The sequence below is a fragment of the Ursus americanus genome, chromosome X (genome assembly GCF_024610735.1).
Source record: "Ursus americanus isolate L20-20 chromosome X, mUrsAme1.1.p, whole genome shotgun sequence".
Classification (NCBI taxonomy): Eukaryota; Metazoa; Chordata; class Mammalia; order Carnivora; family Ursidae; genus Ursus; species Ursus americanus.
Window position 1 is genome coordinate 1706440 of NC_142164.1, and position 139927 is coordinate 1846366.

The 139927-nt window shown below is 50.7% G+C and overlaps 6 protein-coding genes across 11 annotated transcripts; 3 read left to right on the plus strand and 3 right to left on the minus strand.

The window, feature by feature from the left end:
* Positions 1-320: 320 nt before the first annotated feature.
* Positions 321-16893, minus strand: LOC148106792 (extracellular matrix protein 2-like). The gene is given in 14 exon segments (XM_087859659.1): positions 321-507; positions 981-1307; positions 3426-3565; positions 4006-4034; positions 4037-4162; positions 4387-4520; positions 4942-5056; positions 5504-5586; positions 5588-5780; positions 6151-6399; positions 6402-6485; positions 6529-6573; positions 7491-7682; positions 16641-16893. Coding segments are annotated over 14 exon segments (2157 nt in total).
* HAUS7 (HAUS augmin like complex subunit 7) lies at positions 16878-39709 on the plus strand. 4 transcript variants are annotated; one of them, XR_015723452.1, is made up of 11 exons: positions 16878-16999; positions 17894-18009; positions 22596-22663; positions 25284-25345; positions 31676-31767; positions 32204-32362; positions 32476-32572; positions 33124-33348; positions 34427-34541; positions 39017-39096; positions 39574-39701. XR_015723452.1 is itself a non-coding variant. In XM_045788797.2 (10 exons), exons 1-10 carry the CDS (start codon positions 16892-16894, stop codon positions 39642-39644), a joined length of 1113 nt encoding a protein of 370 aa, XP_045644753.1. In that variant the 5' UTR covers positions 16878-16891; the 3' UTR covers positions 39645-39709. The 4 variants fall into 4 exon arrangements, 3 of the variants coding, with proteins under 3 accessions (XP_045644753.1, XP_087716372.1, XP_045644754.1); XM_045788797.2 differs by lacking the exon at positions 39017-39096 and having other exon boundaries at positions 39574-39709; XM_087860246.1 differs by lacking the exon at positions 39017-39096 and having other exon boundaries at positions 17894-18000; positions 39574-39709.
* Positions 39710-41464: 1755 nt separating this feature from the next.
* On the plus strand, positions 41465-43137 carry TREX2 (three prime repair exonuclease 2). The gene is made up of 2 exons (XM_045788799.2): positions 41465-41587; positions 42096-43137. The coding sequence occupies exon 2, from the start codon at positions 42130-42132 to the stop codon at positions 42838-42840; it is 711 nt and encodes a 236-aa protein (XP_045644755.1). The 5' UTR covers positions 41465-41587; positions 42096-42129; the 3' UTR covers positions 42841-43137.
* A 10782-nt stretch (positions 43138-53919) lies between these two features.
* On the minus strand, positions 53920-67367 carry ZFP92 (ZFP92 zinc finger protein). The gene is made up of 5 exons (XM_045788803.2): positions 66948-67367; positions 61785-61835; positions 61467-61593; positions 60276-60380; positions 53920-59906 (listed from the first exon to the last, which is right to left on the minus strand). Exons 2-5 carry the CDS (start codon positions 61815-61817, stop codon positions 58564-58566), a joined length of 1608 nt encoding a protein of 535 aa, XP_045644759.1. The 5' UTR covers positions 61818-61835; positions 66948-67367; the 3' UTR covers positions 53920-58563.
* Positions 67368-78302: 10935 nt separating this feature from the next.
* Positions 78303-81440, plus strand: PNMA6E (PNMA family member 6E). Its single transcript, XM_087859759.1, has 3 exons — positions 78303-78672; positions 78745-80288; positions 81009-81440. Exons 1-3 carry the CDS (start codon positions 78303-78305, stop codon positions 81438-81440), a joined length of 2346 nt encoding a protein of 781 aa, XP_087715885.1.
* A 34524-nt stretch (positions 81441-115964) lies between these two features.
* Positions 115965-133497, minus strand: ZNF275 (zinc finger protein 275). Of its 3 annotated transcripts, XM_045788800.2 has the most exons (5): positions 133372-133488; positions 123781-123868; positions 123216-123322; positions 122337-122425; positions 115965-122060 (listed from the first exon to the last, which is right to left on the minus strand). In XM_045788800.2, exon 5 carries the CDS (start codon positions 121999-122001, stop codon positions 120874-120876), a length of 1128 nt encoding a protein of 375 aa, XP_045644756.1. In that variant the 5' UTR covers positions 122002-122060; positions 122337-122425; positions 123216-123322; positions 123781-123868; positions 133372-133488; the 3' UTR covers positions 115965-120873. The 3 variants fall into 3 exon arrangements, with proteins under 3 accessions (XP_045644756.1, XP_045644757.1, XP_087716359.1); XM_045788801.2 differs by lacking the exon at positions 123781-123868 and having other exon boundaries at positions 133372-133497; XM_087860233.1 differs by lacking the exon at positions 123781-123868 and having other exon boundaries at positions 122337-122428; positions 133372-133497.
* Between the last annotated feature and the right edge of the window lie 6430 nt (positions 133498-139927).

The window sequence follows — 139927 nt, forward strand, 5'->3', positions numbered from 1 at the left end:
TTGAAGCAGTGTCCAGGATGCAGGCCCTGGGGGCTCTGTGCACAACAGAGCGCCAGCATGCAAATGCAGCTTAAATCCAGGAGGGAGAGAGGGAGGTTGGTGGCGGCTCCTGGGCTTGAGTGAAATGCATTTATTATGCTCAAGTCCAAATCAGCGCTGCACCCTGCTGGGCCACTTACTAAGTGAAGGGGCATCAGCAGTCAATGGGAAGGGCGAACATTTGAAGCAGCAGGGTCTTCTAGATCTTTCTCCTAGTAGTGCAAAAACCAAGTGGAGCTAAGGCCTGCCCCCCCCACCAGTCCTAAAGGAGCAGGGGGCTCCTAGGAGCCCTCCACCACCCCCTCCCCCTGCTGAGGCCAGAGGACCACACTGCGGTAGACCCGGATGCAGGAGAAGGTGGTGGGTGGGATGCGGCGCCGGTCAATAAGGTTGTTCTCCAGGTGTGTGGAGATGAGATTGGGGTCCTGATCCACTCGAGTGTCACAGATGGAATTCAGGGGCACGTGTCTATAGAGTGGGGGTGGCAAGGTCAAACAGAGGAGAAAAGACCCCGGAGAGGGGAGGCAAGTATCATATAAGAGGAGAGAAACAGGGCCCTATGGTGAGGGGCAGTACGACGGAGTCATGGCTACTGGACCCAGGGCAGAGGGTCAGGCTGGTCACTGCCACCAACTGCCACGTCCCCACTGGAGGCTCAACCCTTGCTGTTCTGGGCCAGGGCCTTCTCACCTCCCCCTTGCCACCACCTGCCCAGATTTTTGCTGTCTGCAGCCCTCCAACTTGGCTGCCCCAGGCCCGCCAAGCACTTGGGCAAAGCCTTCTGCCATGGCAACCAAGATGGACAGCTGGGGGTAGTGAAGGATTCCTCCTATAGGCCCACCTGCCAGTCAGGGTTCCCTGGCCTTAGCCGTCCCTTTCTCCCCCTGGTGGGCAGCACGGAGTGCCAGGACCGTATGATGGGCGAAGGTGAAGGGCCCTACCTGGTCTGGTTGTGGCTCAGATGCAGCACCTGCCGCCCCCTGAGGCCCAGGAGGCCACGTGGGATGGCCTGCAGCTGGTTGTGGTCCAGCAGCAGCTCCGTCAGGGAGGCGTGAAGGCCCAGGAAGGACACGCCGTGGATGCCGTCAGCACGCAAGCTGTTGTGGGACAGGTGCAGGAGCTCCAGGCCCGGCTTCATGTGCAGGAACACATAGCCGGGGATGCGCTCGATGTGGTTGTGGTGCAGCGCCAGGTACCGAAGGCCCCGGGGCAGGAAGGAGGGCACGTGCACCAGCCGATTGTGGGACAGGTCAAGGCTCTCCAGCTTCCTGCAGGGCAGGTGTACTGACATGGAGTGAGCGAGCAGAGCCCGGCAGGAACCAGAGCCACAGCCGAAGCCCCACATCAAGGTGCCCAGCCCACACCCAAGAAGAGAGTGGGGGATTGGCTCCCTGACACCGTGGCCGCCAGCGCTCCCGACCATTGGGAAGGCTGAGGAGGCCAGCTGCGGCCTGACCATGAGTCAGGGCAGGCCCCGTCTGGCTTTTGTGTCCTTCTCTGTCTAAAGAGGCTGGGAAGAGGGGATCTGGGTGGGGTCCTTCCTTGTTCACCGCATGGCTAGTGAGGCCAGTCCTTCCGCCACCTCAGGGGCTCCTCAAACATACACGGGACAAAGGAAGTGCTTTGCTCTGCCCCTCCTTGGCCTCGGCCTCGCGGCCCTTGCCTCTTGTCTCTATGCTCTCTTGTCATCTTCCTGTCTCACCCGTGCTGATAAGCAGAAGAAAGATGGGGAAGGAAAGAAAACTAAGGCTCCCAGGGGCCATGGCTAGGGACCCTGAGAGACCAGGGAAGCAGGCGGTGAAGCTTGGGTGGCCGTTAGTCCAGGTCACCCACTCCGTGGCGGGCTATGGGTCAGGACCAGGGCTGAGCAAGGGGAAAAGCAGAAACAGAGGGTGGGGATGCTTCTAGCCTGGGTCAGAGCAGGGAAAGTGCCTTTTCTCAGTGATATGCCCAGCCCTTGTGGGTGGGGTCAGCCCTTTGGCCTTGGGGCCTATGCTGCCCTCAGCCCACAGGGGTCAGGGCTCCAGTGCCCCCTGAGCTTACTTTGCCAGCAGCCCCCTCCCCTCCACCGGCCAGAGAAAAGCTGGGTGGCACCAGCAGGGCTTGACTGGCTGCCAGCCCCCTGCCCAGGCCCTGCGGTGGAAGTGGAACAGCGGTTGGGGGGCCCCGCCCTAGGCTGCTGTCTGCTTTCCTTTGCCCCCTTGGCAAGAGGGGGAGAGGAAAAAAGAATAATTAATCCCAAACGTCCTGGTAACTTTTTCCTGGAACATGAGGGTGCAGGGCGGGAGGCTCTGGTCCCTGGAATGTCAGGTTGGAGTGTCTGTTGACCCCTGCCTACCACTGCCCTGCCCTGCCATGGTGGTCGCCAGACCCCATGGATTGTACTCCCCAGCCCTCCTGCTGCTTCCCAGGCCACATCCCTACTCCCAGGCAGGGTCTATGAGAGCCGGGTCTCCTTCTGGATCCCTTCTGCTGGTGCCTCCACCCAGCTATCCAAAGCAGATCATAAGGACTCATCCTGGACCCTTCCTGTAGTGGGGTGAATAGTGGCCCCCAAATATATGTCTGCCCAGAACCTGTGAACGCGACCTTATTTGGCAAAAGCGTCTTTGCCGATGTAAGTGAAGGATCTCAAGATGAGCTCATCCTAGATTAGGGACGGCCCTAAATTCAATGACAAGCATCCTTAAAAGAGACAGAAGGGGACAGACACAGAGACACACAGAGGAGGAGGTCATGTGACAACAGAGGCAGAGACCGGAGTGATGTGGCCACAAGCCGAGGAACACCTGGGGCCACCGGCAACTGGAAGAGTCAAGGAGGGACTGGCCCTTGCAGAGGGAGCCTGGCCCTGCCGACACTTGGATGTTAGACTTCTGGCCTCCAGAGCTGTAGGAGTAGAAATCTCTGTGGTCTTAAGCTTCCTGGTTTGTGGTATTTGTCTGGTATGCCCCAGGAAACTCATATGCTTTTGTCTTCTGTGCCCCTTCCTGCCCCGGTCACCCCCTAGCTAAACTCAGCAGCTGGCCAGTTCTCAGCGCCCACGCTGCCCCTCTGTCTAGGTCCAAGTCACCTCCCAGGAGAGCTGCCGGGGCCCTACAGGGCGAATCCAGGTATGGGCAGAGGAAGGGGTTTCTGTGGCTTTGGGGATTTTGCTGGACGGGAGGGACAGGGAAATCTTGGAGGAGTAGGTGGGCGGCTCAGGTCCCAGGTCACCCTGAGTCCTGGGCATGGAGGCCGATGACCCTCCTGAGATCAGGCCCAAGCAACAGAGCCACCGCTCCTCCTTACTCTCTGGGTTCATCTGGGTGAATCCTCCCTCTCTGGCCTCCATGTGCCCGTAGGGGTAAGGCCTGGGCAGTGCCAGGGCAGGTGGCAGCACTTACGGGAGATCAATCCAAGCACGGGGGGCCAGCCGGTCCTCCTGGAAGCGGTTGTTGCTGAGGGCCAGCACAGTGAGCCTGTGGCTGTGCTTCAGCGCGCCCTCTGTCACCTCCCCGATGACATTGGTGCCCAGGTGCAGCTCCTAGGGCCAGTGCCCAGGGTGAGGGGCCCACCTGCCTGGCCTGGCTCCCTCTTCCTTTGTACCTGGCCCCATCTGTGAGACCCAGCTCCCACCATCTGTGCTGCTCTCGGGGCCTTGGGCTATCCTGCAAAGGATCCCAGCAACACCTGCTAGCTGTGCCATGGCTCCTCCAAGCCCCACGAGACACTGCCCTGTAGAGCACCGTCGAGCAAGGGGACCATGTGGCCCAGGGAGGGCCTGAGCCTTGTTCAGGGACACCCAGAAAGTCCAAGACAGTCCCCAAAGCCCAACTCTGGGCCTCCGGAAGGGTAGGTCAGTCAGAGGAGAGGCCCTTTGGCACTGAGGCTTTGCGGGTGTATCATTAAAACTACCGTCCCGGGCAGCTGTCTCCTCTGGTAGCTTTCGCCTCCAGCATCGCCTCCTCTGGCCCCGGGGCTCACCTGCAGGAAGGCTGGCAGGCCGGGTGGGTTGCCCGCAGGCAGTTTCGGTCCAGCCTCAGGTGAAGCAGGCTGTGTAGGGGCTGGAAGGCCAGGGGAGAGATGTCGCCGTCATGCAGCTTGTTGCCTTCCAGCTCCAGTGTCAGCAGCCTGCCGAGCCCTGCAGAGCGGGTGGGCAGGGGGCACGTGAGCTGCCTGAGGACCTCTGTAGGCCCCCCGGGGAGCGACCTGCTGGAGCGCCAGAGACTTCCTGCCTCTTGAGGCCAGGGCCACGTTCCCAGAGCGGTGCTCCCTCCTCTGCCCTGGAACCAGGCTACCCCGGGGCATACCCTCCCCTCACCCGCGCCTTTCCTTGGCCTCCCCTGTCCCCCGGCCGGCCCCCACCCTGGAAGCTGCTGCGCGGCAGGCCCTGCAGGAGGTTGTCATTGAGCTTGAGCTCCTGCAGAGAGGCGGGCAAGGCTGGCACTGTGGATAGCGAGTTCCCATCCAGGTTCAACCGCTTCAGCCGCGTCAGATTCCGGGGGGGTTGGGGAAGGAGAAGAGGGGGCTGGGGACTGGGGTGCCATCAGCCAGGCTAGGCTTTCTGGGCGTGGTTTCGGGCTGATCCTGCCCGGGGGACACCTATCTGGTTGCATGGTGGCTTCCCAGTTCCCACGTGGACCAGGTCAGTGAGGGTTTTGAGAACCTTTACTCAGTTTCTCCCAGAACCGACGCTCCCTTGCGGGGCCTGAGGATCTGTGCTGCTCTCCACACCCAGCTATGGAGTGTGTCATCCAAAATCATTGAGGCCTACCGTGCTGGGTACTCTGCGCAGCAGCCCCTCCAGGCCTTATCCCGCAAGAGAGAAGCAGTGGACGCCTGGAGCCATCTTGGACCTGCCGGCCCTCCTCCCCAATCTGGCCCCGCCAGGTAGCATGAGTGCAGGGGCTGCTACGTACCTTGAAGGCACAGGGGTGCAAGCCTCGGGCATCCAGCTTGTTTCTGCTCAGGTCCAGCCACTGCAGGCTGGGCAGCCCACTGAATGCGTGTGCTGGGACCTTGGCAATCTCATTCTCTGCAGAAACAGGAGGGTTGCATTCCACCCTTCCCTGTCCCCCTCCCCTCTGCCAGGACCTCTCCAACATGGGCCAGAGGAGCTGGCGCTTTTTTTAAAATTTATTTGAGAGAGAGCGTGAGCGCATGAACAGGGGGAGGGGCAGAGGGAGAGGAAGAAGCAGACTCCCTGCTGAGCAGACTCAATTTCAGGACCCCAGGATCACGACCTGAGCCAAAGGTAGACGCTTCACCGACTGAGCCACCCAAGCGTCCCCGGAGCTGGCTCCTCTGACTGTCCTAAGTCGGGGCATCTTCTCGTTGCCAACCAGGACCCATGGGGAGGCAGGCCATTTCCAGGTACAGTGATGCAGCAGCCACAGGGGATGAGGGCCCGCTAGAGGGGGAGCCCACATGTGGCCTTCTTACTCCTGCCACAGGGGTGAGTAGGGAGAGGGGGGTCACCTACCTGCCAGGTGGAGCGTGGCTAGGCCAGGGTCTGTCAGGGTAGGGATGTGTTTCATCTTGAGATTGCTGCAGGCGATGGGTCCGAAGGCAGGAGGCTGGCAGGGAAAGCATGGCCTGTTCTGCAGTGCTTAGGTCTGTAAGCCTGTGTCCGTGCCCTTGCCTGCTTTTAGGCCTTTTCCACCCATGGCCTGTGGTCTCCTTGGTGCTGCTGCCACCTTGGCCTTGGCTATGATCCTTCTTTTGATGCCGGCCCCCTGAGCCGGGTGGGCGGAAGGCCCCTGGAGGACAACAGCCACAGCCACAGGCTGAGCACATAGCAACAGAGGCCTGCCGAGGGGCAGGACCCTGCCTGGGCCCCCCTGAACCTGCCAGCAAATTGGCCAGCCAAACTGGAATACAGCACCAAGGACAACAGCCCAAATGGGGGCCCTGAGGCTGGGAAGGAGGACCTGCTTTGACAGTTTCCTCTCCTGCCTGCACACAGGGCCACTCAGCTTGGGCACATGGAGAGCAGGGCGGGGTTCAAGGGGCTGGTGATGCTGGTATGATTGGTGAAGATTGGACAAGCCTCAGCCACTTGAGATTCAGGCACAGCCCCACACCTCCACTGGCTCCACGTGGGGGCTTCCTGTCTTGGCCAGTTCTCACCTTTGGGAGGCCTCCTGGGCTTTGGGCCCTTTCTCCTGGCTCCCCGACCTCCTGTCTTCCTGCCTCGGCCCTCTTTGGTAGCCACTGCCCCCTCTTGGGCTTGGGGGGCCCTGCTGGCCTGCAAGGGCCTGATCTTGGTGGACTGGGGCCTTGCTTCAGCCCCCATTTCAGCTGCGGCCCGTGGCTGGGCCCACTGGTTGCTGGGCCCTTTGCTGTGACTCCACCCCTGCTCCCAGACTGCTGGGGTGACTCCTTCCTCTGAGCCAGCCCTGGCCTGGTGGGGGCCTTCCAGCTGGGTGCTGGGGGCTGGCTGGGGGCTTCATGGACTCCATCCTTGGAAGTGGGCTGCGGTTGTGGCCAGTCCAAGGTGCCCATCCTCAGGTCTGTCCAGGCTGCCGTTCCCGAAGGTGGGTCGCACCTGACCTGCAGAAGGAGCTGATATGGGCTAGAGTGGCTGGGCGCCCTGCCTCGCTGAGAAGCTGTGCTTCCATCCTAAGGGGGGGATCAGTCACAGCTTGGCCCCCCCCTCCTCTCTCTGCCCAGGCCTCACTTCTTCTCTCTCCTACCCTCAGGAGCTCTCAGCCTTCTGTCACAGACCCCCAAGGCCACCAAGTATCTCCTGCCTGCCTTTTCCTGGCCGCAGAGTGGAGAACCCCAAGCATCAGAGGGAGAGCAGAGTGCTGCTCAATGTCATAAGCAGGCCAGTGGCCCTTGGGCTGGGTCACCCTGCCTGCTTCCCCTCTAACACATGGCAGCCCCACCTTAACGAGCACTGACCATGGGCATCCCTTGCAGGTCCTGGACCCACCCACCAGCTCCTCTCATCCCACTCCTACACCTCAGGGTGGGGCAACCAAACATGGTGCCAAACACTGGCGTATGAGATGAAGGTCACACCATAGCTGGTCTCCCGGGGCCATTTGTGTCACCCCTCCCAAGCCCTGGATCCCCCACTTTCAGCCTCCTACATGTCTCCCAGTCTTATCAGTAGGTCTTTGGGCAGCTGGCTCCCCACCCAGCAAACCTGGATCCATTACTCCAGTTCCAGTTGCAGTGGCCCCTCCTAGGGGGGCTTCCTTCCTTCCCCTGCCGTCACCCTGGGCTACGGGCACTGGGCCTCTCAGAGTCTGCCATTTCCCCTTGCCCTCCAGAGAGGGTTCCCTGAGTCCCATGGGTTCCTCCTAACTCCCTCGGAAGCACCCAAGGTGAGCACTGGGTGGGCAGCCTTGGGGTGACCAGCCTTCTCTCCTTCTGCCCCTACCCCTGGGGGGGAGGATTCTAAGAACAAGATAGAGTGCTCCCTTCCTGCCAGCCTTTTCCTGCTGGTGCCACCTACTCACCATTGGGGGGCCCGGGCCAGCTGGGTGACGACTGCAGGGTCAGCGTGCCCACGGGGGTTGGCGTGGCCGTGGGCTCTCTCAGGCTCGGCCCCTGCTTGGCCAGGACCCCTCCAGGGCAGCATCCCACCCAAAGAGCCAGGACTGGGAGCGTCACGCTCTTTATGGCCACTTCACTTGGGCTGTGCAGGCCTCCTGGGCCGGCAGAGGGGATGAATAGCGGGGAGGGTGGGCGCGGCAGCCACAGCAGGATGGGGCGCAAGCAGGACGGCACACCACAGCCCTGCTCCCTAAGCTCCTGGCCCTGGCTGTAGTGCTCGGAGCCTCCCCTCCGCCCCAGCTCTCCCCCAGGAAGGTCCCCCCAAAACAAACACCTCCTTAGGCCTTGCCCCCAACCTCCCCCAATGTCCCCTTCTCCCACCTGAAGAGAAAGAGAGATTGATTTTTCTCTTGGACTCGAGTGTTCTTGGTCTTTTGCTCTAAGGCCTGCATTTATTCTCCACTGGACCAGGCCCAGTGGCCCCCATGAATGGGGTTTCTGTCTCTATACACAGTGGACTTGTGAGGCCCACCACAGGGCAAGCCGCCCACCCCAGGCTGCCAGGTCTTACGTCCATGGCTGGGAAAGGAGAGGGGCTGGGCCTTGCAAGCAGCAGGCCTCAGGGCCTTCTGGGCCCTCGGTATAGGGGGCAGGTGCCAGGGCTGCCCAGAACCTGCCAAGCCTGTGGGCTCCTGCCGTGGGCGCCAGTGCTGAGGCCTCCCAATTCCGGAGGAAACCACACTTGGGCAGAGCTAGGGTGGCAAGCATGGACCCCAGCCCTTGGGGCCCCAGTGCCCCTGGGCACAGGCTGCCTTGGGTTGGTCCCTCTACCGGTTCCCTGACTACCTCGAGGCAACTCCCTTCCCTCCAGACCTCCATTTTTGCCTCTGGAAAAAGTGGAGGAGGGGAATGACACATCCTGCAGCCTTCCCAGCTGCACCCCCACCCCCGCACTAAACTGTGTGTGAACCAGGGGCTGCTGGGTCCCAGCATGACCACTGTCATTAAGCAGTCCCAAGATGCTCCCTTGCTTGGGCACCGCCCTCTTGGTCAGAGGGGCACCTGCGGATCAGGACAGGACAAGGTGGAACGGAAGCCAGGCCTGAGGGAAGGGGTTTCCGGGTGGAGCCAGAGGCAAAGAAGGGGGTGTCTGACCACAGGCCTCTGGGCCAACCCTCGGAAGGCCCCAGCCCCAGGCCCCCGCTGCAGGAGCCAAGGGCGGGCTGGCGGGTGAGGGCTGGCAAAGAGGCCCCGTCTCACCACATGGCTCTTTGGGGCCAGCTTTGAGGAAGCTTTTCCTACAGCTCTGTCCAGCGTTGACTTATGTTTGGAAGTGATCTGAAAAAATGAGTTAATTGTGGGCAAGGCTTGGGTGGAGGGGAGAGGGAGAAGCTGGGGGAGGGTGCAGGGAAGGGGGAGCAGGGCCAGGAAGGGCCATCTGGAAACAGCTTCCCACCACTATCTGGGGTTCAAGGTCTCTGTCCAACGCCACAGGGGAGTGTGTGAGATGCACGAGGGGGTTGGGGGGGGTCAGGGCGGGGAGTCCCCAGCAAGAGGGTCTTCACTGGGCTCCTCGAGGACATTTTCACATGTGGGTCTGCGAGCAGGGCACGGTGGGGGCATGGGAGTTGCTGCCTTTAAGGAGCCCCATGCCAGCTCACAGTCCTGTAAGAGCCACACAGGGTCCACCGGCACCCTCTCCCTTGTCCCAAACAGGAATCTGGTTTATGGCCTGAATCTGGGATTGTGCCACACACAGACCAGAGACACAGACTGTCTGTGGAGTGAGCATGAGCAAGTACCTTGGGAGCCAAGGATGAAGCCACTGGTGTGCCTGTGTGGCCCTGGGTGACAGAGGATGTCCTGGGCTGGAGGACTGCTGAAGCTCTGGGAGGGGCAGCACTTAGGCAAGGGAGGCCAGAGATGTGCCGGGGAGACTACGAGAAGTTTGCCCGGGGATCCTGGAAGACTGAGTGCTCCCAGCCTCCCTAGTACAGAGAAGGAAGCAAGGGGGGGGGTATGGCTTGCCCAAGTCAAGGCATTGTCTGAGGAAGGGTAGGACCCTTCCTGAGGTAGGCCCCTGGAGTGGGACTGTGGCGGGAGCCCTTGCTCTGACCCTCCCCCTGCCTGGGGATGGATTCTGGAATCCTGGCCCCCAACCCATTTCCCCTGTTCGTGCCGCTCCCCAGGCGCTGACTAAACATCCTGCCATCTGGTTCCCATTAACTGGGCTGGGGGTGGGTGGAAGCCTGCTCCCAGGTTTCTCCGGCACAGCAGTCTGAAGGAGGGAGGGACCCTGCTTCTACCCACCTAGGCAGGAAGGGGCCAGGCCTGGGCCCTGTCAGTTCCCCAGCTCCCATGGAGTCCTATCCTGCTGTCCTTCTCCCGCTGGGGACCCAGTGGCCACCTGGCCACATGCTCTGTCCAGTCTTGGGGCACCTGGACATCATGGGGACCTTGAGGAAGCCCCCAGAGAGAAAAGCCAGCCTGCTAGGGTGGGGGGCTCTGCAGAACTTGAGGTACCCTCCCACACCCACCCCTCCTACACACACAGCTCACTCGTGGACTTGGGCTGGGACAGGCAGGGCCCCCAGCCAACACTAACCCTGAGCCTAGTGTCTGGAGCACAGGGTGGGAGGGGTGTCGGGATTTTCCAGGAACCAGGGATACAGCCTGGGGGTTGCTGGAAAGAGTTTTGGGCTCACAGCTCTGCCCTGGACAGACTGGCCATGTGATGTCGGGAGCAAGTCTCCCTGCTCAGGGCCTCGGTCTCTCCATCTTAATGTAGTGGGTGTGTGCTCCTTACAAAGTTCTAGAATCTGAGAGTTGGAAGGGGCTTAGAGTTACATTAGATGATCAAGGTTGCTTCCAGCTGCACAATCCTAGGATTCTAAGGGCAAGGAACAGACTCCCGGTTCTTCTCCTCCTGGCCTGCCCTGCCACGTGGCCCACTGTCCACACACTCATGCACATCCTCGCACACAGGTACCCGCACAAGTGGGGGGCTCTGATTGGCAGCCAGGAGGATGCCAAAGCAATACTCCTCATCCCTCAAGCCTCCTTAGAACTGCACGGCTAAGAGATCTCCTCCCATCGAGAGAGGATTGGAAAATGGATTCATTGCTCAGGGAATGTTCCCCAGCCCCTGTTGTGGGCCAGGCACCATGCCGGCGCACTGTGTGGGGAGTCATGCTACCAGCTCCCCTGTGTTCCCCGAGCTGGCCGTGTAAGGGGGGAGCACAGGGACCCTATCAGAAGGAAAGAGACGGCCATGGTGACTGGAGGGAAGAGTAATTTTGATGGGGGTTCTGATGAGGACCGTGAGGAAGTGACATTTGAGGGGACTCTTCCCTGGAGCTCTGTCTGCCCTTCAAAAGGGCGCGATGGCCAGGGCGAGGCTGAGGCAGAAAAGGGCAGGAGAATTAGCAAGTAGGCCAGTGTGGTGCAAAAGGCTCAGTGAGGGAGGGGGCTGGGGCAGGGCAGCAGGGTGAGCTTCATAGGGCGTTCTATGGGCAGCAGGCTGATTTCGCCTGTAACCTTGAAGGAAATGGGGAGCCATGGTGGGCTTCTGAGCAGAGGGTTCACATAATCTGACTTACATTATAAAAGGATTCACAGGCTGCAGTGGCACACTGACTTGCTGGGGCCACAAGCGAGAAGATAGGGGCCAGTGTGGGGACAGCTGCACTCCCTTGGGGAGAGATGAGGGTGGCTGGTGCAGGGGAGAGGCTGCAGGTGAGGGAAGTGGGGGAGAGTTGGAATGCTGAGGGCAGAGTGAGCCTGGGGCAGAAGCTCAGGAACCCACTTCCTGACCTGTCAGGTGTGAGGGTGGTGATGTCCAGAAGGTAGTTCCGTGTATGAATCCAAAGCTTGGGGCCAAGGTTTGGGCTGCTAGTCCTGCCCTCCCACTATCTGTCATTTGATAAGTGCATCAAGCCCCTACTATGTACCAGTGGTTCTACAGCCAAAGACACGCCCTTGGGGTGACCACCAGAATAAAGGAACAGGCCTGTTCTTGAGCCTTCATCATCGTGTCCAAGTAACACTGACACCAGTGCAGAGGCACGAGGATTCTGGGCTCTATCCGTGGGAATCTGTGGGAGGGACTCTCACGGTGCGTACTCAGGCGTCTATAGTACATAAATAAAGGTACAGGGGCCTTTTCCTCCTTCAAACTTTGAGAAGAAAAAAGCCAAACTTCCTGGGCTCTCTTCCTGTTGCCAGCAGTTTCTTCCCTAGAGAAAACCCATCTTGTTGCAATGCCATTAAAACCTCAGAGGATCTGGTCCCAATTAGACAATTTTTTTTTGTAGATGCTTTTGCGAGCACTAAATACATCAGACCATCCAGAGACCTGGTGTTCCTGAGTGAGTGAGGGAGAGAGGGAGGGGGAGGGCGAGAGAGAGAGAGAGAGAGAGAGAGAGAGAGAAAGGAGAAGGACGGAAGGGGAACACGGAACTCCAGGCAGGACAATGATGGCTGGGGATAGGGTGGTGGAGAGTAAGGTGCACTGGTGGTCAGGGTAGAGGGGCCTGTAGAAGGTGGGGGCTGGAGGGGGTGGAGTGCAGCAAGGGTGGCTTTGGGGTACAAAGGTCACAGGTGGCTGGGTTGCGGGAGAAAGGCCATGATTGGAATGGGGGCACATGGGGGCCACTTGCCCATCTCCCCTCCCCCTCTGAAATTCAGTTGCTTCCTACAAATAATTTGAGCCCTGCTCAGCTCTCTGTGGAAGCTAAGCTCTGCCCCTCTAGATGGGCATGGGGGGGGCCCAGGCAAGGATCAGAGGCTGGGTGCTAGCTGGAGGTGGGGTACTGGGAGGACGAGGTTGAGCGCCCCCGCCCCCGCCTGGCCCTCCGGAGTGGGCACGTTCGTGTTCCAGTCCTGGCGCCTGCGTCTCCAGCTCCAGACGCATGTGACTCAGCCCTGCAGGCTTTGCCAAGCCGTCTAGACCCGAGTGTCTCCCTGCGGAGGGGGCCATCCCGCCCGCCATTTCCTCTTCTGCTGCCCCGGGCGCCTGAGCCCCGGCACACGGCACACGTGCTGCCGCCCCCTCCCCGCCTGCTCCCGCCCCTGCCCCCCCGCCGTGCACTCCACTGCCAGCAGCAGCCAGCGCAGCCGCTCCCACCCCTTACCCTGCAGGGCGCATCACAGCCTGGGCCCCTGCGGAAGAGGAGCATGAGGGCTTGAGATGGGATCCCAAAGGCCTCCAGGGGCCCAGCCTGTACCCCTCCCCACCCCATTTTTGGAGCCTGGGTCAAGAAGGCAAGTGAAGACCCTGACCATGTCTGCTGGGGCCCCTCCAGCCCCGTGTTCATTCTCACCCCTGGATCCGTGGGGGCTAGGAGCAGACTCTTGGGTCCACCCCCTGACCCGCAGCCTGGCTCTGTCCACACCCTTACAAATGCCTGCTGGGTGGATGGACTTCACAGACCCTCTCAGACCCTAGGAGTAGTCTGAGATCTGATCTGGGTCTTAGGCATGTGAAATGTGCCCTTGCAAGAGATTGTGGCCTAGCAGGTGCTGGCGTCCCCTTGGCTCCAAGGGCCCCTCAGCAGCAGGAGGTGAGGCTAGGGCCCTGAAGCAGGAGGCCCAGGGCAGGCCAAGGTTTCCTTAGGTTTCTGGTGGGCAGAGAGCCAGCTGTCCCTGCCTTAGGTTGCCATGGTTCCTGCCCTAGCACAGGGACCAGAAGTGACAGGAAGAGAAGGCCAAGGTCCCAGGACAGCCTCTCCATCCTCATGTGCCAGTAGACTTCCGGTGTCCACACAGAGGTCTAGAAGGACAGCTGAATTGGTTGTAATCAGTCAGCTCCTAGATTGATAGTCTCATCCATCCGGTACTTGGATGGGAGCCTACTAGACTTCCCCAAGCCTATGCTCGTGGCAGGCTCACATCTGTCAGGCCCTGGACTTATGAGACTCCACGAGTGTGTGCTTGGCCAGACCAGTCGCCAGGGCCTTGAGTTGGGTGAGTAACAGCTACCTGAAGGGATGTCAACATCACTTGTTCTGGGGACCCTTTAAGTGTCATTGCGCATGGGGAAGTTTGGGGTCCCACATACCAAACCACTTACTTCCCGGTTCCCACTCCTCCTCTCATCTGTGTGAAGATGGCTAGTTTTGAGTGGGCTCCTGGCTGGCACAGATGCTGTAGGCTGGCTGCGAGACGGGGGCATCAGGGTGGCTGGCGACCAACAGCTCAGCACTGTAGCTCCGTCAGGGGCAGAAGAGAGAAGACGGGGAAGGAGGAGCGGGGAGAGGGAGGGGTACAAGTGGCAGCCTTTACCTCTCCCGTGGAGAGTCTTGGCCTCAGACCATCCTCAGCGTGACCTCATTACCATGTCTCATTTCTCCCCCAGTCCTGTGTCAGGAACTGCCACTTACTTCTCCCATGGACTTGAGAAGCTTCTTGTTCCATAACTGAATTCTTCCTCTGAAAAGTCACACACACTCACCACTTGCCTTTTCTTCAAGAGCCTGCATTTGGTGCTCACCAGGGCATGTAGTGAGGAGTCCCTTCATCTCCTCTTCTTAGTGGGGAACTTTGGGGCTGAGGAGAGTGGGAGTTGGAGGGAGCCTCTGTCCCTCGAAGGCTCCCCTCTTTCAGGGGCAGGAGTTTATGGGGAACAAGGTCTTCAGCTCCTGTCAGATGCAGCAGAAGCCAGTCTGCTTTCTCTTCCTTGATGGAGAGAGTAAACCCTTGAACTCCAGCTTCCTTTGATTGGCAATGTCTGCAGGGGGGTAGGGGGGGACTGGTTAAGATTCTCCCTGAACCTGGGGATCTGTTGCTAAAGACAGCCTGAACATTGCAGTGGAGATGCTCTCAGGGACCTTCCTCTTGCCTGATGCCCCGCACAACTCCCACCAACAGCTGCTGCTCCAGGACCGGGAGGCCATTGGGTGAAGGCATCTGGTTGGCTTTCCATTTCTGTGCCCACTGCACAAAGTGAGGTGCCTCACGTGGCTGGCTGCCTTGGCCTCCACTGCCTGCCAGCCCATCCCTGGCACAGTGGGGCCAGCGCCGGTCAACTGGCCTCATTTTCCAACCTGTTTTCCAAGTACTGACACATGGCTGAGGCCCTGCTGGGACCCATGGCCAACTTTCCCCCATAATCAGGAGGTTGGCTCTTGTTCCATGAAGTGCCTCCATCTGCCCAGGGATCCACACTCTCCACTGACCCCTATCCCTACTAAATCCCCTCCTAGGTGGACGGGTCCTTCAGCTTCATTTTTGTTCCTTCACCCACCCAAACCTCCTTCACAGAACCCAGGGGCTTTGGGCAGAAATGCCCCTTAGAGAGCTGTCTTCTCCTTCCTCACTGTAGTTATCCACACTTTCACATCCCTACCCACCTCCCTGGACTTACACACCTCCCAAGACAGGGAGTGCTGTCCCTTTCCAGGCAGCCAGCCGGTATTTAGGCAGTGTCCTCTAGGAGAGGTGCTTCCTTGTGTTGAGCTCGAGTTCAAGTTTCCAGAAGTTTCTATCAGCCGGCCCCATCTTTCCCCCCTCCATGAGAGGCCCAGCAGTCTATGTTCCCAACCCAGCTTCCAGCCTTTCCAGTGGAGGATACTTGGGAGGCACCATGATTGAGTGGTGGTGTGCGCAGGTCTTCAGCAGCCATCTCTATGAGCTGAGGGCTGGCCAGCACGTCCTCCACACAGGACGATGGATCCCATGACCTCTGAAGATGGTTTTCTCCCTTCAAGGCCCTGCCAATCCCTCCACATCCCACCCCATGCCATAGACAGAGCTGCTGAGTTGGGGAAGGGCTGCTTAGAGTACTGGCTCCATTAGGTTGGGTGGAGAAGGGGAATTTTCTTCCAGAATACACAGGGGCTTGTTTCTTCCTGATCCTTAGGAGCAGAGGATATGGGGAGGGTGGGGGAGGCCACCACACTGCTGTGGTTTCTCCCGCCAAATTCCCCAGTCCTAGGAAAGATCCACAGAAAAAGCCACAAGAATTTGAATGTCTGAGCTGGGGCTGTGATTGAAATGAAATTTTTTAAAAAGAAAGAAAGAAAAACAAAAACAAAAAGAGAAAAAAAAAGATTTAAAAAAACAGCCCAAAACCCCTACAGCCTTCAGCTGCCAGAAGGGCCCAAGGCAGCAGCCATGCTGGACAGGGGAAGGGGCCTTATGGTGCTTTGCATGTCCCTTCAGCTCACTTCCAAGGCTCCGTGTCCTCAGAATAGCTCAGAATTACAAAGCATTCAGTAGGGAATCAGGTCCTGCCCCACAAAGCCAGGCTCGGGTGTTTTTCTGTTAACCCAGACTCCTGCATACCCCCTCATCCTGGGACAGAGCTGAGAGCCCTTTCCTGTCACTCAGATGACTGCAGTTGCGTCTTGCCAGGTCCCTGGGTTTTCCTGTCTCTAGATTTGCCTCTTGATCCCTCTTTCCAGGAGGTGGCAGGGCAGGGCACAGAGGGGGAGAGACTCCTGAGAGGACTGAGCTGGCAGCAGCTGCCTGCCACTGGCTCCCAACTCCCTGGGCACCAACCACCCTTCAGCTCCTTCCTGCCTCCTCAGATCAGCAGATCCTAGGGATGGGGGCGCTGGAGGTCTGGAGGCACATGGGTTGTCAGATTTCATGCCAGATTCATTGAGTTTGAGGGCTGTGAGAGATGCAAAGAAATTTGTAAGTGGACAGGGTGGGAAGGAGCCACAGAACCTTTCAGGAAGATGAAAGACAGAGTTGGGGAGGAGGAGGGGGAAGTAGCAGGGTCCGGCATAATAACAGTGAACATCTACATAGTGCTTTGTTCGTGCCAGGCATTGTCAGGAATTATTACCTCATTCCATCTTCATAGCAACCCAATGAGGTAAGTGCTCTCATTCATTCCCCATTAGGTGAGGGCAAGGAGGCACAGAGAGGTTAGGTAACCTGCCCAAAGTCACCCAGCGAGTGAGTAGTGGTGCTAGATTGGTACACAAGAAACTTCCCTCTAACTACAGCTGTGAATGTAGAAAACGGGAGGTAGAGTCCCGCACAGGGAGCCAGGACGCTCAAGTCCCAGTTAAATCCCATCCGCAAGGCGCCTCTATGTCCTCCGGAGGAGAACCCGACCGCGGCAGGAGCGCCCTCTCCTGGGGAAAGCTCGCCCCGACACCTACTCGGCCGGGCAGCTAGCGCGGGCGACGCGAGCGAGGGCCCCGCCCCTTCCCCGAGGCCGGCCTCCTGGGGGGTGCCCAGGCTCGCGCGCAGCTGCGGCCCAATGGGAAGGCGCGGCGGGGGAGGGGTGGAAAGTGTGGGCGGGCCGGCGCGGGCAGGAGGGCGGGAAGGGCACGGGGCTTTGCGTGTGATTGGCAGCCTGGCCGGCCAGTGAGCCTGAGGCGGGGGCGTGGCGCGGCTCAGAGCGCGAAACATGGCTGGGCTAGGTGTCGGAGTTGGTGGCGGCGGCTACAAGGACGAGGGCGACGAGGGCGACGAGGGCGTGCTCCAGGCGGCCGTGGAGGTGTTCGCGAAGCTAAAGGTGCCGCGGACCCAGGAAGCCACCCGGGGCAGCGGGGGCCGGGCGGCGGGGTGGGCAGGGCCTACTGCGGAAGTCGGCAGCGCCACACGCGCGGCCCCTGAGTTCCCGGCCGCGGCCTGTGTCCAAGTCTCTGCTACTTGGGCGGCCTTGGGCCTTTGTGCTTGCTGTCTCCGTGGTCCGTGCCTGCTAGTTCGGGCCGGCGCCACGCGCGTGCTGCACCTTAACTTACGTTGCAGGAATTCTGCGGGACCTTGCCGGGCTCACGAAGAAAATGCAGACACGGGGAGGGCACGGGCCCTGGCCTCAGGGAGCTCGCGGGGTCTAGGGGGAGACAGGCAGTGTCCGTGCTACCCTGTTGAGTCAGCGTGAGATGCCCGTGGTGGCAGTAGTGAGGAAACCCGCCCCCCCGAGGTCAGATAGCCATCTCAGGTGCCGCACGCACCGCCGCTGCTCTGCCTCACCCCTTTGCCTTTCCTCATCCCCTTCTCCCCTTTCCCCCTCCCCCTCCCCCGCACTCCGGATAGGGGCAATCTGCCTTCTCCCTGGCCTTTCCCTGTGGTCCCATAGCTGGGAGCCTGGATCAGAATATCGGAGTCTTGCCAGAGCCTCTAGTTGCTACTAGGTTAAACTGCTATAAGAGCCTAGAGCGGGCGTACTTAAAGGAGGTGGGGTGACAAGCCACTGGGGATGTGGGCTGAGAATAAGGAGAATTTAACTCTGGACAAGATGGAGGGAGAGCGCTGCCAGCAGGCGGTGGGGGTTGGGGAGCCTATGTGTGCTAACAAGCCCGGTGTGTGCTTGACGGGGTAGTAAAGTTGTGTGAAGGAAGGAGCATTTCAACCCTTAAGTCATACTCGCTTTCTAAAGCTTCCTGGTTTTCCTTTCCTTGATTAGGATCTCAACTGCCCAGTCCTTGAGGGTCTTTATATCACAGAACCTAAGACCATTCAGGAACTGCTGTGTAGTCCCTCGAAGTACCGCCTGGAAATCCTGGAGTGGATGTGTGTTCGGTAACATCTTTGTTTCTTCCTCCCCTCCCCTGGGATACACCAGGCACCACTCAGCCCACCTGAGAAAGATGGGTGTTTGATATTTTTATAAGTAGTGCTACTCCCAGAAGGCTCCATACCCTACTCCAGGTCACCATGAGAACAGCTGTTTGGGTCAGAAGTGCCAGCCATGGAAACCATGCTCACAGTTGCCTTGAAAGTGCTGCCCCCTCCCCCCAAGCCAGTGCTTTAGCTGGTCTGTTTGCCACCTTGCTAAAGTGCTGAGCTGGGCTTCTGAGGGTTCTCCTTGCTTTACTAGTTTCAGAGCTGGCAGGGGCCTCGATCCTTTCGTTCTCAGACTGGACTTGTGAACTGTCTTGCGTTTTGCCATTGAGGGGTGACAAGCAGGGCCGAGACCCAGTTTCTCAGTCCTTCAGGTCAAGGAGTGTCCTGGTGGGTGTGCCTGGCTCTGTGCAAGGGAAACAAAGCCTACCCAAATGGCAAGGGTAAAGATCCAGAAAGTCCCAAGGAATGTTCCTTGTGAGCAGTAGTAGCCCATGAGCTGAGCATCTGTCTGAAGGCTACAGGGGGAAAGGAAGGTTTGACCAAGCCTCTTATGGAACACAGGCTCCTGTGTTGTTGGGCATGACCCCCAGGACCCTCTCTGGAGTGGCCATGGTCAGTTGGTACAGGAGTCTCTCAGGAGGCTAGGTCTGCCCCTGTTCCTCTTCAGCCTTGCCTCCCTGCCCTCGCAGCTCAGGAAGATGACTGGGCGGGAGCCTTGTGGTGGAGCAGTGAGGATACAGCCTGCACCCAGCTGGCGTACCTGCCAGGCCATAGGACGTCAGCAGGCTTGGCCCTGGGCTGGGTGTCCTATGAATGGCTGGGAGGAAGGGGAGGCATTTTCATGTTTGAGCCTCTGCATTTCCAGCAGCTGTCTTGCTGTCCTCCAGGCCCTCCCGCAGGCCCCACCCCAGGCCTCTGCTCAGAGCGTTCTTGTACCCTTTTGCTCTCCCTCCTGGAAATACCCTCAGGTCTCTGCATAACTTTCAAAGACCCAGCTCACACGTCCCAGCTCCTTTTTAAAAGTCTCCAGCTCCCAGAGTAAAACATATCCCTTTTTCCCTCGGATACCCACAACCTTTTGAGCACACCCCTCCGTGAGCCCTCAGCCCATTGGTTCTGTCTTGGCCTGCTGTCCTTTCTGGCTCTCCAAAGCACTGGGAGCTGCTGGAGGGCAGGTACCAGGCAGGACTCATGCGTCAGCCCCAGGCTGCAGCACGGTGTTGGACATACTTGAAATGTGCTCTAGGCTGTTGGCTGATAAGCAGGTGTATGGACGCATGCACACCCATGTATCATTCCAGGCGCCTCAGGCATGGATGGGTGTCCTCAAGGAGCAGGGGCTCTAGCAGCTGCAAAAGGCCCAGGCATGAATCCCATCCCATACCTTTGCAGTCTGAGTGTTGTGGATGTTGGCGCAAGGAGGTGGCACTTGAACTGGGAGGGGACGGGTAATGGTGGGTGCTCATTTCAACGGGAGTGAGGAATCGAGGTGTGGGAGGGAGAGCTGGGCAGCAGTGGCCCGAACAGCAGCTTGGGGCAGCTCATGCAGAGCCTTGCAAGCCATGTGAAGGGCTTTCCACTTCATGCTCTAGGCAGGGCAAGCATGGGACCAGGGAAGCAACATACTGAAGTTGGCATTTTGGCAGGGTGACTGAGGGGTTCTGTGGTGGATGGATTTGGAGGGGAGATGGTGGAGTCAGGGAGACCGATACGGAGACTGTTGGAACAGCCCCAGGAAAAGATGGCAAGAGCCTGGCTTGGAATGACAGACGGCCACTGCCAGCCCTGGAAGGACCAGTGCATGGTCCAGGAGTCTGGGAGGAGAGGCAGTAGTGGGGATGGCCTGGGCTAGTGCAGGGGTCTCGAGTGTTCCCCCAGGAGGAGGGGGGCACAGCTATGTCTTGGAGAGGCTTTCATGGGAGAGAGCCCAGATTTGCCTGCTTAGGCTGATGCTGGGGACTGGGTCACCCTGCTAGGTGGGAGGGATGGTTGGGAGTCTGTGGGTACATTCCTCAAATGCTTTTAGTACTTTGTAAATACAAACAGCTGAATTCTTTGAAAGAGTAGACAGGGAACGTACAGTTTCTTCTTATGATCCCAAGCTGGCAAAAGGCCATAGGCCTAAGGTCCCGAAAAGAGGATTGGATAGAGTTTAGCTTCTCCCACATTTCATATTAGCTTTCTTTGCACATGGCTTCGCCACTTCAGCCCTCAGTTAGGGCCACCTTGTCCACCCCACTCTGGGTGGAACCTGGAAGCTGCACACAGTGTTGGCCTTGGGGCTCAGCATGCTGGCTCTGGGTGGCCCATGTGCCCAGCTGGCCCTTGGCGTGGGGGCAGGGCAGAGCTGCAGGGCCCCCTGGGTTGCTGAATTCAAGGCACCTGGGTTTCCTTGACTCCTGAAGAACTATATGTGCTCTCAAGGCCTTGAGTGCCTTTAGTTTCTGTCCTGCTCCCTGCTGCCTCAGGAAGATCAACTTTAATGAAACCCCTTTCTGAGTGAGGCCGCTTAGGCTTTTGTGGATTTTGTTCTTTAGTGTGTTGAACTGGTTTACTGTGGTCCAGCGTGATGGATTGCTGAGTGCTCTCCACTCCTTGGTGCCTTATAAGTGGGAATGTTGCCCAGCAACCAGGCCCAGGGCTCAGCCTCCTAGCATTTCACATGGTAGGCGCTCCTTCTGCCCCTTCTGCCCCATCCCTCTTTGGCAGAAGAGCTGGTTGCCTTCATGAGTCATGAAGACAGGCAGTGCAGCGGAGGCCCTCTCTATGCTGTAGTCCTGCAGTGTGGCGCCCAGGACCTCAGGTCCACGGTGGCCACTGCCAGCTCCCAGCCCCCAGTACAGTGAAGGCAGGTGTGGCCTGGGAGGCAGATTTTCATTTGGAGGCATGGTCCTGGGGAAGGAGAAGTGAGCCCTCTCCATAGGCCAGATACTGTGCCCTTTTCTACCATGCTAAGTCAGCAGGCCCCTAGGGCTGGCGGGCCTCCACACCATGATGGCCGAGTAGAGTCCTGGCCCTCACTGTCCTGTGGAAAGAGCCTCTTTATCTTTCTGTAGGGAGGGCCTGCCCTGGCAGCCAGCTCCCGAGGCTCTCTGGCAAGCAGGCGGCAGTCTCGGCAGCCGGAGTGATACTCCCACGGCCTTGGTGCTATGCTAGGGCTGGAGCTCACGTCTGGGGGGGCCTGTCAGGGTATTGTAGCCCTTACTGCCTTTGGATGTGGTCTGTGTCTGGAATCGGTTTTGCCCATGAGCTCGCTGTCTTAAGGCAAGATGCTTATGAGTGGCCACTGTCCCATTTATGTATCTGATATTGTCAAGGCTGGGGTTCCACTGGACCTAGAGGAACAGCTGGTATTGCTGTCTCCCAATCCAAGAGGCTAGAACTATGATCCCAGAGCCTCTCATACTAGGAGCCCCCAAATGGTTTAAAACTGTGACCTGGAGTAGGATAATCTCACAATGATTTAAGCTTTTCTAAAAAGAGAAAATGTCCTTCTTTTGAAAGAGCTAAGCATGGACATTTACTAAAGGCGGATTATTCCATGGCAAGAGGCCATGGTCATATATTTGTTAATACACACTGGCTGCCCTTTTTGTGCTGGCTGCCATGGCATTAGACCCCAAAAGTATAGAATGGAAGGTTATCTCCTGGCCTCAGTGAGCCTGCAGTCTGGGAGGTAAGAGCCCAGTGGGAGGACAGTGCCCAGGTCCTGCTGTGACAGAGGGATGCCAGAGTGTCTGTGGACATGCCTGGCCCTTCCCCAGCTTCCCTGGGGAAACGATGTCAGCCATGGGCTTCTGGGGATGAGTCAGAGCCAGTGTGCTTGGGCCAGGTGGGAAGAAAGTACTCCAGGCTAAGAGGAACAGACACACATGTGTGCAGAGAGGTGTGAGAGGACACCCAGGCAGGGCCTGCAAGGGTGCCAGAGCAGGAAGGGCCTTGGTGGACATCCTTCTAACAAACTTGCACCATGGTTGAAAGAAAAGCCAGCCCCGTGGTTCCTTCTGAGAAAGAGCTTAGAGCTCTGAGGAATTCAGGGTTTCCCTCTTGGGCAGTTTTTGGTTTTTTATTGTGAGATTTTAAATGTTTTATGTATTTATTTTTCTGAGAGGGAGAGAGTGTGTGTGCTCGAGAGAGAACACGAGCAGGGGGAGGGGCAGAGGGAGAGGGAGAAACAGACTCCCTGCTGAGCAGGGAGCCTGCCCACGGGGGACTGGATCCCAGGACCCCTGGATCGTGACCTGAGCTGAAGGCAGACGCTTAACCGAGTGAACCACCCAGGCGTCCTATTGTGAGAATTTAAATTTCAGTATTCAGATTCACATTTCTGAGGTATGCTTTCAGAAATACTTTGTGTTTTTTTCCCTGATAATTTATGTAGTTGAAATTCACATCACGTAAAATCCATCTTGAAGTGAACACTTCAGTGGTATTTAGCACATGTACAAGTAATTCACTTTTTTAGAGCATGTGTAAGGAGGGTTTATCAGGGGGCCTCTGCTGCCTGCTCAGGACTAACCAGTTTTGCTCTTTCCCTGCAGGGTTTGTCCCTCGTGGCAGGACAAGTTCAGCTCTCTAAAGGGGGCCCCAGTTGAGGTGAAGATCCAAGGTGGGTCTGTGTTATGGGAGTTTGGAGTTGGGTGGTGGATTCTGGACAATTCTGAGCTGGTGCGTGGCCTCCTTAGCAAGTGGTACTGAATTTTCCATTGGATGGTGTTTACCTCTGGCTGGTGCATACTCCGGAGATCTTGCCAGAGCCTTCTAGAATCAGGGCATGCGCCTCCACACACTTCCACACCGTGCATGGCCGGGGGGGATGGTTCCTCTCATAGGGGCATGCGAATGACACAAGAACGTGTCACCCTGTCTAGCCCATCCACTAAGGCACTGGAGGCAGAGACTGGTTCTTGCCAATGCTTCATGCGGTTCTGTCCCCATCTTCCTGCTGTGTGTGCGCTGGGCAGCTCTCCCTAGGGGCGTATCTTGTAATGGCTTCTTTCCGATCCTTTGTTGGCAGAAACTGTCCTTAATCTGATAATGAACATTAGGTTAAGGGGAGTAAATTACAGTCCTCATGATGGTGTCTTTAAAAGTCATATTTTCTGTGGGCCTGCATTTGGTTCAGCTACTCCAGGGTGGGTGACCTGGACCCTGGAGCCCCAGTTCAGGCTTCAGCTCTCACTGCCAAATTAGTTATCCAGGGACACTTCCCCCGAGGCTGAAATGGGCCGGAAGAACAGGATGTTGTGTTTTGGAGCCTGCAGGACTGGCCTACGGGCCGGCCTGGGCTGCACAGAAGTGCTCCCCCTCTCCCCAGTGTGTTATGTCTGGCACTTTCCTACTGATGGGACCATGTCAAGGCCAGGTGAACCTGGCCATCAGACTGCATCTGAATTCTTTAACACATACCCGCACACAGATGCCAACCCCGCCCTCAGCCCAGCCAAAGCCTTGACCTTGCCATTCCCAGCCTTAGTTTCTTTTTCCGTAAAGCGGGGGTGATAACCTCAGCCTTGCCTACCTCATGGGAGTGTGCTGAGTGTCAGAGCAGGTGGTAGACATGAGTGCTTGTCAAAGGGTATAATCCTCCAAAGAGGATTAGGAGAATTCCTGAATTCATTTGAGCAGTATTTGTGGAGTGTCTCCTACGCACCTGGCATCATTTTGGGTGCTGGTGGTGCAGCAGTGAATTGTGATGCTTACATGGCACTCATGTGCCAGTTAAAGAGAGGTGATAAATGAAGGCAGCAAAATTCTGTATTGGATGGTGAGAAGAGCCATAAACGAGCCAGGCAAGGGCAAAGTGGTGCATGGGTGGGTTGGGGAAAGGGTGGTGGTGTTGATCTAAGATCATTGGGGAAAGCCTCTCTTTTAAACACAGACTTACAGGAAGGGAGGAAGTGAGCCAGGCAGATATCAGGAAGAGTAGTGTTCAGGGCAAAGGAACAGCAAGTGCAAAGGGCCTGAGGTAGTCTTGCATGTGCCTTGCAGCTGTGAGGAGTACCAAGGAGTCCCGGGTGGCTGGTGCAGAGTGGAAAGTAAGGGGAGAGTGGTGAGGGCATAGGGGCAACAGGGCAGGCCAGATTAGGCCATGGAAGGACAGCTTTTATTCTGAGGAAAGCTGTGGCCTGACTTCGGGTTTAACAGTGTCCCTAAGGCCACTGAGCTGAGAACAGGAGGCCTAGGCAGAGGCAGGGAGACCACTGGAAGGCTCTTGCAGTGATGCAGACAAGAGATGGGAGGGGGGCAGTGGAAGTGGAGTGTTGGCCAGATCCTGGATTTATTGCGAAGAGAGGGTTGTCCAGACTCACGAAGACTTGTGTATGGGCGAAGCAGGAGATGAGCCGTGGAAGACACGAGGATTTGGGGTTTAGGGTTGTGGGCAGTGGGCATGCTTAGGAGTATAACTGGTATTCCTACAGTGTTTCCAGGGTTACTAATGCTTTCACATCGGTGTTCTACGTGCTTCTTGCACCAAAGCTTCCAAAGCAGATGTCAGAGTTACGCCTGTTCTACTACTGAGCATGTGGGGGTAGGAGATGGGCCTTGCCTATGAAGGAGTAAAGACATTGCCACAGGGCTAGGTTGGGGATGCAGAGCTGGCATTGGCCTCAGGCTTTCTAGCTCCAAGTCCTAGCCTTTCTCTATCTATCAGATGGTTACTCAGATGTGGCCGGGCAGTCCCTACCCATGCAGTCACTCAGTTTCCCAATCTGTAAAATGGAGCTGCAGCCCCCCTCAAAGAGTTGCCAGCAATGTGAAAGATAATGTTGATAAAGGCCTATAGGAAATTGACACATGTGAGCCATGGTTCCTTTTGCTCTGGCCTGGCAAGTTCTCTGAAAGGGTGGCACACAGCAACTTTGGAAGGTTCCCTGACCTCTCTCAGCTCCTCAGGTACCTGGTTGGCTTCTGTTAGAAGCCAGAGTTCCTTATATGGAAGAACATCAGCTGTGACCCCCTATTTCAGTCCAGGAAACTGATGCCCAGAGAGGTGCAAGTCACACAGCAAGAGGCGGTCCTGGGCATGTTGTCCCCCTGCCTCCTTGTCCACCCAGGCCTTCTGGACCCAACCTGGCCTCTTGGGCACTGGCCTGCCAATGCCAGAGCAGAAGCACTCTCCTCAGAGCAGTGCTTGGCACTCTGCACTTTTGTGCACCCCTGGGTGCACGGTATCCTCTCCTGTTTGGGTGGGCGTCTGCAGTAATAGGACCCTTGTGTTCCAACAGAGATGGTGAAACTAGGCCAGGAGCTGATGCTGTGTGGGCTGGGTGATCAGGAGCTCCTGAAGGTAAGAGGGTCCTCTCTGTCCGCACAGGCTGGGGGCCTCGGTGAGGCTGCGTTAGGGGTGGGAGGGGTTCTTCGCTCAGGCATTTGCTCCTCAGGCTTGGGAGCCAGCATCCCCAGCCACACTGCTCCTAAGCCCCCTGGGGCAGGAATCTATAGGATGCCCTTGTGTAGACTCCAGCCATCCCTAGGGCCAAGATGGGGAACACAACTGAGGAGGCTGGAGGCAGAGCTCTGGTTATGGTGACCGAAAGGACAGAGCACATCCTGTCCTCGGTTGAAGACTTCATACCCACTGACACTGTGGTAAGTACTTTATATGCCAGTAGTTGTCACACTCACCCGTGGCAGCAGGTACTTGTCCTAGTCCCATTTCACAGGGGAGGTGTCAAACAACTTGCTCTAGGTCACCCAGTGACAGAGCCCGATCTCAAAGCCAGGCCCCTGGTCCCAAGCCCATGCACTCTCCCTGACTAGCTGCCCCCTGCAGCTTTCTATACAGAGGTGGCACTAATTCCATGCCCACACCAGTCAAAGAAACCCTACCCCTGCCTTTAAAATCTTGTCAAGCTTTTGAAATAATTATTTTTACATTTTGGCTATTATAAATAATGCTGCTTGTTATGAGAAGCTTCCATAGTTCATTTTTCTGGTTTATATAGATGTACAAGATGTTCTCCAAGACTTCTGATAGTTTTCGTGGGTGTTCAGAATGATCCGGTCTTTATCTAGCTGTGTTCCAGTGAGGAGGCAGGGTTAGGATCGCCCTACTCCTCTGCCATCTTACCACTCCCCCTGGAATTGTTTTCTTAATTTCATTTTTGTATTACTCATTGCTAGTGTGTGGAAATACAATTAACTTCTGCATATTGCTCTTGTATCCTGTCAGATTGCTAAACTTGCTTATTAGTTCTAATGATTTTTTTAGTGGATTCCATAGGATTTTCTATATATAAGGTTGTGTCATCTGCAAATAGAGATAGTTTTATGTCTGCCTTTTCAATTTACATGTTTTTAGTTTCTTTTTCTTGCCTAATTGTTCTGGTAACACCTCCAGTATAGTGTTGAATAGAAGTGGCAAGAGCGGGCATCCTTGCCTTATTCCTGATTTTAGGAGGAAAGCATTTGATCTTCACCACTGAGTACATTGTTAACTGAATTTTCTATAGATGCCCTTTATCAGGTTGAGGGTGCTCCCTTCTATTCCTATTTGTTAAGTGTTTTTGTCATGAAAGGGTATTGAATTTTGTAAATGCTTTCTCTGCTTCTACTCAGTTGATTATGTGGTTTTGTCCTTTGTTCTTTCTTTATTTGTGATGTTCCAAGTGTCTGGTATCATTTCACTTCTTTCTGAAGGACAACCTTTAGCAATTCTTTTAGAAGTGGTCTGCTGGGTCCAAATTCTTTTATAGTTCATTTATTTGAGTATGTCCAGTTCCCCTTCATTATTGGTGGATAGTTTTACTGGATACAGAATTCTTGGTTGGCAGTTCTTCTTTCTTCATAGGTTCCAGTGAGAAATCTGCAGTCTTTTGAGTAATTTTTCCCCTATGGGTCATGCATTGTTTTTCTGCTGCTTTAAAACTTTTTTCTTTGTCATTTGTTTTCAGCAGTTTGATTATGTGTTTGTGGGAATATTTCTTTAGGTTTGTCCTGTTTGGATTCACTTAGCTTCTCAAATCTGTAAGTTTGTGTCTTGTTCTAAATTTGGGAAATTTTCAGCCATTATCCCTTCAAATGTCTTTTTCAGCCCACACATTTTTCTCCCCTCCTTTTGGGACTCCTATAACACACGTGTTAGACCTTTTATTATTGTACCATAGGTCCATGAGGCTCTTAATTTTTTTCAAAGTTTTTTCCCTTGCTGTTGCTCACAATGGATAGTTTCTGTTAATCTGTTTTCAAGTTCACTGACTCTTGCCTCTGTCCCCTCCATTCTGCTGTTTGGGCCATAAGTGAGTTTTTTATTTCAGTTATTCTATTTTCCAGCTCTAAAAAGATATTTCCTGTTTTAAAAAAAAATTGTTTCTTTGCTGATGTTTTCTATTTTAACTTGTTTCAAGAGTGTTCATGATTACTTATTTAGCATTTTTATAATGACTGCTTTAAATTTGCCAAGTAATTCCGGGGCGCCTGGGTGGCACAGCGGTTGGGCATCTGCCTTTGGCTCAGGGCGTGATCCCAGCGTTGCGGGATCGAGCCCCACGTCAGGCTCCTCTGCTATGAGCCTGCTTCTTCCTCTCCCACTCCCCCTGCTTGTGTTCCCTCTCTCGCTGGCTGTCTCTATCTCTGTTAAATAAATAAATAAAATCTTAAAAAAAAATAAAATAAATTTGCCAAGTAATTCCAACATCTGTACCATCTCATGATTGGTTTCTGTTGATTGTCTTTTCTCATGCAAGTTGAGATTTTCATGGTTTTCTTCATATGCCAAATAATTTCGGATTGTGTCCTGGACATTCTTGACTATTACTTTGTCTTTGGGCCTTATTAAATTTGATGGAGAATGTTGGTATTTGTGTTTTAGCAGGGACTTGACCTGGTTAGGTTTAAGCTGCATGTTCTGCCTCCTTCTCTGGCCTGTTGTTCCAGCCAGTGTCAGCTTGGTTTCTGCAGCCTTTGTGCTGCTATTCGGGCCGGTCCTGCATGTGTGCCACCCGATGGTCAGCCTGGGATCTGGGTGTTGGTCTCTCCTCTGTAATCATTCTTCAGTATGTTCACAAGATCAGATCTACCCCTGCACGAGTGGGGGTGAACCCAGGCATTCGTAAACAGATATAGGGTTGCTTTCCCTAGATCTTCCCTTCTTGTCATCTCTTTGGTTCTGTCTGGCTCCTGGGGAAAGGGCCATCCTTTGCTGTCCTGCAACCATAAACCACCCACTTCTGTGACTGTACCACAGTGCTGGGAGGACAGAGTGGAAGAAGCAGTAACACGGTTTGCTTCCCCCACCCCATAGCTCCACTAAATGGAGAGGAAAGTTCCTTGCTCCCAGAGCAGTTTTCCATTATCAACCACCTTTGTCGCTGCTGCCACCCCTGCCATGATATTGCCTGGGGTCACAGAGCAGAGGGAGAGAGAAAAGGCCAGGGATTTCCCCTACTCTCCCTGAGTGTTAGGGGTTTCCTTTTCTTGAGCTCTCTGTCTGTACCATTATGTTCCCTTCTGGGTTTGAGCTGGGCTGAGTGCAGGTCCAGGGAGACCAGAGGAGATAACATGGTAAATCACCACCAGTCTCAATGGTAACCTTGGATACTGGCATGCCTCCCTGGTGTGCCTGCTGATATTTGCCCTTCCAAGACTATAGACACCTGACACATGCATTCTGTTCCACTCTTAGATGTGGGTACTCAGTGGGAGGGGAAGCTAGTCCCTCAGTCTTACCTGGAACTCTAACCCCTCCCTTCCTTTTTATCTTTAAAGATTATTTCGTTGTGGTAAAATGCACATAACATAATATTTACCTTTTTAAAAAAGATTTTATTTATTTGAGAGAGTGTGAGAGAGAAAGCACAAGTGGACAGTGGAGGGGAGAAAGAGAAGCAGGCTCCCCACTGAGCAGGGAGCCTGACGCGGAGCTCAATCCCAGGATCCCAGGACCATTACCTGAGCTGAAGGCAGACACCTAACTGAGACACCCAGGTGCCCCAATATTTACCATTTTAACCCTTAAAAAAATTTCCCAGCAGGCTCCAAAGGGTTCTTTTTTAAAAACTTTTTTTGTGGTAAAATACACATAACATAAAATTTACCATCTGAATTATTTTTAAGTGTGCAGTCAGTGGCACTAAGTACATCTCTCTAGTTCTAGAACATTTTCATCACCCTAAAAGGGGATCCTGTGCCCATAAAGCCATCACTCCCCATTACCCACAGGCCCTGGTACCCACTACTCTCCCGTCTCTATTTCATATAAATGGAGTCATACAGTATGTGGCCTTTTGTAATGGCTTCTTCACTTAGCACGATATTTTCAAGGGTCATTCATGTTGGAACATGGATCAGTACTTCATTCCTTTTTATGGAATACAAAATAAAAACGAAAGAATAATTTATGTTGGCATATTGAAAGCTGGGAGTTGGGGCATGGGAGAAAGGAGGTATGGGTATAAGATAATTAGGTTTGGTCAAACCCCATAGTCTGGAATTTGAATTGGGAATATCAGTGTCAGCTTTTAATGTATTTTAACTTAGAAACAGTGTGTAGATATGTATGTATTTCCTTGCTTTGTCCTCTTAAAAGGCCAAGAACAATGACACTCCAGTTGTAATACAGGCCTGGGGCAGGAAATGTATCAGTTGAGTCAGGAACACCTTGTCATACAAGAGAACAGGGCAGTTATCCAAGATGTGCAGTTACAGCTGAAGGACTGGGGTGCCAGCTAGCAATAGAAGCCCTCACTGGCCAAAGAAGGGATGTTGTGGGGATGATGCCTGCATTGTAAGGACAGTGACTGCAGTAGACCGAGGCCCTTCTGTGAATTCCAATTCATGAGTTCATAACATTTTTTAAGAAGTCATTTTCATACCAAAAGCACAAGTAAAAAGAAAAAAAATAGATCAATTAGACTTCACTAAAATGAGCCACTTTGGTACTTCAAAGGACACCAAGAAAGCGGAGAGAATGCACAGACTGAAAGAGAATCTTTGTCAATCGTAGCTCTGACAAGGGTCTAGTATCCAGAATGTATAAAGAACTCTTACAACTCAATAAGAAAAAAACAAGTAACCCAACGCAAAAATGGGCAAAGGATCTGAATACATTTCTCCAAAGAAGATGAACAAATGGCCAATGAGCACACGAAAACATGCTCACCATCATCAGTCATCAGGGAAATGCAAATCAAAACCTTGATGAGATCCCACTTGATACCCCCGAGGACGAGCAGATGGTCTGGCTTCTCAGAAGGGGAGTGACTGTTCATGGGGACAGGAGTGCTTTTGGGGGTGATGGTAATGTCCTGGAATTACCTAGTGGCAGTGGCTGCACAGTTCTGTGACTAATAACCACTGAACGTAAAAACCACTTAAAAAGGGTCAATTTCTGGTGTATGCATCTCAATACAAATACCAGCACAGCTGAATGGAAAGGATCACGTGTGCTCAGCACCACAGTCCCAGCCCTACCCCAGGCTGCCAGAGCCCTGAGTAGGGATACATATCCCTTCATGGGCACTGGGGGGGCTATCAGAGTCAGGGCTGTGCTGAGGAGGGGGCAGCAGGCAGGGGGTCCCAGCCCTGGCCACTGATCAAGGCTTTGTGGGGTGCTCAGTGATAGTTGCTCTCATGTTTCTGTCTAAGCTGTCTCCCGTCTAGGCCGTGTCCCCCCCCCCCCCAGGCTGCCCTCAAGTGTGTCTCTCGGGCTCAGTGTCACTTGGACAGTTTGGGAGAATGAGTCAGCAGGAGGTAGCGATCAGGTCCAAGTAGCCAGTTTTAGGCTGAGGAGCTTCCAGAGTCACCGGTTTTGTTGAGGTGACTACACAGCAGAGAGCCAGGCTTGTGGGGGAGTGCCACACGGCAGTAGCCATGAGGCCTGGCGCCCATGGACAGGGAGCTGGGCTGCAAACATTATAGCAGAGCATGCCCCTGTTCCCAGATCTCCTCCCCGCCCATGGCTGCCCAGCCTGAAATGCCACCGCAGTCTGTGCCTTCCATGCCCACCACTTTAAGGGCACGTGCTTCTTGGAGGACTTTATAGTGATGCTGGCTGAGCAAATCATTCTGGTGCATTCCTCAGAATAGTAGGCGTGTCAGGGAAGGGGCAATGCCGAACTACGATGGAGAGGCAGGCCCAGCTTTCTTTTGGATACCACTGCTCACACAGGGCTCTCTGGAGCAGGCCAGGCCTCTCAGGTTGTAAGGGCTCGGGTCCTGAGGATTGGCTGTAAGCCTCCTCGTCTTCTGGAAGCCTTGAGCTCCTGGCCAGGCAGGTCCCTGCTAGGGATCCCAGCTGCCTTCAGGGTGGGGGTACTCTGTCAGCTGTAAAGTCTGGCCACCTCTTCTTCCTGTGAGGAGCAGGGTCGTCGCAGGCCATCCCTGCCTGGGAGGCTCATTTGTCAAGGGGAATAACCTTCCTCCTGGAGGTCCCTGTGGGCTGTTCTGTGCCTTCAGCAGGCCCTGCCACAGTGTGCGTGCCTTCAGCAGGCCCTGCCACAGTGTGCGTGCCTGCCCAAGAAGCTGCGCTGGAAGGTGTGTGCTGAGCACCGGCCAGAGCATGGTCCCAGGCGCCATTGCAACCTGAGGTTGCGAGCACTCAATGGCAGCAGTCCCCAAGCCAACCCCAAATGCTGCTGGCGTGTCCAGCTGCTGAGCACACATGGTCTTCCCTGCCCAGGGCCAGGCCTGCGCCCAGAAGCAGTTGCATCTCATGGACCAGCTGCTGGATGCGGTCCAGAGCCTGACCGACGCCTGCTCCGGCTGCTCCAGGTAAAGGCTCAGAATGGCCGGTAGGTGCCCTTGAAACTTTATCTGGAGCAGGTAGGGCTTGGGGCCCACAGGGCACCTAGGCCCACCAGCAGATACATCTCCAGCTGGGGTCTTCACTTTCCGCTCGGGCAGCAGCTACATACTGGCCCAGTGGGGTGTGAGCCCAGGCTGTCAGCGGGAAGGTGCAATGCGGGCCGCACAGAAGACAGGCAGGCCTGCCGGGGAGGACTGGGGCTCGGTCCCAGCTGCCAAAGCAGGGCAGAGACTGGGGGAGACATTGTTTCCCGGCCCCTCTGCCTGCTCTCGTTTTCCCCTCTGGGTCCCCCCCAGGGGACTGAGGGCTCCCTTGGACAGGGGTCGTAGCAAATCTGCAGACATAGTCCCTGGAGGCCATGCTCTGGCCAGTGACTGCATGGCCTTGGGGCTGCGTTGGCAGTGTGAAGGAGCACTTCGAGGATACCAGAGAGAAGAATGAGGCACTGCTGGGGGAGCTCTTCTCCAGCCCCCACCTGCAGACGCTCCTGAGCCCAGAGTGTGACCCATGGCCCCTGGACATGCAGCCTGTCCTTGACCAGCAGAGTGACGACTGGCAGAGGTAGGTGTCCTGCTTGGTTCTGTTACCTGAGACAGGCCCTTCCACGTGTGGCCTGCAGGTGCTCTGATGACTGCCACGGCACAGAGCTGGACGTGTCCTCTCTTTCCCTGCAGGGCCAGCCCCTCTGTGGAGTTAGAAGAGGAGAGGGTGATGGAGCTGGCCAGGAAGCTGCAGGAGAGTGTTGCCAAGCTGCAGACGCTCAGGGTAGAGGTGAGGGGTGCCGGCTTCTGGGGGCTGTGGGGCTTGGGGGTGAGGGCCTGACTAGGCACTTTGTGTCTTAGGGCAAGGAACATCACTTCCCCAGCCTCGGGTGCCCCATCTTTACAATGAATGTGTTATGAGGCATAAGTGAGGTGGTATATGCACAGGGCTCAGTGGGTTCTAGAATGTTGTGGGTGCTCAGCCCGTGGGAGTGGGAGAGGCAGACAAACTTTGGGCAGGTGTGGGGAGGCCTTCTGAAGAATGGAAAGGATTGGCTTCCTATAGGTGATGCACCAGGCCCTGGGATCTGGGCTTTCCTGTGCTTTTTTGCGTGTGGCCTTTCCAGCAGTCCGTGGCCTGGCTTCCTCCTTTTCCTGAGGAGGAGACTGAGGCCCACACAGGCAGCAGTGGCAGGGCTGAGGCCGGAAGCCAGGCGGCTTTGCTCAAAACCAACTTGCTCTTTTTTGCCTCTGGTCTTACGTACCTGATGTGGGAAGAGACTTGGTGCCCCAGGGGCAGGTAGGGCAGCCTCAAGGGCCCCTCTGCCTCTGGCTTTGCAGTGCTTTGCGCAGCAAAAGCAAGGAGTTGCTGTGAGTGGGGCCGACACCAGCACCCTGGACCAGAAGCTGCGCCTGGTCATCTCTGACTTCCACCAGCTTGTTGTGGCTTTTCTCCAAGTCTATGATGACGAGCTGGGTGAGTGCTGCCAGCGCCCAGGTCCCTACCTCCACCCGTGTGGCCCCATCATCCAGGCCGTGTACCAGACTCTGACTTCGTGCAGCCAAGTAAGAATCACCCTTTCCTCCCCTACTCCCCCTCCCTCCCAGCTGCCAGTGTGGCCCCCAGCCATAGATGTGAGGTCTACGACAGGCGGCTGGGAGGGGCTTGGCACAGTTGGGCTCTGGACCTTCACCTGGGGCCTGGGGCAGGTGGGGAAGGTGCTTCTCCTGGTGTGTGGAAGGGATGAGGGCTGACATGGATGTTCCTCTGAGAGTCCCACTGCACTTCAGGGGTCTGTTAGCCAAGATCCTGGGCCCGGAAGAGGTTTGTGTACTGCTGGCACTGGGTCCTGGTTGACCCTATGGGACCCTTATCCCAGCTTCTAGCTTCTGTCACTGTATTGGTCTCACTCTGTCTTCACAATATGCCCAAATGCATGCATCACGGCCAGTTCATTCTTGTGTATGACCAAGAACTATGCCAGAGAGACAGACAGATGTTTGCCTGTCTGTGCTTTTGACCCAGCTCAGACAGATAGGAAAAAGTGGTCTCACGCTGCTGAGCTGACTACATAAATATTTACTTACTCATTTTGTTGTTCGACATTTCCAATCCCTGGAGTCCACCCTAAAACTCTGATGTTGGCTCAGGGCTTCCACGACATTTGTCTTGTTTTTTTCCCAATTTTAGTTTAAGTGCTGCTGAAGCAAGCACTGTCTTGGTTTTTTAACACAAAGACTCCTAGATGTCCAAACCTCTGACCAGCCTGTCCTTTGCAGTTCTGCCAACAGGGCAAGATAGAGTACCTTCCTTTCTCATCATTAAGCCCCCTCCCCCCTCTTTTTAATCTTGGGACATTGATTTTCCCACTGCACCCGTGGCTTTGCTTGACTACTAAGGTGGCATCCCCACTGGGCCTAGAAGAAGGGACTTAGGATGGAGAGCTCTGATCAGTGACTCTCCAACTTGCTGGCAGTCCTGTCCTCACCCTGGGCTGCTCTGGGGGGTGAATGCCACGTGCTTAAGGACCTAGGGAAGAGCACATGCTCACTGTGAACCAGGGTGGGAAGCAGGAGACGGCTTCTACAGATCAGACCACTAGCGTTTAATGCCTACATGCCTCCCTCTCTCCATCCCTCCCAGCTGTTGAAAGCGGTCATGGAGGTCACTGACACCTCGGCAAAAGCCGTGGACATGGCGAAGCAGCAGCAGGGCGAGCAGATCTATTGGGGTAGCAACAACTCTGTCATGAGTCTAGGTATGTGGTTGCCACTTGCTGGGGCTGTGCCTGCCTGCTCAGTGGTCAGAGGTAGGGCTGTCCCTGTGCACCTTGGCCTAGTGCCTGCTTCATGCGTGGCTCCTTCTTACTTGACCAGCATTTGGGGAGTATTTGGGGACTGTCCCTCACTTTCTTCTTCTGACGCCTAAGGTTTTTCTTCCCTTGGGAAAAAAAATGCTTTCTACAGATTATAAGATAAAATAAAATAATTAATTGTGGGAAATTAGGATATCCCAAAGATGTGCAGAGGTATAATAAGAACAGTCCATAACCTGGTGGCCCATAGATGGTTGATGTTAATATTTTGGTCTATTTATCTCTATTTTTTTTTTCTTTCGTCATTTTTTTATTTCTTTGTGTAAGTGTAATCACAACACATACACACTTTTATATTATGTTCTTTCTCTGGGACCACATTATAAGCATTTTCCTGGGGTGCCTGGCTGGCTTAGTCAGTAGAGAGAGCATGTGACTCTTGATCTCGGGGTTGTGAGTTCAAGCCCCACGTTGGGCGTAGAGATTAATTTAAAAAATGTGATAAGCCTTTTCCGATGTTCTGGAAGTAACATTTTTAATTGTCAAATACTCTCCTGTTGAGGTATTTGCTATAATTTGCTTAACATTTTCTGTTATCCAACCTATAGGTCATTTTCAGCTTTTTACTATTATATATGATGCTGTTGCAAGATTTACAATACTGGAAAATGGAAACAGTCCAAAGTGTTAACATTGGGTAGTACTTTGGTAAATAATAGTATATGTATATGGTGGGATAGTATTCATTGCTTCAAAAGTTGGTTACAACGACATAGAGAACTGCACATTACAGGATGTTAAAGGGGAACTGCAGGCTAATCTCATCTTTGTAAAGGACAAACATGCAGAAGCACCCTTTGTGGGAAGCAAGCCAGGATGTGGACACTGATTTTCTCTGTGTTGGAATCAGAGGGTGTCTTTCATTTACTGTTTCTCTATCCTGCTCTGTGGTCTTCAGATATTCCCTAATGAGCATGGGTCACTTAGGTAATCCACCTCCTTTTGGCAAGTTTGCCAAAAGATGCAGGAAACATGTTTAGACATAAAGCGTGTTCCCATTTTAGAGTGCGTCCTGAGGACGGGGCTCCTGGCGTCATGGTGGTGAGGCCCATCCCCATTTGCTTCTAAGGCCAAGTGGTGTCCATCTTACTGTATCCTCATCAGTGCTAGATTGGATCCTTCTGACTTTTCTGTTATTGGATGTGGCAGATTAGATCTGCATTTAGTTTCAATTAAACATTTTTTCTGAGTAAATTTATTTTGTTATGGAAATACGCATTCAGAAAAGGTCTTTTTTATAAGAAAAATAGTGCTTAGTGAGGAACGTCAATTCAGAGGGAGTAGAATAGGAATAGGAAATAGTTGGATATTTTCCCTGTGCTCTGGCCAACCCCCTTTATTCCAATTCAAGTGATTTTACAGTGAATACTTGTGTAACCATGACCCCGGTCAAGAAATAGAACATGCTAGCACCCTAGAGAGCCCCACATGTCTCTTCCCGTCGACAGCTAGCTGCTGTCCTGACTTGATGGTAACGATGTCTCTGAGATTCATCTACCATGTGTATATCTGTCGTTTGTTCGTTTTCATCGTCCTGTAGCTGATGTTGGCAAACTTGTTTTGTAAAGAGCCAGATAGTAAATGTGTTCGGCTTTGTGGGCCTCCATAGCTTGTGATGGGAAACCAGTTGCTGATCACGGAGACCCTTTTACAGCCCCCTTCTCCTCTTGGTCTCAAGATCCTTTTGGTCTCTGGCTCTGGACAGTCAGATTATAATCAGTCTTGGTGTGGATGACTTTGACTTTATCCCTTTTGGAGTTTGTTGAGCTTCTTGGATAGGTAGCCTCATTTCTCATCAGTGCTTAGTCAGACATTTGACAACTCTTCCTTCTCCTTCCCTTCCTGCTCGCTCTGAGCCTGAAGGTCAGCCAGAGGTGATTGTTCAGGTCATTGCCAGGTCTCTCCTGGGTATCGGCACAGCCCTGGGCGTGCATGTGGCCTTCTAGACTACCAGGACTGTCAGAACTCCTCAGAGCCCTGTGGACATCCCACTTCCCAGCTTCTCCCAAGCCCCAACTCTTAGCCACTGCCTCAGGCAGTAGCAGTGAAAGCATTTGCCTGTAAATGTTTCCCCCTAGGGTACCCCCAAGGGGTGACTTTAGGTCACAGAGCCTCTGAGCCCTCCCTTTGTGCGGACTTCCCAGCCTTTTTGCTGCTCTTGGCCTTGGCACACATACTTGCCACATCTATACCAGGCACTCGGGAGTCTCTTCTTCCTGAGTGAACCACCACAAAACTCATCCATTGTACAATTTGCCCTAACATTTATCCTACTCACCACTGTCACTATGGCTTCCCCCACTGTACATAATTACTGTTCATAAATGCTATCATTAATAGAATAATGGTCATTAGTGTCCTTTGCCATGTGCCGCTGCACCTGTGACTGCACGACTGCTGGCAGGGCTAACTGTGATGTCTGAGCTGTGTGAACCCCTCCCTTCCCCTCCTCCCTCAGGGATCTTCACAGGTTCACCGTGGAGATCCTGGCCCCGTCAGTGGTGAGGGAGAGCACAGCAGGGCTGGGGCTCGGCTCTTGTCGCTGGAGCCACCAGATGTTGTTTGAAATGAGTTCTTGGGCTACAGACACACCAGGGAAGCAGTCCATGCCAACTCCATGCCAGGGCCAATCAGAGCGGCGTTCCCACCTTCCCTGTTCCCACCTGACCAAACCCAAGGCCTCAGCCTCTGTGACGTCTTCAGGCCCTACAGCTGCGGGAGATCTGCTTGTCTGTGGCACTTCCCTTCCCAGGACAAGAAGCTAGGCCACCATTCTGTGTGTCAGTAGCCAGACTGTGTTGGTCGCACATCCTCATGTCAGAAGGGAGGGGCTTGAGTGAGGTGTGCTTGCTGAGCCTGTGTCCCAAGCCATGCCATTACATGCATGGAGAGGGCCTTGGTGACACGGAGTGGGCCATTCATCCCATCATCGTCCACCAGTCACCATCTCAACTGTGTGGACCTGAAGTCCCATTTGCCTCAGTGCTGAGAGCAGGGGAGGGGACTTGACAGCACCAACACAGAGAGGTGGATGGTAGCAATTTGATGGGTGCAATGGGTGGAGAAAGCCACAGCCCGAGGGAGAAGAGAGGGGCCTGTCTGGTAGATCTGCTGCTGTCCCAGGGCCATGTGGGCAGCAGCCCCGGGTGGAGGGGGCAGTGGTGAGTAGGCCGGAAGCAGAGGGTTCAGGGTGGTGCTCCCAGTGAGACCCTCGCCTGTTCTTTCATAAAGAAAATGATTGAAATGGCAAACCCAGGCTCCTGACATGGCTGACAGCCCAACTGAAGCCCACCTTTCTCTGGCCCAAGGGTCCATGACATGAAGGCCACTTCCACTGCCTTGCCCCCCACAGAGCTCCTGCTGGGAAACACTGTGCAGGAAATGGGTGTCTCCACCAGAGTGGAGTGGGGACCAGCACACCAGCCTCCCAGGCCTCCTCTCCCCAAGCTGGCCCAGCACCATGGAAGAGAGAAGAAAGACCTGGAAAAGCAGGGCTAATGGGTCATTCAGAGAAGAGAACTTCCCAGCACACCCTAACCTAGAAAACTATGAAAAACCAACAAAGAGAAAAACAAGCAAACACCCTTAGAAGTTAAAAGTGGTTGCCAAAGTGTTGAAAAAAAACAAGGGAAAGAGCTCTGTGGGGGGCAGGACAGCAGAGGCAGGCAAGTGTGTAAGAATAGAGAGAAAAGACAGATCAACAAAATGAGGGCCCATCCCGGTGGCTAGCAGGGCCCCCAGAGGAGGAGGAGAAAGGAAAATAAGGGCGGAGGTGATCCATGAAGCGATGGGTGTGCAGAGCAGGTGGAACCCCAAATGTGCTGTGGTCTAAGCTTTCAGAGAGCAAACTGTGGGCTCCAGAGGCTAATGCCTTGGCTTCCGGCCAAGAGAGCCCAGGACGTGTGAACTGATGGGGCAGCCAGCATTGAGGCAGCCCCAGGAGGCAGAGTGGGCAAGCCTGAGGTTGTAGGAGAGGCAAATGATTCCCAGAGGGACCTAGGAAAACCGCATCTGAGGAGAAATGTGATCGGGGCAGGAAGCACAGTCAACTGCACCCAGCGGGATCACTGATGGGGAGGGGGAGGGTCGTTGGGGCCGGGCTCATCACCTTGAGGCACACCCCCTGATTCCTGAGCCTCAGAGTCACCCTCTGGACAGGCAGGACCAAATGTCAATTAAAGACCTTGCCATGTGGGAGGGGAGGGGACAGGCCAGAGGCAGAGAGGCAGGTTGGCAGAGGAAGGACTAGGTGTGTATTTAAGTGAAGGCACCACTAACCAGGGGAACCTGAGGGAAGAGCCCAGAGTCCCCAGGGTGGGGGAGGGGAATGAACTAAAGTCCCTGTATTTCATGCCCAGTGCTCATTATCTGAAATTGGGACCTCAAGAGGCAGGTGCGAATTATGACGGCGCCCCCGGCCCTGAAAGGCCAGCAGCAGGTCAGAGCAGTAGCCTGCAGGGTCGGGGGGGGGCAGCTAAGGCCCATGTCATCTGATTTGTGTGTGTGCATGGGTTACTGGTCGGGGCAGTAGTGAACCTACCATCAAACTCAGAAGAACCCCTGGCTCCTGGGCTCTGTGGTGAGGGTTGGGGTGGATGTAGACATGGCCCAGTGAGTGGAACCTGGCCTGGGGCTTAGCCTGACACCCACAGGGGCCTTCCATCTGTGCTTTTCAGCCCCTGACCTCCTAGCAGCTCCTGGCTCAGCAGTTTCTGGATCATGGTGGGAGTTGGACGCCTAGGCTGCAAGCCCTTTGAGGGTCAGGTGCAGGGATGCCTGGGGCCTGAGAAGAACCAGTGAAAGACAGTGAAGGCTTGGCTGGGGTTGGGGGTGGGTGTAGGTAGGGAGTGGCCTCTGCCAGGCCGGGAAGCACTAGGAGTCACTTTGCTGTTTGTATTGTTTTTTTTCTCTGCAGCCACCAAAATGGAAGAACTAACTCAGAAATACAAGAGCTTCAGCGGCAGTCTGCGGAAAGCTCGGTCCTGAAGAGCCAGGTGGCCAGGGGTGGGGGGGGCACAGGGCGAGCCACTGGCAGGAGAAGCAGTCACAGCCCCTGTGTTGTACGGGCCCAGCCCCTTCAGCAGCTTGGGAGGGAAGGAGGGAGAGGGCAGAGGTGAGCTGGAGAGAAAGGAAAGCTCGGGTTCTAAGAAGGTGCCCTTCTTCCCGTGCTGGCACCCCCAATCCTGGGCCGCACCTTGCTGTGGGCTTCCTGTCGTCCCAGGCAGCCTCAGCCCTGCCCCTCTTCCGCCCTCTCTGCCTCGCGGCTGCTCCCATTGTTTCTGTTCCTTCCCCGGCCCAGTTAAACTTGGTGATACCAAGCCCCAGAAGCGTCCACCTTGCCATGGCAGCTGACTGCCCCACTGCTGCCTCCATTGTGACTGGCCTTGGGGTCCCACATGAGGGCTCCTTGCAGACCCTTGGCCCAGCCACTGGCACCCACCACATTTGAGATCCAGTGGCCGGGGCATGTGTTTCCTCCTCCTTCCTCCCCAGGGCTCCCTGCACCGGCCTGGGAAATTCTTGCCGGTAGCCTGACTGGTTGTCCGGGAAGCTGCTCTCTGGGCTTCCCAGGGTGACCCAGTATCTCCCTGAGCAGTGTACCTGTCACAGCCACCTCCCTCCCTCCAAGCATGGGAACAGGCACAACTGGTGGGGCCTCTGCCTCCCTCAGCTCAGTGGCAGGCCAAAGGGGGCTTGAGGAGGGGCCTCCCTCTAAACACTTGGTCTGCTGCAGAGGCCCACCCTGGCTGTGAGCCTCACCTGCTCCTGTGCCTTTACCTTCTCAAGTCCCCGTGGGTGCTCCAGACAAGGAGACTGCTGTGGGAGGAGGGGGGGACAGGCAGGCCCAGGGTCACCACTGCCCAGCTGCACCAACAGCTTCACAGTCCAAGGGACTCGTGAGGGCCTTGCAGTGGGCAGGCCGCAGCCAGCATCTTGGTTGCCTCCCTGTGTCCCTGGTAGGAGGCTGGGCCTGTGGGTACCCACTGCCAAGGGCTGGTATGTCTCGCTCCGGAACGAGGTCCTTGGGACAATGCCACCTGCTTTCTGGCCAGGGAGGGCCTTCTTGTCTGGGCTCTGAGGGGCTGGGCTTCACTCCCACTCCCATGGTCCTGGGGCTGGGGGTGCTGCTGACGCCGTCTCATACCCCCACCTTTCCCGTTGCTCATCCTTCGTCATTTGGTGGGGCAGGATTGGCTCAGCTGGAGCCCACGTGGCTTGCCAGGTCAGGCCTCGCCTCTCCCTCCTTCCTGGCAGCCTCTGCTGAAGGCCTCTCAGATATGATGGGTCATTGTGCCCGTGAAACAGATAGCATCTCTGCTTCCTGCTGGAAGACGAGCCTGTGAGATGTGTGAGCCAGGCATTGCGGAAAGTGCCCGAGGTCACTGGGGCGACTCCGAGGTCCCATCCTGAGCGCGCCCTTCTCTTTCTTGGTTAAGCACGGCATGTACAGGCACCTCTTGCCCACTCCTAAGCTCACTTTAGCCTCATGAGGGGCAGCGTGGGCCCCTGTGACACAGGTGGAGCTCTGCCCTGGAGAAGGAGACTTGCCACCCTGCTAGGAGCCGCCCCACCTCAGCTGCTAGAGTTTGGCCCCGGTCAGACTTGGAGGCAAGGCTGAGTGTAAGACTTGCGCTTCCTCCTCGTGCCTGTAACGACACGTTCCTCCAGCCCACGGCCCAGCTTGTGGGGATCCTGCGTGTGGCCCAGGAGCCTGCTTTCCAATTTGTAAACACAGGGCGTGTGTCTCAGCAGCTGTGAGTGAGCGAGGGGGCGGCAAGCCGGCTGCACAGGTCCTGCGGCCTTAGGCCGCTTCATTGCCCAACAGGTGGCTGGGGGCGGGCCACGGCCACTGATTAAAGGCCGCCTGGAGCAGCCTGTGTGGAGACAGGTGCCCAGCAGCCCAAGAAGCCAGCCAGCACCAGCTCCAGGTAAGCCAGTGCAGCAGGGTTGGTGAGGGCAGGGGCTGGGAGCCCAGAGGCGGATGGCCAGGTTGGGGAAGGCACCTGTGTGCCAGGAAGGCCAGAGGAGGCCAAACCGAGGAGGGTTGACTGCCTGCTTCCCCACAGATGACCCTAGGGGTGCAGGCTCCCAGCCAAGGTGTCTCAGTGAAGATACCATCCTAGGCTGGCACCTCCCCAGGTCCCTGGTGACATGGAGTTGGTGCACTTTGCCTCTCAGGTACCTGGAGGCAGGTGGCAGAGGCCTCCGGGCCGGGATCTGGGCAGACTAGCCCTACCTTTTGCTGTTTACTGGTTGGTAGTACTGACAATGGCCAGGGAGGGACTGGGGCACAGAATGGAGAGGGTGCTGAGACCCTGGGAGGCCTCACCCTGGACAAAGGGGTTGGAGCATTGGCCGAGGAGCCTGCTGTATGCGGCTAGGCCCAGGCATCCCCATCACTTCGGCCTTCAGGGTTTGTGCCTCTTGCCCTGACAGCTTTAGGCTTTGCTGTCCCTGTGAGCACATCACCATGTCCGAGGCACCCCGGGCCGAGACTTTCGTCTTCCTGGATCTGGAAGCCACTGGGCTCCCCAGTATAGATCCCGAGGTGGCTGAGCTATCCCTGTTTGCGGTGCACCGCTCTTCCCTGGAGAACCCAGACCGAGATGAGTCTGGTGCTCCGGTGCTGCCCCGGGTCCTGGACAAGCTCACGCTGTGCATGAGTCCAGAGCGCCCTTTCACCGCCAAGGCCAGCGAGATCACCGGCCTGAGCAGCGACAGCCTGGCCCGGTGCCGGAAGGCCGGCTTTGACAACGCCGTGGTGCGGACACTGCAGGCCTTCTTGAGCCGCCAGGAGGGCCCCATCTGCCTTGTGGCCCACAACGGCTTTGATTATGACTTCCCTCTGCTGTGCACAGAGCTGCGGCGCCTGGGCGCCCACCTGCCCCTGGACACCATTTGCCTGGATACACTGCCCGCGCTGCGGAGCCTGGACCGCACCCACAGCCATGGCACCCGGGCCCGGGGCTGCAAGGGTTACAGCCTGGGCAGTCTCTTCCGCCGTTACTTCCAGGCAGAGCCGAGTGCAGCCCACTCAGCCGAGGGCGACGTCCACACCCTGCTCATGGTCTTCCTACACCGCGCTGCTGAGCTGCTCGGCTGGGCCGATGAGCAGGCCCGAAGTTGGGCCCACATCGAGCCCATGTATGTGCCACCTGATGGCCCGAGCCTTGAAGTCTGAGTGCCAGGGCCTCGGTGAGACCACCATCGAGGGGGATGAGGCCCACTCTCAGCACCGTGGCAGCACCAGCTTTGACCATTCGGTCGGGCTCTGAGGCCCGGAGCTGGCACTGAAGCAGTACCCCCCTGTCCCTCTCCCCATCCTCTTAGCCAGCTAGCCCTGGGCCCGTGCACTTGCCAGGCCTCCTTCTGGCCCTGGCCTACGTAGCCTTGTAGCCCCTGGACTGTGCTCTAGTGGTTTGCTGCTACAGGCTCTTGCCCTTCATGTGGTCTCTCAATAAACATCAACAACCACTCACCAGCTGAGTTTCCAGTTGCCCCCCTACACCCTGCCCAGAGGGGGCAGGCAGGGAGCCAGAGCAGAGCCCCCCAGAGCCTCCCCCTTGCGACCTATGCTTGTGGTGAGCCTGGTGGGTGGGTGGGTGAACAGCCATTGGTCAGAGGCTGGTCTAAGGGGCTGACGGGCAGGGGCTGCAGGTCCCCAGCCATGGGCCTCCTCCCTGGCTGATCTGTTGCCTCGGTTATCACCCCCTCCTTGCATTGTCCACCCAGAGGCTCAAGAAATTGGTGAGCAGGGCCTTAGGAACATCTGCCTTGGCGGGGAATCTGAGCTGGGGAGGGAGCTGGAAGAGAGCCTCCAGGGAGCTCAGGCTTTTTCAGCTCAGGGTGCTGTGCCTGCAGAGCCATCTGTCTGCCTAGGTGCAGAGTGTAGCTCCAGTTCTTGCCCCCTATGAATCCTGGGAAGCTCCTTCCTCTCCTGAAGCCTCTGTCCCTGCTCTGCAAGGTGGCAACAGGATGAAAGATGGGCATGCAGAGCAACACAGTGCCTGACACGCTCAGGGTGCTGGAGAATATGGGAGGCACCCCCTTTTGCATACAGGCACATATGCAAAAATGGCCTTTTATGTGCAAGTCAGTCTCCAGGAGGGCCCCCTGGTGCACGTGGGGTGAGGGGTGCCTGAGGTGTGAAGGAGAGGTTGGGCGGCTGGCGCAGTGAGGGCAGCACCTAGGAAGGAGTTTGTCCTGGGCCCTGTGTCCCTTGCAGCTTGGCCTGAGGAGGGCCAGGAGGCTGCTCTGTGGGGAAAGGCAGCTTCTTGGCAGCTGTCTCAGCTGGGCTTTGGGGAGCCAGCTAACCTGCCTCTGAGGCCCCACCTGTGTCACCAAACAATGGGGCAAGGCAGGGGGCGGGATGTCTGGGAGACCGGGAGAGCAGGTGAGAAGGGGTGGGGTGGGTGGGGCGGCCACGCCCGAGAGTGACTCGCCTGAGCTGAGCCTTGGACCCATTTGGGACACTCTAACTAGGTCAGAGTGACTAGAGCCACTGCAATGTGCAAGGTAGAAGAATGGTGAAGTCAGAACACAGGCTGTGGCCACCTCAGGCCATGCCCTTTTCCCTGGACAAGGGGGTCTGCACTGACCCTGAGGGCAATGGGGAGCCACAGAGAGTTGTAGGTGGGAGAGGGGGCAAAATCTCATTTATGTTTTTACAATGCCTCTCAGGCTGCCATGTGGAGAATGGACTGTAGCAGGCCTCAGAGGGGGAGGATAACAACCAAGGGAGAGAAGAGCAATGGGAGTGGGGCTCAGCTGGAGGGAGAGCCACCGGCCTGGCCAAGGACAGGATGGCAGTGGTAGGGGAGGGTACGTGCTAAGGGAAGGACCTATAGGGGGCTAGTTTGGGAGTGTGGTCTGTGCACTGTTGAGCTTCCTGGGGAGGGCTGGTTGGCTCCCTGCCCCAGGAGAGCACCCACCTGGAAGACGGCCACAGGCCAGGCCGGGTTGGGCCGTTAGTCCCAGAGCCTTCACCAGGCAGGGACCGAAAGAGTAGCGGGCACCACCAGGATCGAGACAGCCAGGAACCCTCAGATACTCTGGTGCCCAAGCAGGGCTGGGTCCTCATTATCTAGCTGTCCAAGCTCTAGGCCACTGACTTGCTGAGGTGGTGATGCCAAGAGGGTCCCTTCTCACTCAGGAGGCAAGTCAGGAGGGGCCCGACTCCAGGTCCTGGGTGGGCAGGTTGACAGCCTGATCTGCCCCAAAGTGGTCTCCGGGCCCAAATGCCTGTCTCTCCCCACCTCAGGCTCTGCTGGCCTCAGGCACCCTCCCTGGGCCTGTGCTTGGACTGGCCAGGCCCAGCTTGGTGCTTTCTGCCCTGCACAGACAGGCTCTCCAGGAAAGGAAATGTGTGTGTCTGTCTCTCTCTCTGTATGTATCTATATGCACACACGGAAGTACGTTGTTTTCCATTTTATCGATATGAAGGATGTAAACACAAGTGAGGTTCCCACATGAATGTTGGTTGCTATTCGCATTCATCTTAATGAGTAAGAGGAAGCGAAACAACAAAGCTGACGTGAGCCACACCTTTGCTGAACTAGATCATAGTTTTTGATATTGGAAGAGTATCCCCCCCCCCTTTTTTGCTGCTAGTCACAACGTTATGACTACAGACTCAAGTTTACACAATCAACCAAACAATAATGGATGAAGCCCTGGTTTGTAGTGTATGCCGAGTTCCATGGTGTCGTCAATCTGTCCACCAGGCCAGTTTCCGGCTACCCAAACAACCTCATTGAATGTGAAGCTGGGAAGTAACTCGCTATAGCGCACTGTGGTGTAGACTCCTACCGATGGGTATGATAGGTAGGAGTCAATACATGGATAACAGTAAACTGATGAAATAAGACGAGATGAGTTTTTGTTTTTAATAGAAGTGGAAGTTCAGATCATTTCATTTCTAATAATGGTATTTCACAGTCAGCTCTCAAAATTCCTGAACATTTATCATCTATTAGAATGGCTACAATATAAAAGGCTGCCCATAGCAAGTGTTGGTGAGGATGTGGAAGAACTGGTAGAAATGTAAGATGATCCAACTGCTTTGGAAAACAGTTTGGCTGTATCTTGAAATGTTAAACGTGCACCTGCCACGATGGCCCCATGATTCCACCGCTAGGTATTTACTGACCCAACAGAAACGAATGTATGTGGCCACATAAAGACTCACACATGACTGTTCATGGCAGCTTTATTCATAACAGTCCTGGACTGGACACAACCCAAGTGTCCCTCAGCAGGTGAAACAGACGACAGCACATCAGTGCTGCGCAGTGAGTGAGCTCTCGAGACACAGGGCTTTGGGGGTGGGGGATACTCATGTAATTACATTGCAGGAAAGGGGCCAGACCCAGAGAAACAACTCCACTGCTCCAGCTCACCCTGGCCAGGCACCTGCCTGTCGTCAAGACGCGTCACTGGCTGATAAGCCACATCAGTGTCTGCCAATGGGGATGTGTCTGTGATCAGCAGCATACTTGGGGGACATGACGCAAGCCAATTGAAAACAGAATTATCCATGCAGAGGGACGAGAACCAAAGTGACACGGCCAGGAGTGTTTTCAGCTTGTCTTTTTGTGCAGGAAACAATGTGATGAGGACCAAGTCTAAAGAAGACCATTCACAAGCCTCAAGCAGAAAGCTGGAGACATGACACAGGCCAGCCCTCCTGCCATTGTTTCTTCAGGGAAGCCACTGGATGTCGGCGCTTTCTGCAAATGATGCCTGGCCTCGTACAGAACTCCTACAGGGCAGACAAGTGTCTGCAAAAGAATTTCGTGCTGTGGATCCCTGCCCCTGAGAGCAGCGTTGGCAGCGTGGGGATCCTGCTTTCTGCAACTCAGCTCGTGCATGTGCACCCCTCCACATCCCTCCCCATTCCCACACCCACCTCTACTCACACCCACACACCAACTCACGGGTGTGTAAACACACCCCTCACAGATGCCCCTCCCACATACTTAGATGCACCTCATTCACACACACGCGCTTATGATTCTGCATAAATGGGGTCTTAATAGATGCTGCTGGAAAAAGTCATAAGCGCCTCTTTGCTGTGTCACGGTCTGTAAAGTCAGTTTCCTCTAAGGTGCATTGCCATAATTCTTTGTTTCTTCAGTGTTTGCAGTGGTATCTCCTTTCTCATTTATACATTCCGTCGGTCTTTTCAAAGGAAAAAAACCAGGATTTTGATTTACCCTTCCTCTTTTTTTTTTTTTTGGTTTTCTGCTTCATTAACTTCAGTTTTTATCTTTATTAATTCCATCTGTCTATTCTCTTTGGGTTTAGTTCTTTTTCTCTAATTTCTTAAGAAGAGAGCTAAGTTTCTTCGTCATCTTCCATCTTGAATAACTGAGGCCAAAGACTAACATTTCCCTGAGTGAGCGCCCCCTCTGTGCTTCCATGACAGGTGTTTCTAATTTCGCTTTCATGTCTTCACTGATCTAATGCTTGTAGAGTAGAGCTTATCTTAATTTCTGAGTCAAGACTTTGTGGTCATCTCTTACTATGTATTTCTAATTGTACTGGATAATGGTCTGAGGATGTGTTGCTTAAGGTTGTTTGGGGGTTGTGTGAGTTTTCTAGGACGACTATAACAAAGCCCCACACAGCAAGTGGCTCAAACAAGAGAAATTCCTTTCCTCACAGACCAGGAGGCCAGTAGTCCAAGATCCAGGTGTGGGCAGGGTTGGCTCCTCCCGGCGACTCTGAGGGACAGTCCGCTCCGGGCCTCTCCTCGAGTTTCTGGTGGTTACTGGCCGGCCGTGTGTGGCGTTCCTTGGCTTGTGGAAGCATCGCCCAGATCTCTGCCTTCCCCCTCACGTGGCCTTCTCCCTGTATGCATGTCTCTGTGTCCAAATGACCCCTTTTTAGAGGACACAGTCCTATTGGATTAGGGCCCACCCCAATGCCCTCGTTATGGCTTGATCACCGCTGGGCAGACCCTGTTTCCAGATAAGGTTACATTCACACGTACAGGGGGTTAGGACTCCAACATATCTTTTGTAGGGGGACACAACTCAATCCATAACAGAGGCCAACTGTATAAATAACTTTGAAAACATTCCACAGGCTGTGAAAAACTACATCTCCTTACGTGCACGTTCTGTATTTCTCCAGAACCTAGTTTGACAATTGTACTATTTGGCTCCTTTATGTTCTGACTTGTTTTTATCTACGACATCGATCCAATTCCATGACATTATATGAAACTCTCCCATTATAATTGCATTTTATTGGCATGTCGAGTAGCTGTGTGTTCATGCTTACAGCCTCACAACTGTATCAGTCGGGGTTCTCCTGAGAAACAGAACCAGCACGATGTATGTATACACAAGAAATGGGCTCACACAGTTTTGGGGGCTGGAGATTCAGGGAAGAGCTGCTGTTCAAGTCCAAAGGCCCACCCGCATTTCTGGAGGCTGATCTGCTCTCCTCAGAGTGTACTGATTTCAGTGTTAATCTCGCCTAAAAAAAATTCCTTCACGGTGACATTTACAGTGATGCTTGACCCAAAACTGCGTACCCTAGCCTCGCCAAGCTGACACAGAGAATGAACCAGCACAATCCTTCTTCTCTGGGCTTTGTTCTCTGGACTTTCTGTCACACACTGAGGCTGCACTGCCCAGTTTTTGAGGTGATAGCCCAGCACTGCTCCCTGAGGCCTCTGCCCTGTTTGGTCTAGCAGCTTTTCTTCTAGTATATAGTTTCTGAACTTTTGCTTCCCTTCCCCTTCTGGGTGAGTGACTGGCTGGGAGCGGGAGTCACCTGGCCTGCAGACGTTTCTCCAGCTTCTGGCTTCCAGAGCCGCCTGGGAAGCCGGCCCACTTGGATCCGCTTCTGCTGTGGCTGAGTCCTTTTGTCTGGAAGCTTCTGAGATGTTCTTGTTATCCTGGGAGTTCGGGAATGTTCAGCAGGCAGTGCCCAGCTCTGTGGCAATCTGCTTTAGAGCTCAGCAGGCGCACGTGACTGCGGCTGAAGGGCCTTTGTCTTCTCAAGTTTTCCTTTCTGACCCTGCTCTGTATTTCTTGTCCTATGGCTGTCATCCCAGGCACCTCTCTTTTAATTTAATTTAAAATTAAATTTTATTTTTCTTTCCAGCTTTGTTGGGGTATAATTAGCGTACAAAATCATGCACGTGATTAATGGACCTGCTCGTGAGTTTGGATATATGTATACAAAGCTTCTCAATTTCCATCTCTTTGTTTTTAGCCACCCTCAAGACCCAGCCCCCGCTCTTGCGGTGCCTTAAGTGGCGTGAAGTGCTACAGTCTCTATAGTCCCAGAGAGGCCAGGGGTGGGGGGCGGCGGGTAGAGCCCGATGCTTCGGTGGGCCCAGGTTCGTCCTGGTGCCAGATCTATGTCCTCCCACCTCGGCCCGTGCCCCCCAAACCCTGCCTGTATTGGGAGAAACTAAAGGTCCTGCCCACCCACAGTCCTCTTCGCAAGTGTGGAAAAGAAAGCAAACAATTTTCCTACTAAGCAAGTGGAACTTTGTCTCTGTGACAGGCAGGTGGCCAGAGCCTAGAGTGGGAGCTGAGGGGCCAACCTTCCTCAGCGGGTGCATTTCCAAGAGCTGCCTCCGGGACCCTTAGGAAGAACCTTAATGAATCATCGAACTTTACATCAAAAACCGGGGATGTACTGTATGGTGACTAACGTAATATAATAAAAAAAAAAAAGAAGAAGAACCTTGCTGGGCTCTAAGGCTGGCAGGAGGCTTATTTCAGATTCTCACGCAAGTGCTCTAAGAGAGTGCCAGGAGCAAGGTCTCCTTCCATCAGGGAAAATTCTGCCCCATTGGATTTGCAGGCTGATTCTCCCATGCCGAGTGAGGTGGGCACCCTGGGCTGAAGATCGCCACTGCAGCTCTCCTCAGAACAGCCCAGACTCTCGCTAGGACCTCTGTCTGCTGGATGAAGTGGTCAGCTTCCTGCACACTCAGCGCATGGCCTCTCAAATGCCTGAGAGGGATTGTCCTTTCCCCGGCAAGCTCCCCTTCTATCTCTCCACCTCTTCTCACTTCCACCGACTTGACAAAACTAGGAGTCTTGGGAAGTGCTTGTTTAGCTGCCCTGGGCCTGACCCACAGACAAGGAAGACAAGGCAGGAAGTACAGGGCCAACCACACAGGATAATGGGGGTGACGGTGGCAGGGAAGGGCCGGTGGCCCACCAGGCAGGAGGGCGGTAGGAGGAGGCAGGCTGGCTGATAGCAGGCTGGGCACGGACTTTCTGGCCATTTTTCCTGTTGATGGCCAGCGACCTCTCAGCTCTCTGACCCCGCAACCTGGGTATGTGGAGCAGTTGACCTGCCTGCCAGGGCATGTCAGGTTGAGAACCTGGAAATCCTGCTCGTGGAGAAAGAGGAGAAAGAGCAAACAGTCATGGACCTTTCCCGCACATGTGCATATTCTGCCCTGGGCCCCAGGGGGGAAGCAAGAAGGGACCCAGCATGGGCTGCACAGCCACGTGGCCTCAAACACACCGAACATGTTCCTGTCTATAGTGGGCTGAGCGGGAGCCATCCAAAAGATCTGTCCGCATCCTAATCCCTAGACCCTGTGAATGTGACCTTATTGGGTCCTTGTGGATACACTTGCATTAAAGATCTTGAGATCATCCAGGATTATCTGGGTAGGTCCTAAATCCAATGACAAGTGTCCTTATAAGAGACAGAAGAAGAGAGATCCAGACACAGAGAAGGCCAGGTTACATTGGAGGCAAGGATTACAATGATGTGGCCACAAGCCAAGGAATATGTGGTACCACCAGCAGCAGGAAGAGGTGAGGAGGGATTCTTCCCTAGAGCTGCTGGAGGGAGTGTGGCCCTGCTGGCACCTTGATTTTGGACTTCTGACCTCAGAACTGCGAGAGACTAAATAGCTGTTGTTTTAAGCCACCTGGTTTGTGGTACTTGTTACAGCAGCCCCAAGGAGGCCAACACACTGCCTCAGGACCTTTGCACTTGCTGTGCCCTCCTCCTGGACTGCTCTTTTTCAGACATCCACCTCAGCCAGGTCTCTGCTTAGATCTCCACTCTTCTGAGCCACCATTTGCACTACCCCTCACTCTCTATCCCCTGCTCCCTGCTGTATCCCAGCACCCGCTCCTCTGCAGACAGCGGTCCAGTCACTAGAATGAAGACCAGCTCCACAGGGCAGGGATGTTGTCTTGCTCACTGTGACCCCAGTGTAGATTTGGTGACTGAAAGTAGGAAGGCTCTCTTCACCTTTATCACAACTTGCATATGTGAAATAACCTCTATTTCACAGGAGGAAAACAGAGGTGCCTGGCATCTGATACAACCAGTTGTTGGGGAGCGATGGAACTGCAAGGAATCAGCCCCAAAGGAGAAAAGTTGGGAAAATGACAAGGCCAGCTGGGTGCCCACTAGTTTGGAGAGCAGAGTTGGCTGCTGTGGAAAGAGCTGTGAAACTTGGGTGCGAGTCTGTCGCCTCATAGCAGTGAACATGCAGAGTGTCAGCATGTGGGGAGGGGGCTCAGACATGGCCGCCTTCCTTCCCTTTCACCGTGGGTAGAAAAGAAGGGGTCAGCAGGACTGCGTTCCCCCTGCAGGCTCTAGGGGATGATCCTTCCTGGCCTCTTCCAGCTGCTGGTACGGTCTACCCTTCTCCAGTATGACCTCATTGTAACTAGTTATATCTGCAAAGACCCTATTTGTAAATAAGGTCACATTCTGAGATCATTGGGGGCTAGGACTTCAACATATCTTTTAGGGGGACATAATTCAATCCATAACATCACCCAATATCCATTCCAGCCCCCTCCTCTGGGGATAAGACCCCAATTTTGTTCAGGACATCAGTGGCCTCAGCCTCAGGTGACAGGTCATGACAGTCCTGTCCCTACCTTTCCCGAGCCTCTCTTCCAGCTAAGGGGGGCCATGTGATCCAGTTCTGGCTGAGACCTAAGTGGAAGTCTGCTGGGCAAGTTTCTGGAAAAACTGTTGCTTTCTTGATAAAAGGAGACAGATGCAGTTGTCCTTGACCTTTCCCCCTTCTGTCCTTGAATGCATATGTGACAGCAGGTGCTTCAGCAGCTATTTTGTGATAACGAGGCAAAGCTAAGCTAATTCGATACTGGGCCTTGCCAGTGCTCTGCTGCTGAACCGATGCCAGCAAGCTACCCCCAGATTCCTTACATAAGAAAATTAAACCTCTATTTAATCACCACAGTCAGGTTTTCTATTACAGTTGGCCCTTGAACAACATGGGAGTTAGGGGTGCTGATCCCCTGCAGAGCCGAACATCCACACATAACTTTGAATCTCTGAAACCTTAATTACTAATAGCCAGCTGTTAGGCTGTTAACTGGAAGCTTCGCCAATAACAAACAGTTGATTAACATATTTTGGAGGTTGTATGTATTAGGTACTGCGTTCTTACAATAAAGTCAACTAGAGAAAAGAGAACATCATTAAGAAAATCATAAGGAAAATACATTTATAGTATTGTACTGTATTTAACACACACAAAAATCTGCATATAGGTGGAGCTGTGCAGTTCACAGGTCACCTGTACTTGTGGCCACTTTCCTGATACACTGTGTGTGTTTGTTTTTCTAGTCTGAGGAGATCACTAGGGTGTGTTCTACTCCCTTCTCCTTTGTCTTTCTCTCCCCACCTCTTCTCTGCCTGCCTGGCTCATTCTCTTTCCACCTCCTTTCACATGTACCTTGTTCCCACTGAACTAGCCAGAACACGGAAGAAAGTAGGTTATATATAAAGCGAGGAATATTTTCACTGAGAAAAAGACAAAAGATTAATTTGATTCTTATTTCCTTGTTTTGATTTGATTTTGTTTTCCTGTTAGAAGTCTTTGCCAGAAAGTTAAAAAAAAATTTTTCTTGGAACAAGTTAAGTTCTCAGAACTGTGAACACGGGACACACAGCTCTGTTTTATATTATGGTCAAGGCCATTATCAAATATGGGCTGGGCTAAACAAAGGCATTACAGGCACAAATGCATGCATCTGATTCTGAAGGTAGGCAAGACAGATGTCTTCGTCATCCTCCCAGCCCAGCACACAGTTAAATGTCCAGTGTATGTCTGGGGGGTGAATGAGTGACTGCAATAGAAGGCTAACACATGGGACACAAGCCATTGCTGACAGGAAGTAGGGAAGGTCCCCAGATGAAGAGCTATGTTATGTCCACAGACCGAAGGGCTTGCTACTGTTCGGATGTCAGTCCTCCCCAAAATGATGTGTAGATTCAATGCAATCCCGATCAAAATCCCAGAAGGCTTTTTTCCCCATATAAATTGACAAAGTGTTCTAAAGCTCATACAGAAATGAGCCAAACTTGGGATAGACAAAAGAGGTTTGAAAAAGAACCACATCAGAGGATTCGCATTACCCGATTTCAAGACTTATCATGAAGCCACAGAAAGCGAGAAGAGTGTCACACGGGCCGAAGTAGAGATGCGCACAGCCAGCTGATTTTCAACCAAGATGTCAAGGCAGTTCAACTGGGGAAAAATCATCTTCTCAACAGATGGAGCTGGAGAAAATGGATACCCATACAGAAGAAAAATAAATCATGAATTCGACTCACACCACACACACACATTCCCTCTAAATGGGTCATAGACCTAAATGTAAGAGCAAAAGCTCTACAACTTCCACAAGAAAACAGAGGGTTAAATTGTAGGGACTGGGGTTTTGCAAAGACTTCTTAACTGTGGTACAAAAAGTACAAACCATAAAATTAAAAAATCCACTCACTGGGCTTCTTCAAAATAAAACAACGTCTGTTCTTCAAAAAACACTGCTATGAAAATAGAAAGGCAAGCCTCAGTCTGGAAGAAAATATTTGCAAAACATGCATGACTTGTATCTAGAACTTTACAACCACATGGAAAGACAAACGAATCAATTACAAATGGGGAAAAGATTTGAACAGACACTTCACCAAAGAAGATATATGAGTGGCTCAGAAGGACATGAAAAGATGCTCAACATCATTAGTCGTCAGGGAAATGCAAACAAAACCATCATATGATAGCATCGCACACCGCCCAGGATGGCTAGAATATACAGGAAGGACAAGTGTTAGGGAGCATGTGGAGGGACTGGAACCCCGGGCACTACTGTTAGGGGGGTAAAACTTTGGAGCTGCCAGAGAGTTCTCCTAGGACCCAGCACTTCCACTCCTCACTATATGGCCGGGATAAATGAAAACACGCCCACACAAAAACCTGTGCATGAATGCTCATGGCAGCTTTATTGGTCATGGCCCCAAACTGGCAACAACCCAAATGTCCACCAACAGGTGTCCAACAGGTATCGTGGAATAGTGCTCGGCAATATAAAGTGAAGGACGGACACACACGTGCCACCCTGACCCATCGTGCTGGCGAATGTAGACCAACAGGAGCAGGGAGGGGCAGGAAGGAGGGAGTACTGGAGGGGGGCAAGGTAACTTCTGGGGGTGCTGGGTCTTTATGTTCACCATCTGCATCGTGCTGATGGTTTCTTGGGTGCCACTTACACCTCTGTGTAAGAAAGATGAGGAAGCCGTGACCTTCAAAGCCTGGAGTGCCTGGTGCCGTGAAGTCACAGACACATCAGTAGTCGCGTCAGAGGCAACCAGCGAGCAATACCACGGCAAATGGAATGCCTGAGAATGTCACTGAACCTCAGAACCATCTAGCTGACTACGGTGTGTGTACTTGGTGGTCATCCATGTGCAAATTCGCGTGCTCCAGCACTTAGAATTTATGGGAAATTCCCCTCCTTGATCTTAGAGTAAGTCTTCCATGTTAACAAAAAGTTGCTCCTCATCAGGACCCAGAGACCCAACTTCTTCATGTGGCATCCCAGGTTTCCTTGCACTCTGCTTCCAATGACCGTGTGCCCCACAACCACGCTACCGAAAATCCTCTGCTCTTCTAGGGCTCCTGGCCACACCGTGTGCTCCGGCTCCTTCCCTCTGTCCTGCCTGAAATCCCTTGACCTCTAATTCCCTGATACTTATTCCTGCTCTGACCTCAGGACACCGCTTGTCACCTCTGCTACTTAACAAGACATAGTCTTAGCATCCCCAGCTGGAAGCCTGCTGTGTTCCTCTGGCTGAGGAAAGGAGTGAAGGTGCAGGGTCCCGGTCCCTCCTGACCGGTTCACGGAGAGTCGGAGAGTCGGCTGTGGCGGAGACATCCTGTTGTGCCCGTGCTGCCAGAGCCCCAACCAGAACCAACTCCGGGAGTGAGAGCGAACCATTCCGGAAACATTTAGAAGCTAAGGGTGTTCGGCGACGATGGCAATGGCATCCTGAGCACCCCTTTCCCAGCTCTGCTTCTCCCCCCTTGGGGGGCGAATCTCAGTCCCTGAACACAGCATTTACCCATTTCTTTGTTTGGAGTACCTGCCAGCTCCGCAAAGCACAGCGAGTCTTGCAGGCAATCTGAGCAAGGTTCTAGACATGGTCCGTGCTGGCGAAGGCCTATGTGAGGCCCCAGACGTGGATGCCGCCGTCAGCTGGGTGACACTGCAAGGACCACCCCTGCACTCGCACGTGGCTGCGAGTGGGCAGGGCAGCTGGGGCAACAGGAATCGAGAGCGGACAGAATCCGGTGGCTCAACGACCATCAGAGATAGGAGACAGAGGAAAGGGCCAAGGGCTCCAGACTTGGCTGGGGGAGGAGGGAGATAGAGAGGTTGCAAGACCAGGGGAAAGGGCTTCCAGACATACAGGACGGACAGGTGTCCACACTGGAGTCCCTCCACAAAGGGAGGTCAAGAAGCAAACAACAGAAGGGTGAAGGTGGAGTCACGTGGGGCCGCACGGGGCACACACCTGAGTGAGTGTGGGTGCTGCCACGTTGCCTGACACAGGCCTCGGTTGGCTGCCTTTGATTCTCAGGTGTCTCGCCCTGCAGGGTTTCTGCCTTACCTTCACCCAAACATTCGTCTCTCAGCTCGCTCCCACAATTCCACACTTAGAGTCTTTCCTGGTACCTTCAACCCAACTGCTATCTGGTTACTTGAAACCATGAGAGGGCTCCTTTCAAGGCCAGCACTCTTAGACCCTCCTTATTCGTTTGCACTCAAAGTAAACGAATTCAGTCAGGACAGTTTACCAGTTACGTGAGGGTGCTGCCACAGAATTTAAGCCGCTCTTGAAGTGCCCAAGGTTTCAGAGGGCAAGTGGTCCAAAGGCTCAGATGCACGATGTGCTGACACAGTGTCTCACGGAGCCACGTGTAAAGCTGACGACCAGCCCAGAAGTGCAGAGGGGCTGGTGTCCAGGGAAGTTCTTGGAAAGCCGGCAGGATGTCCCCCAGTAGCGTGAGCTTTACAGTCCAGTTGTTCCCCAGAAAGCAAGTGTGGGCCATCACTCCTGTCCCCACACAGAGCGCTTTAGAAGGAAAAACACAGGGACTCCCCTGCACACTCTGACTTTTATTCCACGCAATACCCGTCTGGCTCATGGTGCACACCTGGTCACCATATATGAGAGAAAATGATACTCATAATTGCACTGCAGTGAAAATTTCATGAAGATAAGCAAAATTATACAGAGAACTGACAAAAAGATGCATTGCTATTTTAAATGTCATATATCTGGGCAAGCATTTGGGAACCCTGGAGCCTTTCAGGGCGCTCCAAAACCAGAGCACAAGTGTTCAGCATCTCTCCCGGCAAATCCACTTTCTGCTGAAAACACCTGTACACGACCCCCCGTATCTAGTCATCTTTGAGTATGAGTCCCATGAAAAAAGGAGCTCACATTAAAAGTCAAGTTGGCTTGTCCAGTAGAACCAATGGGATAATGTTACACTGTCCTGAAGGGTGAAGCTGTTCACTTACGAGAGGGATGGAAATGGACATCAGAGCCCACGGATCTAGTCTCTTTCCGATTCCCTTCACGTGATGATTGTCGTCCCAATCCTGGTCAGGCCACGGTTGAACCGAGACTGGAGTCCAAGTGCATGGCTTCCTGCCACTGTTCCTTGTTCTGCATGGGGACTGGTTTTGTGAACCCACGCCAGCTCTGGCAAAGATAGTCTGTGCCTCAGAAAGACACATACTTCCCAACAACCTGCCCACTGACTTCAAAGACACTGTTCCTAATAACTCTTTTTCCATTAGAAAACCCCAAGTTGCAGATCTGTTTGACCTGCTCAGACAGAGCTGGAGCTAATGTGCTAAGGGAGCCATATTCATTTCACATGTTTATGAAGTGCCAACAAAGACGAACACGACACAAAGGGCAGAAGACAACCAAAGGGCAAGGGAATACAGACCCAGTGAAAGGGGCTATGACATAAAAGCAAGTTATAAGAACTCTAGAACTTTCCATAAGTCGTATAAAACTCATTTTAATATAGCTAGATTAAACTTTTATGGCTATGTCTGTTTCTATCTGTATCTCTCACTTTCAGAGTCGTCCTAGTGATTAGAGCTCCAAGAAGCATACTCAGAAGGAATTCTGTATTTCCAGGTCTTCCCACACTCTCCTGATGTCGTGTTGAGGCTGTCCTGTGTGGCAGGGAAGGCACACACGCTCCTCAGAGGCCCAGTGGGGGGCCTCCAGCACACCTACCACTTGCCTGCCAGAGATCCTGGCAATGAAGAGGGCTGGAAGGAGGTGGCAAGCCAATCAGGACGCTGGGCTGAGAGCACCCAGGGGCAGAATTCCTGGGCCAGCTCTGGGGACAGTGCAGACAGGACAGGGCACAGCCTGCCAGCTGCGGTGCCTCCCCCCAGCCAGCCTGTGCAGTAAAGTGCCATTTGAAGGGTCCACCCTCTGTCTGTGGGGCTAAGGGAGAGGAGGGAGAAGAGGGGCCAAGCTTGCCACCACACTCATCAGGGGTCTGTTTCTCTTGCCTGAGGTCTTCTCACAGGGTGGGGGATTCTTACTTAAGGAGCGATTCACCAACACTCTCATGTGGCAAAAATCTCTATCTTTAACTTACATTACTCCTGAATGTAAAAATATTCAAAGCAGCTGAACCTTCAATATTATAAGAAATGTCAAATGAAAGGCAGATCCGATGAGGGAGACATTACTGGGCACGCTCTGTGCAAATTCCTCCCGATGGGCAGCAGCCACAAGAGGGGGCGCAGCTTACTATGAAGCTTTAGGCACTGAGGGTGGGGAGGAGGGGCAGAGAGAGGCCAGGGTGGTCTTTGCTGGTGGGGTCTGGGGGCAGAAGGCAGTGAGGAGGGTGAGCCTGGTGGGCAGGGAAGACATGTCTCGCCTGGAGCCCCCTCCTGGGAGAGGCCGGAGTGGCCCCCCTCCCCCCACCCCAGGGCTCTAAGAAGATGGGACCTCCTCTGAGAAGCAGCTGGGGGCACCCATGGAAGGCTGTGGCTTTCAGGCACAAGGACAAATGGCCTGGAAAAAGCATGGGCCCGGGGCTCAGAATGATGGCAGGGGGTCCTGTTTCTTCCCACGGAGCAGCAGGCTCAGAGACTAGACATCACTTTCTGGGGCTCGACAACCGGGCGCGAGCAGTCCGCGGATGTATTTGCCCAAGTCCATTTTCAGACCATTTCTGAACTGATGAACTGGAGGTGATGTCACCGTCCAGCCACCGTCTAGCTGTAGAATTCTCTCAAGTCCCCTCCATCTACAGGCACTTAAAGGAGGAAAGTGCTTTCAGTGCTTCTACCTGGAAACACGAAGTCTGGGGCCGAAGCGAACGGGGCCGCAAGAGGAAACAGACTGCTCCTCGCGGGCCCACACACCCGGGCCGCCGCGGGGCTCTCCTCTGCGCGGCCGCCCAGCGCCGCCTGCGGGCCCGCGCGTGAGGCCGGAGCGGCGCGGACGGTGCCCCTGCACGCAGACACCGCGGCGCGCCGCACGCAGGGCAGCAGGAGGAGCCGTGTTTGAACCCGGACCCCGGCCCAGGCAGGCCCTGTCAGACGGCACGGGCGGCGGCCGCGCGTTCCGAGTCTCCCTGGACTTTGTCGCCCTCGGGGTGCGGCCGGCCCGTGGGGGTTCTGAGAGCCGAAGGGGCCGGCGCCTTTTCACCGTCACTCTTCTCCAAGGGCTCCGTTCCGCCCCGGGGCTTCCCCGGCTTCCCCCTGACGGCCTGGCCGCACCGCGCGCACTGGCCGCACGCGCACGGCTTCGGGCGGCCGCGGGCGCCGCGGCGCTCGGCAAGGGCAAGGGCAAGGGCGGCGCTCCGGCCCGACGCTTTCCCGCCCTCGCCGCGGCCGCGCGGCTGCTCGCCGGCGTGCGCCTGCCGGAGCTCCGGGAGGACGGCGCGGCTCGGGAACACCCTCCCGCGGTCGAGACGTTCGGCCGGCCTCCCCGGGCTGTGAACGGCCTGATGCTTGAAGAGGTTGGCTCGCCGGCTGAAGGTCCTCCCACACTCACTGCACTCGTAGGGCTTCTCGCCGCTGTGGACCCGCTGGTGCTGACTGAGACCCGAGCATCCCCGGAAGGCCTTCCCACACTCTTTGCACTGGAACGGCTTCTCCCCACTGTGGATGCGCTGGTGGTGGATGAGCTGGGAGACGCCCTTGAAGGCTTTCAGACACTGGCTGCACGCGTAGGGCTTCTCGCCGCTGTGGGTGCGCTGGTGCTCGATGAGGTTGGAGCTGCGGCTGAAGGCCTTGCCGCACCTGCTGCACGTGTAGGGCCGCTCGCCGCTGTGGATGCGCTGGTGCTCCAGGAGCGCGAAGCGGCGCCGGAAGAGCTTCCCGCACTCGGAGCACTTGTAGGGCTTCTCGCCGCTGTGGATGATCTGGTGCTTGATGAGGTTGGAGCTGCGCGTAAACGTCTTCCCGCACTCGCTGCACACATAGGGCTTCTCGCCGCTGTGGATGCGCTGGTGCTCCAGGAGTGCGAAGCTGCGCCGGAAGAGCTTCCCGCACTCGGAGCACTCGTAGGGCTTCTCGCCGCTGTGGATGACCCGGTGCTTGATGAGGTTGGAGCTGCGGCTGAAGGATTTCCCGCACTGCTGACACAGGTACCGCTTCTCGGCGCCTTTGGAACCCTGTGGCCTTGGCACAGACTCCTGCCTACCACTGTGGCTACTGCTCTGCCTCATCTCTCTTCCCTCACCTGCAGAGCTGCTTTGACCTTTCTCGCTGGAACCTGCCGGTGGAGAATAAGCCTGTTTCACTCTGTGCTCAAGCGTCTCCCCTGGTGGCCTGGCTCCCTGGCTCTTGTTCCCGGCCCAAAGACCGGTCCTTGTGAGTTCTTTCAGGCAATGCTTCTGCTTGGAAATCGATGTCCTGTTCTTTATCCTGTCACCTAGAACGACAGAGAACACCCACCAGGGTTGCTCTCCCTGGAACTCTAGCCAGGGTTCGTTCTCTATCTTCGCGCCCACACCAAAGCTGAGAAGGAATGAATCAGGAGAGGAGGACGTGGGGGAAGACCCAAGATGATTGTCTGCAGACAGGATGGCACAGGGGAAAAGGTGGGAGGGAGCTGGAAGCAGTGGAGCTGGAGTGACAGGGCAAGAGGCGCTTCCTTCATCTGGTGTCTCAATGGGGACTCCCTGTGAGATTTAGGTCTGCCACAAAAGGGAATTTCCCACCCAAAGTGGTCACACTACCCTCCTTCGCCACTGTTCTTTGTGAACGGCTCAGGCAAGCCAGCCCAGCGCCCCACACTCACCTGTCTGCCTCCCCGTGGCAGCCGGTGTTCTGCAGATGTCTGCTGCCCAGGGCCCCTCCCCTTGTTCCAGCCAAGACACCAGGTGAGGCTTGGAGGATAAAAATCCTGTCCATGGAAAGGAAACAGATCAGTCACTCCTGAACTCAGCCCAGCCCTAGTATCATCAGGAACAGGGAACAAAGAACCCTCTAAGAGAGTGCCACTGGGAAGATCCAGAGAAAGGACAGAGTCTCTTTAAGGAAGCGAAGGGATTTGAATGTACAGGGGCCGGGTGGGCATGGGGAGTCTGAAGTCCATGGTGACTGGGGCCAAAAGGATAACAATGTTACTCTTTGGCCTGTGGGGGATGGCAGTAGGCTTGTGGGAAGTGGGGGAATCTGTGTGAAGATCCCAAGGGACAGAGGGCTGGAGCAGCGATCCACAGGGGGCAAGGCCCCAGGGAGTATCAGGAAGCAGACAGAGCTCAGGAATGCCTGTGCCTCAAAAGCCAAAGCCCCATTTCCACCACCAAACAGAAGAGATGTCTCAGTTCCTTAAGTCAAACTCAACTGTCAAACTCAACTGATGATTCCAGAACTCCCCTTTGAGTCCTGTATCTGCACAGTGACGGGCAGAAAGAACCAAGGGGAAGAAACCAGTCTCCGTCTGTGTGGTTAGATTAGGTGAGATTAACCCTGTAGGGAAGAAATGGAGCAAACAGACCCCCTGCAAGCCGGCTGCAGTGGCGGGGGTGGGGGTGGGGTGGGAAGCCTGCCTGGTTCCTTTCTGGATTTCTCCAGGCTGGAAAACCAAGTACACACCTTATCCTTGATACAAGGAAAAGGAGCAGCTAAACGCTGGAACATGAAACGGATGTACAATTCAACCTCGACAAGAATGAACTAAGTCTACAACAGTGCATACAAATATTCAAGGATAATGTGCATCTATCTTTTGGATAGAAGAGGTTTACTTAACCCATGATTTTATGTGCAAAATAAATTTGATGGGGGCCCACACATTTAGCACTTACAGGTCAAAACAATTTAGCTGAAAACTGTTGTACTGAGACAAAAGCTGGGCTCCAGTAGATCACTGCTCCAGTGGGAAATGCATTTATTCTCGGGCTCACAGCAACCAACAAAGAAACTTAAAAATAAACTGAGTTCAGACGCAGAGTAGGGGGACTGGATGTGTGTGTCAGATCCTTACCCAGTGACACCAAATGGCGATAGTTCTCCAGCATCACTCTCTTGTAGAGGATCCTTTGTCTGAGATCCAGAAGCTTCCATTCTGTCTTGGTGAAGTACACAGACACGTCTTCAAAAGATACTGGCACCTAAAACAAGCCGTTCCTGTGGCTGCAGGGGACTTCACCCCCATGAGTCCCAGGATGAGCGGGCAACAACTAAACATGGGGTGGGGGGACCCAAAGAACTCAGCAGTTAAGGGGAGACTTGGAGTTGCAAGAGTTGTGAGGCTGGGACATAAAGAGGTGGCAGATGGAGACAGTCAGGGAGCCCCACTCACCTTCGGTCTGGCCTTCAAGAGAATGGCTGCCATCGCAGGGGTGCAAAGAAGCTAAGGGGATTGGAAAAAGCCAAGTATGAGATGAGGCCCACCCTGCTCCAGCATGACCTCATCCAAGTTGGGTCCCATTCACAGCTACTGGGGGACAGGACTTCAGCACATCTTTTTGGGGGACACAATCCAACCCATAACACTTTCCCAAACTGAGCTTCTGTCCTCTCTCCTCACCTGGCTGGTGAGCCACCAGACAGGGAGTCCTGCCTGCCTCGTGTGAGGCTTGGCTTCCTCTTTCTCATTTTCTTCTTCCCATGGAGGCAGCACCCCAACCCCGACTTTTCAGCCATCCCTGGAAGCTCCACTGCCGACTCCTTTTCCTCTTAGCTCTGGGTCCTTACAGAAAAACTCCAGCACACACACACACACAAACACACACACACACACACACACACACACACACACCACTCCACCCGAAACAGATCCACTCTCAAGGAAAAGAGAAAGACCAGAATAGTGAGACGCACTTTGGAGGGACCTGCAATAGCTGGGGAAGGGGTGCTCTCTGAAGACTGGGGGTGAGCAAAGAGAGCAGCAGGCTAAGGGCATGGCCCATATCTGGCCCTTGATGGGTGGGGTGGGGAGTGCAGAAGGTGAGGCCATGTGGGCACTCTGGGAACAGATGGGAGCTGGGGCTCACGCTAAAGGCCGAAAGACTGTGTCATTGTCAAAGTGGACACAATCGGATTTTGCCACATCAGTTCTCAATACCAGAAAACAGTGGGGGTAAAAGAAAGTTTGCTCTAAGGCTGTTATCACCACCTGACTTCCACAAGGGGGAATTCCCCCGTGGGGAAGCAGAAGAACCAGGTGGTAGCTCGTGGGGGAGTGGGCTGTGAATGCTTATGCTGTCTGGGTGACCACAGCTTATTTCTGCAACTGGAAAGAGGGTGAGGGGACAGGATCGCATAGCATTTAAACTGTGGCAAAGTCCCTGATCACCAGTGATGAGCTGTCAATAAACTCATGTATCTGATGAAGAAATGTGTATTAATCAGATAGAAAGAATCCCTTACGGTAGAGTGGACACTAAAACCACTGCGTGAAAGATCTAGAGAAAGTGGATAGCCACGTGATGTCAAAATGTCTTCCCCTGTTTACTACTGGTCACGAGACAGAAAGCTAACCTACCAGTTGGACAGAGCCGGGACATACCTGCTGTAGGAATGCCACCATGGGGAGGGCGTGAGGCGCTTGCCAAAGCTTGACCCCATTCTAATGCAGCCTTGGGAACCCACACTCAGTTTATAAAGGATCTCGGGGACAGAGGAGCCACTTAAACACCACGAGGAAGCAACCAGCCCAATATAGAAGGTGGGGTGTACCCGGTCTCCTCTGCGTATCGGCGTCATGGGGGAAAGAGGAGGCTGGGAAGAGAGACTGTTCTAGAGGAAAAGAGATGTACACGGCCAATAGTCAAGTGCAACGGGAGTCCTTGATGAGATGCTGGCAAGCAGGATAGAGGAGTCAAAGGCACTGGGGGCCTGGGGGGGTGACTGTGGAGCCAGTGCTGCTCATGCGTTGGACGGATAACGGCGCCAGGTCGTGGAAGGAAATGTCCTTCTTGAAGCACTTAGGGAGAAAATGGCATGTACACTTACTTTAAAATATTTCAGTAAAACCAAAGGAAATAGAGAAAGGGAGAGAGAGATGGAGAGAAGGAAGGAGGGGGAAAGGAAAGGGGAAACAAAGAAAGAGAGAAACAAGCAAATAAGGCAAGCTGGAGGCCTCCGGCAACCTTGTGAAGTGACCCCTGTGCTCTGTTCGACTACTTGTTGTGTTTGTCTGTCTGCTTAAAGGCATTCACATTTAAAAGGGAAAATAGTGCGTGGTCCCTCAATAAGTAAACATAGTTATCACATGATTCAGGAATTTCACTCCTGAGTATATATTCAAAAGAACTGAAAACAGGTGTTCACATCAAAACGAATGCACCCAGGTTAACTGCAGCCTGATTGACAAGCCAGAAGGCGGGAAGAACCTAAGACAATGACCAAACAAAATGTGGTCTATACACATGATAGAATGTTATTTGGCCATAAAGAAGAGTGAAGTACTAATCCATGCTACAATATGGATGAACCTTGGAGACGTCATGCCCAGTGAAAAAAGCCAGACATGGACACAAAAGGCCACATCCTGGATGATTCCATTTATGTGATGTAATCTAATATTTCACAAGAGCTGTCTTGACCTAGTTTTGGAATTCTGTCTAAAAATTCTCTTTTCTCTGCCTTTCTTGGGCAGTTTGCTAAGCACCCCACCCCTACTATCTCCCCTATTGGGGCCCCTCTCTCTGGGACCACTAAACACGTTCCTCCAATCCCCCCTTATCAGGCGCCCACACTCTGGGGCCAGGTACCAGACAACTAGGAACAGCCGCCATGCCCCAGAGCCTAAGAAATCATCCAAATTAGCCAATGCACAGGGACCCCGCAGAAACTATCTACCCCTACCCCAGGTGCCCCCCCCCGCCCCGGCCACGTGGCTGCCTCCTTTCCTTCAGAGCTATAACAAAGAATTCTGCCTTTCATCGCTCTGAATGTCACTGACCTGTGATTTGCCATCAAGAAATCTTTAAGTCTTATAAAATGTGTGACATCTCCAGCACAGGTAAATCTGGAGGGTCAGGGAACAGATCAGTGGGTGCCAGCAGCTGAGGGGGGTGGGCCTTGGGACCAACTGCTTCACGGAAGGGGTTTCTCTCTGCGGGGATGAAAAGGTTCCGGAACTAGAAAGAGTTGGTTGTCGCCCAACATTGTGAATGTACTTCATGCCCCTGAACTGTTGGCTCTAAGGTGACTAATTTTATGTTATGTGAATCCCATCTCAATAAAAGACGGGGGGCAAAACATGTCACTGTCAAGTAATCCTTCCGATGTCCACAGGTTACGTATGCTTCATTATGACCTGCCATCAGCCACCGGGGGACCTGCACAAGCTAAAGGGGTGTGTGTGCGGCGGCGGGGGGGGGGGGGAGAATACTGATAACAGCAAGGCTTTTCAGGCCACTACCAAAATGTTCCGAAAAACAGCACAAATTTCTTTATTCCTTACCACGACTGTACTGCCAGGTCATGATCCATTTTGGAAAATATGCAAATCGAAAGGAAGACATGTTATCTCTAGCCACACACCCCCCCCAACACGCTGGGGTCCCTTCCAAGCCCCTGAGAGAGAAGAGATTGTTGAGCTGTGACTTCCTGAGAGAAACACACTACGGACAAGGTTAGCCTGTAGACAGAGACCAACAATGAAGTTCAACGCCACAAGGTGCATCCAGGTGCCAGCCATGCGAAGTGGCCACACCCAAGGGTCCATCCTTGACACCCAGTCTCCCAAAGTCAACGTACTTTCAAATCCTGGAAAGAAAGATATGGCAAGCTGTCCTCACAGACCCTAATGCCAAGTAACGCCCAGGCAGGAATGGGGTGACACTCCTGAGCATGTGCTTAAGAATCAGGAAGGAGACCATGGAACTGGAGAGTGGTTTCTCCTCAGACCCTGGTGGGCCACCAGAGCAAAGGAGAAGCCGAAGAATGATTCCAGGCCCCGAAACTCAGGTCTCCCTGAAACCAAACACCAGACATACAGGGGAAGGTCCATCAGACAGAGGTGCCCAGGCAAGAAGCCAGGCAGGCCCTATTGGCCTGTGTAAGTAGGTGCCGTCTGCCAGCCTCCTCCAAGGCTGGTCCACCGTAAGGAGGGGAGCAGAATGCCACAGTGCTTGCTGACTGGCCCAAGTAAAGTTGAGTATGTGGAGCTACCCCCCTGGGGGAGGAGAGGAACAGCGCTGCCAACTGAAATGCATCATGGCTCAAAAAAGGGAGAGGCAGCCAGTGGGCTTCAGTGCTGATGCCTACAGAAGACCACGAGATGGGGCTATTTCCCCAGAAAAAGAAAACAGAAAACAACAGGAAAGGCCGTGAGCAGCCCCACACAGGCAGGATCAGGAATGGGGCTGTTTCATCTACAAGGAGTGATGCAGAGCCTCTGCAGTCAGGCTTCTTCCTTCCCGCGGAAACTTCCTCTGAGGTCTGGCAATTCAAGAGCCCAACAATCTCCCCCTTCCTCCAGTACTCTTCCCCGGGGACCACATCACTTGCCGCCCACCTGGTGGAAAGGCCTGAGGACCCAGGGCCTAGGGAGGCCACAGGTCAGCCCAGGGCCTCCATGCTGCCCGACCCAGCAAAGCCCTCTGAGGATCATCCTTGCAACTGGTGTTTCCCCTGCCCTGGGGGGGCGGGGGGCACAGGCTGAACTGGTCATAAATAGGGCTACCTCCTAATGGGGTTCTGTCGTTCCCTGCTCACGGCTCTCCCTGGGGTGCTGTCTGACCTACATGGCCTTTTCTGACCTGGCCCTCCCCTCCTCCCACCCACCTGCTCCCTACTCCTGTCACACCATCTTCTGAGCATTCCCTCCCACACACCATGCCACTCATACCTCAGGGCCCTTGCACTGGTTGTTTCCTCTCCGTGCAATACTCTCTCATCTCCTTCAAGTTTTCCAGAAATATCACCACCTAACCACACTACTTACACTTGCAACCCAACCCCTTACCTTCCTTCCTCTGCTCTATTTTCCCCATGGCACTTACCACCATTTAACACACTCTATAATTCTGAATTTGAACTGTTTGCTGTTTATTGTCTGTGTCCTGCCACTAGAACTGGACCCACCATGGGGCGAGTTTTGCTGTTTTGTTCCCTCACATGCCTGCAGCAGCCTGGCCCACACTGGCTCCTCAGCGAGTATCTGTTGGAGGAGAGAGGACTGCTAGAACTAGTCAACTAGTCGTGTCCGACTCCACCCCCCCCACCCCCCGGCTCAGCTCATTCCCTCTCTTGTTCTTGAGGGCTTTCCATCTTCCATCCCACACCTGGCTTCCTCTCCTTACACCTTTTCCTGGTGTGCTCCACACCACCAAGGGTTCACACCACCAAGGGGCACAAACCCCCACCCTTGATAGCCACAGGAATACGTCTGGGACCCTCACGGCCTGTACCTGCTGAGTTTGCCAGATGCTCCTAGGCAGGGGGGCCGCGACCTCACTACGCCAGCTTGCCCAGCGCTCCCAAACACAGAGGCGCAAAAACCCAAACTTACCCGCCGGGTAGCCGGTGCTCTCTTGCCAGCCCCAGGGTCAGAGGCGAAACACAGTCAAAGGAGAGAAACTGGGCAACACTAACTGCCTTTCCCGGGGCCCTCTCCCTAGCCCCCTCGCCACCTGCCGAGATGGGGCCCCGCTCTGGGTCGCCGCAGCCCTGCCAGGCCGGCGTACTGGGGCTCCAAGGGCTGCCGGGCTGTTAGCCTCCCCCGCCCCGTCGCCCGCCTCTAGCAGGCCCGAGGCCAAGGCTGCCGCCTCCGAGAAGCCCTCCGGGACAGCGGCCCCAGGAGATGGCGGGATTCACTGACGGGTCTCGACCTGGTCCCTGGGCACTGCTCTCGGGAGGCGCGTTCTGCGAGGCCGTCCGTCGTCTGTCCGGAGCCGACAAGCAGGGCCAGGACGCTGGCGGGGAGCGGGCGGGGCCGGGGCGGCGGCGGCGTGGGAACCCGGCGCGGGGGGTGGGGGGCATGGAGCATGCGCGTCGCGGCGGGAGGACGGCCCGGCCCCGCGCCGGTCCTGGCGCGTCCCATGGGGTTTATGGGCTGACTCCCCGCGCGCGCTGGGGCACTTCTGCTTCCCATCTGGGCTGCTTCGAGGACTTGGGTAGCAGTGGTCGGTCCGCCGCGGTCCCCCTAAGGGACAGGGAGAGACAGCATTGGCCAAGCACCTCCCATAGGTCAGACCCTGGGGCTTTACGTCCATCCAGTCATCTGTTCAACGGTTTGGGATCCATGGGACACTGCAGGGCACCCAGTAAAAAACTAGCGCTCTTAAGCCAGGAGGGCAAAGACGGGAAAATGGGGTGCACTGAGGGGAGACATAGGGAGGGCCGTGTGCAGACAGATGGAAGGAAAGAGAATAGCAAGAAGTGAAGAGCTGCGTCCGTTTTCCCTCTGCCCGCCCCCGCCCTTCCCATAACCTGCAAGCAGGTCCGCAAGGTGGGCCTTGGGGTCTCCATTTTTCTATAGGTCACCATTCATGTGTCAAAACCAGGATTGAAATGCACTGCTGACTCAGGACACGTGCTCCACTGATAATGAGTTACTTGAGGTCAGGAGTATGAAAAAGGCTGTCAAAAAAAAAAAAGCAACAAGAAGACCCAGCTTACTGCGTGTGTCACCCTCTCATCCAGTGCCAGGTGGGGGGTGGGGTGGGAATTGAGTACAAGCTGGGCACCCTCTCTGCCTCTGAGCTGTACCCCTCGTTACAAAACCAGAGCGCAGGCATCTCTTTTTTTCCCAATGGCCCTAGGTCCCAGCCAGGAGAGTCTTGGTCTGTAGTGAGAGGTCTTCAGCATGCCCATGCTTTTGGGAGGGCAGCTGCATGCCCCTGGCTGTAGGGAGAGAGCTGGGACACCCACTTAGGGTGCTTCTGGCTGCAGGGAACAGGCCTTGTAGGAGGCCAAGGACAACACAGTTGTGGGGGCCCTTCCCTGGAACAGAGGCAGAGAAGTCCCCTGTGGGCCTTCCCTGTGGGCTCTGATGCTCAATCTTGTTCTCTCACCTGGAGACTGGCTGGGCAGGCCTGGGCCTGGGCTCTTGAGGTGTAGTTGGGTGAATGATGCCCCCTCAAAAGATGTGTCACATCCTAACTCCTGGAACCTGTGACTGTGATGTCTTTTGGAAAAAGTGTCTTTGCAGATGTGATGAAGTTAAGAATCTTGAGATCATCTCGGGTTCTCCAGGTGTGCCCTAAATCCAATGACAGGGGTCCTTATGAGACTGAAGAGACACATGGAGAGAAGTCTGCATGCTGATAAAGGCAGAGGCTGGGGTGGTACAGCCACAAGTCCAGGAATGCTTAGAGCCCCAGGAAACTGAATGAGACAAGGAAGACACCTTCCCCCTCCCCGAATTTGGATGGAGTACAACCCTGCTGATACCTTTATTTTGGGCTTCTGGCCCCCAGAACCTTGAGAGAATACATTCCTATTGTTTCAAGCCACCTGGTTTGTGGGAATTTATTGCAGCAGCCCCAGAACATTCATACACAAAGAAGGGGGCTGAGCTCAGACCCCTCCTGAACCAGATGAGGGGAAGGGGGCTGGGCCTTTATGCCCCACATCAGCTAGTGGTAATTGGATGGGGGCAGGGGGCTACCTTGGATAAGGTAGCTCCTTTGGCCTTGGGCATTCAACCTTTATGGAAGGAGGGAAGTGAGAGCCTCAGTCAGGAGGAGATACTGGGAGTGCATCCCAGCATCCACTGCAGTGTGGAATGGCTGTAATAGGGCCATAAAAATAGAGAAAAGAGAGACAATGCATAATTTTGTTCAACTGGTTTGGGTTACCATCTAGCTGGTGGTAGCGTTACTACAGTTAGTCTGGAGAGCATCAGAATGCCTGAAGCAAAAGTGATAGACCTACTAAGAGAAATTGATAAACCCATAATTGTTAACAGGAGAAAAATTTCCCTTCTAGAATTTTTCCGATTTTTTCTATTATGAAGATTCAAACACATGCCCAGCCTAGAGAGGGTAATACAACGAAAGTCTGTGGATGCACCAGTCAGCACCAACAGTGATCTGCACGCGGCCATCCTGTTGTGTCTCTCCTCCCACCTGCCTCTCCTTATTGTGCAAGGAGGCTGAATCTTCCTTGAGAGAGTCAGCCTTACCCACTGTAGGCAGGGGATGGTGCCCTGAGGGCAGCAAGCCCAGATCTGGCCACTCTGCAGCAGGTTGCAGGGACCCCAGTGGGGAAGGGGACTGGAGAAAGAGTCCGGGGGAATCCCAAGTTGTCAAGTGGGAAGGGAGTGAGCCTCTCACTGGGGAGGAAGAGGTCTGTGCCAAGAGTGGGAATGCCAGGCCTAAGGAGGCCATGGGACAAATTTGCAGGGGGCAGCTGGAGGTGGTGCCTGCAGGAGGATGCCACCCCTGCCCCAATGCCACCTATGCTGTGACTGACTTGCTCTGCCAGCCCATTCATGAAGAGATGTCGTCTGGGGCACATGCAGAGCCTTGAGTGGTGTCCTCCGGGCCCCTGACACTAATTGAGGTTGACAGAGCCCAGACCTGACAATGCGTGAGGCGAGCTTGTTTGTTGACAGATGGACAAGACAAGCTGTTTCTATGCAGGTCCCCTCACCTCTGCATGGATGGAGTGGAGCCTGTGGGTGCAGGAGGGGCTGTCCAAACTGTAGTCCTGGGAGACAGGGCCCTAGGGTGTGTAGTAGCTGGTAATGCACGTGGCAATCAGTGCTCCAGGTCACGTGGGCTCCTCCTCGACTCTACGCAAGGGTCAGAACAGAGAGTGGCTCTTGTGGTGGGGGATGTCATGTCACATGTGGGGCCAGTCCTCATAGCCTTGGGGCTCCTGAGGTTTAATGGGGCCCTCTTAGGAAGGCTGTTGGGGGCAATGATGCTGGGATTGGGTGCCAGGAGGGAGCAAAACCCTCCTTTCCAAATAGGCCACTTTGGCATTTGTGGGCCTGAAGCTCGGCTGCAGCTGGAGATTTTCTGATGATTGCAGTTGTTGCTCTGGCCCCTGAATTTCCCAGAAGGGAGGCACCACTGTCCCTTTGCTGTCCCTCCTCAGTGTGGCCACCACTGTCCTTCGACTGTTCCTCCCAGTGTGGCCACCCTCTCCCTTCACTGGCCCTCCCAGTGTGACTACCACTGTTCCTTTATGGTCCCCCCACCATCTGTCCCTGGGTGCCACGCTGCCCCAAGACCAGCCTCTTTCTAGTGTCAACTCTTGGCTGTGGCATCAGGCTGCTCTCTGTGTGCTGGGGAAGGTCTGCCAGCAGCAATTGGGACCACATGTTTCCTCGATCCTGCCCAAAGACAGAGAAGCCCTCCTGAGAATGTGAATCCTTCCCTTCCACCCTGCTGGGCCACTTGGGTGATGGGCTGCCCAGATCATTAATAGTTGCCCTGGGAATGTCATGCGCAGTTGGTCTTGGACCAATCAGATCTGCCTCTGGATTTGAGGATGGGGGGTTACCATGCCTTGAGCAGCATGGGGGAGGGACAGACACTTAAACAAAAAGGGAGTCCTCATAGCAAAGAAAGGGGAAATGGCTGCTGGGAGGGCAGCCAGCAATGTCCTGTCTCTGGGCATTCCTTTGGGTGACAGGGATTGTGGCCAGAAGGATCACCAGCTTTTCCAAGATGTCCTGATGGAAGGGAGGGTCACCTTCCAGTAGCTCAGTACAGCTGCTCAGCCTGAGGCTGGCCTGCAGCCAGCTGCATCTCTTTCCCCAGGGTCCATTCCCACTAGTGGCCCATCCCCTGGCCCATGCCCACACTTCGGGGGGGGGCAGGTGAGGCATGTCCATATGTGGATTCATCCTTGGGCCACTTGGAGCTTTCCATGATGCCTCACTTCGGTCCCTAGTCCAAACTTCTCCTCACAGTCCCTACGTCTTATATCCAGCTGCATTCTAGACATCTCCACTTGGATGCTTCCAACTCACACATCCAAAATGGAACTCATGATTTTCACGATTTTCTACCCAGGCTGGTGCTCTTCCCAAGTTCCCAGCCACAGTGAATGGAATCCTCATATACCCATGTTAAACGCCAGAATTCAAGGATGTGTCCGTTGTTCACCTTCCCCATACAGTTATTCATAGTGTTTGGTTAGCTCTTCGCATGTTCTAGGTTTGTTAAATCTGCTCTATCAGTTCCATGACACTGCCACTACTATTGTTCAGGCTGCCATCATCTCTCATGGGGCAGCCCCAACTGCCCTCAGTAGGCTTTCTGCATCCACTTCATCCTCTCCCCTTATAATTCTCCCAAAAGAAAGCCAGATAAAGCAGCTGGAAATATAATGTGATCTTGTCATACACACATGTGAGTGCACTTGCACCTCTGACTTCAAACTTTTAATGTGTTCCCAACTCTTTTAGGTAAAAACCAACCTCTCCTTGAGGCCCATGAAGACTGCATGGTCTGTTCTCTCCAGCCTCAGTACATGGCACTCCCCTCACCCTGTGTTTCTCTCTTTCCCTCTGCTCCAGCCACGCCTGTCTTCTTTCAGTTTGATACTCACCATGTTTCTTTCAGCCCCAGGACCTTTACACATGCAGTTCCCTCAACTGATGTGAACCTTACCTCCCTCCCCGAAGAGGAGCCGAAAAATGCCAGGTCTGCATTCTCTCAGCTTCTCTTGCCACTAGTGCATGGATTCGTGACCTGGCCCCACCAATCAGATGCACCTGCTGCCAACTGAATCTGGGGACAGAGATGGGAAGAAGCAGGGGCCACACATATTCCACTAGGGTGGGTGGGGGTAGCAGAGGCAGTAAGACCTGTTTCCTAAGGAGCAGCGGCAGCTGTGGTTCTCATGATGGCACGTGCATCTCACGTCGCTGGTGCAAACCAGTGTCTGTGCCCAGTTGTGGGAGGCAGCTTCAGAGGTGCCTTCACTAGCCCAGCACTGCAGTGTGATCCAGACCCTTGTTCCTCTCCGCAAAGCCTCCAAGCCTGGCTCTCCAGCCCTGCCCAAACGAACGCCTGTGGGACACCCGCCATTCTTCAGCTAATTCCCTTTGTGCTTCCGTCAGCCAGTCTGCTTCTGTTGTGTGCAACTAAGAACTATGATGGATTAGTTTTCTGCAGAGGCTGCATCATCTCCCACTGCATTAGGTACTCCCTGCCCTGGGCTCAGGGTCGCCATGTGCTCTTGGAGCTTGGCAGGTCTTTACACAATCCTTTATTGGCTCTCCTTCTTCTTCTTCTTCTTCTTCTTCCTCTTCTTCTTCTTCTTCTTCTTCTTCTTCTTCTTCTTCTTCTTCTTCTTCTTCTTTTAAAAAAGATTTTATTTATTTGACAGAGAGAGAGAGAGAGACAGCCAGCGAGAGAGGGAACACAAGCAGGGGGAGTGGGAGAGGAAGAAGCATACTCCCCACTGAGCAGGGAGCCCGATGCGGGGCTCGATCCCAGAACCCTGGGATGACGCCCTGAGCTGAAGGCAGATGCTTAACGACTGAGCCACCAAGGCGCCCCTTTATTGGCTCTTCTTACTCCATCCTTCTTTTAACATTGGTGTTTGTTAATAGCTATGAATATTTAGAAGCTTCATATTACTTGCTGGAAAACAGATCGATAGAAATCCATTTTGAGAAACTGAGAGGAAAAAAGATTTTAAAAAGAAAGAAAACAACAGAACAGAACCTCAGTGATCTGTGGAACAACATGACAAGGTTTAACATGTGTATTTGGGATCCTAGGAGAGAAGACAGAGAATGGGGAAGGAAAACTACTTAAAGAAAAAGTGACTGACATTTTCAAAATTTGGAGATAGACAAAATTTACAGATTCAAGAAGTTCTGTGAACCCCAAGGAGGATAAATACAAAGAAAAGTCACACGTAGTTGCATTGTAGTCAGAATATTGAAAACAAAGGATAAAGAGAAAATCTTGAAAGCCGTCAGAATTAGCTGAAGCACTACCTTTAGGAGAACACAAAAGAGAACTCCACTGAGTTCTCATCAGAAACAGTGGGCATCAGGAGTCAGCGGGACAACAATTTAAAGCGCTGAACAAAACAAAAGACAACTTTCAACTCAGAACTCAATCTCTGGGGAAAATATTCTTCACATATGAAGGTGAAATAAGGACATTTTCAGATAAATGAAAGCCAAGAGAATTCATCAATAGAGCTGTGCTAGCAGAAATGATAAAGGCGGTCTTTCAATCTAAAGAAAACACGAGAGTAGAAGGAAAATTTGATTTTTGGGTAGAGATGAAGAACACTAGAAATGGTAAACATGTATGCAAACATTAAAGAATACTTATTTGCTCTTAATTTCTTTATAATACATATGACTATCTAAAATAAAAATTGTAATAACATATTGTAGGGTCTACAATATATGTAGACATAATACCTATGGCAACTACAGCATAAGGGATGAGGTAGAGGGTTAATGAATCTATTTGGTGGAAATCTTCTTACATTTATGTAAAGTAGTACAGTATTAACTGCAAGTAGACAAGTGAACAGTTAAGGATATATATTATAGTCTCTAGAACAACCACAACAAATCAATGCAAAATGATAATTGCTTAAAAAAGCAATAGACAAGGAGTACCTGGGTGGCTCAGTCGGTTAAGCATCTGCCTTTGGTTCAGGTCATCATCCAGGGGTGCTGGGATCAAGCTCCACGTCAGGCTCCCTGCTTCTCCCTTTCCCTCTGCTGTTCTCTCGCTCTCTCTCTCAAATGAATAAAATCTTAAAAAAAGCAATAGACAAGTTAAAATGGAATTTAAAAATAATTGATTATCTCAGGCAGGAAAGGGGGAACATTAAGAACAAAAATAGATACACAGTGCTACAGACTGAAAGCTTGTGTCCTTCCCAAAATTCACATGTTGGGTCTTCATGCCCAATACATTAGGAGGTGGAGACTTTGGGAGGTGATTAGGTCATGGGGAGGAGTCTTTGAATGGGATTAACTCCCTTATAAGGGAGACTCCAGAGAGGTTCCTCATCCCCTTCTGCCATGCGAGGATGTGGTGAGAAGATGGCTGTCTGTTAACTGGGAAGTGGGCTCTCACCAGATATAGAATGTGCAGTACCTTAATCTTGGACTTCCTAGCCCTCAGAACTGTGAGAAATAAATGTTTGTTGTTTATAAGCACCCCAGTCTATGGTATTTTGTTATAGCAGCCTGATGAGCCGACTAAGACAGACAATAAAAGCATATAGCTAAATCCTACCATTCAAAAATTATACTCAATGTTAATGGGTTAAACACTTCAATTGAAAGACAGAGATTGTCAGAATGAAGAAAGAGCAAAGATTTTGCTGTCTACAAGAGACACAATTTAAAAATAATGACTCAGATATGTTGATAGTAAGAGAATCCCAAATTATATACCACTCAAAGAGTAAGCCTAAGAAAGTGGGAGTGGCTATATTAATATTAGACATAGTGTATTTAAAGACAAAGAGTATTACCTGATATGAAAGGTAGTGATATAAGGGTCACTTAGTCAGGAACACATAGAATTTATAAATATACTTGTACCCAATAACAGAACTTCAAAATATATGAAATAAAAGTTGACTGAATAAAGAGAGAAACAGACTTTTTCATAATTACGGGTGGAGATTTTAACACTTCTGCCTTAGGAATTGATACAGCTAGGTAAGAAATCAATAAAAATATAGAATATCTTTATGACATTACCAAGAATAGAAAATAAACTTTAAGACAATTTGAGCAATTTTGCACAATGAGTTCTCCATCTACAAGTTCACTTCAACTCCACTGCCTTGTTGGTAGGCCATTTTACTGGCAGAAGATCGACGGGCGCCCGAGCCCCGGCGTTTGCTTCGGGAGGCTCACAAGCCTCGGAACATCAGTCTCGGAACATCAATCTCGTGAGACTCACTGGCATATCGCTACAGTAACACAGTGTCTCGTCACGTGCTCTCCTGAGCCAATCATTTGCCTGGTAAAGAGACGCCCCGAGAACTTTCTGCCTTCTGCGCCTGGGGGCTTCTGGGAGCACCCGGAAGCACACGCGGCTTTAAGCACCGCGTGCTTGGGAGGCTCCTCCACACAGTTCCTGGCTGTGCAGCTGACGAGAGTTCCTCAGACCTCTCGGAGTGGGATTGTGGAATTGTTCACAGAGTGCGAGAAAGTAAGTAGACGGGCACGGGCTCGGGAGTTCCCGGGAAGAGGAACAGTTGGGTAGGGGCCCTTAGCTGCCCAGAGAGTGGAGGTGGGTGAGAAGGCTCCTGTTGGGGGCCGGGAGGGGTTGCCGGAATGGAAGTTTCCTAGCTGTGGGGCCTGCTGCGGAGGGCTCCGCAGTGAGGGGAGGTGGGGGGAGGACGAAAGTCTCCGCGTGTGGCGGTGTGGGAGCGGGGGCTCTGGGCTGAGGTGGCGGCTGAGGGAACGGTACCCCAGTGTCGGCGGCCTGTGAGGGGTCTGGTGGGGGGCGCTCTGGTGTGTGGGGGCTCAAGGGGGGGCTGATGGCTGAGTGTGTGAGAGGCATGGGAAGGGGGGGGCTCCCGGGTGCTGGAGGCTGTGGGGGAAGGCGGCGGGGGACGACTCCCTGGTGGGGTGCTGAGAGGGCAGGGTTACCTTCCGAGCCTGTGGGGGCTAGCTTTGGGGGCTAGCGGAGAGGGCTACCGGCGGCGGGTGTGGGGGGGTGTGGGAGAGGAGGACTCCTCAGGGCTCCGGCGGGGGGGGGGGGCGGCTAACGGCTACTCTGTGGGGGAGGGGGAGGGCACCCTGGGGGTGATGGAGAGGACTGCCGCACAGGAGAGGCGTGAGGGGGGCTACGGCGCTGCGCGGGAGCTGGGAAGGGAGGACACCAACGGCCTCTGGCCTGACGAGGGTCCCCGCTCTGAGTGTGCGGAGGGAAGGACCCCTGGCTGCCGGCGCTACTGGGAGGACTGCTCGGTGTGGGGAGGCCCGAGACTGACGACCGAGGCACCGCAGGCGCCGGCGCGGGGTGCACGAACCGGGAGGGCACCTTGCTTCTGGGGGCCACGAGGACGGTGACGGGCTGCGGGTGTGGAAAGTATGGGAAAGGAGGCTTCTTAGCTGGGGCGGGAGAGGACGCAGAGAGGAAGGCTAACGTCTAAGCCGGTGGGGGCGCCCTGCTTCCGAGAGACTAGCCGGGCGCTACCACGCGGTGGGGGCGCCGTGCTGGCGGACGCTTTGCGGCTGCGCAAACAGGACGGAGCCTCGCTGAGGGGAGGCGGATGGGCTGGAACGTGGGGCTGGCGGTGGAGCACGTGCGGTTCCCGAGGGGCTCAGGCGCCCTGCCGTTGGAATCGCACGAGCTCCGGGTCGCCTCTGTGGGAGAGGGCGGAGGGATTCCGGCAGGGGGAGGTGCAAAACCTTGTTCTCCACGGAAAATAAAGATTCTTTACAAGGGTGCGCCTGGGTGGCTCAGTCGTTAAGTGTCTGCCTTCGGCTCAGGGCGTGATCCCGGGGTTCTGGGATCGAGCCCCACGTCAGGCTGCTCTGCTGGGAGCCTGCTTCTTCCTCTCCCACTCCCCCTGCTTGTGTTCCCTCTCTCGCTGGCTGTCTCTCTCTCTTTCGATTGAATAAATAAAATCTTTAAAAAAAAAAGAGTGCTTTGCACATTCACCCAAATACACCGTATATGTTGGGCCATAAAAAAGTCTCCATGAATTTTAAAGGACTGTGCTTTTGCATAGTAAGTTCTCTGGTCTCAGGAAGTTTTATTTAAAATTAATAATAATGGGGAGCCTGGTGGCTCAGTGGATTAAGTCTCTACCTTTCCGCAGGGAGTCAGCTTCTCCCTCTGCCCCTCCCGCTGTTCGTGCTCAGTAGCGCTCGCTCAAAGACATAAAATCTTTTATAAAATAAAATTAATAATTATAACATATCTTTGAATATTTGGAAACCCGTGGCTCAAAGAAGAAAACACGAAGGAACTTAGAAAATATTTCAAACTGAATAATAAAAAAAAATACGACTTACCCAAATTAGTGAGGCAGAAGGATCAATCAGAAGAAAATGTATTCTCTTTTAAGTACTTACATTACAAAAGAAGGGCATAAAATCAGTGACCTAATGGTCCATTTAAAGAAACTATAAAAAAAAGAGTGAACTGAATGCAAAATGAGTTGGCTGAAAAAATACTGTATCTGAGAGAAGAAATCAGTAATACAGAGCAAATTGTAGATATTTAACACAGCCATATTTTTAAAAGAGAAACAAAACTGATAAAGCCCTAGTGACACTAATCAAGGTAAAAGGGAAGGAACACTTATTACCAACATCAGGAATGAAAGAGTGCTATTGCTATAGATCAGACAGACATTAAAAAGAGAATGCAGGGAATATTATGGAAAAATTTATGCCAAAAACTTGAATACTTGACAAATTTCTTGGGGAAAAAAAACCAACTTATTTTATTTTTAAGATTTTATTTATTTCTTTGCCAGAGAGGGGGAGAGAGAGAGAGCGAGTACACACAGAACCAGGGAGAGCGGAAGGCAGAGGGAAAAGCAGGCTCCCTGTTGAGCAAGGAGCCCAATGCGGGACTTGATTCCAGGACCCTGGGATCATGACCTGAGCCGAAGGCAGACTCTTAACCAATTGAGCCACCCAGGCATCCCAAAAAAGCAGCTTCCTTAAAGTGATGCCAGAAAAAAATAGAAAATAGGACTAGCCATACATCTAGTAAATAAATTAGTGTATTATCAAATAACTTTTCTAAAATCAAATAAAATCAAACAAAAAGTGGAGGCACTACAGGCCACCACTGTGAAGGATCGGTGATTTGGCTATGCGGTAGGGTAGGCTGTGTGATATGAACATTCCTCTCACCCCTTTGCACCCACAGGCTGAGGCTCAGATTGTGACAGTCTCTGTGCCCCTGTCTAGTCATTTCTCTCCACCTTCAGGTTCTCAGCAATGGCGATGGCACTGGCAATGCTCCGTGACTGGTGCAGGTGGATGGGCGTGAATGCGCATCGTTCCCTGCTCATCCTGGGCATCCCTGACGACTGCGGGGACGAGGAATTCCAGAAGGCCGTGCACGCTGCCCTATGGCCCCTGGGCAGGTACCGAGTGCTGGGCAAAGTGTTCAGAAAGGAGCTTGGATCCAGGGTCGCCTTGGTCGAGTTTGCTCAGTATTTAAACCGAAGTTTAATCCCCCGACAAATACCGGGCAAGGGAGGGCCCTGGCCTGTGGTCTTTCTGCCCCAGGCCCCTGATTCAGAGTCACAGGATAGACCAGATTTCCCTGCACAACCCCAGAGGCAGGCAGGGGCTGGCCACGCAGGTGTGGCACGAGCTGAAGGTGAGGCAGGAGCCGCAGGTGAGAGAGGAGCTGAAGGTACAGTAGGAGCTACAGGTGAGGAAGGAGCTGTGGGTGAGGAGAGAGCTGAAGGTGTGGCAGGAGCTGCAAGTGAGGAAGGATGTGAAGGTGAGGAAGAAGCTGCAGGGGAGGCAGGAGCTGCAGGTGAGGAAGAAGCTGCAGGGGAGGCAGGAGCTACAGATGAGGAAGAAGCTGCAGGGGAGGCAGGAGCTGCAGGTGAGGAAGAAGCAGATGAGGCAGGACCTGCAGATGAGGAAGAAGCTGCAGGGGAGGCAGGAGCTGCAGGTGAGGAAGAAGCAGATGAGGCAGGAGCTACAGATGAGGAAGAAGCTGCAGGGGAGGCAGGAGCTGCAGGTGAGGAAGAAGCTGCAGGGGAGGCAGGAGCTGCAGGTGAGGAAGCAGCAGGTGTGGCAGGACCTGCAGATGAGGAAGAAGCTGCAGCGGACGCAGGAGCTGCGGATGAGGAAGAAGCTGCAGGTGAGGAAGAAGCTACAGGGGAGGCAGGAGCCGCAGGTGTGGCAGGAGCAGAAGATGAAGGAGGAGTGTCAGATGAGGAGGGAGCTGCAGGTGTGTCAGGAGCCGCAGGTGAGGAAGGAGCTGTAGGTGTGGCAGGAGCTGCGGGTGTGGCAGGAGCAGAAGACGAAGGGGCACTGTCAGATGAGGAGGGAGCCGCAGGTGACACAGGAATCGCAGGTGTGGCAGGATCTGTGAGTATGGCAGGAGCGGCAGGTGAGGCAGGCACTGCGAGCGAGGAAGGAGCTGTGGGTGTGTCAGGAGCCATAGCTGAGGGAGGATCCTGGACCCAGCAGTGGAATCAGGCCCAGCAGCCTGTGCCTGAGAATATGGCCTATGGGGAACTGAGAACCTTTTCCGGGATGGAAGAGCCAGACCAAGAGGAAGAGTCCTTTGAGAGCTGGCTGGACCATGCCAATGACATGCTGTACACGTGGCGCCACGTGTCAGAAAGGGAGAGGAGGCGGCGGCTGGTGGAAAGCTTGGGCGGCCCTGCGCTGGAGCTCCTGTGCGGCCTCCTGGCGGAAAACCCCGACATGCCTGCACAGGATTGCCTGGCCGCGCTGGTACAGGCGTTTGGGGACAAGGACACCTGCGTGACTGCACGGCTGAAGTTCCTGACTTGTGCTCAGCGGCCCCGGGAGACTCTCTTTGCCTATGTGATGCGCCTGGAAGGCCTGCTGCAGTCGGCCGTGGAGAAGGGGGCCTTCCATCCTGTCATCGCAGACCAGGTTCGCGCCAGGCAGGTGCTGATGCGGGCCCGCCCGAACGAGATGCTCCAGAACAAGCTGAGGAGGATGCGGCTGGAGAGGAGACCACCTGGCTTCGTGGGGATGCTGCGGCTCATTCGGGAGACCGAGGCATGGGAGGCCGGCCCAGCTAGGGGTGAGCAGTTCCAAGCGGAAGAAGGGGCCTCTGTGGACATTGGAGGGCTGGCCGCCGCCCAGGCTGCCCCCGCCAGTGAAGAGGTTGCCGAAGGCTCCGCAGCCAATGAAGATGCTTTCCGGGCCGCCCCGGCTCTTGAAGTCATCACCGAGGGCACCCCTGCCGGTGCAGATGAAACCGAGGCCCCCCCAGCCAATGAAGATGCTTTCCGGGCCGCCCCGGCTCTTGAAGTCATCACCGAGGGCACCCCTGCCGGTGCAGATGAAACCGAGGCCCCCCCAGCCAATGAAGATGCTTTCCGGGCCGCCGGGGCTCTTGAAGTCATCACCAAGGGCACCCCTGCCGGTGCAGATGAAACTGAGGCCTCCGCAGCCAATGAAGATGCTTTCCGGGCCGCCCCGGCTCTTGAAGTCATCACCGAGGGCACCCCTGCCGGTGCAGATGAAACCGAAGCCTCCGCAGCCAATGAAGATGCTTTCCAGGCCGCCCCGGCTCTTGAAGTCATCACCGAGGGCACCCCTGCCGGTGCAGATGAAACCGAGGCCCCCCCAGCCAATGAAGATGCTTTCCGGGCCGCCCCGGCTCTTGAAGTCATCACCGAGGGCACCCCTGCCGGTGCAGATGAAACCGAGGCCCCCCCAGCCAATGAAGATGCTTTCCGGGCCGCCGGGGCTCTTGAAGTCATCACCAAGGGCACCCCTGCCGGTGCAGATGAAACTGAGGCCTCCGCAGCCAATGAAGATGCTTTCCGGGCCGCCCCGGCTCTTGAAGTCATCACCGAGGGCACCCCTGCCGGTGCAGATGAAACCGAGGCCTCCGCAGCCAATGAAGATGCTTTCCGGGCCGCCCCGGCTCTTGAAGTCATCACCGAGGGCACCCCTGCCGGTGCAGATGAAACCGAGGCCTCCGCAGCCAATGAAGATACTGCCAAGCCTGCCCCAGCCAACGTGGAGGCCAGTGAGGCAGTTCCTGGCACTGCCGAAGCTGGTAGGGCTGCTCCTGAACCCCATGATGCTGCCAAGGCTGCCCCTTCCCCTCAGGAGGTCTCCAAGGTCTTCCTTGCCATTCAGGAAGATGAAAATGCTCCCACCTCTGTGGGCCTGGGTCAGGCAAGAGCCTCAGAGGCCCCTGGGGGCCCCAACCCTGCCCTGATGGGCAGTGCTTCCAGGGTGGGCCCAGGAGGTCCTGGCTGTGAGCCAGAGGGCCTCACCCAGGCAGAAGAGCAGGAGGCTGGGGAGCCCCCCGAGCAGGGGCTCAAGCCCATCCCAGAGGAGTTGGGAAAAGAGGATGGGGCTGGGGAGACGAGTCTCCCCAAGTCCTCCTCAGGCAAATAGGCTCAGAAGTCCCAGGCCCCCCCCCTCCTCTCAGGCAGCAGAGCGCTGGAGGCAGGGGGAGGCCATGCCAGGGCAGCAGCCTCCCTTCGCATGGGGAGTAGGGTGGAGGGAACAACCCACTTAGCCCAAACAAATTGCCAGGGCCCCACCTCCCCAAGGCACCCTAACCACCACCATTAGCCCTTCCAACTGACCAAGATGACCATGCTTGACACCGAATGGGGTAGGGAAAGCTGCCTCCCCACCCATGGCAGTTTCACACCCATCCCCAGCCCCAGTCCAGATGGGGCAGGGAGAGGTGCCTCCACTACCCCGGTTACCACCACACCCAGCCCCAGCCCCAATCCATGCCACCTCGGGCAACCAAGTCCCCGGGCACTCCACCACCCCTAAGGGGACCTGAACACCACCATCAGCGCTTCCAAGTGATCAAAATGACCATACTTGACACCAAATGGGTCAGGGAGAGGTGTCCCCCCCCCACCCATGCAGCACCACACCTAGCCCCAGCCCCAGCCCATGCCAACTCAGGCAGCCAGCCTGGGAAACACCCCTGAGTGGCTGGCCCTAGCCTAGGTGAGGGGCACCTGAACCATCCGCCACCCACACTGGACTGGGAGATGTTAGGGGCCGTTTCAAAGGTGCTAGCCTCTTGGGTCTCCCAAGAGAGAGACCCTCATTTACTTCCCCTGGGGCACGTTGCTCCATGTTCCGGGAAGCCCACTTGTGTCTCTGTAGGGCCCTTTGTGACCCACGTGTCCAGTTACTCCCCCTCCCCGCTAGTTACCATTCCTGTGCAGAGCCTTGAGGTGTGCAGGAGCCCGCGGTGGGTGTCCTGGCCTACCGGGGCAGCCACCTCTCAGCCCGGGTGCGTGCCATGAGCTGCGGTGGGAACCGAGGCTCTGCTAGCTCTCTTCCCGTGCTGTGAGCTCAACCTCTGCTTTCTCGGTGTAGATTTAGGCCAGCCGCTGCTTGTTCTTGTGGAGATGTGTGTGTGTTCTTATCCGAGCAGCTGCCCCCACCCCACCCCGGAGTTCCGGAGCCCGGTTCCAGGAGATGGCGGGAAGGATGCCCCCAGGGCACGGCTGGTGCTCACCCCGTGACCTCAGGAAGGAAGAACCGGACCAAGGATAGAGGTGGCCGGCGGGAGTCTCCACGGCAACTGTGCTCTGATGTGCCACCCTGTTGTTACTTGTGACTCTGTTTCCTTGGCTTGGCCGAGTGTCCCCTGCTGCGTTTTCCAGCGTCCTGGGACTGTCCTGTGCAGGCCACGGGGCAGGACCAGGCCCTAGCATGCCGGCCAGAGGGGAGGGTGCCCTGGAGTGAGGGGACGTGGCCAGCGTCCATCGTCCTGGCCAGAGGTGGATCGAGGGGCCCTCAGGAAGGGAGACTGAGGCAGGAGGGCCACGGTGTTGGGGGAAGCAGAGGCACCTCGTGTGGGACCCCAAGAGGAGGGGGTCCGTGACCTATGGGCTCTAGTGGCCGTTAGATGTCCCTCTGTCTGTTGTCATTCCTTTTCTTTGATGGTTTCAGTAAATGTTTCTCTTCAATAAATTTCATTGAATGTTTCACCTGAGTCTCTCCTCTGCTATGGGCAATTGAGGGAAGGGTCTATTGGGGTTGGAGGAGGGAGCCACAGAAAAGATTTTTTTTTAAAGATTTTATTTATTTATTCGACAGGATAGAGACAGCTACAGAAAAGATTTTTGTCCAGTTCCCGTGGGAGACTTCTCCAGTGAGAGGTTATGTGAGGCACTTTGATGGGAAGACTAGGATATGATCAGGAACTTCCTCGTATTTTATAGTTGAATTATAAAATTTTGGGGTTCCATTGGTTCTCATTGTGGGATCGTCCTGTCTTTCCCTTTTGAAATTGAGTGGGAATAATCATGGTTTTCTCTTTTACGAAGCTAAAGGGGCCACTGCCATCCAGGTCCTGGGATTGTAGATTGCTTAAGGTGTGCAATGAATGGAATGGGGCAATGCATCAAAGAGCTGTCATGCCTCCAACACCTATAGCATCCTTGTTGAGAAAGTCAGTATTAAAAAGTGATAGGGTTTTTGAAGAACTCTAAATGTGTTTTAATTTGAGTTATCCTAAATGTGAAAATCTCACCATGGAACAACATTTTAAAAAAAGATTTTATTTATTTATTTGACGGAGAAAGAGACAGCCAGCGAGAGAAGTCACACAAGCAGGGGGAGTGGGAAAGGAAGAAGCAGGCTCCCAGTGGGGCAGGGAGCCCGATGTGGGGCTTGATCCCAGGACCCTGGGATCATGCCCTGAGCCGAAGGCAGACACTTAACAACTGAACCACCCAGACGCCCCCACTGTGAAACAACATTAACAATACTGAGCAACTGAAAAAATCTAGACATGGGTTTCTGGGAGAGTGGGCATATTTTCCTATACCACCTCCATTTGCAAACAGACTTGCTGTCAGGGAAAAGAAAAAGACTAGGCTGGGGTGCCTGGGTGGCACAGCGGTTAAGCGTCTGCCTTCGGCTCAGGGCGTGATCCTGGCGTAATGGGATAGAGCCCCACATCAGGCTCTTCCACTATGAGCCTGCTTCTTCCTCCTCACTCCCCCTGCTTGTGTTCCCTCTCTCACTGGCTGTCTCTATCTCTGTCAAATAAATAAATAAAATCTTAAAAAAAAAAAAGAAAAAGACTAGGCTACTGAGATGCACAATGAAGGAGGACCCACAGTAGCTGAGGGGCAGGAGGGGTTGCTCTCTGAAGGGGTCGTGTTTAGGGATGGGGGTAGTTGGGTTTCACACTAAGGGCAGTGGGAAGCTGTTGGACCATTTAGGTGGGCCCAATGGACACTGCTCATTTCTTCTGTCCTAGGAAGTTGCCACTTGAGGAGGTTGAGCTCTGCTCACATGACAGGAGCAGAAAATGCCCCTAAAGCTGGGGCCTGGCCACATTACCAGGACCCATTGGTCAGATGAATCTGGGGCCAGAGATGGGAAGAAGCAGGGGCCACAAAGATTGTACTCCAGTGCACTGGTGACAGCAGGGGCATCGAGACGTTTCCTGAGGAGCAGTGGCAGCTGTGGTTCTCCTGGCAGCACCCATGTCCTACATCACTGCTGCGAGTCACAGTGTCTGCCTGGTTGTGGGAGGGAGCCATAGGAATGCTTGGCACCTACCCAGCACTGCAGTGTGATTCAGACCCTTGTTCCTCTCTGCAAAGCCTCCAAGCCTGGCTCTCCAGCACTCCCCAATTACCCATGAGACACCTGCTGTTCTTCAGCTAATTTTTTTTGTGCTTCTATCAGCTGCAGTGAGATGTGATTAAGACTCCATGTGGTATAGGAACCTCTGAATGACACCTGCTGGAAGAGCACCCCCCCCCCCACAGGAGAGGATCTTTGTACTGCAGCTCCTGCTGGGTGGCTGGGAGTTGGGAAGTCGACATCTAATCCCACCAGGACAGGTTGGAGGAAAGCAGGCCAGGGGATCTTAAGGTTTTGGCCCCAGGATATGGGGGAGTGTGGGTGGGCCTTTGCCTTTTGTATCTTGGAACTGGGTGCTACAGCTGAAGTGTGAGGGGGAGTCAGTGTGGTGGAGAGAGGGGAGCCCCCAATCTGGGGTCATCAGCAGGGCACATGCCTGAGAACCTCTCCCAGGCCTAAGTGAAGTTTGCGTGTGAATTGGAGGAAGAACACACTGGTTGACTCTAGCCAATCGAGCGGGCTCAGCAGACTGTCCGGGGCACCCCTGTCCCTAGTTTCCCAGAGCTTCTGGTGCTTTACTAGTGTCTCAGATGAGGTGGTCAGAGACATCGAGACAGGCCTCGATAACACTGTTCACATTTCCTTCTCGGTCTCCTTCCTGTGCCCTCTGCCTGGCCCACAGTGCAAGTCCATGTCCATCTAGCCCCTTCCCGTCTTTGCCTGTTCCCTGGGGCAGCTGGTAGGGCCCTGAGGAGGGCTCCATCCCACCAGCCACATGGTTTCCAATGGGTGGGACCAGATCCATGGCTGATGGCTAAGGGGTGGAAGCTGAGAGAGAGGACTGCCCTCCCTGAAGCCCAGGGCAGATGTGGCTGATACCCCCACCTGGCCCCATGCCTATCCCAGTCCCAGCCCATCTCCTGTCTGTAGAGGGGATGACTGTATTTGGCAAAAGGCCACTAGGACCCCAGTATGGAGTGTCCTGAACAATGAAAAAGAGAGAAGACTGCTGCCTGGTTGGGGGGGGGCGGGCTTTTGCATGCCCCTTGGAGGGCACTCAGGAACTGGCCTTGAGCAGCTCCCCTACAGGGGCTTTGTGTGGGGGCCTGAGTCTTGCTCTGCAAACACATTCTGATGACCTCACTGGGCTTCAGGGAACAAGTCCACTGGAGCAGGGCTCCAGAGACTCTTCTAGAAGCCAGGTCCCTAGGGAGCCAACTTAGTTCTTCTGGGTAAGTGGGGATCGGGGCTCAGGGTGGCCTCGAGGGAGAGCTTGGTGAGCCCATGCCCTGGTGACCACCTTCCGGGCCCCAGAGCTCGATCTTTTCTAAGGTTTAGGGCTGGAGAGGCAGTGCAAGCCTATTCCGTGCGAGCCCGCTTCCGTCATTGTTGTGTTAAGTTGCTGCTCTTGCCATCTGGTGCATTCCAGATGTGCCGGGATCCTGGTGGACTTGGGAAGCTGGCCAAGACAGCCGCATCAGGAACTCGCGCTTGAGCTGGCTCCAGCACTGCTGCGGGGGCGGGGCATCCTGGCCGTGCTCTCCACATGGCTGGCCTGGGCAGTTTCCCCTCGGAGATCCTCTCTCCCAGCCCTGCCCACCGGCACCCACAGAGACAAGTACCCACAGGGCTCTGGGGGGGCTCAGGGAGCCAAAGGCGTGTGTGCTTCTGAAACACAAAATGGATGTTCCCCCACCATGTAGACTGGTGGTGAAGAGGGATGGAGGAAGCAGGGAGGCACCCCCAGATGTGGATGAAGCTGCAACTAGTTCTTCCAGAATTCCCTGCCCTTTATGGTCCTGAGTTAGGATTGGCCACAGGAGAAATTTGCACAAACATTGGAAGGGAGAAATGAAGCAAGGGTCGTTTACAAATATGCTCAGAAAGTCAGTGTAGTACAGTGTCGTTGAGCCGCTGCTGCCACCAAATCACCTCCTACCATTTCTCCAAGAGCTGGGCCAGGTGTGAGTGTGGCTCCGTGGGGCCAGGCATTCACCTCCTGCAGGTCATCCGCTTAGTCCAGGTGTGAAGTGGTGGGACACGGATGCAGCTTCCGCTTTGTTTTTATGCTACCCTTCCACTTCTCACCATTTCCGCTTCCCTCGTGCCAGCTCTGCTGAAATCAGGCCCCAAAGGAGCAGTTCCCCGAACTGAGAGGGGTGTAATCCCCACGGTACATCATCTGTACCCCTTAGGAAGTGAGTTCTGATTTCGAAGGAACCTTAACCGGCAGGTACACCACAGCCTGGGCTCGCACCAGGCCCTTGAACACCCTGCACACAGAGATCTCCTTGCCCGGGGCTGTCTTGCCCTGCCTGTCCCCAGCCCACGGCTGTTGGCTCCTCATTGCCCCTTGTTCCAGTCTGTCCTCCTGGGGCATCTGCAAGCAGCTGGCAGCCAGGGCCCTTGTCATGCCTTGCGGCCCCTATTGCAGTTGCCTTTTGGGGGTTACTTCAGGCCACATTCTCTTTAACTTGTTCCCAAGTGAGTGAGAAGTCCCACAGTCTAATGCCTTGCTGGGTTACGGTTTAAGAAAGCTCAGACTTGGGACTGCCCAAGAAGCCTTATCTTGCCCAGCAAAGGGGCCAGAGCCAGTCCAGAACCACCTGGTGACTAGCTAAGCCAGAAGACGGGTGGAGCTGGGGTGCTCTGTGCTCATGCTGAAATCTCAGCTGCCTGTAAAAGAGACCGACTTAAGAAAGGAAATTCCTTCTTAAGGAAAGAGGGCTCTTTTCCTCTGTAGTCATAGGGAAGAACGATGGGCTGGCTTTGCCTCAAAGACAGCTTCAAAGAGAAAAAATGGCATTGGCCAAATACTGCTCCATCTCCGGACAGGAGCGGGGAGCCGGCTGGGTCAGCGATGGCTCCTTGGGAATGGAACAAGAATCAGACTGCTCCGAAGTCAAGGATCACAGTCTGGAAAGTCATAGACAAATAGAAAACAAATCCCTGGTTAGATTAATGAAACTTAGGGACAGGAGCAGTGGAACATCACTGTGCAGACCCAGTTCGATAATGTGGAAGCCGGAGACAATGTGGACACATTGGCAAAATCAAACACATTTCCAACGCATGGTGGGTCCTATACATAAACTGGCAATAGCAACAATTACACAAATAAGAGGAGGAAAGGAACAGAAGCAAACAGCAGAGGAAAGCACATCACAAGGGAAAATTACACAAAAACTACAGGGAGACTCTAGACAGAAAAAGAAAAAAAAAAAAAACAACCACCAACCAACCAAACAACAACAACAAAAAAGCCAAAAACCCTCCACTGATGCAAAGCAATTCCAGGAAACATGATTTCTTAAAAGAAAAGAGAATTTAAAGAAGAGATGATGAGAAAACAGAAGGAAATGAAAGAACGTTAGGCAGCAGAACTCAGAAAAGACCTGGAAGAGAGAAATATGAACATTACTGAGATGGAAGCCACACTAAGAGCGATTCACACTTTGAGTAAACATGATCAAGGAGACCACGGGCATCATGGCCCCTGGGGACATATTTGTAAGGCTTGTACAAAATGGGAGAGAGCAGAGGGGTGGAGAGAAGGTAGAAAAGGAAATTCTGCATACATGCATGAAATCAGTATTCCTGTAAGAGAGAACACGAGAAGAACAGGTTCCATCCAACTTGTCTGTCAAGTCAAAAAGCAGAAAGTCCAAATGACCACTGGACAATAAAGATCAATTGAAACAAAGAACATAGAAGTGGAAGAACAAACACTGACTCTGTGTAGGTGCAGAAGTAATATTACACGAGTGCGAGATTACACAGTCACGCCTGTCTTGCTCTAGGGCACAATGCCAATCTTAGAACCCTTGACAACATGAAAGCCATAATGTAACACAAAGCAGAGGTGGAAAACTGAGGGGTGGAAGGAAGAGCAGGGGATGATTTCTTCGTCTGTTAGAGCAGTCATTGGATACTGTGTTGGCACATGAAATTAAGCAAAATATTTCAGTTATTTCAAAAAGCTTAGTATTTTTCATAGTTTCATTTCTTAACCTTTGTGAGATCTTTTAGGAACTAGGACTTCTTATAAAGGAACATATTACAATTTCAACAATTCTTTTCATTTTCTGTTTTTTTTCTTTGTTCACAAATGAGTGTAATACTTTAGATTAAATGCAATGCATATGTCATGACCCTGTTTTTACTGAGATAAAATACATATACCCTTTTAGTGTACGATTCCATGTATTTAGTACTGTATATTCACAAAGTCTTATGGCTGTGATGACCATTGGCTCCCAGGACATTTCCGTCACTCAAAAAGGAGACCCTGTGCCCATCAGCAGGCATCCCCCTTTCCCTGCTCCCCCACTCCTGACTCCTACTGATCTGTTTCTGTTGCTAAGGATTTGCCTGTTCTGGACTTTTCATATCAATGGAATCATACACTATGTGGCTTTTTGAGTCTGGTTTCTCTCACTGAGTATACTGGTTGATCTTTTGGTGAAATAGTTTTGTCTCACTTACCTATTCCTGCATCTGTCCATCTTTCTATCATTATATACCTGGGGCAACGTAAAGGATGGGGATTTCTGGGTGCTGGGATTTGGGCTGGATTCAAACTCATCTCTGGACTTTTCTGGAACACTTGACTTGTTCCACCATGCATGTATCCTCCTGTGTCCTCTCCTTGCTAATTGCCTCATGGTGATCTCTGTCTCTTGCTTATTTATTTGGGAAGTATTTACTGTATCCCTTCTACATGCAGTTGGCAATGGAGTGAGGACAGGGCCTGGGACACAGCAAGCATCGGGGAGAATGGAGGAGGGTAGGTGGTTGGACTGGGAGTCTGCCAAGGTGTTGAGGCAACAGCAGTCCCTGATTGATTGGCGAGGGGTTTGAGCTTGTGGTTGAGGAACAGAGAGGAGTCAAGGATATACTCCTAATCTGGGCTGTTCTCAGGTTGTGAGACGGAAGGGCCCTGGGCTAGTGGGACCAGGAAGCCATTGGACCGGAAGTCAAACAATGGCTTACTCAGTGTGCCCTGCTGGAAATGGCCTCTGCCACTACACTGGTGTCTATGGCCACAGTCTCATCGGATTCCTTCTTGTAGGCTCCTTTCTAGGTCAAGGTGGCTTTTGTGGCTGGCCTGGGAAACCAGCTCAGAGGGCACACATGGCTTATGTGGGGAAGGAAACAGACTGGAGACTCAACAAGCTAGTGCTGTGTCAATCTGCCCTTGGTGTGTGTGTGTGTGTGTGTGTGTGTGTGTGTGCGTGTGTGTGTGTGTGTGTGTGTGAGTGGGGGGTGCACTTCAGGCACTCTTCATGGAAAACCAACACTTTCCAGACGAGATCAGAAGCATTCAGGGTGGTATGGCCACTAGACAAACCCACACTTTCCTGAGCCTAGTGCAGCCCTCCCACAGTACCACACCTCCTCAGCTCTGGAGCTGCATTGGGTGACAGGGAACAGGCAGGAGGCCAGAGTATTGCTCTCTTCTCCAACAGCCTCCCAGGAAGAGATGGGAGAGGGCACCGCAAGCCCCTCCAGCTTCCAAACAACAACTGCAGAAGCTTGTCTTGGCTTGAAATTGCCCCACGTGTGCAGACCCCCTCCCTTTCTGTCCGTCTCTGTCCATGCCACACACAGACACAAAGCCTAGAGGCCCCTGAGGAAAGCTGAGACCCCACTGGGTATAAGGTAACTCCGTGTGACTTCCAGTCAAAGCCAAGAATGATCTAGCCCTTCCTGTTCTGTTTCCTAGACAACGTGTTTTGTGTAATCATGGTCAAGGCAACGTCCGTTTCTGCTCAGAATCAAGGTCGCGGTATAACACCAATTCACCACGGCAACAGCAGACTACTCGTCGGACATGGGTGATGGGATTTGCAAGGAAAACCACTTGCAGAGTGCTAGTTCCCAGCCTAGTGATCTAGCTTTCTGGCATGACAATTCTGCACCATGAAACAGGCTTTACGTTGGTGGAATCTGGAATCCACATCCTTAAAAGGCACAGAATCCCTTGTAAGTTCAACATAAGCAATTTGCCTTACAGAGCCAGCTGGGCAGATGGTGCTACTGGTAACAAACGTGTCACAACGGGAGCCATCCGGCCTGACCAGGCTTTAGGATTTAGCTCCATCTGCAAATTCATACAAGTCACATTGCCCTTGTGAACAAGCCATGAACTGTTCCAAGTCAAGTTAAGCAATGGTTGAACTGTGCCACCAGCTCATTGTGGGACTAAAGGCACCTGCCCTTCATGGGTCTCAGGCAGACAGTGGTTCTAAACAAAACCTGGTAGTTTAAGATTTAATCCTGCTCCTAATTTCTTGGCCCAAGGCCAATCGTCAGTTACCTCCTAGCTCACACTTCTCTCTGGTAGTGGCCTCTCTATTTTGGTAAGTGTGAGTCTGGGGCCATTATGCAGTGTGGGGGCCACCTGTTGGATGAGGGAGATGAGGAGGACCTAGGGAGTCTCACAGGCCTGTGGAGTCACAAACATCACCTAGAATGGTCTCTTGTGGTTATGCCCGAGCCAACCCCCACCCCAATGAGGAGGGCCCCCTTGCAGCCCCTAGGAGTAAAGGCTGGAAAGAGAACACGGGCAGGAATGAGGGCCACCTGGGCATGAGGCTGGCTGTGCCAGGGGAGGGCTTGGGGACTGTGGTTGATGTGCTTGAATGTGTTGCACGTGGGGGGATCTGGTGGAGGAAGGGGGTGGACTTTATGCACTCTCGTTGTTGTCGATATGAGAACTGGGGACCACAATTCCACGTCACTTCTGCTGTCTGTCCCAAGGCGGTTGCAGGCATTTGAACTTGGATAACGGGGTCCTATAGCAGGGGCATTTTCTTAAAGACCATCAAGACAAAAGGAAAGACAAAGCATGGCACCAGGTATCTTCCCCCCGCCTACTGTGGCTCCGGTAACTGTGTTGAGTTAGGGAGGCCTCAAAACTACGTGCCCATGACAACCCACAAGTGTCAGGGTGGGTCTCTCCCAACCCTCATTCAAGTTAGGATTTGAGGGATGAAGGGCAGCCTTTTCTCTGGTGCCTAAAACATGACTGTTTCTCAAAACTGTGCTACCTAAAGATGAAGTGAAATGTAGAGGGCTGCAGGGCCTCAGGTCACCGCGTTCAAGAAAGGGGGACTGTGATGGGTACTAAGGAGGGTACGTATTGCATGGAGCACTGGGTGTTATACGCAAACAATGAGTCATGGAACACTACAGCAAAAACTAAGGATGTACTGTATGGTGAATAACATAACATAATAAAAAATTATTATAAAAAAAAGAAAGGGGGACTGTGAGGGCTGTTTTCTCAGGGCTCCTGGGGCCCTGGGTCTTGCCTGAGACTCTGAAGGCCAGTTTTAAGTCCCCCTCCCAGGCAAGGGCAGGTGATGGGGTATGTGAGGGACATTTGGGGCAGAAAAGTAGTAAGAAGTGTGGTTCCCTTCTGTTTATGTCCCCAAGTGCCCCAGCTGGAAAGAAGGTGGCCCAGAGGAGGTAGCTGGCATATTTTGTCAAAAGAATCACAGCCCAGCAGGCTGGCAGCCCCACTGGCCACCTGTGCCCTTGCCTCCTCAGGCTGCGTCATGTCCTCACATTTGGGACCCCTTCTGCCATGGGCACCCTCCCAAGGGGTCTCCTGCCTTGCCTCTGCTACTGCCTGTGACCTCATGGGCCATCTCTGTCTCACCCCCCCGGGCCCCAAGGCACCACTTCTAGAAACCCTGCCTTCGTGGTCTGTATTTCAGAACCCTGAGGCCTCAGGGTGGAGAACTGGCCCTCAGACAGTGAGCACAGTTCCAAGAGTAGGGGATGGGAGGGCGGCCAGTGGTGGTAAGATCTGTCTTTGATCAGCGGCTCGGCCGATGGAAACACGTGTTCTTACCTGGGGAGTCTCGTGACTCAGGCCAGGGTGGCCCAAGGAAGGCCAGAGGCAGCTTCTGCGACCACGTGGTCAAGTGATTAAAGCTGCCCTGCTGGGAAAAGCTGTCAACTTCACTGCTTTGGTTACCAACTTTCCGAAAGCTACATTCTGTTCAGATCTTAAAGTTTAAGGAAATACCAGAAGCATTTTGTAACGCTTTTCCATACTTTACCTCATTTCATCTTTACGAGCCTCATGTGGTACGCGTGACCGAAGTGTGGACTGTGTTAGGAAACTGAGGCTCACGTTGGTGAATGGTGTGCCCAAGATGGCACCACTAGGGAGTGGCTCTGCTGTGTTGGATTTTGTGACCGAGTCCTGCTCTGCTCAGAGCTTCTGTCGCCAGCATCATTACTTCATGACCCCACTTCTTTCCTGGAGAGAGGCCCCTTTCCCTTCTGTGACGACAAGCTCTGGGAGGGCAGGGAGTGCATGGCTCCCCAGGCTGGGTCACATAGGAGGGATCCTTCAAAGACACAGATATTCATGGAACACCCACTCTGGCCACCCTGGGTAGGAGTTTGGGGCATAGACATGGTGCTCAGAGTTTGGTGAGGGAGAAGGAAAGCTCCCTGCAGACCTGGACCCCTGTGAGTGGGCTACCAGTGACTGCAGAGGTCCATTGGGAAATTTTGGCTGCAGCTGACTGCACCAGACTCACCCCCTGACTCTTGCTGGTGGGCACTAAATGCTGGGCATCCATCTTCTCCCCACTCCCTCTCTGCACTGGCCCTACATTGTCTCCTTTGCTCTCATCCACCCCAGGCCTTCCGCTGTGCCTGTTACCTTGGCCCTCATACCTCCTTCTCCTCTACCTCCTGCCTCAACTGAGGGGCTACCCCCTTGCACTTTCTCTTGCCACACATACCATGGGGGCAAAAGGGGGGCAGCACCCTCTTTGCTCTAGAGTGTTACTTTCTGTACCTGCATTCCTCCACCTGTGTGTAAAAATCAGCCCTTTTAGGCTCACCTCATCCAGTCAAATCTGTCTCGAGTGTCCCTGTTGTTTGTTTCTACCCCCTCCTCCCACAGCTGCCTTGTTTCCATGCTGTCAAGGGCACACCCTGGGCCTGCTGCCCTCCCCTCCTCCACCTCTTCCACCCCCAAGGCTCCTCCTCTGGGCTCACACCTCCTCCTGCCATCCTCCCACCCACCCCTGCTCCTCTACCTCTCTCTCTCTTTTTTTAAAGATTTTATTTATTTATTTGACAGAGAGAGACAGCCAGCGAGAGAGGGAACACAAGCAAGGGGAGTGGGAGAGGAAGAAGCAGGGTCCCAGTGGAGGAGCCCGATGTGGGGCTCGATCCCAGAACCCCGGGATCACGCCCTGAGCCGAAGGCAGACGCTTAACCGCTGTGCCACCCAGGCGTCCCATCCTCTACCTCTCTTGACCTTGATGGGAGAGAGTGCCAGTTCCTGCCTCCAACCACCTTTGCCCAGCCCCTTCCAGGCTTCCTTTCTTAGCCACCTGGGATTCCAGGGCTGCCCTCTGACTACCTCCTCAGCATCCCTACCTCCCATGCCCTCGCTCTTTCATCCCATTTATTGAGCACCAGCTGTGTGCTAGGACTGGGATCAATCAGATCTCTGCCCTCATGGATGTCATAGTCCAGACATTGAGAAGTATCCCCACAGTTACAAATAGTGATAACTGCCATGGAGGAAAATGTAGCCTGGGGGGAGAGGTGGCAAAGAAAGGACCCTGAAGAAGTGACCCTTGTGCTACGGTCTGTGGGAAGAGGAGGAGAAGAGCCCCCATCCTTAGCCTGCTGGACCCCTGTGCTCAGCTCTCTCTGGCCAGGGGTCAGATCATGACTGGGAAGTGTATTAGTCAGCTATTGCTGCATAACAAATCACCCAATTATTAGCTCATAGTTCTGTCGATTGAAAGTTCCAGGCATGACATGGGTGGGTCCTCTTCTCAGGGTCTCACAGGCTGCAGTCAAGGTGTTGCCAGGCTGCCTTCTGCTCTGAAGGCTCCTGAAGGTCATCGGCCATGTTTTCCTGTTTGTGGTTATAGGACTGAGGTTCCTGTTTCTTTCTGGCTGTCAGCCAGGGGCTGCTCTTAGCTTCCAAACACCATCTGCTTTCATGATCATGTGGCCCCCTCCATCTTCAAAGCCAGAAGGAGAATTTTCCTCTCCTTGAATCCCTTTCATGAATTGAGTCTCTGACTTCCCTGTCTCTGGCTTCTAGATCCAGGTTTAAAGGGCTCCTGGGATTAGGTCATGGGCCTGGCGGCTGCCTATTCAATTTGCACACTGGAGCATCACATGGGGAGTATAAACCAGGGGGCAGAGACTTGGGGAGGTCAAAGAAAATCAAAGCTGGACCCTAGTTAAAGTGGCAAGGATAGATCTTAATTAGTAATATACTACCACCTAGTGTAAACTCAACACAGTTTTGATTCATAGGAGGTGAGTGGGCATTTTCAAGGATGAAGAAAGGAGCAGGGGGGGCAGTTAGTGGGCTCAGCAGAGCAAGGAGAGTGAAAAATCACAAAAAGCAGAAAGGGGTGGTGGGCCATATGAAACCTGCCTGAGTTTGCAGATTGGTGCTTCTCAAAGTTAGGCTCCTGCCTCCCCACAGAGGCTGAGAGACTGGTGTCTTATCTTCAGGTATTGGCTAGAACAAATTCTTTTGGCAGCCTTGAATTTTCTCAGGCAGGCACTGTAAGAGGGGCATAGGGTCATGCTAGGGATATAGACTTGAGCTGTTAGAAACGATGTTAGTGTTTTAAGTCTTCATAGGCCAAGGTTGAGGCCTAGTCAGGAAGGGGGCTCTGAGGAGACTGCCTAGAGTTGGATCAAGGAGAGAGTCTCTGTCAGGGCCATTTTGGAAAGTTGCTGACCCAGTGAACCACTCATGGGGATCTCATTATGTTTGCCAGTGGGTGGTTTAGGCACGGGCATGTGTGGATCCATGGTTTGTGGGGTCTAAAGCTTATGTAATTTGGAGGGCCTTCTTTAAGAAAAAGAATGTAAAATTATAAGTATAAAATTGCTAGGGCCAATCTCAGGACCTGAGAAGGAGCCTGTGTAAGTGAGGGCCCTGGAGTTTATACAGTCAGTGATGGGGGTGGGGGTGAGGGGTTCAGTCTCACTGGGCCAAGGTCAAAGTGTTGGCGTGGCCATATTCCCTCTGGAGGCTCTAGGGGAGAAACCATTTTATGTTTTTTTCCAGCTTCTGGGGCTGCATTCCTTGGCTCGTGGCTCCTTCCTCCATCATCAAAGCCAGGAGCAGAGCATCTTCAAATCTCTCTCTGCTTCCATCACATGCCTTCTGACTTCTGTCTTTCAAATCACCCTCTTCTAAGGTGATACACATGGTCGCACTTTGGGCCTCCCCAGATGATCTAGGATCACCTCCCCATCTCAAGTCCTTAACTCAATCACATCTGTAGTGCCTTTTGCCATATGAGGTCACATTCACAGGTTCCAGGAATTAGAATGTGAACATTTTTGGGGGCCACTACATGTCTACTGGCCTTGGCCACATGGGCCCTGAGCAGTACAGGGAGAGACAGAAGCCTGGGAGCACAGCCGGGCCAAAGCCTGCCCCTTCTGGAAAATTCTGCTGTCTGCCAGGATTTATAGCACAATTTGAAAGGAATGTAAGAATTGAGGAACAGGTCTAAAATACTTAATCTCTGTAACAGTTAAGTCCCATGTACCTAGAAGTTGATTATGCTTTTTTGGGAACAGAGAAAGATTGGGAAGGCCCTGGCCCAGCTGGAATCCAATGACCTCAGAATCACAGCCCGTGGAGGGAAAGGCCACACTGCAGTCACATAACAGGGAAGAAGTTGGTGAATTGATCAGTCCATTGGGAACTGACTACCCAGGGGCTCAGACAGGCTTGTGGGGTGGCCTCTCATAACTGTCTTGTTTCCTGTTTTAGTTGCTTTTCCTGCTTTGTTACAAATATTGAGGCCCCACTTTGGTCTCAGAAGGGATCTGTGCACACTCTACATTCTGTCACTCTTGTCAGCTTCAGGTTCTCTGTCATGCTGGTTCAAGCCCCGAGGGTCTTTTTTCCCACCTCCTTTCCTCTTACCATTTGGCTGATTCAATTTTCCCATGTGTCACCGTCTCTATTCACTTTGCTCACACGTCTCCCCTCTCTCCTCCAGACCACTGTGATGGCCTCCTCTGGCTTGCTTGGCCTCCAAGTCAGTCTCCTTCAAGCCCTTCGCCACCCAGAAGCAGAGATCCTTGACAAGTGTGAGTCGCATCTTGCCCTGATACTTCAAGCTGCTCAGTAGCCCCTTGCTACCTGCAGTGGAGAGGCCAAGGCTGACAGTAGAACTGGCTCGGACTCCCCAGCTCTGGGGTCTGGAAGTCTGAGATGGACACGTGGGCGGGGTTGGTTCCTTCTGAGAACTCTGAGGGAGAGTCTGCTCCTCCGTTTTCAGATGGTAGCGGCAATCCTAAGCATTCTTTGGCCTGTGGCCATTTCGGTCCACTCTCTGTCCCCATGTTCACCTTGTCTTCTCTGTTTCTGTGTGTGTCTTTCTCATCTTCTATATTTTATGCGGATGCTGGTCATTGGGTTTAGGGCCCACCCTAATCCAGAATGATCACATATTGAGATCCTTCACTTAATCATATCTGTAAAGACCCTTTCCCCAAATAAGCTCACATTCAGAGCTTCCACGTGGACATGTCTTTTGGGGGACCACCATTTGATTCTCTACAACAGGTGTATTAGTTTTCTATTGCTGTATAACAAATGACCAAAAACTTAGTGGCTTTAAACAGCACACATTTCTTATCTCCCAGGCTCCCTGAGGTGGGAGTGTGGGCTTAGCTGCCCCTCTGCTCAGGACCCCACCAGGCTGCAATCCAGTTGTGCTCTCATTTGAATGTGTGAGCCTCAATGTTTCTGGAAGCAGCCCTTAGGTAATGATGGATGGGAGGAAGTCTCAATTAAAAAAAATCACCATTAAAGAACTTAAAGCAATATTCAAAAATTTCCCAGAAAAAAATAGGCTCCAGGCATTTGAAAATTTTTTTACCAAGAATTTCAAGGATTTCTTAAGTTATACAAACTATCCCAGCAATAAGAAAATGAGGAAAATCTACCAAATTTTATTTTTATGAATCTAGTATAACATTAAAATGGACAAGTATAGGAAGTTACAGCTAAAAAATCCTAAAGAAAATATTAGCAAATCAAATTCTGCAACTAAAACCTCTGGTTTGTACATTGACTTTTGTGGTGTATGAATTATGTCTCAATAAAGTTGTTAAGAAAACACTGAATCCGGGGCACCTGGGTGGCACAGTCGTTAAGCATCTGCCTTCGGCTCAGGGTGTGATCCTGGCGTTCTGGGATCGAGCCCCACGTCAGGCTCCTCCACTAGGAGCCTGCTTCTTCCTCTCCCACTCCCCCTGCTGGTGTTCCCGCTCTTGCTGGCTCTCTTTCTGTCAAATAAATAAATAAAATCTTTAAAAAAAAAAACAAAACACTGAATCCAACAGTATATTAAACACACACACACACACTACAACGAAGTAAGATATATCCGAGGAACACAAGGATGGTTCAGCATCAGAAAAATATATCATTGTCATTCAATGCATATAAAATTAAAGGAAAAAAAATATTACCATCTCAATAGATCCAGAATAGGCATTAGATATAAATCAATACTTGTACCAGATGAAAATTCGTAACAAACTAACAATAGAGATAACTTCCTTAACCTAATAAAGGTTAGCTACCAAAAAACCTACAGCAGGGGCGCCTGTGTGGCTCAGTCAGCTAAGTGTCTGCCTTTGGCTCAGGTCATGATCTCAGGGTCTTTGTAGCGAGCCCCGCATCTGGCTCCCTGCTCAGCAGGGAATCTGCTTCTCCTTTTGCCCCTCCCCCTGCTCGTGCTCTCTCTCCGTCTCAAATAAATAAATAAAATCTTTTTAAAAAGCCTACAGCAGCCATCATACTTGTTGGGGAATAAATTCCCTCTGCCTGCTACCACGACTGTTTACCTTTGCCCTGGAAGTACTAGCCAATGCAATGAGAAAAAGAAATAAGCAGGATGGGTATTTTAAAAAAGGAGACTTATCAGCATTTGAGAATTATTGAATTGTGGATTCTATATCACAAGAAAGAAGAGAATCAATGAGCAACTTATTAAAATTAATAAAAACTGCACCAAGGTAGCCAGATAGAAGATTGGCATATATAGATCGCTATTCTTCAACACTATCGATCACCAAGTAGGAATGGAGAGACAAAGGAGATACAATTCATAAGAGCGATACCAATGAAAAGGTATCTGTGAGTAAACCTAACAGAAAATGTGCAACACCTTTGTGGAGATAATTATCAAACTTAAGAATGTAAAAGGTTGCCTAATTAAATATTTGAAGGGATGTACTATACTCATGAAAGAGAAGGCTTGGCATTACAAATATGACAATTCTTACCCAAATTAATCCCTGAATTAAATATAAATTCAACGTATTTGTGGGAACCTGACAAACAGATCTTAAAATTTACATGGATGATTAAAGTGGTAAAGATCGTACAGTATTTTTTTTAAAAGAACAAAGAAGAGTACTTGCCTTATCAGATATCAAGAAAATTTCAGCTCTAGTAATTAAAGCAGCCTGGTATTGGCTCAGAAAGAGGAATAGACTTTTACATATCTAATATATGACAAAGGAGGGATCATGAGCAAGTAGGAAAGAAGAGTGTCTTCAATAAAGGGTGATGGGACAATTCAGTGCTCCACATGGACAAAAAGAAAAGTTCTTATCTTACTCCATTCTCAAAAATCATTTCTGGAGGAGTTAAATACATAAATGTGAAAAACCAAAATTCAAATACCATTAAAATAAAATAAGACAAATGGCTGGTAGTAGGAATTTTCTGAAACTTTCTTAAATAAGACATGAAAAGCACAAAAGCAAAGAGATACATTTCACTACATCAAAATTAAAAACTGTATTGATGAAAATCACCATTAACATGGCTTATAACTAAATGATAGACTGGAAGAAGATATTATCAATGTATAAAACAGACAAGGAATTCATTTCAAAACTTTAATCAAGAACTCCTACAGATCAGGAGGAAAATGACAAATCATACAACCAAAAAATAGGCTGAGATATAAGCCGAAAATTCATCATAGAAGAAATAAAAATGACCAATACATCTATAAAAAGATATTACATATGATTAGATATCAGGGGACTATAAGTTAAAATATCAGCAAGTTACTGTTTTTATTCACCAAGTTGACCAAAGAAATTTCAAGTGCTGGCAGGGTGCAGGGAGGATGGTATTCTCTTACATTTCTGAGGGGGGTGTAAATTGACAGAGCCATTCTGTTCTACAGAACAATTTGACAATAAAAAGTAAAATAAGAGTGAACGCTGTATGATACAGAGACATTTTTTTAAATAACAGGGCAAGATTGGAAATAATCTAAACATCCATCAGGAGGAAAATAGGTAAATAAGACATGTTTTAATTAGATGATGAAATGCTGCACAGTGATCCATTCATTCAACTATATTTCAGTCAGTGAACAAAATGAAGTCTGTGCCCTCATGAAGCATACACTCTGAAGAGAGGAGACAGACAATAAACATGTACGTATAGCTTATCAGACGGTAGTTAGAAGAGGTAGGATAAAGCAGGTGCGGGAGATAGAGTGTATGAAGGAGGGAGCAGTAACAAGCAATAATTTATATATATTATATATATTATGTTATATTATGTTATATTATATTATTATATTATATTATGTTATGTTATGTTATAAACATGTATATGTAAAGTTTATCCTTCAAAGCAGCAATCCCACTTCTAGGAACCTACTCTCAAGGTATGCTTTGAGCAATACGAAAATGCATATATACAATGTTGTTTATTGCAGCTTTATTTATAATTGAACAATATTGGAATGTTGGAAACTACCCAGATGTCTAGACACAGAAGCAAGAATGAGGAAGCTCTCTGTGAATTGATATAGAATGAAATACAGGGGTTATTGTTGAGTAAAAAAAGCAAAGTGGAAAGTTGATATACAGTGTGGTGTCTTTTGTGTAATAAAGAAGGAAAAGTAAGGAAATATGCATGCATCTGCTAATCATTACAAAAAGAAACATGAAAAAGATAACCCAGAAAACAAAGAAGTTGGTTATCTACAGCGGGTGGGGGACACAGAGCAGAAGGAGTACAGGAGGGAGTTGTATGCCTTTTTGATTAGATTCGACTTTTGTGATCATGTTAATGTTCTTCATATTCAGAAAGAAAAATCAGTAAGAATGGGAAAGGGAAAAGGCTTAAAACTGAAAGCAAACGAACCTAACTATATATCAACTGTATACTATAACCGCATTGAAAGGGAAAGAAAACACCAAGTAACTCACAAACGCTATTTTTGAAAACTCTTTTTAAAGCTTACTTAACTATTTACTCACAGTCTTGGGCAAGCTGCAGAGGCAAGAGGGACCGCCAAGAGATCCCAAGCTCTTAATAAGTTTGTTTTTGGTAGTGGGAAATTTGAAGCAATTTTGAAACTATCTCTGATGTATTATAGGATTAGGTAAATGAGTAAATGTGTTATTGTTTGGAGCCAGTGTTCTCACTGTGCAAGAAGGGAGATACAAATAAGCTTGTGGGGGTGGATATGGAGTGAAGATATATGCATATGTGTATGCATGGATATATGTATATGTATACATAAATATGTCTCCATATGCTCTTATTTACCTATTTTTAAAGATTTATTTATTTTAGAAGGACAGAGACAGTGAGTGAGCAAGCAGGGGGAGGGGCAGAGTGAGAGGGAGAGAGAGAATCCCACACAGACTCCCCGAGGAGCAGGGAGCCCGACTTGGGGCTCGATCCCAGGACCCTGCGATCATGATCTGAGCCTAAACCAAGAGTCAGATGCTTAACAGACTGAGCCACCCAGGAGCCCCTGTGTGTATGTATACATTTAAGTACAGGCACGTATTTCTTAGCTCCTTCCACCGAAAAAGCCCACTAGCAACAAGCACACCCAACAATCAGATGTTGGTCCCTATTACCATTCCTGACTGAAAGAAACCAGGGTTCCTCGGAACAAATGGCTAATTTCAGAACCGGGGCAGAAAGTAAGGAAGTGGAGTGTCAAAAGGACACTGGGACATTGAGCCCCAAATCACCAGGACAGTAATGAATCATAAACCATTATGAAATGGAAACTTGTGAGTGCAAACCAATGATACAGAGACAAACGGGGAAAAAGATATTAATGAATAAATGAATGTTTATTTTGGCTTTTATTGCCTTTGCCTCAGGAGACATATCTACAAAAATGTTGCTATGGCCAATGTCAGAGACATTACTGCCTGTGCTCTCTTCTAGAACTTTTATGGTTTCAGGTCTCACATTGAGTTCCTTAATCCATTTTGCGTTTATTTTTGTGTGTGGTATAAAAAAGTGGTCCAGTTTCATCTTTTCGCATGTGACTGTCCAGTTTTCCTAACACCATTTGTTGAAGAGACTGTCTTTTTCCCATTGCATATGTTTGCCTCCTTTGCTGAAGATTAATTGACCACATAATTGTGGGCTTATCTCTGAACTCTCTATTCTGCCCCATTGATCTATGCATCTATTTTTGTGTCAGTACCATGTATCTTTGGATCACTACAGCTTTGTAATATATTTTGAAGTCTGAGATTGTGACGTCTCCAGCTTTGCTCTTCTTTTTAAAGATTGCTTTGTCTGTTTGGGGTCTTTTGTGATTTCATACAAATTTTGGGACTGTTTGTTCTTGTTCTGTGAAAAATGCTGTTGGTTTTGGATAGAAATTGCATTAAATCTGTAGATTGCTTTGGGTAATATAGCCATTTTAACAATATTTGTTCTTCCAATCCATGAGCGTATAATATCTTTCCATTACGTTGTGTTGTCCTCAATTTTTTTCATCAATGTTTTATACTTTTCAAAGTATAGGTCTTTTACCTCCTTGGGTAAGTTTATTCCTAGGTATTTTATTATGTTTGGTACAATTGTAAATTGATTGTTTTCTTAATTTCTCTTTTTGCTTCTTCTCTATAAGTGTATAGAAATGCAACAGATTTCTGTATACTGATTTTGTATCCTGTGCATTGTCATGGTTTTTTTTTTCTTTCTACCTTGTTTGTTTGAATCAGGAACCAATTGGTGTCTATATGTGGAATGATATACTTTTAAATGGCTTTTAAACTGCAGGTTCTCCCTCTAGCTCAATTTTTTTCCTGCAATTTATTTGTTGAGAAAACTGTGTTGCTTCTACTATATAATTCTCATGGCTGGATGTTGATGAGGGCATCTCTGTGGGGGTAGTTCAACGAGTCCCTCTGAGCTTGATATTTCCTGTAAATTAGTAATGGGAATGAGAGGGCTGATCAGATTTGGGTTCAATTTTTTTCTTTGCAAGACTAATTCACATGTGGAGTTGGGAGACTCTAACACATCTCTCTCAGTAATTGGCAGATCAAGCGCACAAAATATCAGTAAGGATATGAATTTGAACCATTGGCAGCTTAATCTAATGAACAAGTACAGAACATTGCATCCAACTGCAGGACTGCACATTCGTTTGGGCGCACATGGAAGCTTAACAAAACACTGGCCACATACTGGAACCTAAGCAAGTCTTAATATGTTTCAAAGGATGAAAATTATTCAGAGCATGATCTCTACCCACAGTGTAATTAAGCCAGAAACCCATGAGAAAGGGGTGGGGGGAGAGAACAAAATAGCAGCTTCTAACATTTGCACGCTGGCCTGGCACTCACAGCTAGGCTGCGTTGTTCTCCTACTGGACATAAACAATCTCACAGAATACCAAACCTCAAACAAGGTTACTCTGAGACCATGATAAAAAGAGATGAAGCAAGGCTACTTCATGAATTTTTCTAAGCACAGATAAAGCCAAGGTCAATGTGCAGTCCACAAACACCAAACATCTCTGTCTTGCTTGGCTGATATGGGTGCCTGGTGCTGTTTTCCCAGTCACAGCTTTAGCCTTGCTATAGCCTGCTCTCCCTTTATAAAGGAGATTTATTGAGATCTTCAATCACAGAATTGTCCTTGCTTTCTGACAGCATCTGGAACAAACCCCTGCCTCCTGGGACCTTCCCTAAGATCACACAAAGCCCAGATGTTACAGTAGGTTCTTCCTACTCCCCCACATGGTGTGATCTCCCTCAGTGCAAAGAGTAATAGGCCTAACTTGTTCACCTATTGATGGGTTCCTGGGTGTCTTTGGCAGCAGGAAATGGAGACTTATAACAAAAAGATAACTAGAAAAATCCCCACATGTTTGGAAATGAAGAAATACACATTTAGTGGTACCTGGGTGGCTCAGTGGGTTAAGTGCCCAACTCTTGATTTCAGCTCAGGTCATGATCTCAGGGTCCTGAGATTGAGCCCTGTGTTGGGTTGTGTACTCTGCAGGGAGTCTGCCTCTGTCTCTCTCTCCCTTTGTCCTTCCCCCTACTCGCACACACGCATGCATGCAAGTGTTCTCTCTAAAATACATAAATAAATCTTTTTTTTTAAAAAAGAAATACACATTTAAATAACCTATGGTTAAAAGATAATAACATGGTGGAAATTAGGACATATTTTATTGAACGATTAAAAAAATACTACACATCTGAATCAGTAAGTGGTCTGAGAGGAAGTAGGTGCCATATGCAAACTAAGTAATTTGAGGAGAGTTATGTAAAGGGGCTGAGGTGGCTCTGTAATGTGTCAACTTGGCTAGCCTGAACTACATTTCTCAGAATTCCCTTTCTTTTAGGTCTCAGTTCAGGTGGGCCATATAAGAGATTCTGATGGGAGATTTGGAGAAGAGAAGGGAATCACATATAACTGAGAAGGTTCTCATAAATAGAAGATAGAAGGGGCAAAATAACAAGAAAAATACAGATAATGCAATAGAACAAATGGATCAAAGGCTTGGACAGACTTTTTTTTTTTTTTTACAGTAGAAGAAACCCAAATGGCCTATAAATATATGAACGGTGCTCAACTTCATTTGTCATTACGGAACTTAATACTACCAGGATATGATAGTACACACCCACTAGATCTTTGGAAACCAAAAAGTTTGATGATTCTAAGAGTCAGCAAGGCTGTGCAGCAATGGAAAGTTTCACATACTGCTAATGGGAGCGTGTGTTGGAAAACTGGTCGGCACTTTGTAGAAAAATTAAAGGCCTTTTCCTCTATAAGCCAGCATTTGACTGCCAAGTGTACAAATTCTGGAGAAACTTGTGTACATTGGCACCAGGAAGCAGTGTAAATGGTTGTGATGGGTTCGACAGTGGCCCCCCAAAAGATATGTGCACATCTTAACTCCCAGACCTTTGTTAATGTGACCTTACTTGGAAAAAGGGTCTTTGCAGTCATGATTAAGTTAAGGCTCTTGAGATGAGATTATCCTGGGATATCACGGTGAACCCTAAATCCGGTGACAAATGTCCTCGTAAGAGAAAGGCAGGGGGATATTTGAGATAGACAGAGGAGAAGGCCATGTGATCAGAGAGGCACAGATTGAAGTGATGTGGCCACAAGCCAATGACTGACTCCTGCAGCTACCAGAAACTGGAAGAGGCAAGGATAGAGTTTCTTCCAGATCTTTCAGAGGAAGCAGAGCCCTGCCGACACTTTGATCTTGGACTTCTGGCCTCCAGAACTGAGACAATGAATTTTTGTTGCTGTCAGCCACCAAGTTTATGGTGCTTTGTTATGGCAGCCACAGGAAACTAATACAATGGTTTTCCATAGCATTTGTGTACTGAAAACAAATATCCAGCAGGGATAGAATGGGTAAATACACTATGGTAAAGTTATGCCATGGAATACTCTGCCAGAATAAAAAGGAATAAATTCTCTATATACTACAGCATGGATAAATTTTAAAGACAGAGTGTTGAGTGAAAGAAACAAGATACAGAATGCATATATTAGAATTGCATTTATATAAAGTTTAAAAACAGGCAAAATTAAACCATGTTATTTCTGAATGGATAGATGCTTAGGTGGCAAAACTCTGATGATTACCATAGAAGTTGGGGAATTGATTGTGGGGAGACACGCTGGGGCTGGAGAGTGGGGCTCTAGCTCTTGATCTGGGGTCGGTTACAAGAGTATGTTCTTTTCTATAAAGTGCAGGAAATGTGGGGAAAACATAAGATTTACACCCTTCTCTGCATCTGTGCTGTACTTCACAATCTGAACAGTTAAAACATTAAAAAGCAGAATTAAGATGATGGCTATTTGCGATGATATGCCTTCTATATCTGGAAAATTTAAGAGAATCTGCTCTTAAAAAATGTTACAAGGAGGGGCGCCTGGGTGGCACAGCGGTTGGGCGTCTGCCTTCGGCTCAGGGCGTGATCCCGGCGTTACGGGATCGAGCCCCACGTCAGGCTCCTCCACTGTGAGCCTGCTTCTTCCTCTCCCACTCCCCGTGATTGTGTTCCCTCTCTTGCTGGCTGTCTCTATCTCTGTCGAATAAATAAATAAAATCTTTAAAAAAAAATGTTACAAGGAGTAAGAGGAATACAGCTAGTGGGCTGGTACAAAATTGTTGAGACGAATGACAAATTAGAAGACATAATGAAAGAAAAGCCTCCATTTAACAAAAAAGAAATAAAATATGTGGAATTAAATTTAAGAAATATGCAAGATCTATGTAAAGAAACTTTAAAATGTTCCTCAGGGACATTAAAAAAAAAGCTTGAATGAATGCAAAGGTCTACTGTGTTCTCAGAAAAGTGTGACTTCATAAAGGTGCAAAATCTCTCTACATCAATCTATAAATTAAATATGATATCAAACGTTTTATGACAATAGAAATTTTTGGAACTTTTCAAGATGATTCTAACATTAATATAGAAAACTAAAGGAGTGAAAATCACCAGAGATAGTCTTAAAGGAAGACTATGAGAGAAGCACTAGTTTATCAGATATTAAAACATAATAAAAGGACAGCAATTAAAAAGCATTGTGGTACTGGCGTATGAATAGAATGACAGAACAATAGAAAAAGTAGATATTCTTTTTTTTTTAAAGATTTTATTTATTTATTTGACAGAGAGAGAGACAGCCAGCGAGAGAGGGAACACAAGCAGGGGGAGTGGGAGAGGAAGAAGCAGGCTCATAGCGGAGGAGCCTGATGTGGGGCTCGATCCCATAACGCCGGGATCACGCCCCGAGCCGAAGGCAAACGCCCAACCGCTGTGCCACCCAGGCGCCCCGAAAAAGTAGATATTCTAAAATACACCTAAATCCGAGCAGGAAATTAGTATATGATAAAAATATTATTTCAGTTCCCTGGGGAAAAACGGATTCTCAATAAATGGCATTGGGACACACAGGTGGCCACCTGGGAAAAGTATAAAGTTGAATCCCTATTCACAATATATAGCACTTGAGATTTCAGATGGACCAGACTTAAAGATTAAAAAAAATGAAAAGACAAAAATACTAGAAGAAACCATGTTAAATTTAAAATACGTTGGAGGAAGAAAGACTTTTGAAAGTATGATTTAGACCTCAGAAGCCAAAAAAACCAAAAGCTTGGTTCATTGAACACGTTAAAAACAAAAAGTTTCTTTAATACAAAAGTTACTGTTACAAAGTCCAAGGAAAATGATAAATCAGGAGAATTATTTGCAACTCGTATCCAAGACAAGGGGGCTAATTTTTCCATTATGTAAATAGCTCCTACAAAATAGTAAGAAAAATGTCAACAACTCGATAGCAAAATGGGCAAAAGCTGTGAATACAGTTCACAGGAAAGTAATACAAATGATTTTTAAGTAAGAGAAATCAAAATTAAAACCATAACGAGATACCATTTTTCTCATTTATCAGATTGGCATAGGTGTGGGCAAACAGGCACTTGCATTGCTGACTGGGGTCTGAGCTTGCACGACTTCTATGCAGCTACTTTGGTGACATCTATCAAAATTACAAACGCATATACATTTTGCCCCAGCACCTCCACATCTAGGAATTTATTCTACAGATACAGTTGCACACCTGTGAAATGTAAAGAAATACTGATAGACATTAAAGAGCATGAAGAAACTATGTGCTGATATGGAACCATCTCCACCATACATTGGTAATTTCAAAAAGGAAGGCAGTGGAGAATATGAACGGTATGCTGGCATTCGTGTAAACCAAGAGTGTGTGTGTGCATGTGTATGTATATGCACAGAATATTGATGGATAGTTGTTGAAGCTGGGTGATGGGTACATAGAAGTTAATTATACTTTTTGCTGTTTTTGTGTATGACTGAAAATTTCCATAATACAAAGTAAAAAATATTCTTAGAATAACAAAACAAAAAGAATATCTCTAGAGGGGTACACACGAAACTAATAACACTGGTTACCTCTGCAGGCACTAAAACATAAGAACAGTGTTTGATGGAGTAACAGACATGCAACAACGGTTGTTTAAACACAAAGATGTTTGAAAGTAGGCTGGGTTTTGGTTAGTTGCTCAAGGGTGTCAAAAGAAAAGTCTTTATGACTTTCTTGGTATTTTCCTGACCACACCAAGATAGTTGTGAAGCTCCAGCCATCAAATATGTGTTCCAGGTTGGGAGAGAGAAAAAGGGGCAGAAGAGGACTAAAAGGAGGAAGCTCTCACTAACTCAGCTCCCTGTAAAGAACTTTCCAGAAGCCTCACCCAATGACTTCCACTCTCATTTCATTGGCCACTCCTATCTGTAAGGAAGGCTGAGAAATGTAGAGCTGGCACAAGAGAAATCACAAGAAGGGTCAAAATAAATGGATAAGAAAAATGCTAGAAAAATACTAACAGAAAAAAGTAGATAGAGTGATATTACTATAATGTAAAATAGAACACAAAACAAAAAGCTTCCAAAGAGACAAATATAAATATTCTTATAAATAAAAGACATAAGCCCAAAGAAGTTATAATAGGCATAAACTTCTGTGTCCAACAGGGCTTCATAATATATGAAGCAAAAAACTGGTAGAAGTTCAGAGAGAAATGGACATAATCAGAGTAGAAAACACTTACCGTACTCCTGTCAGGAATTGACAGACCAAGGAGACAAAGTGTAAGTAAGAATACAGAGGATTTGAGTAACACAGTCATGAGCTCTACCTAACTGCACCTTCCAATCAGATTATACAGCTTCTTCTCTGATGTATATGGAACATTATCCAGAAGTGATTATGTATTCGGTCACGAAGAAAATCCCAACGAGTTCAAAAGCAGAAATCATATTCACTGAGCCCAAAACATTAAAATTAGAAGTTTCTAACCAAAGGAAAGCCCCTGACACTGAAAATAATGACTAACGAAATGAATAAAGAGCAAAAAGGCCAGAATAGTTGAATAACCAAAACAAAAAAATTGTGCAAACTCATAGTCATTTTGGTCAAGAGAAAAGAATGTGAAGAAATGAAAAAATATAAGAAACAGGGTGGATTATAATTTCTGATGCAGATACAATTTTTCTAAAAATTGTAAGAGAATACCATATACACACAGCTTCATATGAACGAATTGGAAAATGTAGATAAAATGGGTAACTTTCTAGGAAAATATAAATGATAATAATTGGTAGAAGAAATGTAAATGTTGTCAAGTATCTATCCTTCAAAAGTGCACCAGGCCCAGGTGGTTTTATGGTTAAAGTCTACTAAACCTAAAAAGAAATAGGTAATCATTTTGTCCAAACCCTTCTCTGCATTGGAAAGTATGGAAAGCATCCAAACACATTTTTGAGGCTATTATAATCCTGATTCCCAAATTGGACTAAGCAGAGTAAGAGCTCTGTGTAGACCAGTCTTTCTTATAAAAAGACACTAAATCATATCCTTTATCATGCCCAAGTAGGGTTTTCCCCAGGAATGCAATGATAGATTAATATTGACAGTTATTAATATAATTCACTTTATTACTGGTTAAAGAGGAAACGTAAACGTGTTGTCTCAATTGATGTAGGAACAGCATTTGATAAAATTGAACAGCAAGTCATGCTATCCTTGCCACTCTTTTGTAAAGGATTCATCCTGATCAACTTGAAACAAGAAAGAAATACAAGATAATATATTGGAAGAGAAAAAAAAAACCCTAATTATTCAGAGATGTTATGCTCATTTGTCTAGAGAATCTAAAAGAAGGACCTGGCAAAATCATCAGAGCTCATATGAGAGCTTTTCACAAGCTCTACCTTCCCAGCAATTAGCAATTAACTAATAGGTTATATAAAAACTCCTGATCGGACGAGCAATACTACTGAATGCTTTGGACAGAAATGTATTAAACTGTGTAAGACTAATGCGAAGAACAATATAAAAACTCATTATAGGACATAAAAGCAGGCCTGAATAAAAGATGAGCTATGTTTTTGGAGAGAAGGACTCAACTTTGAAAGATGTCAGTTCCCCTGAAATTAATCTATAACTTTGATACAATCCCAGTAAAAATCCCAAAGACATTTTAAAGGAAACTGATGAGCTGGTTTGTAAATTCATTCTGAAGAGAAATGCACAAGATAGGCGAAAAAATTTAAAAGAAAGAACCCATTAGATATCAAAACATATTATAACATTGATGCCAGATTCAGCAAACCAATTGATGGAACGACAGAAATTGTAGAAAATTTGGCAATTTAGTATCCATCCATCCATCCATCCATCCATCCATCCATCCATCCCTTCATTCATCTGACAAACAGTGATTGTCCACGATGCGTCGGATACTGGTTTGGGGGTGAACAAAACAAAGCCTCTACATAATGAATTTGGCATTTCAGTTAACAGGGGAAACGACGGTGTTGGGACAACTGGCAATCCAAATAAGGAAAACAAAACAACAGATTCTAAACAGATATCATAGATGAAAAGAGATTCCTGATTAAAGTACTAAACATGAAAAAAACTATGAAAAATGAGCTATAAAACAAATTTATAAAGAGGAAACTAGAGAAGTATATCTTTCTAGTCTTTAGATAAAGAAGATGCTATTAAGCGAGGCACAAAATGCAGACACCATAAAAGAAAAACACAGTAAAGAGGAAAAATGCAACTTCTGCATCACAATAATTAAGTTAAAAATAAGTGGAAGAAAGCATACGCAACATGTATAACAGATGAAGGGTTAACATCAAGCATATAAAAACCCCTACAAGTCAATAAGAAAAATGGCAAAGAACAAGTAGTTTGCAGAAGTCTCAATGCGAATGACCTATAAATATTTGAAAAGATACTCAACTTGACTACACTTGTAATCATGAAAAATACCAATGAAAACAAGGAGCTACAATTTTTGCCCATCAGTATTGGCTAGAGTGGGGGGCAATGGGAACTCTTGTACATGCTTGGTACAGACTCTCTTGGAGAGAAGTTTGGCAGTATTTTTTTTAAATGCCTGTACTCTTCGAGCCCACTTCTGCATGTCTGTCGGGGAGACTGTTCTTTGTCTCTATCCAGGGCTGTTCTTCCTGGGTACTGGGGGGGCTCAGCTAGGCTGTTTCCCACCCTCCCTTGGTGGGTAGATGTGGTGGCCACGTGAGCAAGGGTTCACCAGTGGAATGCAAGAGTGGCGATGTGTCCAGCTTCTGCCTCACCTGCTCAAAAGACAAGCGCTCACCCTGGACGTGTGCTATTGTCCTCCCTGCACTTCACTGGATCCAGAGCACAGCTGTGCCTGTGTGGGAGCTTACGCTGCAGTCAAGGCAATGCCCTCGAGCTGAACTCCTGGGCATGGTTCCTGGACCACTGCTCAGCCGCAAGCTTCCCTTAGTGGTCCATGATGAGGCTAGTGCAGATATCATCAGGAGGAAGCACTGGGAAGCTTTTATAGCAATTCAACATCACCATGGTATCTTTTTTAAAAAAGATTTCTTAATTTACTTTGTATAGAGAGGGCATGTGTGGGGAGGCATGCGAGCGGGGGCGGGGTGGGGCAGAGGGTGAGAAGCAGACTCCCTGCTGAGCACGGAGCCCGCCAGGGGGCTTGATCCCACCACCCTGAGATCATGACCTGAGCCGAAATCAAGACTCGGTTGCTCAACTGACTGAGCCACCCAGGCGCCACTGATATCTTTATTACATTTTACAAAAGCCTTAGTCTGAAATGGATTAGGGGGGCATGGATATAAACTGGTCTTTCACCAGAAATGGTTTGAGAAGCACTACACTAGGGGAGAGAGGAGAACTAAGATGTGAGGAGCTGGGGTCCCTGAGTGACTGTGCGGAACGGAGCTACACCTTCAACCTGGACTGCTTGGCTCAGACCTCGTGAGCAACTCATCTTCAGTCTTCTCTAAGCCACTAGCTGCATTACTGCTGGTCTCTTGATTGAAGCCAACTAGCTTCGCCCTACCTGACCCAGCAGTGCTCGTGGCTGTGCGATGGGGCAGGAGTGTCCATGCAGCGTTGCTTCCACAAGTGAAATCCTGCCAGACACCTAGACGTGCACAGAGGAGGGGGAGCGGGGTGCAAACATAGCTGTAATTAAAACCTCTCTGCCAGCACGCTTAATTACGTGAAGAGAACAAGCTGCAGAATAAACATAGAGTATGAGAAGCCCTCCAGTGCGCATGTATACATATGCATATAAATGTGCAGGAAATGTCGGGAAGGATGTCATTTTGCCAGAAGGAAATAAAGCAGAACCTCCAGGGAGGATAATCTCCAAAGTTGTTTACTACAGTTTCTTTGGTAAATCATCTCTGGTCTTGAAATAATAAAGACCGTGAACACAAGAAGAAAAGAACCAAGTTTTAGAGAAAAACAAGATTCTTAGAACACATTTGATCTCAACTAAACAAACTTCAAACAAGACTTTATAAAATGCTTTAGGGAAACAATTTCTGAAAATTTTAAAAGAAATCTTTGTCACAGGACTGCTAACTAAACACAAAGGTTTTTTGAGATTTGTCCAAACTGTTAATTACAGGTACAAAGTTCCTTCTGGAAAACATGCTACTGAAACTTTTCCTCTGAAATCCAGGTGTCATGCGTCCACTGGTGTAAAGCAGGCAGGGACACAGCGTGGGAATGCAAGGAGCCAGCTGCAGGCGGCTGAGACCACGGCTCCTGTACCAGCAAGAGGACCCTGAGAACTGCAGGGTGAGAGCGGATAACAAAATTATAAGAACAGTTGTGTCGGGAGAGAGATTTCAGAATTCTTATTGAATTTCAGAAGTTCATTCCCTGATAGTGAGAATTGGCCAAATGTATATTCCACACCTTTCCATAGCCAGCTTGGTGCTGTGAGCCTTCTTGAAGTTCATTTTCTAGGCACCTGCCAACTCCTGCCATCTCCAACCAGGAGATTCTGCCACCACCACAGAAGTCTCTGTCCTGAAACACACAGAGGCCCGGAAGAACTTGGGTCTGGCTGGGTTTCCTGCTCTCTAACGTGCCAGGGCCTCTGGCACCTTCCCTCCTGCGCTTGGGCCCACCGGGCTCCCCTGGGCCCTCCACCTTTCCCAGGGTCTAGGCTCCTGGGCCCCCAGCCAAGCTCCCAGGCCCCTCACCCCCGCCGTGTCCCCCCATCTGTAGAGGGGGCCACCAAGGCCCAGCTGGGGGGGTGGGTGTAGGCAGAGGAGGGGCCCCACCTGGCAGCTGAGGGTCAGCCTCCTGTCCCCTGGGCGTGCCCCCCCACCTGGACGTGCTGCAGGATCCTCCGGGCACACCAGTCCCCCAGCTCCGCGTAGTTGCCCGCCAGCTCCTCGTCCGCCTCCCCGAGCTGGTCCACCAGGTTGAGCAGCATCATGGGCACCGCCATGGACTCGGAGGCCGGAGCCCCGGGGAGACGGGGCCGGCCCAGCCCCGACGGATCCTCCCGCACCCAGTACACGATCTGATCCATCATCTCCACCGCTTCCTTCTGGGTGAGGAGAAGGGAGGAGAGGGGAGGCCCAGGCCGAGGCCGCAGCCCGTGCGGTCTGGTCTCTCAGGTCCTGACCTGGGATGGCAGAGCCTTGTGCTCCCACCCACTCACAGGACACCCTCACCAAGGGCCTCCTCCGGGCCTGGGCAGGGGTTGGGTGCTGCGGCCCGGGGTGGATCTGCCCCACCCTGCCTCGGGGGGCTCCCGGTTTGTGGGTGCGGGCCATTCCCAGGCAGTGAGGTCGGGTCTGAAAGCACAACGGGCTGCAGGGAGGAGGGAGAGCTCCCTTCCAGCCAGGGCTGGCTGTGGAGGTTGAGGTGTAAAATGAACAGGACCTGCAGACAGGGGAGGGGGTTAATTTGCTAATATTGGGCTTGTTTGTTTAGCTTTGTCATATTTCTAACTGAAGCGTAACCTGCATCCTGAAATGTACAAATCCTAGGAGCCCCCCTTGGTGAGAGCAGGTCCCACTTGTAACATTCTGACCATGTGTCTGTCCTTGAGGGTGAGGATTGTTTCAGTTGCTTTTGGAGCTTGGTATACAGCAGGTGGTCAATAAATGCTTGTTGAATGAAGGTCAGAAAAGGGGTGAGGTAACACAAGGATTTTCTGGCCTGTCTTGCCTGAAAAGAAAAATTGGGGACCATGTTTTTTTTATTATATATTTTACAAATCTTTTTTTTTTTTTTTAAGATTTTACGTATTTATTTAACAGAGATAGAGACAGCCAGCGAGAGAGGGAACACAAGCAGGGGGAGTGGGAGAGGAAGAAGCAGGCTCCCAGCAGAGGAGCCTGATGTGGGGCTCGATCCCAGAACGCAGGGATCATGCCCTGAGCCGAAGGCAGATGCTTAACGACTGAGCCACCCAGGCGCCCCTATATTTTACAAATCTTTTAATCAAAACAATAATAATGTGCTCTGTGGAAAGAAATTAAAACAGTTCACTGATGCATAAATCAAACTAATAAGTATATAAATCCAAGAGAAGTCCAGGTACCCTCACCTCTGAATATCTGTGTCCCCCCAGTTCATACACTAAAATCCTAACCCTTGATGTGATGGCATCAGGACGTGGGGACTTTAGGAGGTGATTAGGTCATGAGGGCAGAGCCCCCAGGGATGGGATTAGCACCCTTCCGTCATGTGAGGACACAGCAAAAATGACCATCATCTGTGAATCAGGAGGCGGGTCCTCACTGGACACTGGCTTGGCCAGCACCTTGGTCTTGGATTTCCCAGCGTCCGGAACTGTGAGGAATAACTGTGTGCTGTTTATAAACCACCTTTATGGTAGTTTTGTTACAGCAGCCTGAACAGACTAAGACAATGCCAGTGGCCCCTCCCAGGTGGGACGTGAGCTGGCTAGAAAGGGGCTAGGGCAGAGAGGGCTGTGGGTGCGAGCTTGGGCTAGGGCAATGAGGGAAGCCCAGACGCTGGCCCATGAGGTGGGGGGCTGGGGACTGTGATCTTCCAGGTAAGCAAAAGACTTCTTTGGGATCTCAGAGGGGGGTGTGTTGAAGCGCCAGGGCTCCAGAAGGCAGGGGCACTAAGAGAGGGGCAGAAAGGAACATTTTCAACCCCCTACTAGAAGCCCACAGGGCCCCTGGAGAGAAGCCCTAGGCTGTCCCCTACCCTCTGGGCCCAGTATTAGATGTCTGAAAACACCTGTGGCCTTGACTTTTGCACAGGTGAAGCTTGCATGAACAGAGCTTGCACATGTTTTAAGGAAAACTAGGTGGAATTCTCAGTGGCAAGCACATCATGAAACCAGCAGAGCAAATGAATGGTTCTTTCCAAATACCTGGCTTGTGAGCAGAGATGGCTGGGCTGGCAGTGGGGGGGGGGGGGGCAGCAGCATCACACCACCTGCTTAGAAGCTGCATTCGGGGTAGAAAAATAATTGACAGATAGATGACAATGGGACCCTGTTCCTTGCTGTTGTAGCACATCGTAGCCTATGAGGTCCCAACCCAAGCACTCCTGGGGCCCCTGTGCTCATCCTTCTGGGACTGGGCAGCTGACCTCACAGCTGAGCCTTGTTTGTGTTTTGGAAGGTCAGGAAGCCAGGGGCCTGTCCTCACTACCTGCCTTTTCGGGGAAATGATCATTAGAAAGAGGGCCAGCCACTGGCCAAGAGGACTGACCTCCCCACTCCCACCCTCACCCAGCCCAGAGAGGCTGGCTGATCCTCAAGTTCCAGAAGCCACTTCTGTCACTCTATTCCTGGTCCCCAGGGGAGAAGCTCAGGATCCAGCCTGGTGTTCTGCTCCCACCTGGAATTCAGACTGGGGGGGAGCCCTAGCCAGAATGGGAGAAGGTACCTGGTTGAATGACCAGCCTCTTCTGCCAAGGGGCAGCTCAAATTTCCAGGGAAGCCAGCCCTCTCTCATTAGGGCACCTCCTGTCCCCTCCAGGCATCTAGTAAGGGGGGGCACAAGATAACACCTGGACCCCAGGAGGGAGCAAGACCTTCAGAGCATGGAGAGAGGAGTGAGGGAAGAGCTGTTAACCTACACTTTGACAAAATCAGTCAAGAACACCAATGCCATTGAACATATTTATTGACATCTACTTGATGCAAGGCACTGTGCTCGATCTGGTGGGGGTCAGACATGAAGGGTCACCCCTGTCTTATAAGAGCTCACAATCTAATGGGTGGGGGGCAGGTAGGGAGGGCGAAGCTCTAGTGCAAGGCTGATTATAGTAAGTGCCGTAAAACAGACAAGTTCAGGAGATCAGGGAGGAATGAGAAGAGCGCCAACAACTGAAACATGGACCGGGGCAGACACGGCTACCGTTCTTAGATATGCAAAGAACACTGAAGGCCAAGTTAAAAGAGATTATTTCTAGTTTTGAAGGTAAACACCTAAACTGATACAATGAGAAGCACACAATATAAGTATACTAGTAACAGAGAACTTCTCAATTCCCCAATCTGACAGGTTCTCTGGAAGTGGCGAGATGCTTCCAAACTAAACAACAGGGTGGGTGTTGATTTAAACTCATTTCATGGGACAAACGGGATCCGTACAGGAACAGTACCTGCACAGAAAGGCATTGGTCAAACTCACTGAGACTAAAAGGCATAGATTTTTACCCATCTGAGTGAACGGAATACAGTACCACATTTAAACAGGTGTTTACGACAGTCAGGTGGGACTTGGGCCAGGAACTCGAGCCGGGTAGAACATGAGGAAAAAGAGGCGTGTGATTCTTCTCAGGAAGCAGCCAAGTGGTAAAAGGCAATGGACTCTTGACAGATTGCAGAAAGCAGAGACCCACTCAAGCTGGCTCAGGTCAAGGGACACTACGGTGGGGACACGAATGAACTGATGGGGGCAGTTGCCAGAAATCCAAGAACATAATGAGGACAGGAGTCCCTCGGGGTGCTGGAGTTGAGGCAGCTCTGGAGTGCTTAGCAGGAGCCCAGAGATCTTCAAGCTGGTGCCACCCATGGGGTCAACTCCTCTAAATACCGTGTGGCTCCCTCTTTCTTCCAACACCAACTAGAAACTTCTCTCTCATTTTTCTTGTTTGCACTTCACAGACAGAGAACCTGAAAGGCCCAGCCTGTTGTCTCCAGTCAGCTCTGATAACTGGTTGCTGCCCTTGAATCAAGTGTTCAGTTCTGGTTTAATTAATGTGGCCAAAAAGTGGGTGAGGGTCCCAGGGCACACAACAAGGCTGAAGCCCTGGGCATGTGGGATGCCAGCACTGTGACTGGGTGGGGTTCACTGTGGAAATGCAGACGTGGGTATGACACAACTCATCAACACAGTTCATCTTAATAAGCAGCAAAAATGGTAAACAACAACTTTCATTTAAAAATTTCAGCAAGTATTCAAAACTTTCATAAAAGCAATGGAAGGTTTCTTTCAGAATATAAGAAAAGGATCTACTTCTAATGAGAGTCGGCGTTCTATGTAACCCAACTACTCTTCGTTTCCCTTGCGAAAGGAATGTGTGTGATTAGAAAGAAACAACGAAATGAGGTAGATACACAAATGCATAGACGCGCACATACGACAGGAAGCTTGATCACATTTTGCATCTGACATAGCAGTATTACCTACGGAATCCAAGGAAATCCACCCCAAGTTACTAGAGGCAAAAACTGAACTTGGCGCAACTACAGGACACACGTTAAAGCCACAGACTGCTTGCGCTGGAGAGAGCACGGACGTCACCCGCAAACACAGTGACAGAAAAGATGCGGTCTTTAGTGTTAACTCTAGAAGAGGGTTTGTTTCAGAGAAAATGCTAGAACTGAGAGTGGATAAAGTCAAGGAGGGCATGACAGGATGCCAGGACGCCGCATCCTGGCGGGGGAGAAATGGAGCAGTGGCGACAATGCTAAGTTCTGAGTTAATACTGTGTCTGGATCCTTCAGAAAAGCTGACAAATGACTAGTGAACAAGCAAGAAATGGCAGAGTACTTCCAGTGAAGGTTGCCAGACTTGCCCCCTGTGAATGTCAAATTCTTTACCAAATGACAGTTGTGTCGAACATATCCTGACAGCTTGAAAAGAGCAAACTGATGCAGAAGGAAGCAGTGATTTCAGACGCAGTTTCACAACTACTGCAAGAACCGAAGCCACAGAGCAAAAGGAGCAGCTATGTAACAAGTGCTGTTGGCTTCTCTCCAGCCTGAGGGGCAGGGTGGAGATGCCACAAAGAGCCGCTGTTGTGGCCTGGGGGCCATTCCAGAGTACCTTCTGGCTAAGGTCACAGGGGTCACCAGGGGACCCTGCTTCCCAGGATGGGGGCCGAGAAGTGCCTCCAGGTGTGCCTGCTGGGAAGCTCTGCCTCAGCCTCGGTAGGCCCATCAGGAAGGGCACACCTCCTCTCCGGGCCCACCAGCGGCCCCCAGGCACAGCTGATGGGAAGTCACACCACAGCCCCAGTGTGGCTGGCTTCCACCTGCGGGCTCCGCGGATCACTGGAGGCCACGTTTCCGGCCAGCCCTTGCTGCTGTTCCTCTTGGGGAAGGCTGTTGGCGGTAACAGCCTAGCCCCAGGATGACCAGCTTCTATTTCTATGCCACATGGGCCATCAGAAGGGCACCGTTGCCCTCCAAACCCCTGTTTTATTGCCCCTCCTGGGCATGGCCGCTGAAAGTCATGGCCCGGGCCTGTGGTGGCCGGGCTTCTATCACCGTGATGCACAGGGCATCAGAGGGGCACGGTTCCTCTCTGAGCCTTTGCTCTGTTGCTCCTCTTAGGTGTAGCTGCAGGAGTAACATCAGAACGCGTGGGTGAATTTCCCCCTAGTTGCCCAAAACAAAAGCCACCAAACCGATCTCTTTCTAGTTCCAGAGTCACTCACTAGGAGGAGGATGCAATCCACACGACAGCATCAGTCAGGTGAGTCTTCTTGTGTTCGACGAGATGTGTCTTGGGTGGATCTGCTGCTCAGGCACCGAATCCATGCCGGGCACGGCCAAAGCTCCCAGGAGCTTGAAGGCCAGCCAGCTGCAGCCAAGACCACGTTTGGACCACCCCATTGATCTAGTTGAGGCCCAGCCCTGCTGCTGACAGGTAGGGCTATACTGAGAAACAGTCAGAATGTTCTGGCCAATCCGAGATGGAAGTTTCTCTTGCGTGTCTGCGTGGCCAGGTTGGATAGTCAAGTACTGCCCACAGACATGCACAGAGTCTGCATCTTGGATGAGGAGAGAGCCTGCTTCTTCGGCCCATTCCCATCCAGCCTGCCCACTTGGTGCAGCCACCTTCTGGTGGGGGCAGGGCTTTCAACTTTTCATTTGTAGTTAAAATTCTAGAAGAGAACATCATCGTATCTAAGTACTGAAGTAGTGAAAGTTACGGCTTAACGGACAACGGTGAGTGCTCGGATATGTAAAACTGAAACCTCGCACGACAAAAATGTAATAAAACTGCTACAAAGAGCAAAGCAATAAAATTGGAAAAGAGATCATCACAATTGATATAGAAAGAACCACTGTATAAAGTCAATATATCCAAAGGTAACTTGATAACCAGTCAAAGGAGATGAACGTACGATTGCGTGCAAGAAAACAGGAACACGATTTAAGTCATTGCACGAGAGAAAGAAGATTAGACTAGGAGGCAGGAGGCCTGGGTCCATCCCCAGTTCTTGTCCTAATGAGTCATAGAATGACAGCAATAATTATGGTGATGACAGCAGAGGACCTTCACTGAGTGTGCACCTTCGGGCCAGGCGTGGCGTCGCAGTTCTCACGATAACCTTAGGAGGTAGTCCTGTGATCACCCCTGTTTTACGGAGCCCAGGATGGAGGGTTGGCTCCATAGGAGGAGAGGCTATCGCTCCCGAAAAAGAGGCATCACATCATACTTGAGTCCTTGAGCTTGAACAAAATAGTGCTGCTTGAGGACAAGACCGAGTAACTGAAACAGACCCCAACTGATGCTAGCTTTGGATGCACATGGAAGTCACCAGAATGAACTAGTTTAAGCAAAATGGATGCCAAAGCAATTTAACCCAGATTCAGTTCTTATTTCTGGGAGTATGACCTCACAATGGGAAGTTACAGATGCTTCAAAAAAGTCTTTTAAAGGTCATTTTAAAAAGCCAAACCCATTAAGTGGTTATGCTGTAGAAACAAAACAAAAACACCTATCCCAATGTTATGTGAACACGTACTTATGGCTTGGGAGGAAACTTCCAGTGAGAGCCTTGCGCAGGGATTGTCACAGTGCTGCATGGCACACAGCTTAGATGAATAGAAGCCACTGGATGTGCTTTGAAACTGTCGGATGACTCAAAAGGGGCTACGTACGAGGTTGGTAAAGATGGTGAGGTTAGAGATGCGAGTGAGGATTTAGAATAAAATGATCTTGTGGAGTGGCGTGAGGGAAAACAGGAGTATTTTCTAAATTAATATATTATTCTATGTAATATGTGATTTACAGTATGTATGTATAACTGAATTAATAAATTAAATATTATAAGACATTTGAGTATTCTATTTACATCCCTAAAAATTTATAAATTCAAGTAGGCCAAACAACTTCGGGGTTCTAGCTTGTCTTCAGGAAAGCTGGGGTCACATTACATTGAGGCCATCATTGACTAGCTCTGTGTCTGGTTCCCGGAGGGAGCAGCTTGGAGAAGAGGGCCTACAAGCCCCCTCCGCCCCCACATGCAGGTTTCTCTTCTCTCATTCTCAGTTTCAAGGCCCATGGATTTAAATACCTTGAAGGTACTTTACGCCAGTCACACTAGTCCAAATAAATTAGAATGTCGTAGAAGCTACTCTCGATAGGCAAAATGGGAAACACGTACACTTATAAATTGCTGGTGACGGTATAAATTCGATTCGACCTTTCCGACGAGAAAAAATAGAAGCGCTACAAAACTGTTCATCTCCTTTGACTCTGCCCTACCCCTCTAGGGACTCGTCCGAGCAGGCAGCCGCCGCCCGCCGAGCGGCCACGGGCCTTGGGGCCTCCTCTAGTCGTGGTGGCTCGGCTGATGCTTCTGCAGCGCCGACCGCCTCTTAAACACGCGGCCACACTCCCCGCACTCGCAGCGTCTCGCTCCGCTGTGGGTCCTCCGATGGCGACTCAGGCCGGAGCTCCTCCGGAAGGCCTTCCCGCATTTGTCGCACTCGTAGGGCTTCAGTCCGCTGTGGATGCGCCGGTGTTTGATCAGGTCGGAGGGCCCCCGGAAGGCCTTGCCGCAGTCGCCGCAGCCGTAGGGCCGCTCCCCGGTGTGGATGCGCTGGTGCTCCAGGAGGCTGGAGCTCTGGCGGAAGGCCTTGCCGCACTGGCCGCACTCGTACGGCTTCTCGCCCGTGTGGATGCGGCGATGCTTGGTGAGCTCCGAGCTCCTCCGGAAGAGCTTGCCGCAGTGGGGACACCCGTACGGCTTGGCCCCGCTGTGGATGCGCTGGTGTTCGGCCAGGCCGTTGACGCCGCGGAAGGACTTGCCGCAGTCGTCACAGTCGAAGGGCAGGTGCCCGGTGTGCACCCGCTGGTGCTTGAGAAGCTCCTGGCGGTCCAGGAACTCCCGGCTGCACGCCTTGCAGGCAAACGGCTTTTCGGAAATGTGGAGCTTCTGATGGCGAAAGAGGTGGGTGCTCACCTTGAAGGACCGCCCGCATTCCTCACAGTCAAAGGGCTTCTCTCTGCTGTGGACACGCAGATGCTGACTGAGGCCTGCGTTCTTCTTAAACCTTTTCCCACATTCCTCACACTCGAAAGGCTTCGCCTCCCTCTCCATTTGCTCCCTTTTCTCCATGGCATCTTCCAGGGCTCGGCTGGGGCCAGGCTGGGGCTCTGCAGCCATGTGGCTCTTCCGGTGCTCATTGAACTCAGAGACCCCCCTGAAGACCTTCCCACAATCACCACACTCCCAGCCCTTCTCCTCACTGTGAATTCTCTGGTGCTGCACAAGGAGGACCTTAAGCCGAAAGGCATCCCCACACTCTTTACATGCAAAGTGATGTTCTATAGGCAGGTTTTGAAGGCTACCTCCCCTCCCCTCGGAGTCCCTGTTCTGTTTGACCTCGGGACTGGGCTCACCGGCCCGTGGGGAGCTGGTGGATGCCATCTCCTGTGGCTGGGCGTCTTCACCCATCGTCTGCTGTTCAGTCACCAAGATGCCTTCGGAGATGAGAACCACAAAACACTGCTACCCTGCAGAGGAGGAAGCAAGGATGTTACTTTCCTTTGTCAAGAATCGCACTCCTCCTGAGACAGCTGCTGAACACAGGGCCTAGAGACGGCGGAGGGAGGATGGCTGGTGCCCACCCAACCAGAAGCAGGGACTACAGACGAAAGGGGCAGTCAGGCCTCATTGCCGCACACTCCCTACCACCTGCTATGGTAGAGTAGCAGCTACTCCCCCGCCCCAAAGGCTCAGCTGGACTTCCCCCACAATTTTCTGATTTGTCAGGTTTCTTTTTCACTCACCAGAATGCTTCGCTCAATCTGCATTAAGGGATGGGGCAGATACCAGCAGCACGTGTCCTCACACCAGGAAGGATTCAAAACGGGAACTCCTGCTTGTGGAAATGGAAAAGGGTTTTGCTGGCAGCCAGAGATGCCATCAGAACAGAGCCGGAGTGAGGCAGGGTCTTCAAAGATGAAACCCTTTTAATCCACAAACTAGAGCTTGGTTGTGCCCTCAGGCAAGTCATTCATCCATTCCAAATGCCTTCCCCAAGGGCTGGCTCCCTCCAGGGAATGCATGAGGCAGACCCCGGCCCACCCAGATGGAATGCCAGGTGGTCATCCTGAAGAGATGATCCTCCCTTTCTCCCTATTCACACTCCTCAGCGTCTGCACATTGACCTTCGTACTGTCCTGAAACTCCCAAACCTGACCCTCAGCAGCCTCCTATCTTAGGACCCCTCCCCACCTCACCTGTGTAGCCCCTGATAGGGCAAGAGGACCCCGCTGTGTCAACCTCTCTCTCAACGATAAGCTATAATAAAATGGCCATGTAATTTTTGTGTACTTTGTGATTTTTAAAAAAAAAAGTTTTCTAAATGATAGTGGCCGGTTTGTTCTGATTTCTTTCCCAATAAAACACTGATGGGGCTTCTTTCCATGCCATTAGGACTTGGAAGGGAGCCCTGCTACTTTGAAATGTTGACAAAAAAAAAAAAAAGAAACGTTGAGGGTGACAGACCCTTTGTGTTTTCTTACAGCCGATCCCCAGGGTGGGGGTATAAGCCCCCAGAAGGCAAGCTTGTGTAGGGCTACTCAAGGTGGTCCTCTTCCCACGCCCAGTTGTGTAGGACCACACAGCTGTGCGGAAGCTGGTGGAAGGGTTAGGGGCATCCTTACCCACGGAGGTCACATTCATGTAATATGCCAATATCCTCTGCTCGGTGTCCGGTCTCAACCACTCCTTTTGTGAGGTGCTGTATCACGTCGTCAAATGTCACTGAATCCTGAAAGAATTCCCAGGGATAAGTAGTCCATCTATCCATTCTAGGATGAGGTGGGGGCAGCACTAGTAATAGCAGGGATAAGAGGTGAGGGTCTGGAATGGGTGTGCATCGCTACCGTGGAGATCTAAGCACAAGCCCCAAGAAGTCCTGGAAACAGAATCTGACCAAGCATCAGAAGACCGGGGCCATGGCCCTGGTCTCACACTGTCTTCTCAAGGGACCTCAGTTCAATCACTTTCCTGGATTGAAATGCAGCTCCCCCACCAGCATAATGGGAATTACAACCCCAGCAGGCATCCATTTCTTGGTAGACTCAGGAAGAAAGCAGAGGGAGGACAGGCATTAGCTGTAGTTCAGGTCCTGTAGTGTGTCATGCTGGGAAAAGAGGTAAGAGGCCACGGCCAGAATCAGGGAGCAGAGACAGATTCTTAAGCCAGGCAGAGGGAAGCACAGCTCACCTGGGCCTCAAGTATCTCAAGAGGGCCAGCCAGGACCTGGTCCATCCTGGGGGAGGGCAAGACCCTGGGGGGTGGGGGGCAGGCAGAGCTACGGAAAGTGAAAAGAGCCATGAGTGACACCAGCCTTGCCTTTGGGTCCCCTAGGACAAGACTAGTGATTTCCTTTTCCCTGGTTTTAAATCTTATTCAGCCTTCTCTTGCACAGCAGCTGAGTGACAAGCCAGAGCATGGGTGTGCCTATGAAAATATACACAAACACTGGGGGAAACAGACTGGCAAAGAATTAATACGGGCAGGCCAGAGGGAACCCAGACAAGACAAATGAATGTTGGGCCAGGAACAGCCCAGATAATATAGACACAGATGGAGAGCCAATGGTAGCGAGACTGGCTCTCTGAGACAGGGCGGCCACAGGCCTCCTAGCAGCCAGCCTCAAAGAGTTCAATACTCACACTGCATAGAAAGGAAGCGTCCCCAAAAGAATATCAGAAGAAATCACTAAGTAAGAAGTGAGAGATCCTTCCAACTTTGTAAGGGCAACAAAAAATATCAGGCCACTGGAGCGAAGAGAGGCAACAAAAGAGCAGGATCCAGATCTTGTTGGCCAGAAGCAACTCAAACAATTAACCAGGTGACAGTGAGACAGATGCAGATAACATTTCTGTGAAATGTTTGACAAAAAGAAAAGTTGAACAAAACAACTAGATCTTCAAACACCAAGTTGCTAAATAAAAGATCTGAACAATATGTACAATTTACCTTTTACTTCCAGATTGCAAAACATGTGAAATGTTGTAATCATATTACCATAAGTGTGTGTGCATCAGAGGCCTCCCATTTCAGCGAATTCAAAGAAACAGGAACAGTTTCTGTTCTGATGTCAGGTCAATTCAATTCAATTCATAACTAAATGAAAAGGGGGCATTTTTACACTAGCTCAAGGAGTAGAAGACCCAGACACTCCAGAAAGACTTTTACATAAAATCAGATATTATACCGAAAGGCGTAGACAGATACTTCTACTTCCGGCCATGATATGGTAACAAAGAACAAACAATGTCCTGCCATAAACAAGTATAAAACTGGACAAAATAGATTTGAAACAAGTTTTCAGATACTGGGCAGCAGGAAGTGAAGGATCACCATCCTGAGAGAAGAGAAACAACTAAGATGAGCCTTATCATTGTCAGAGTTCTGCCCGGAGGCAATTTCCAGACTGAGAGTGCAGAGAAAGGGGACTCAAATAGACCTTGCTGGCTTCATCAAGACACAGAGTAGCATTCAGGACAGTTGATGCAGCTAGAAGTTGCAGAGTTCCACAAAGGAGGGAGCTTCACAGAAAAAAAGAGCTCCAAAAAATCAGCATGAGGTTCCCCTTGAGCCTTTCCTGACTCCCAAGCCATGCATACATAATAAAACTCCCAAAGACTAAGAAAGAAATGGCCAGGAAGCTTTAAGCTGAACAATTCCCGGGACACACACAGCTAGGGAGATGTTCTGAGTCCAACCAACCAGAGTAGAGAGTCCTCAGTGATCACTGGGGCATTTAGTAGAGAATCAGAGGGGCCGTGCCTTAGTAGTGGGACTCACCAACTCCTGGAGCCACAGCTACCATGAACCTGCTCTAGAAAAGCTTAAAAATAGGCCTCAATGTGATGAAACTGTTCCACAAATAACTACCTCCCCAAAGGAAGTCCAACCCTTTTCAAAGTGAAATAACAAAACCTAGACACTCAACAATATAATCTCTATGATGTCCAATATCCATGATCAAATTACTGAAATGCCAAGAAGCAGGAAAATGTGACCCATGGCAAGGAAAATCAGGTCAACAGAAATACTCAGAAATGGTTACTGGTAGAACTTACAGACAAGGATAACAGCTGGTTTAACTATGTATAAGTACTGAAAGAAAAACAGAAACATAATGAAAAAAATGGACAATATAAACAAGATCCAAATGGGGCTTCTGGAGGTGAAAACTACAACAGTTAAAATGAAAATGTCACTGGATGTGATTAATAGCAGAGTAGACACTGACCCCCGTCCCTCCAAAAAAGATTAGAAAACTTGAGAATATAGCAATAGAAACTATCCCAAATGAAGCTCAAAATGAAAAAAAAAAGATATTTAAAAAACAGTCTCAGTGACCTGTATATAACAGAAAATCATCTAACACACATGTAACTGGAATCTGAAAAGATGAAAAAGGGGAGAGGATAAAAATACAGTTGAAGAAATAATGTTTGAATTTCCCCCCCCCCCCAAAATCTGGAGAAAACTAGATCCAAGAAGCCCAGCCAACCCCTACCAAGACTAAACAAACAAACAACAAAACCGAAAAACCACATATGTACACCAAAACATGCCATAATAAAATTGCTGAAAACTAGTGACAAAGAGAAAATCTTAGAGCAGCCGGGGGTGGGGGGGGTGGGGGATAAAGATAAGCGTAACTGTGGGCTTCTTATCACAAAATGTGCAAGCTGAGGCACAAAGATAAGAGCAACTGCAGACTTCTTATCAGAAATGTGCAGGCCAGCAAACAATTGAATGACATTTTTAAAGTGCTAAAGGAAAAAAACCCTGTCAACCTAGAATTCTATATTCAGGGAAAATACTCTTCAAAAATGAAGGCAAAATAAAAACTTTTTCAGACAAAAAGCTGAGAGAATTTGTCACCAGCAGACCTGTACTATGAGACATATTAAACAAAGTTCTTCAGGTGAAGGAAATGATACCAGATGGAAACCTGGATTGACACACAAAGGAATGAAGAACACCAGAATGTAAAAACAATTTTACCTCCTTTATTTTTAAATCTTTAAAAAATAACTGACCATTTAAAGCAAAAATAATAATAAGGTACTGTGGGGTTTATAACATACATGTAAGTAAAACATATGATTGTGTGTTTTAGGAAGCCCTCTGAGACTCTGATGCATGCTAATAAGACAGGAGTGGAGATAAAATAAAATTCTAAAAAATAATACAAAAGAGTAAAGAAACAAAAGAAAAAGAACAGAGGATAAATAGAAACAAATAGCAAGATGGCAAACTTAAATCCAACCACATAGATAACTAAGTTAAATGTAAATGGACTAAACACTCCAATTGAAAGGTAGAGATTATTTGACTATATTAAAAAACGATACTCAACTCTATGCTGTCTGTAAGAAATTTTAAATATAAAGACTTTAAATGTAAAGACATAGATAAATGAAAAGTAAAAGGATGGAGGACAATATACTATAGGTCTAAATAATCCCAATGTCAAAAATGAGAGAAGGAGGGGGTGAATGATCAATGTGGAAGAGTCCTAGAACTCAGAGCAGGAAAAAAAAAACTGGAGAGCTTAAACATAAAATCAACAAGTGGTAGAAAACAAGAAAAAAAAAGAAATAAAAATGAAAAAAAAAATCAACAGGTGGCTAACACGGATGACACACAGACTACAAAAATGCAAATCCTTCATAGAAGATGGAGACAGACAGTAACTGTTTACTAAAAAATCCAAAGAGAGTAGGGGAAGGGAAGAGAACAGCTAAGTATATATTTGCATTTCAGGAGAAAAAAGGAATAAACGGAGTGACTTGTAGCTAAAATAAGCACACCTATACTGTAATGTGCACTGCACTTGGGTAGAGTCTAGATTTAGAAAGGTCTTCTGCTTTCTGTTTCTGTAACATGTGAATTTTTAGTAACCAAGCTGCATTTCTTTGGTAATCAGAAAAGAATAACAATTTAGGGGCGCCTGGGTGGCACAGTGGTTGGGCGTCTGCCTTCAGCTCAGGGCGTGATCCCGGCGTTATGGGATCGAGCCCCACATCAGGCTCCTCCGCTATGAGTCTGCTTCCTCCTCTCCCACTCCCCCTGCTTTGTGTTCCCTCTCTCGCTGGCTGTCTCTATCTCTGTCAAATAAATAAATAAAAAATCTTTAAAAAAAAAAAAGAAAGAAAAGAATAACAATTTAAAAAGATTTGGGTAGACTTTAGATAAGAAAGATTCTCACATGCGAGGGGCAGGGCTGAGGCCAAGGAGACAACGGGGGAATGGCCCTCGAAGCTGAGCAACATCCTGAGGTATCCACGTGGCCAAGGCAGACACAGGGGAGAGGGGCTGATGGGAATGTGCGGGAAGTCCCAGAAAGCTTAGAGATAGGACCATGGGGCTGGGACTTCCTGGGCTCGTCTTCCCAGACTCTCAGTGCCTTAGATGGGTGTGAGCAGAAGACCTCCCTTAGTCTCAACATCCACAGAAGCCCCATTCCCATCTTTAACCCACTGCCCAGCACAGGTGCTTCCCTGGTGTGTGCGTGAAGCCCCAGGTACCCTGCAGCTAAGCCCTCTGTGTCCCACTGTCATCTGGGTAGGGTCCCCTCTGAGCAGTTGGGATTCTTCCTGGTATACACTTGATGCCTTGTTTGACTCTGGCTTCCAATACAAAACAAACCGGTCATAGATTACTTACACAATTCATTAAGAAAACTTACTTCCATTGACATTGAGGTTTTGCTGCAAGTGGAATGGACAGAACATCTCACATTTACCTTCTGAAAAAGGTGGCCTGTTACAAACTTGTCTCACTGTCCTCAAGCCAGAGGCCTAAGGCCTTAACCCCTTACAAAGACCCTGGCCCAAATCCTGCACCCTGCATCTCAGTCATTCCTTCCAGACACCTTGGCATTCATTCTGCCCTAAATATGCCAAGGTGATTCCCCACAGGGCTCTGAACATGCCACAGGTAGTTCCTTCTAAGCATTTAGGCTTTATTCAAGTGACGTCCTCAAAGTATCTTCACTCTTGAGCCCAATCACCATTTACTCATAACACTTTTCACTACCTAAAAATCACCCTCTGAAATGAAATTGTCTGTCTTTACCTCACTCCCCAGGAGAAATGCCACCTACCACAGTATAGAGACCTTCTCTTTCTTGGTCACCCCTGAATCCCCAGCATCTGCAGGAGCCCTGGCACTGAGTGGACATGGGATAAACTGTGGGAGGAGGGGTGTGTTAAATGGAGCAAACCTCTAGTTACAGAGTACACACTACATGTTTAGTACTGTGCTTCTCCCTTCACATAATTCAATCACCACAATCAATAGTTATCACCACCTCCATTTCACACAGAAGGAAGTCATGGATCCAAGAGGTTAAGTAACTTGCCTAAGGTCTAGCTCCCAAGATTTAAGACTTTTTGAGCCACATCAAAGAAAGGAAATATGCAGCCCTCTAACACCAGGCCATATCCAGAGAATAGGTAGTTACTGAATGTCCTCATAGCCTCATGGTATATATGGACTGAGGGGACTGGCTTTAAATCATCCTGTTGATATACCATCAGAGAGCCTCACTGGGCAATAGTCAAATACATCATTCTCTCTCCCTCTCTCTCTCTCTCTCTCTCTCTCTCTCTCTCTCTCTCTCACACACACACACACACACACACACACACACACACACACACACACACACACACAGTTCTTCCAAGCCACCCATGTTTAATTGAGCACATCCTCCTGAAGCATTCTATTTAATCGAGCAGATCCTATCAAAGTGTTTTTACTTAATTGGAATGATTAACTGTTGAAATCCCAAAGCCACAACCCCCAAGTGAATTATTAATTATCCTTTCTTGTGTAGCAATAGGAATGGCCCTTTCTGTACCAGGCTTGCCCAGGGAACCTAACCTGAGAGAACTTCACATCACCACACACAGTAACAGCACTCATGGACATACAGAGATCATTTAGAAAGTGCTCATAAAAATAGGAGGGAAAAAGTGAGCCCTGCTTTCACAAAAGTAGCTAAGTTCTGTATGATAAAATACACATTAACCCCCACTGCAACTAAAAGTAAAATTATCACCGATCCCAAAGAGCATCTGATCATTTAGAAGCCATGCTGTACCACCGCTCTACTTTGAAATGGTGGAACTAATCTGGAAAAGAAGCTGGATGCTGTGACAAAAGTGATAAATACAGATGTCCACTGCCTTCCAAAAGTGGACCTTCAGGGGTCAAGGTCAAAGCAATTCCAGGAAGAATATGAAAACCATAGTAATGCACCTGATGGATACAGAGGAGGATGCTGACCTTGACCATAGGGCACTTTCATTCACCCAAATCTTGTAAGGTGCACTCCTACACCCACCTGGGAAATGGCGGCTTGGAGAAAGATTATGGGAAAACAAATCTCTGTCTCTTAATATAAATAATATTATCCTCCTTCTTTAAGTGGGATCTGAAGTGTAGTCTAATGACTATACACTCCCAGAGAGTGAAGGTCCTATCAAAGGTTGCTTGCAGATTCTACCCTGGACCAAGCAAAGTGCCACAGACACTGCAGCTGTTTGATGACCACAGGGAGATCCTCTCGATGCTAACCCATTGCCTGACAATCTACAACACGAGAGCTCATATGACTGCAGAAATATTCCTGATATGTGCTTTAGATGGCAATGTAAATTTTAATCAACTTATTTAAATCAAATTCTTCTGTATAGAACCGGAAACATTAAGAGAACCAAAATAACCATTCCACTTTGATATGAAAGAACAGAAATTAAGAGTTGAATTCAGTGGAGACAAAAACCAACCCATGTCAAAAAAGTAGTGAATAATTAGGTGTCTTTTGGTTGCATTTGAGCTCAGAATCCCTCTTCAGAATGTACTAGCGAAGTTTGCATCTGAGCCTAAAAGATCACTATTTCATCAATTCCAGGTTACAAACAGCCATGCAACCTCCCTAGCACAGGTACCATTCTCCCCTGGGCAGTGGGGCAGGGGAGAGGCAGCAAGGCCACCTGAACTAGATCCATCTAGCAGCTTCTAGAAACTTCTAAGGGGTGCCAGAAATATCTGGACTCCCTGCAACATCTAAATAAGGACCTGCAGCAGAATGTCCTCAGGCCCTGGAAGACAACAGGTAGCTCGTGGTGTTCAGTTCCGTTCTGGGCCAGAGCAAAAATGCCCTGGAGGGTGTCTTTATAGGTCAGACAAGAGACTTCACTCTTCAACATCTAATTCAGATGGGTGCCTGTGGCTTTCTGTCCCATGCAAATGATTACCTAGATTCCCAATTCTCCTTACTGGGTATCTGTCCTCCTTTGAGTCTTGTTGCTCAGATTAAAGAATTGTCTCTGGGCAAAGATGGTTCAGTGACACTGACATATGTGAAAATGTAAGCGCTTCCAGAAAGGAAAGGATATTTCCCACCATCTTGCATCCTCACCCATGGAGCCTTCTGACAGCATGACCAGCTTTAAGGCCAGCAAACATAGTCTGTAAACTCCCAGACTTACCCAAAAGAGACAGGCAAGGATGGCTCATTCTGTCTCAGGCCGATTCTGAGTGATAAGTCAGACAGGTAAGGTCCCACCTGTTGGGACTGAAATAATTCAGGAGGAGAAGCAGACTTGGGTGCACCTTCCAGGAACATGTCTCTTTGGGTCATGAGTGCTTGACTGAAGGACAGGGTGAGACAACACACACTGCCAACATCCCAATCCAACCCAGCCAGGCAAGGCCAGGATGCTGACCCAAGCCTCTGGGCTGGAGCTGAGGTTGGCCTTCATGTGCTCTCAACTTGTCTCATCAGGATGTGACCACGGAGGTCTTATCGGGGCCCACCCTGTATTGTGCAAATGCACTACTGCTAGAAGTGGCAGAATCCAAAAGAGCGGAGAGAGGGTGTTTCACCAGGAAAGTCTGTTTCTCTTGGGATGTTTGTGTCTGTGTGTGTCTTTTTCCGTGTGCGTGGGTGGGAGGCATCTGTCTCCATCTTCCCTAGTTTTCCTCTCTCACTTTGCCTGGGCACCTGTCCCTCTCTGTTTAGGTTTCCGTTTTCTTTCCCTTCTATAAAAAGCCAGAAGGTAGACCAGAAGGGGATTTTGTAGTGTTTGTTGTACTTAACTGAGAAAAGGTTTATGTTCCCCTTTTTCCAAGAAGACGCATGGCATCTTACTAAAAATCAAAATAAATTATAAGTATAGGTTCGTTGAGGTTACATTGGCCTGGATATGAGAGAGTCTACACAGGTATGAGGGATGCAAATTTGGGGAGCCCAAGCAGGTTAGGACCAGGGTTGGATCAGTGTGCTAGAATCCTGGCTTGGGGTTTGCTAAGAATTCAAGGGGCGGAGTAGCAAGTGTGGGTGGGCCAAGGAATCTGCATTTGCAACCAGCACTTTGGGAACTGGAATGTAGAACCGTGCCTTGTTAGTACTGGGCCTATCTAGAATCTGGAGTCTTCCTCACCACCAGCACTCAGCAGACAGGATTCAGACCTGTGAGCTTTCCTGTATGGGATTCCACTGTCTGTGCTGATTGTCAGACTTCTGGGAAGAGAAGTCACACTATCTAGTGATTTTCCAAGGGGTCTCTCACCCAAAGAAGGCTGCAAATCACTGTTCAATAGGATTCTAAACATAGATCCAGGGATATTTTTGGGGAATGGACTGGACTGTGCCAGGCACTGTGCAAGCTGCTTCTACTTAAGGGCTCAATGGGGGAGGGAGGATGGGGAATGGGGTGAGGCAGCATTAGTACCCAGAGGGGGTGCTGTTCTGGCAATCTCATCTGAAATCCTTTGGTAAAGGAAAAATGTCGGGTCTGAGGTTTAAGAGAAAATATTTCACTGACCAAGGAGACTGGAGGGGGCTGGCAGCCAGGCTAGGCCAACGCTGGCTGGAGGGCGTCAGTTGGAACAGGGTGGGACCTCTGGGAAGAGGGCCAGGGTTTGGGGGGGGGTTGTTTGAAAGGGACCATGGGCTTTGGGCAGCAGGCAAGTGTCTGTTTGTGGGGGTAGGATGGAAAAAGACATGTAATTAATCACCCAAATATAGACCAGAGGCAGCAAAGGAGTCAAGGGGGAGGCACAGAAGCAGGAGATGGTGGCCCCCAGAAGGGCGACAGAAAAAGCCCTGTTTAAGACCTAGAGCCTTGAGCTGATCCTCACCCAGCAAGCACTGCCCCCTCGCGTTCCCTCACAGATCTTGGGCTCTGGGCTATTCCAGCATCCCTCCCCACCAACCTGAGGCTCAATCCCCACCCAAAAGGAAAGGAGGAACTCCATCAGCAGGAACCGTTCCCAGCTCATCCACCCAGAGCCCCAGACTTCGGCTCAGCCCCTCCCCCAGATTGGGGGAAAGCCCTTTAACCTTCCCAACGCCCCCTCCCCCTAAGCCTCCATTGCACTTGGGGCAGGGGTCACCTCCTTCCCATAATGACCAGTTCCCAGTTCCTAGTGTCCCCCCAAAAGCAGCGTAGGCCTCGGCTACATCCCGATTCCCGCCCCTGACCGCCGCCCCCCACCCGCCGCGAGAAGGCCTTCGGGCCTCCTCGTAGCGGCCATCTGGGACTCGTCCTTCACTCTGATGGCCTCAGGGCTGAGTAGCTTCTTGAGGGCCCAGAAACGCCCCCCCAAAACGTTTGGCCTCCACCCATCGCACACTCTGTGGAACACTCATGCTAGCCCCGCGCACTCTCTCCGGCCGCCCCCTTGCTCATCCTCCCGTGGCCCAAACGATCAGCCCAACCCCGCACATCCTCCCGCTCCCTGGGCACATCCTGCCGTGGCCCTCACGCTCACCCTGGCCCCGTGGCGGCCGACGCGCAGCCCTCGGTGGAGCGGCGCTGGCGCGGCCCAGGCAGGCCCGGCGTGGCAGGAAACGCCACGGAGCCGCCAGCGCCTGCCTGAGCCCAGCAGCCCCGCGGCGCGTTTCCGGAGCCGCGGGCGCTGCCGGGGGTAGTGGGGGAGCAAGGCCCCGCCCTGGTCCCGGCCCCGCCCGGCCAACCAGCCGCAATTGGTCTGGAGGGGGGGCGGGGCGGGAAGGGGGCGGGGCTGAGGCCCGCGGGGAGGGTCAGGCAGGACCGCGGGGGATCTGCGCGTGCGGGCCAGATGCCTAGCGGAGGGGGGAGGACTCGAATGAATGTACGAATGAATGAATGAACAAACGTAGGAACGAACGAATGAATGAATGGGCGAAAGAACCAACTAGCCCGTGAAGGAAGGAAAGAAGGAATGGAAAGAACCCCGCCCCCTCGGGCGTTCTTCTGGAGGGGAGTGAGGGTGGGGGGATGGGAACAGAAAGCAAAGCAGAGCAAAGCCAGATCTCAACGGAGGGGCCAAGGCGCCTCACTGAGTCACCGATGCTTTTGGGAGCCCTTGCAGTAATAGAGCTGTGAGCAAAGCCAGGCCTCATTCCTGCCCTCAGGGGGCGCGCATTTAGCGCCCAAGAGCTCCTGTGAGTGTGTGTGTGTGTATGCGAGCACGTGTGTGGGAATGGGGGTAGAGGGGGAAAGTATTTGAGTTAATTTCAAAATAGGTCATACTATGAAGAAAAACCAACGGGATTCTTCGAGGGGGTGGGTTGCAGCCAGTTGCAGAAGAATTTGATGCCAGTCATCAGAAATCTAGGAAGCTGCCGCAGCACAGCTGTGTGCTAAGCCCATTGACGCTTTCTTGAAAATTCCTGTTTCCTAAGGAAGATGGCAATAAACAAGGGTCAACATACAACACATAAGAGTGCTAAGAACTGTGAAGAGCATCAGTTAAGGTGATGTTTGGGAGTGATAGTGGTGGAATTCGGTGAGGCTCCCGTTGATGTGAGACTTGAATGACAAGGGCTCAACCATGAAGAGCGTCTGAAAGCAAAAGGAACAGCAAGTGTAAACATCTTCTGCCAGGAATAAATTGGGTATTGTCTAAGACCAAAAGGAAAATGTTGGACTGTAGTAAGCCAAGGGAAAAAAGAGCCACACTGGTGGGGTGAAGCTGGGCACTGAAATTGAGTCCGCAAGACATGATTTAACATTTTTTTCATTCTTTATTAATAAGCATTTAATATTTTATTAATGATAATGATAACCAACTTCTTAAATATTCTCATAACAATTTTATCCATTACATGTTAACAATTTTTTTCTTATTTTCCTTCAGATTTTATTACGAAAACTTTGCAATATACAGATCAATTCAAAGATCTATACCTAGGTACCAAACACTAATATTCTATAATTAGCATTATGCTATGCTTGTTTGATTGCAAGGTCATCCTTATTTTAGTGATCCATTTCAAAGTGAGCTACAGACATCAGTAGGCTTCACCTCCAAACACTTCAGCATGCATAGCATTAGCTAGAGAAGAATATCTGTTTACTGTTTTTTTTAAAGATTTTATTTATTTATTTGTCAGAGAGAAAGAGACAGCAGCAGGCAGAGGGAGAAGCAGGCTCCCCGCTGAGCAAGGAGCCTGATGCGGGGCTCCATCCCAGGACCCTGGGATCACGACCTGAGCTGAACGCAGGTGCTTAACTGACTGAGCCACCCAGCTGTCCCCGTTTACTGTTTTTTTTGCAGGTAGAATTTACTACAGTGAAACACACAAATCTTAAGTGACCCATGTAGTGAGTTTTGACAAACACATGTTCCAGTCTCCTGTCAAGATACAGAACACTCAACACCTCAGAAATTTCCCTTGTGCCCATTTCTAGTCAGTCACCACCACAATCCCACACAGAGGCAACCATGGTTCTAATTTTTCTCCACCACAGATGCCTTTTGCTTTTTGAGAACTTCATATGAACGGAATCATACAATATGTACTATTTTGTGTCTGGATTCTTTCACTCAATATGATGTTGAGATTTATCTATGTTGTTGAATGTGTTATTGCTTCTTTCCTTTTGTTACTGAATAGTAGTATTCCATTGTCTGGATATATCTGAGTTGGTTTATTCATTCACCAGTTTATGATCTGGGTGGTTTCCATTTTGGACTATTATAAATAAGGCTGCTATGAACATTTGTGTACAAGTTTGTGTAGACATATGCTTCCATTTTACTCAGATAAGTGCCTAGAAAGGGAATTGCCACGTCATAGGATAGTTGTTTTATAAGAAACTGCCAGAATATTCTGTAAAGTGGTTGTACAATTTATGTTCCCACCAGAAATGTATGAAAGTTCCTTTTCTTTCCAATCTTCCTCAACGTTTGTGGTTGTCAGCCTTTATTTTTAGCTATTTAAGTGGGTGTGAAGTGGCAACTCATTGTGATTTTAATTATCATCTCCCTGATGACTAATCATGTTGAGTATGATGTTTTTATGTTCTTACTGGCCATTTCTATATTTTCTTCTGTAAAGTGTTCAAATAGATTGCCCACTTTTATAGGGTTGTTTGTCTTTTTTATTATTTACTTGTAGGTGTATTTAAAAAAAAAACAGATATTTTGAGGTATATTTGACATAACTGGATATGTTTAAACTGTCCTATCCGATAAGGTTTGACATATATATATCTCCATTAAACCATCACCACAATCAAAGCAATAAACATGTCCGTTACTCTCAAAGTTTCCTTGTGTCACTTATAGTCCCTCTCTCCTGTCTCTTCTTGCTCCCTTGCTCCTCTCATCTCAAGCAACCACTGATCTCTCTCTGTCACTATAGGGTAGTTTGCATTTTCTAGAGTTTTATATAAATGGAATTGTAAAATCAACGTTCTTTTGGATGTACCATGATGGGTTTATTCATTCTTTGGTTGATGGACATTTAGGTTGTTTCCAGTTTAGGGTAACCTTAAATAAAGCTCCTATAAACATTTGTGTATAATCCTTTATATGTACGTGTATTTCCTTGGGTAAATACCAAGATTGGTACGGCTGGATAATATAGTAGAGGTACATTTAACTTTTTAAAAAACTACCACACTGTTTTCCAAAGTGGTTGTACCATTTTACATTCCCACTAGTATTAAGGAGAGTTCCAGTTCCACATTCTTATCAGTACTTGGTATGGTCAGTCTTTTTAATTATAGCCATTCTAATAGGTGTATAGTGTAATCTCATTCTGGTTTTAACCTAGATTTCCCTGACTAATGATGTTGAACATATTTTTATGTCCTCATTAGCCATCATATACCTTTCTTTGGTGAAACGTCTGCTTAAACCTTTTATCCACTTCATTATTATTGGGTTGTTTTTCTTATTATTGAGTTATAAGAGTTCTTTATGTATTCTAGATACAAGTCTTCTGTCAGGTATATGCTTTGCAAGCATTTTCTACCAGTCTGTGGTTTGTCTCTTTATTCTCTTCACAGTTTCTTTTCAAGGGCAGAAATTCTAAATTTTGATGAAGTAAATTTATCAATCTGCTCTTCTATGGATTGTGCTTTTGGTGTCACATCTAAGGTATTTTTATTTAACCCAAGGTCACAAAGATCTTGTTTTCTTTTAGAAGTTTTATGGTTTTAGGTTTTATACTTATTTAGGTTTCTGATTCATTTTGAGTCAATTTTTGTATGTAGTGTGAGATATGAGTCCAAGTTCATTTTTGTGCCTGTGGATATTCATTTCTTCCAGCATCATTTTTAAAAAAGATTTTATGTATTTATTTGTTTGAGAGAGAGATAGAGAGAAAACACAAGCAGGGGGAGCAGTAGAGGGAGAGGCAGAAGCAGTTTCCCCACTGATCAGGGAGCCTAATGCAGGGCTTGATCCCAGGACACTGGGACCATGACCTGAGCCAAAGGCAGTTGCTTAACAGGCTGAGCCACCCATGTGCTCCCCAGCATCATTTGTTAAAAAGACTGTCTTTCTTTACTACTTTTTGTGCCTATATCAAATATCAGTAAATGTATGGATTCAAGACTCTCTTTGCTGTTCTGTTGTTGGATTTTCTATCTTTACAGTTTTGATTTGTGTAGTTTTCTAACTATCTTTGAAAGCAGGTAGTTTAAGTTCTACAACTTTGTTTTCTCGGTGTTGTTTTAACTAGTCCGGGTTTTTTGCGTTCCCATATACATTTTAGAATCATCTTAGTTTCCAGGGGGAAAAGAGTCTGCTGGAATTTTGATTGGGATTGGATTAAATTCTGTAGAATAGTTTGGGGAGAATTGGTATCTTAACAATATTGAGTCTTTCGACTCTTGAACAAGGTCTCTTTCTCTCATTTTGGTCTTTAATTTCTCTCAGCAGTATTTTGTAGTTTTCAGTGTTCAGGTCTTTTATGTCTTTTGTCAGATTTATTCCTAAGTACTGTATATTTTTGATGCTATTTTGAGTGGCATTGTTTTAAATTTTTAAATTTGTGATTGTTCATTGCTAGTATATAGAAGTATATAGAAATACAATTGATTTTTGTGTATTGATCTTATATCCTGCAACCTGTTAAACTGACATATTAATTCTAGTAAATTTTCTGACAATTCCATCACATTTTCTACAGAGGTAGTCCTGTCATCTGTGAATAAAGACAATTTACTTCTTGCTTTCCAATCGGGATGCCATTTATTTCTTTTCCTTGCCTAATTTCCCAAGCTTGGACCTCCAATACAATGTTGAACAGAAAATGTAAGAGTGGACATCCCTGTCTTGTTGCTGATATTGAGGCGAAAGCACTCAAAAAGTGGTGAAAGTCTTTCACCACTAAGGATGATGTTAGCTGTAGGTTTTTTGTAGGTGTTCTTTATGAAGTTGAGGAAGTTCCCTTCTATTTCTAGTTTCTGGGAGTTTATATCAGGAATAGATGCTGGATTCTGTCAAATGCTTTTTTTTTCTTTTTTGCATCTATTGAGAAGATTGCTGTAGTTCTGAATGTATCTTTCCAAAAATCATATGTTGAAACCTTAGCTCCCAAAGGTGATGGTATTTGGGAAATGGAGCCTTTGTAAAGTAAGTACATCCCACTGGGACTAGTGCCCTTACAAAAGAGGCTCCAGACATGCCTTGCCCCTTCACCATGTGCAAACATAACAAGAAGGTTCTGGCTGAGTCAGGAAGAGAGCCCTCACCAGAATGTGACCATGCTGGTGACTTGATTTTCGACTTCTAGCCTCCAATACTTTGAGAAATAAATTTCTGTTTTTTATAAGACATCCAGTTTGTGGTATTTTGTTATAACAGCCTGAATAGACTAAGACATAAATCATGTGTTTTTTATTTTTTAGTTTGTTTAGTTTGTTAATATGCTGAATTACACTGATAAAATTTCAAATGTTTACACCAAACTTGCATTCTCATGATAGGCTACGTAGTCATATTATGCTATCATTTTTGTATCTTGTTGAACTCAATTTGCTAAAAGTTTGTTTAGAGTTTTTGCAAGTACGTTCATAAAGAATATCAATCTGTAGTTTTCTTTTCATATGTCTTTGTATGGTTTTGATGTAAAGGTAATGCTGGCCTCATTGAATGAGTTGGAAGTAGTCTTTCCCCCTCATTTTCTGGAAGAGTTTGTGTAGTATTAGCATTATTTCTTCCTTAAAAAATTGGTAGAATTTGGGTTTCCTGGGCAGGCCACAGAGGATGTCATGCTGGGTGGCTAAAACTCAGAGACCCAGAGGACAGAGTTCAGGGTGACCATTTCAGAGGGAAAGCAAGAAAGAAAATCCTGGCGAGGAGAGAACCATAGACAGAGAAGCCAAATTTGGCATATATGCTCTGCCTAATCTCTGGTGACTCTTGGGTGTATGTACAGAGCAGACTCCAAGAAAAGAACTGAGCAGAAATTTCACTTGATGCCCAACACAGGAGAGACAGAGTTTGGAGTCTGAGTTTAGCTAAGTTAACTGCCTGCTAAAGAAGCAGCAGCAGCAACACCACCACCACTCTGGAGAAATATAACAGAAAGCAAGAAGCCAGCACCACTAGAAAACATTACAATGTCCAGGACATGATGCTTAATTACTAGAAAAAAAAGACAATGTAGTGACACTTAAGAAAAAAAAATGTTTAAGGGAAACTGACCCTGAGATGATCCTGACACTGTAATTCACAGACAATATTTTCAAAGCAGCTATTCTAAATATGCTTATGGACATAAATCATGCTAATAATTATATTTTGCAGTGATATATATACTTATTCATTAACATATAAAATAACAGTATCTAAAATGGTCTACCAGCTCCCTAATTTTGAAGAAATGTTATTTCTAGCAAGTATTTCTAGATATCTACAATAACTAACATGATATGAAAATATTTCTGGTGGTGACAAAGTCTCATATAATACTAATACATTCATAATTGAAGGAAATGCTAAATTTTAATTAGTTTAGTAAAAATAATACATTCTCCCCCACTCAAATTTCAGATCCCTTGAGTTCTTAATGTCAGCTTAAGATCTTAAGGTCACAGATACTGTT

What these genes read in the sequence shown, in the direction of transcription:
- HAUS7 (XM_045788797.2), top strand. Translation starts at nt 16,892, where the DNA reads ATGGCTGGGCTAGGTGTCGGAGTTGGTGGCGGCGGCTACAAGGACGAG. An exon ending in TGCAGACGCTCAGGGTAGAG is followed by an intron (nt 32,573 to 33,123) that starts GTGAGGGGTGCC and finishes CTGGCTTTGCAG; the next exon opens with TGCTTTGCGCAGCAAAAGCA. An exon ending in CTCTGACTTCGTGCAGCCAA is followed by an intron (nt 33,349 to 34,426) that starts GTAAGAATCACC and finishes CATCCCTCCCAG; the next exon opens with CTGTTGAAAGCGGTCATGGA.
- TREX2 (XM_045788799.2), top strand. Translation starts at nt 42,130, where the DNA reads ATGTCCGAGGCACCCCGGGCCGAGACTTTCGTCTTCCTGGATCTGGAA.
- ZFP92 (XM_045788803.2), bottom strand. Translation starts at nt 61,817, where the DNA reads ATGGCAGCCATTCTCTTGAAGGCCAGACCGAAG. An exon ending in TCTTGAAGGCCAGACCGAAG is followed by an intron (nt 61,594 to 61,784) that starts GTGAGTGGGGCT and finishes GGCTTGTTTTAG; the next exon opens with GTGCCAGTATCTTTTGAAGA. An exon ending in TCGCCATTTGGTGTCACTGG is followed by an intron (nt 60,381 to 61,466) that starts GTAAGGATCTGA and finishes TTCCATGGACAG; the next exon opens with GATTTTTATCCTCCAAGCCT.
- PNMA6E (XM_087859759.1), top strand. Translation starts at nt 78,303, where the DNA reads ATGGCGATGGCACTGGCAATGCTCCGTGACTGGTGCAGGTGGATGGGC. An exon ending in GGCAGGGGCTGGCCACGCAG is followed by an intron (nt 78,673 to 78,744) that starts GTGTGGCACGAG and finishes TAGGAGCTACAG; the next exon opens with GTGAGGAAGGAGCTGTGGGT. An exon ending in CCGGTGCAGATGAAACCGAG is followed by an intron (nt 80,289 to 81,008) that starts GCCCCCCCAGCC and finishes GATGAAACCGAG; the next exon opens with GCCTCCGCAGCCAATGAAGA.
- ZNF275 (XM_045788801.2), bottom strand. Translation starts at nt 122,001, where the DNA reads ATGGGTGAAGACGCCCAGCCACAGGAGATGGCATCCACCAGCTCCCCA.